Consider the following 144,179-nt stretch of genomic DNA (forward strand, 5'->3'; position numbering starts at 1 on the left):
ACCCACGAACGCTCTAAGTGAGAATAATAAATATTCAAGTAATTATGTCACATTTGTACTCTCAGCTCGATTCATTCATAAAATTATGAGTATTTTCCTCCACCGCCGCGCCGCACCGCGCTCCCGGCCCGTGACTCGTTACTACTAGTGCATTCATGGACCACCTCTCCGAGCTGTGGGGGGCACGGAGGGGGGCCGTCGGAGGCACGGGTGGGCGGCGAGGCGGAGGGGGGCGCCCAGGGAGGCGTAGCGCCGTCGCCTTGCCGTAATACGCGCCGGTGTTCAGTGCCTCATTCTCGTCGGCCGCGCTCGTCCTGTTGTGCGCTGATCCATGATCCTAACTCATCAACGGTAGGTGCTCGTTTTTCGCGCCTTTATTCGCGCTCAAGGCTCCTTCTCGTGCAACAATATGTCGCCATTCGTCCGCGATTCCCCTTGAAAGTGCGCTTCTCCCTTCGAAAATACTGTTTCTGTGCGCTGCGCTGCGAAAATGCGGCTGTTGAAACTTGTGTGTTTGTGTTTTTTAGCCCATGTGTTCGCAAAGGAGCCCCCGCTGAAAGGCGAAACCACGCGGGTCGGCAAACCGGGCAAGAAAAGAGCAGGTAAGCTTTCTCGAACTAAAAGAAACTTAGTTACGTTTTGTGAACGATTGAGTAAGGAGTGCTTGTGATGTGTAATTTTCAGCCGCGTTTTTTCTCAAAAGTCGGAAAATAATATGTTGAGAGTGAATATTATTTCGAACATTGTATCATGTCGATTGCCTAGCTTAGTTGCTTAGTGCGAACCACGTATCTCTGTTTGCGAAGCTATAGACCCCCTGTCATTCTTCCTTCTTTCTTTGGGAAACTATTATACCTACTTAATTTCAATCTTGAGATCTTCATTGATTTGTCTTCTCTGTCAGCAGAATATTCTGTATACATTTTAAGCTATATAAAGATGGCTTTTTTCCCTCGGAAAAATAAAATACGAGTAAAAATTGAAACATCTTCATGGAGAGATGTTGTTTTGCACTAAGACCATCAATATGAAGGAAGAAACCTTTAAACCTTCCCTTGGTTCGATCCTGATTTGACTTGGTTCCTCCTTAAGAAACTTGGTCCTCCAATTGTGAAAGAAGTTCCAGATATTTAGAGAGCCCAAGCACATATTTTTCTAAAAAGATTCTTGGGTTACTACTGTACAATACTAAATAAAGGAAGTAAAATTCTGGTATTTTCTATATAAAAAAAAATGAAAAATGATTTTGTCAGTTTCTCTGTTTAAAGACTGGAAATCAGTTTTTGAAAGGTCATCGTAGGTAATTTGATTTACCTTCGGTATATTAAATGCAGTTCTTAGAAAATAATTATTGTAAAATTTGAAAGTATGGTACTCACCGCAACAGGTATATGCGCAGTTGAGGCACCAAGTGGGAGAAAAATCAATGAGGCTACGACAGAGGACAGAATTTAGTTTCACGTAAACTTTATCAGCGTCTTTTAAAAATTTTCGGGCGGAAATTGGAAGTGAATAAAGTAAAATTGCGTTGCCGTATTTTCATTTTTTGCGGTTGTTCATCATTTTTTTATACATTGACAAATGAATTCGAATTAGATCTCTGGTGCTGAGCACCAGTTTCCTGAACTCAGTATGTCTGATTTAGTACCCCAACAAAATGGAAAAAGATAGAGGAAATAAAATTAGCGGACCTAAGTAAGTGTCCAATATTTTAAGATTCAGCAGCATACTTCACGTGACGCAAAATATTTTCTGATTTATAGGTTCGTGATTCGGTGATTTATGATTTTATGAGTTTGCATGTCCAACTGTGATATGATGACCGGATCTGTGAAAAGAAACCTCATCTTCCGGGAGAAATTTTTTCTTAACTTTTTGCAAATGCATGGAAGAAGAAATTTTAGACATTTTTATGTAGAAGAACGTTGTTTAAGTGTTTGCAAAGATTTAAGGAGAAATTTTTCCTGGCAGATCCGGTTGCCCCCTCACATATCCCGCCACAACTACGTTTTAAAATTTCGTCCGGCAAATACTAGCAGGTTTAAGCAAGAAAATTAATCAATGCTTATACTGTGGAATTATTGCTTTGTCCTTCGTTTTCGCTCATCTCAGATTCAGTTGGAGTAAAGTGTGGTCTTCCTTCAAAGGACCATTTTCCCAAAAACAATTGCGAGTGTATTGTGCAGTGATAAGTGAGAGCGCATCCACTTGATAATTCCTTTTTCATTTTAGCTTTTCTTTAAAAAATTTGATGAATATTAGTGTCCGTGTTTTGCCAAGAAAAAAATTGTAATAATAAAAAATATTCGTTTGGAACTGGAGAAAATGACAACGCTTATAATTTATATATAAGTCAATTTTCTACGCAAATTCGAAAAAAAAGGTAGCGCGCGTTGGATCTCGTTGGTTTCCTTTCAAGAAAGCAAAATGCGACGAGAAATTTTCAACATAACAAATCGAAATACGTGTTTTGCAACTTGGACCATCGAAGTGTTTTCATTTCATCGCAAGAGTTTCGACGACTGAGCAGACTTTCCCGAACTGGCCGCCGCGCCGGTCTGAAGCTATAAGACTCTTTTCCAGTTGTGCTAGAATAATTACCATAAAATTTACTCATTTGTGGCCTTGAGCTTAAGATCAGTTCTAAACTAGCGGTCGTGGCGATCAGCAAAGCTGTTTTTATTGAGAAATTCTGAGAAAAGGCGGCCGCGCTTTGGCAAAGGGAGAATTAGTAGTTTATCGTACGCTAGAAGATTAAAAAAAGAAAGAAAAAACCCATAAAAGGGAAATTCGATTTGGGACAAAAATGCCTCTTAATCGAGGGTAATTTGTTTCAGTCTTACGCTCATTAAAAATACACGGATTAGAAAAAATCTGGACCTCAGTCCTCTAATGTTTCCAATCGTCTCATCAACATGATCTCCCCCTTCCCTTCACCACCTTTTAAGGAAATTTTGTTGAAGATCAAATATGATTTTGAAAATAGGAATTAGCAAACACTAGATTTTTCGAGGTAGCGCATGGGCCATATAGTAATCATCAGGACGCTCTTTTTCGGGGGACAGTCCCATTTCCAAATTTATGCATATGTTAAGAGGTGTATTATAGGGTCGGTCCGTTAGGAGAAAAAGAAAAGAAAAAAAAGAAAGAAAAGGAGTGAAGCAGCGAGGGAAAAGGTATGAAAATTTCAGGTTTGATCGGTGGACACCTTTGCAAAGCTGACAACTTGCAAAATCGCTACCTTCTGGTAGTGTTTCAGGAGAAAATATTAGTAATCCTCTTATTTCGAGGTAGAAGAATACATCTTAAAATTTCAGCACTGAATCGAAAATAAAATTTGTATTTACCTATCCGTGTAACTTTATGTATAAACGATACCCGTTATTAGCTGAACAATAAAGCCATCTGATGAAATTCTGTCTTGCTCTAAAATTCAACAGGAATTTTGGAAAGTAAAAAAAATAAATGGGCAGAAGTTGTGTACAAAGTAATTTAATGATGAACATACCATGATAGATTCTATTCATACGATGGTGTAATACAAGCGCGTTGAAAAGTATAAGCATCGGCTCATTCACTGACATCATAATGTATAAAAAGCGTTATCGTAGCGAATCGCTGACCACACCAAAGACGGGAAGAGGAGAAACTTCAAAATTAGGTATTGTCACACGCACCGTATAATGTTAAATCCTCGAGGTTTTTTTTTGTTTTTTTGTTTTTTTGTTTTTTTGTTTTTTTGTTTGGTGGTTTTGTTTTTCTCTCTCTCTAATTAATTTAAATAATCTAATGCTGATCATGCGAATATCAGACTAATGAGTGGGCGCTATCGTGGAAAGCCACATAAGGAATTACTTCTGCGATCAAACAATCAATCTGCCTAATGGTCACCGAATAGCTGAGTCTTTAAAAATTCCGATGACAACATTAAGTCGGTAACTTTCATTTATCAAAATTAATCAGAATAATCACACCGGTACACAGAAAATGGACAAAAATTGTCGGAACGAAAGCTTGCACCAACGACCCATTTGCTAAGACCCATTAAACAGTACCATGACATGACCATACATATATTAAAACCCTGGCATTACCAAAATTTCTGAGAATTGTCTCTTATAATATCAAATGCCTAATTAACTGATACCTCGGCAAATTTTTTTGTCAGCCAAAGAAAACACAGGGAGGAAAAATGAGGCAACAGTTAAAGTTGAAAGAGAAAAAAAAATTGCGCCTAAAATTGAGGAAAACTAGACTTACTCGAATCCGCCAAGCAGAGGTATTTGTTTGAGACTATGACAAAAATAGCTTTCATAATCCCATATAGTTATTTCAGTGCCTCGACCTTTTCTCCATAGTTTAATTTGAACACATCCAACTTCATATGCCTACCAAGTCTTCCGCATACAGAATATCCATCCGATCTCATTTATTTTTACACTTAATTTTTCCAAATTTTTCATGATATTATTATTAGTCACGATGAGGGGTTTAACCTTCCTTCCCTCCCCCTTACATTTCCACCCATGTTCTTATTTACATGTCCTTTCGGTATTAGCCGGATTGCGATTCACTGAAAAAAAAATTCTCGGCGTTTTTACCACGGTCCGTTGGTACCTTTACCATCTCACTTTTTTACCAATTATTGGTAATTTTACCAAAGCAGACTGGTAAGCTTACCTAAAAACTGGTATTTTTACTGTTTTTTCAGATAAGAATACCACCCTTTATTGGTAATCAATTCCCGGTAACTTTGCCATTTTATCTCGGTAATTCTTACCACAGTCGATAAATAATATTGGCGTTTTTACCAAGGTCCAGTAAAATTACCGAGAAGGTTCAACAATTTTACCGAAATTTCTCGGTAGAATTACCAATTCCATAAATGGTAATTTTACCAAGAAAAAACTGGGATCAAATAGAACCCTGAATTCTTGGTAATTTTACCCTTTTTTTAGTAAATACACCGAGATTTTTTTTTCAGTGATTAAGAATCATGCGATCCCCTCTTGCAAGTAGACGGACCGCTCATGTTTTTCCAGGCTTTCTTATTTTTCTTTTTTATTCACTCTGGAGTATGTGCGAGAGGAGACTGCAATTTCCAAAACATTTCGTGAGAATACTGTTGTCAGCTTTTGGGTAAGGCCAGGATTAATTTGAAAAAGATTGCATTAGAGCTTGCATTCTTGACTCATTAATGACTCATTAATGCTCAGAGCTCGGCTCGGACTGAGCCCAGATATTTCTTCCGTGTTTCGAAAAAGGTCAATCTTTTTGACGGACTTCGGAGGTGAATGAGACGGCAGCGTTGCCGTTTTTTAGATATACTTTTGGTCGGATCAGCGTCAATGAAACGGATGTATAGTGCTTTTTTTCTTTTCTTTTCTTCTTTTTACAAAAGCAACCGCAAGAAGAGTGGGTGATTGGAAGTTAATTCCAGCTTATAAATCAAAGGAAACGACCCAAAACTCTCAACTGCGGGGGAAAAGTGCCACAATGTGCCAATAAGGCACAATTATTTATACAATGTCTCAACACTTGGAAAAAGTGAGGGGTCGAAAATTCGGAAAAATTGCTTTACGTTATCTTTATAGACAATCCCTCGAGTTAGTCTTTCCATATGAGCATATATCTCAGTTCAGATCTATGCACTTGAAACGAAAAATTGAAATTGGAAGTTACCGATTTGGGAGTCACCCAACACGCATACGCTCCCTCTTTCGTCCCTCCACCGAGCAGATAGGTTTTATCCATTTTCAAATGTGGCGCCAACATCTGATTTCAGCAGCTTGCAGTTTTCTCAGATTTGTTGCATTACTCTCAGAAAATCGTATTTTTACAAGCCTACTTTTCACTTACACATCGGAACGGGTTAAGAGCAGTGGCGTGGCGTGAATTGCGATCCATTGATTGTTATGCCATAAATTTATGGAAAAGGATCGATAAACAGGGTATTCGCAGCGAACACATTAACAATTGATTCTTTATCATAAGTTTAAATGGCATAACAATCGATACATCGCAATTCACGCCACGCCACTGGTTAAGAGGCCGTTCAAGTATTACATTAGCCACCTAGAGGGAGGGAGTCTGAGCTTGACTTACGGGGTCTGTAATAAGGGGGGAAGGAAGGAAATGCCTATGTTTGGGCGAGCATTCCCCATTTTTGTTATAAAGTAAGATCTTGCAATATAAATAATTTTATTAGGAAATTTTTCAGGTTTTCTTCGTTTTTTTTTAAAAAAATAATAGGGGAGGGGGCGTCAAAAAGTTGGCCACAATGACTTGCGTACCTTAACAGCCCCGCACAATGTAGGGCCTAGCAGAAAATGGGCCCATCGAGGAACGAAGAGACAACCGCGGACCAGGAGGTAAGTGGGCGCATTTAAATCAAAATGACCTATGTCCATTGCAGTATGAGCCCTGTCATAGACGCGCTCTTATCGACCCCAAGGCTCAAGACAGAATGGATATAGCTCCTTTTAATTTTAATACGTCAAAATCGGCGACAGAGTGGACGCAAAATCGCGAGCAGGCAGTTAAGGATGACGGATGACAATCACATTCCCGATGCAGGGAGCGAGATGCAGCGCATAGCGCCGAGAGGATCGTGGAACGATTTCCAATCTTCTTAAAAATGTAAATAAATAAGGGGCTTGCGCCGCTCGAAGGCGACACGATTTAAAGTTTCAGTCGCGGAACAATTCGGAAAATGGCTGAAAAAGCGTCCTTGAACTTCACGGATTCACCCATGCAATCGCCGAGACGCCGCGCGCCGATGGGATCACGGTCGGCAACGTTGCCATGACAACCAAGAGGGGAATTTTCGCCTTGGAACAAATAGATCGTTAAAATCCGATCCTGATTTTCTCGTGAACTCGGCCTTTATTCTCGGGGCTCACCAAACAGATGGTTGGTGCGCAACGAGGTCATCGTTGGTATACAACCTATACTCCTGATACTAGTGTGCTGGTTACACGCTCAAATTTCCATCAATTTCCGATCAAATGGTGGCTGGTGCGCACCATCTACCATCAAATTTCTGCGGCCTGCAAAAATTTGATGGTAGATGATGGAGCTGTGGGGCTCATCCTGCATCTGATTTCCACACAACCGTGCTTATTTCATGCTTATTTCAGTCAACACGCTGTTTTAATTAATTTTATTCATCAATCTAGATAACTATCGACCGCCATCTTGGTCATCATTTTGATCGGAATTTGACGGGAATTTGATCGTGTAACCAGGCCATAAGCGAATTTTCGCGTCCATCCGATCCGATCGTCTCATGCTGGCATCACACGCTGAATTTAGCAGCTGAATGTGGGAGTCAACAGTCATCGCTCAACGGCTGAAACGCTAATTCGAGTTATTTTCATCCAGGTGTGTATCAAATCTATTCGAATAGTTCAGACGAATCCAACATTATCCGATGGTCGCTGAGAATCGTTGCTGAATTTTGCGCGACGCGCACATAATTCAGGCATCAGGCATCGATGACTTCCACTCTCAAGCCACATTCAGCGCGTGATTGTCGCATTGGATCGGATGAAATTTTTAACATTGGTGCCATCAGTGGAGCGACAGACCCCTCCACCAGTTTGGACCCATCATCGAGCTCCCCGCAAGATTCACCAAACCGCCAGTGTTTCATGGAGTACAAGTTAAATCTCAACGATGACCTCGATGAGCAACAATCATCCGTTCGGTGAGCCCGGAAAACGAGGATCGGGTTCACGAGGAAATACGGATTTGCAGGATCGGATTCACACGCTCTACCCGATCCCGATTCGACGCAAGAATACGCTTACGAGGGAATTGGTGAATATATCGGGAAGCTCTCTAGTAGGTCCATACTGATAGATGGGTCTGCTGCCCCACTGATGGCATCGAAGTCAGCAATTTCATTGGATAGAACGGATTGACGCCAAAATTCGCTTATAAGGTCTCGATACACGATCAGATTCAGAACCAGAGCCGGATTAAGGGAGTGGCCACATGGGCCGCGGCCCATGGTGGCAAATCTAGGGGGCGGCAAATTTTGCGATTTTTTTAAATGTAGGTATAAAAAAATCGGATTTAGAAAAAAAAAGTACAAACGAGAAAAGGTGACTAAATCTCTCATTTCCTGAGAGTATGGTAATTTCTAATTTTGTCGTCTCTTAGTGATACAAGAGACAGCACCTTTAATTAGTCGAGTTAAGAGAGAAACCTAACACACAATTTGGCCTGGACTTAGGGAGAAATGATGACGAGGACTTGAGATGAAAAGGAGAAGCCCTCGGCGCGGCAATCGGAATGTAACACATGTTAGCGCCTACAAGACTGCACGAATACTTCACGCATTGCATCAAACACAGTGCGGTTATTGTGGTCAGCGTGAAACGGATAGCGCCTACAAGAATGCACGAATACTTCACGCATTGCGCCAAACACAGTGCGGTCAGCGCGAAACGCACAGCGCCTACAAGACTGCGTGAATACTTCACGCATTGCGTCCAACACGGTGCGGCCGGCGCGGCACGGCGGCGGAAGTTAAAATCATTAAACTAAATTTTGTGTTTGTTCTTTCATAATTTTTTCGTTCATTTCTTATGAATGGAAGGCCTTGTCCATTAGATATAGGTTTACGAAACTTGACTTTCGCGCAAAGTTCCGTCACCTTTTGCTACTAGTGTTGACAGGGCTTTCCCAAAAAATGTGTTCAACACAAGTAAACGCGTCTAATGCACCCCTCCCCCGCTGGCACGTTCACTTGATGGTTTTTATTGGTGTTTCAAAACGAATGAGAAGGGGGCGGCAAAATACAGACGGCCCATGGGCGGCAAGTAGGAAAATCCGGCCCTGTTCAGAACCAATTCTGATCAAAGTAGACGTGTTGATGACTGATGGTCACCATGCAACACTCCTTTTTGATCAAAATTGGACGAGCCGTCAAAGTTTGATCAGAGTGGAGTGCCGCTATCCATCATTTCCTGTCGCTCGAAAAATTTTCCGCCAAATTTTCATTGTATAACGAAGCAAAGTATCGATTTTAAGACTAACGACTCCCGACAGTTTGATGGTAATTGGTTCGGGAATTTGATCGTGTATCGAGACCTATGCACTCGCCAGCGCGGTCAGTATTGAAATTCTGATTTCATCATTAATCGAAGATTTCCTCCAACATTTGCCAGTTGTTGTCCCTAGTGTCATAGTATAAATCTGTGTTAGTCGATGCTACTTTGCTCATTACTTCAAAGAGCTGTCGCTGAAGTCGTTCCGGGAGTGTGTTGAACACTTTTTTTCATGGGCGTGTGTCATAGATCAACTGATTCCTGATTCTTTGAAACGGTGGCAACCTGGGCGAGTGGTTGAGGGGACAGCTAATATCCTGTTTAGTTATTCCGCTGTTGGGATGAGTATCGTGGTCAGGAGGAGGGATCGCGCGGTGGACAGAGGGATCGGCGCACGGTGGATCGAGTCAATTAGAGAGGTCGGACGTGAAATTTTTGACTAGAACTGCGAATTTTTATGTTCATTTCGTCACATTTCCTCATTTGAGGGGTGTTTCTTGAAGAAAATTTGACGAGAAAACCAATAGAGCCACTTTTAGAACTTCAAAGTCTTGAATAAACGGAGTTATAAGCGTTTAAAACTTCCACATTTTGTCCGACCTCCCCCATTGGCTCGCTCCACTGTGCGGCGGCCGATGACGCGCAGGTCGTGGACATCCATCACCGGCCAAGAGGCAATAATTTACGAAAACTAAGCCCAGTTGCTAGATCGCCGAGGAAAACTCTCACCGAAGCTTCATTAGATGCAAGTGGAAACTGGTGGTGATTCCTTGTATGGAAGAAGAGGGGGAGAGCACTCCAGAATCGGGGTTTGAAGGTTGGAAATCGGTTGATAATCAAAAAGTAGGTAATGAAATACGCATTTAACCGCTAGGTTATTTATTATCATATTTAACCGCCTATATTATCCCAAAATTGGTGTACCCTCCATTTTCTCACATGCCAAAATTTGAATAATCGTTAAAACCTATTCTACATCGAAAATGATGGGGGAGGGTAGTTGAAGTATTTCTTGATACCCGCGGCAGAATCCTTTGCCCTCCGATGCACAATTGGCTCCACTCCACGGAGAAGTGGTTCCCTTTTAAGCTCAATAGATACATCGAAACTGGTGGGGAGGTGAAGATATTCTTTCTCTCCCACCGCAGTCGAAAACTTGTCGTGGAGGAAATCTTTTTTAATTTTTTTTTTTTTTTTTTTTTACTTTTTCTTAAGACGTTGTCTCAAGATAATTTGTATACGCACATCCAGGGGATCATAGAGAAAAAAAGGAGGTGTTCGCATTTCAGGCATCTTGGATTTTTTTGATGACGTAGCTCGGTGCGAACGACTTTCAGCATAGATTTTCTTGGAAATGGTGTAGTTAATGGAAAAAATTCATCCTATAAAAAGTGTTTGCAATTATATCATGAGTTGATTTAAGCCAAAAAATCGGACGTTATGGTCCCTTCTTCATACTTCAAATTCCCGAATTTGCTGGCCATGCTGTACTGACCTACGTCATGGGGTAAACAATCCTCAAGATGCAAACGCTTGTGCCCGGGGATAACGTTTTCATCCGGAGTGTGGAACGCCGCGCCGTATTATTTGCCCGGATGAAAATCCCCCCTCCTATCCGATAAACTGTCTTTCACCCCGAGAGAATTTCCCTCTCCCCGTACTGAAGAGAGATTTTCGTACAAACGGCGTTCTTGTTCTTTTCCAGTTCTTGGCCGATGGCTTGGGATTACAAGTCTAGGAGACCCGATTGCGGTGCGGTGTACCTACGTGTGTCTGTGTCGCGACAGGACGGGGCGGACGCAACGACAGAGACAAATTCTAGTGCACTTGCTAAGCTACTATAATTTTCAGAGGCGCCATGTCGCCTTGTTCCGTCGCGTCACGTCGCGTCGCGTCTCCTCGTCACTTTGACCCCCGCTCGCTAAGCAAAAGTGAAAATTTGACGTCGGGTCTTGGCGTTCCGATGCAACGTCTGTCACCAGCGTCTGCGGTCTCCCTGACTTCGGCACGGGTCTCTCTCAGGCTGCCGCTTTTCGCGGGAAATTCCCGAGTTTTGAATCATCGACCCCATCCATAAAATTTGGTCGTATTTTGGCATTGCCAATCGTTCTCCCGAGGTTTTAGACGGAGGTGTAAGAAAAAGGAGATTACCTACAATAGATCGCACTACTTACAGAGGTAATGTTGCCCGAGCGCGAATAGTTGCCTATTCAAAAAAGGCATATTGTGTACCTTCATAAACTGTGATAAAGCCGATAACGATAGCGTAAATTTATTGGCACATATAGCACACTTCAGGTGCGCCTTCAATTTGGCCGCTTAGACCATAAACATATTAAAAAGCGCGAATAGTTGCCTGTTCAAACCAAGAAAGTAAAAGAAACATTATTTCCCTTCTTGTGGGGCCGTTCCTAAACTACGAAACGCACTTTTTCGGCATTTTTACCGCCCTCTCCCTCCCTCCCCGCCTTGTAACGCTTTTGTGACTTAGGTCCCTTAGCTTTAACACGTTAAAACAAAATGGCGTAACCCTCTCCTCGACCCCATCCCTCTCCAGAGCTTTAAACAATGAAGGGACGGTCCTAGGCTTTTCTGAAGCCAATAAAGAACGCGTAGACGTATTGGCAGATAAAGCCCACTTCAGATTTGCCTTCAATTTTGCCGCATTGGCAATGAACATATTGAAGAGCTTAAATAGTTGCCTATTCAAAAAAGGCACATTATGTCGCTCCATAAACATTGATAAAGGCAGTAATGAATGCGTAAACGTATTGGCAGATATTGTACACTTAAGATTCGCCCTCTATTTTGCCGCATAGGCAACAAACATATCACGGAGCGCATCATGAACCCAATGAAAGATATAGTCCCTTATGTCGTGTCTTATTTATATATGCTCCAGCGTCATGAGTCTTTTTTGATGGTCCTTTCGAATTTTAAAGGTATTTTATCACTATGATTGGCAAAATCGCAATCTGAAAAATATCCGTCAGCGTAAATTATAAATCTGTATAGTTGATCGTGGGTGGTTCTTGCTTTGATTTTATTTCTTTTCCCGAGTTTAAAATATTCGTCAAATCTTCAACTTTTTTTTCTTTCTTTTTTCTTAGCATTGTTGAGAAGGGTCACTCGAAGATAGTGTCGCTCTGTCGATGGATAAGAGTAAACACTTGTCGGTTCAATCTAGCAAACAAAAATGAAGTAGAAACGTTGGCCTACTTTTCCGTGTTAGAAAAAATTCAACGATCTTATTAAGACAGACAGTTCCATATCAGCATTCTAATAAATGCCACGAGAGCGCAACCCTTGTATTCGAACGATACTGCTGCTTGTGGCTCTTGAAATAGCTCCACTTGATTTGACGAGTATTTTCTGGTATATTCAAAAGGTACACTTTTCTCTGTTCAGGACTCCGCGTAGCTGCGCGCGCATTGGTGTGAGGCAAAAACTTCTGTGTCCTAGACCTTAAAAGTTCGGGTAAATTAATTTTACCTGAATTTTGAGATCCTAAACTGAGCTTTTTTTTTTTTTTTTTTTATTATTTTTTTTTTTTTTTGGGGGGGGGGGGGGGGTTACGTCTGTTACGTTTTACTCAGAACGTGAGTAAAACATACTGAGTAAGTTAATTTTAAGCTCAAAAATTTAAAAATTCTCACGGCACGGAATAAAAGAGGTAAGGATTAAGTCCCATCTGTTGGATAATATGCAAATTTCCAAATAGTTCTAATAGTAACCCAATTAATTGTGTTAGTACCTAACTAGTTGTGGCAGTACCTCAATAAATTAGGTTATTAACTCGAATGTACTCCCAAAATTAATAGGGAATGTCCATATCATCCAACAAACTGGGGTAGTCCCGCAGTGTTAGGGGATACCTAACCTCTAGCATTCTTCTTCCGTGGAGGTATACGGAAAGAAGTCTTCGGAGCGAAGGATGGTTACAGTTTGGCAACGGGGCTGCTAGTGGGTTTCCGAACTTGGTGATGTCTTGGAGTTGGAGCTGCGAGTCTCCCGCATGGAGCACGGAGCATCCAGCATCCAACATCCGACATGGAGCACTGAGCGATAAACTCGACCGGTGCGCGGTGTCGCCGCCGCTGCTCGTGCTGCTGATTAAACGAACGCCAAATGTGAAGTTTATGGAAAACTTCCTTTTGAGCGAGTTTCGTCTTTGGTCACACAGGCCCACAGCCACAGGCCACGGCTAGCTCGCGCTCGTTCCGCACACGAAAGCAGGCGCCCGATCCGCAACTCACGTGGTCGCCGCGCCACCGCACCGTCCCGACGCGACGTCGCGCGTCGCCGCCCGTCGCCACTTCCATCCAGCAGCGCCGCCGCGCGCCTCTCGCTAGAGACTTCCTTTCAAAGCTTACAGAAGGGCGCCCACCAGACGGACTTTGAAAAGCTCCTTTTCGCTGACTACGATCGATTTTTGTCCACTCACCTCAGTGAGAACATGATTCCCGGTGGTACTCGAAGAGTATAATCTTCGTATGTCCCAGGTCAGGTGCAGGTGGTGAGAATGTTAGGTTGGGTTAAGTTAGGTAGTGAGAATGTTAGGTTAGGTTAGGTTAAGTTAGGTAGTGAGAATGTTAGGTTAGGTTAGGCGATGAGCATGTTAGGTTAGGTTAGGCGGTGAGAATGTTAGGTTAGGTTAGGTGATGAGAATATTAGGTTGGGTTGGGTGATGAGAATATTAGGTTGGGTTGGGTGCTTAGAATGACTGCAAATACTCTAGATTGGTCAGCTGAAAGCCAATCGATGTGACGTTGCACGCAATCAAGCTGCGTTCAAGAAGTGATAAAAATTTAGGAGGTGCCACACTTCCACAGTGACGGCGCGTTATGAGGCGAATGGGGGCAGCCGCCTCTCCAAGTCCTGAGAATTTTTTGAGACGCCGAAGGGTCAACCATGGACACGTGATCAAACTTCTGCGCCCTTTCTTTCAGAAGCATCAAAGAATCCGGGGAGCGTCCATAAACGAAGCATCGATATCTACGAAGAGGGTGGCTGTTTAAGGCTACCTGGCAAACCTCTGTACAAAAGGCTTGGAAAGGAAGAGGTGTTCTGACCTATGGGAAGAAAGGGGTCAGAAAATCAAATAAAATGCTTGACGTCATTTTCATAAACGGCCCGCGTAAGTAAAGCGGAGGCTGTTGGATTAAATTATACGAAAAATAATGTTACGGCTACCCGCATGAGAGGCCAAAAAATATCTGCCTACTCCTCAAAATCGCCTCTCTCAACTTCACAGTTCTCTGTTCCGCCTGAGGATGTATGACCGACGCATTCGGAGGCCTCGAAAAAGAAGACGACCATTCATTCACAATCCGAACGAACATTTTCGGAAAAACATCTGGCAACAGGTTTGCGAGACGGCATCGGCTTATTGGGCACGTTAGCCGATGACGCGGCGGGTACCAGCTGAAACGCAGCTAGGAATGTCCACACGTAGTGGCCACGGCCTGACTTTGGAGCAGTGAACAAAGATGGTCATAATACAGACGTATGGCCTTAGGATCATCGGGGTGGGGGTGGGATGGGGGGGAGGAGAAAAAACAATAGGCTAGGTGGTTTGCGGGGTGGGCCGGTAGGGTTGGGGGAGGTGGAGTCGGGAAGAGATTAAGGAGCAAGAAGGAGTAACGAGTTCATCGGATCTGCACTTATTTAGAGCTGAGTGCACGAAGGCAAGCGCGACAAAGCGGCACGACGCGACGCGACGCGAGATGCGACCCGCGGATTCCGAGCCGAGAAGCGACCGACCGCGCGTGCCACCCGCGGACGTCAAGTCGCCGCGCCGCGCCGGCCGGCACCGAGCTCAAACGCTAACTTCATTTTCCGACTCGTATGAAGCGGCTGGACCACTCGCTGAAACATCCTGGATTTTGATTCATTTTAATTATAACTTTTTTCAACGTCTTCTGCTACTACTGGTAGAGGGGAGAGGGAGGGGAGCTCTCTGAATTTTTGAAGCGATGACAGATTTCAGCGGCAGACAACAGACGTTGACGTCATTTGATGTACACCTGGACTTGGAGATTTTACCCTTTAATCCATTTTGAACCTAGGAAGTTTTCGTCATTTCGGCGGCCCGTTGAAGACGTCATCGCCTGGTTCTATGTATGTTTAGTACGTTTTCGTCACAAAAAAAAAAACCCACAAGGAATTGTGCGCGTGTAAGGGGGTAAGAGGGTGAGGTTAAGTAACCAGGTCCCGCATTTTTTCCGAAATCGAAAAAAGTTTATACGTTGCGGCTATCGAAACTCGTCAGTTTTTCAAATCTAAAACAACACGCATTTTTAATATATTTTTTATTTCTTTTATTGATGAACATAACTACAATGTATTCAATGTTTTTACATATATTATTAAATTGATTAATGAAGGGAATTTTTCCGTTTGATATTTTTTTTTTTTTTTGGATTTCTGAAAAAATTGAGGGATCTACTCACCCTAGGGTGGGTGAGGGGTGAGGGTGTGGGTGAGTATGATTCTGAAGACGTTAACAGATACGTGGAAGAGTGAACGGTGACTGGTCTGCTTGCTAGACCGACGACGGGTTGTGGCGCGGCGCGGCGCTTGGCTTAGGATTTCCATACAATGGCAACATCTGTCACGTTGCTTTCTCACTTGGGCCGAAAGAGACACGCCGCCCGGTGCTGCGCAACAACTGTTTCCCCGTGGGTCCCCCGGGGTTGGGCGTCGGGGCGCCGGGGGCCCGCTTTTCACCCAGGGGCAGGTCCCTCGGGAAAGGGTCCCGTCCGGGGATTCTCCGGGGGCCTCGCGCCCTCCAAGCGCCCCCACCGACCTGCGAAGCACCCGATGGCGCCCCGCGGAAACGCCGCCTCCCCTCCTCCCCGCGAACCCCCCGCTTGCGCTCCCGCTCCCAGTGCCGGTGCCTTAAATATAGTTTCCGTTTTGGCCATACGCGTTGCCAAATCTCACCTCTAATTTTTCTTTTTATTTCACTCCATCTTTTCCTCTTGTTTCGCCCTTGCTCCTCGTCTAAATGGACTGAGTTTAGCAGAAAGGAATCAAGCCACATCACCTATTGCCCAATTTAACGAGGCAGTTTAATTTTTCACGAATGAATGTTAAAGCGGATTCTTTTGGAAATTTTAAGGCATTTGCCTCGCACTATGTAGAAAATGCTTTGAAAATTGCAACAAAATCCGCACAACCGTATTCATGTAAAAAATTATATTGCCTGATTATATTTGGCAATAGCTGATGTGACTTGGTTCCTCTCTGCTTAACGCGGTCCAGATATCGAAAGGGTAATCCTGAAATAAAAACCCCAAGAAAAGATGAGCACCCCTCGCCGCAGTAAGAAGGGACCACCCCCGGTGCGTCACGTTTTTTCCGTCACGTAGAGTGTATTCGTTACTTTCGAGAAAATGTTTACTCCATATTCTCAAAAAAAATCTTTTGAAAATCCTAGAACGAAATCAAAAGTATCCGAGCAAGAAATATTAAATTTTGACCGGTCAAATGGATCGGAAAATTTGGAGCTTGAATCGTTTAGGCTTTTAAAGATAGTTATTGGAGAAGGGTTTCTTTTTTTGCGCGGGAAGGGACAAGTCACCTAAAATTTTCTTCCGGACAATCAGTTCCGCTGTTTGGCATGAGAATTGTTATTTTCTTTCGGATATCCCAATGTATCGAACTTCGAGATTTTTCCATCAAAAACTTAGAGGGAAGTATGTAAACATAGTCATGCTAAACTTCGAAACGGGCCAAGTGAGTCTCTGCTCGTGGTGCAAAAAACTATTATATGAAAATTGTACGTACTTTTTTGCACATGAGCCAGAGGGTTGTTTTTTGTATAGGTGCGCCATGGATTTTCTTTCTCTCTCTATCCCCCACAATCTCTCCTACCGGTCTGTATGTATTTAAATTCAAATCTTTTCCTCTCTACATATGGAACAGGTTTTTTTTTTTCTATCCGTTTTTCTTATCTCTTTTTCTGTTTATTTTGAGAGGCAAGTGAAGTTAGGATTTATTTTGATTTTTTGTTGTTGTTTTTATTTGCATTTTTGTTCTTCGTTCGGACCGCGTTAAGCAGAAAGGAACCAAGCCACATCAACTGTTGCCAAATTTAATCGGGCAATTTAATTTCTTACAGGAAAATGTGAGTGCAGATTTTGGTGTAAATTTCAGTAAATTTTCTGCATATTACGTAGAAAATTCCTGAAAATTTTCGAACAAATCTGCACAAATGTTCTCTTGTAAAACATTAAATTGCCCAGTGAAATTTGGCAATATCTGATGTGGCTTGGTTCCTTTCTGCTAAACACGGTCCATTTATTAGAGGGAGCGAGACTAGTGTGAGACAATCGTTACAAAAAGTACGGAAAAGAAGATCATAGAACTGGATCTGATGGATCTTAGAATCTCTCAGATTCTGGAGGGATGTCAGCTCACTCTCAGAGGGTTGGTGCCCACCCAAAATTTGAGTGATGGCCTGTGAGCTACCTTTCTCTGCATGAGCAGTGGACACTGGGCAATTTTTTTTTCTATGAGAGTATTTCTGCATTTTCTCTCGGATTTTATTGATGATCAGCACTATAAAACCTGACAACGCTGTGGTACTTGTTGGGGCAGGCGACCCGGCCATTCGCGACCGATGGCCGATGGCGGGCTCCTTGCAATTGATTAATGCATCCGAAAGCATCGCCCCCTTCTCTCCCCTTCCTCACTAGTTAGTCTCTTCTCGGCGTCGTCTCCTTTTGTGGAAGAGCCCCTAATCCTTTCGCGGGAGGTTGTTCGGCTTTGCCCCATATTCGCCCAAGAGTCTACTAAAATGGCAAAAAACAGCCCGACCGCTCGAAATTCAAAAGCAGTCGCAGTCCTTACGAAACCACACGCTACACTTACCTAGACTCAGAGACTTAATATCCCAAGGAACGCTAGCCGCTCGGTGGAAAGTAATTAAATGTAAATAAAATAATAAGAGCACGAAAAAGTGCATGGTTTACTCAGAGAAAAAATATTTCGCAGTCCCACATTTTTTTTCCTCTTTGAACTCGCAATCTTTCGCTCTATGCTCAGGTTTGGAAGAAAAGTTAAAAGTCTGCCATCAGGCTCTTCAATAATCTTCCACTGAAATTAAGAAAAGTATTAAAAGAATGGGAAGTTTACGCTTTTTTCAGGGAATTAAAAACCTTATTAGTTTGTACGGCATTTTATTATCTTCATGATTTTTATAATGATGTTTGAAAAGTAAATTTTGGGGGGTTTTCACCGACAAGAATGCTTAGATACTATTTTTGTGTCATTTATGTACTTTAATGTAAATAAAATGAAATAAAATAAAATAAAAAACAGAGGCCGTATTTCGTCTCTCCTATCATTGGATGTGTTGCTCACGCAACCCTTGAAGCTCCACTACAAAAAGGACAGACGGAAAATAAACACAATATTGACATAGAGCAAGGGAAAGGATGCGGGTTAATGACGGCGCAGAGATACAACTATTCGTACTTGGTGGATGTCCGTGTTGCGTCCGCAAAATTGAAGGCGCGATGGCGCGAGGCGTGCACTCGCAACGCTCCGCTCTATATTGCTTTTAGGGTGTCGCTCAGTTGTGAAGAGAAGTTAAAAAAATGAGGCCGGATTACGTCTCTCCTATCTTTGGATGGGTCGCTCGCGTAGCTTTTGAAGCAGCACGACAATCGGAAACAAGCGCAATATAGAACTAAAAGAAGAGAAAGGATGCGCGCTGGCGACGGCGCATAGATACAACTATTCGTGTTTGATGGATGTCTGTGTTGCATCTGTAAAATTGAAGGCGTGAGCTCGGTACGCTCTGCTTTATGCTGCTGATAGGTTAAATTCCTTAGTATTCCTTTACGGAACAGTATTTTTCTGTGTTTTCTTAGACATTTTTTTGTTTCTATCCTTTCTTCCAGATCTCCTGGTTATTTTTAGGATCTTAGTGTCCCATCATCAGGTCTTCCGATCACTTCGTGGTTCCTACTCGCGATAAAACCGATTTAAATTAAAAACTAAAACAAAATTACACTCTATATTTAAACTCACATCGCGAAACGGTGGGTTATCATGAGCGACGATTAATTACTAGCAGTACTACGATTCATTACTAGGGTAATATCCTCTGAAGTGTCTGAAAATTTCGAGGAAAATAATCCATGACTCTCCTCGAAAATAAATATTTTATGGAAGGAAATTTTGTTGACATTCGAATGCTCATACGACGTTTTTCCTTATCACGGCAGAGTAGATCCGTTGCCCTCTAGCTGCGCTCGTGGAAATAAGGTTGCTGTACTTATTCTTCTCAACTGAAGGGAAGTCACACATTTTCTCACGACCTGGCAACGAGGGTGACCATACGGAACCGGGCATCCTCTTCTCAAGTCAAATAGATGTGGCTCCTTCCTTCCTGATCAAACGAACCTTTATCGTCGCCCCTCTAACATAAGGACGTACATCTCAATTTCGACGTGGGCCCCGTGTTACTTAAAAATCCACACTCTCGAGGACTCATGCGGAAATTGAGATACACCCTTACGTCAGAGGGACGACACTATCTCTAACCTATGCCTATAAGAGCGTCCGAAGTGAGGCCGTGGGTGCATCAGAGAATGTTTGAAGACTTAGATTCTGGCTGAAATCGATCTCTTGAATGTAAATCAACTAAATAGATTATCACTGCACTGTTAAAAAATTAACTTTTAGGTGAACCGCGTACCTATCATCCTTTCGGGTTGAATTAAACAAGCGTATGGCATGAAACATATTATTTTAAAAATGAATCAGTAACAGAAAATGAAGAAAGGGGGTTTAAAATTGGCGATTTACTCCGTTCGTATGATTCAATCAGACAGCTAACGTTCCTGCAGAGGCGCTATTATCTAACGAGTTTCAGAATTCATGATTAGACAGGAGTTTCAGAGCTCACGACAGAAGCGGACCCGGCAATTTGGCAACATTGGGTTTCCTCCCTTTAAACCTATGTTAAATAATCGATTCTTGTCGGAGCACCTGGCCAATCTAAGAATCGATATCTTCCCATAGGTTTAAATGGAGAAGAACAATGTTGCCAATTTGCTGGATCCCTGAATGGTTCACGAGTTTCTGCCCCTCAGGCGGATCGGGAAGCAAACGGTTCAATTATGGAGCGGCGTATGACATGAGGAGAGCGTCGCTTATCACGAGGGGAGAAGCGGGGGGCCAAGAACTGGGGCGCGGGGAGGAGAGGGGGTTGTTGGGCCAAAAATAAATGTCTGGCCGCTGGCCTAGCCTCAAATGAGAGGGTGCGGCGGGGAGGGCGGCGTCAAGCTGAAATAATTAGCGTCATTTAATAACTTTACCACCGGAATGATAAAAGCGTGAGCTCCATTGCCGCGCTTGCCCAAAAATCTCCGCTTTTCCCGAAGTTTCCATTTGCTTCGATACACGACGAGAATAATTTCAGCCCTGAAAGATGATTATTCAGGTACCATAAATTCACCTGCACGGAGAGAAATAGAACCGCGCTGCGCACAAAATTTGTTTTAACTTCCACCGCATGCGGTGGAGTGCAGGGAAGCATGTCGCCTAGTAGAGGAGGTATGTGCGAAAGTACCGGAGGAATGTGCCGAGGACAGTCGCCGGCTGTGCCCAAGTGCGGATTGCAAGGGTTAGGCAAAATCACCATCCACCGCGTGTGGTGAGGTCCAGATTTTGGTGCTCAGCGCGGTTCTTTTTTTTCCGAGTGTACACGGGCATAATTAAGAGACCACCACCCCCCTCCCCTCTCCGAAGGCTGATCTTTTCATGTTTTAAAAATTGTGCGGTAAAAGTTATGACCATGTGTAACCGTCATTAATACCATCACGCCCGTGAGGAGTGAAAGAGCTCTTTCCCTTGAAAAATCCCTCTGTATAGTTATATGGAAAAAACTCCGGCTGTGAAAGCCGTACTTACAAGCTTTATAGGCATACCGTCGGTTCCATGCTCAGAGGCCGAAAGTTCCGGGTTCAGAAGCCGGAGCAACTTACGGCCGGAACTTTCGGCCTCCGAGTCTGGAACGGTCGGTATGTTCATACAGCAGTATAGCCTGTAAGTGCGACCTGCAGTATTACGTTTTTCCATGAGTTTGGAGAACTGTGATGCTGTCCTCAAATATTAATGAATTGAAACGCCTCTTTGAAAATTTTACTCAGTTTGCCAGTCAAATTACTCAGGATGCTTTCACTAAGGTAAAAAAATGGTTAAATTTGGCAAAATTCGATTGTATTGATGATATCTATCAAATTTTTATTCTTCGTGAGTTTTTTCATCTCAACGGTATTCATCATAATATGGAGTTTAATTCCGAAAATTCGGCAACCTGGAGCCAGAGTGCCATGCATGTATCGTCGTCCGATACGCTGTGCAATGTGGATTAGAATGGAGTTGCGCCGCTAGATGGCACTGCGGTATGTCATCATCATAAGCGCCGCGATGACGCAGACAAGCGACGCCAACAACGTTGACCAAAGACGTCGTTCCTAATTTGTTTTACTAATCAGCAGCGTCGCGACGCTCGGAGCCCCCACCCCTCTTGCACCTCTACCCTCTCCGACCCCGGCACCCTCTTCCTTTCTCAAGTCATGGAGCTCTTGCGTACGTCAGAGATTCACGATGTGAGCACTTTTTCTGAAATGAACTTTTCCATGCAGCACGATACGATGGTGCCACTGATCTTCTCTGAAACGAACTCCCAAGCTCAAAAAACCGCTCTAATTAAAGCCCGTAACAGAGAGGATCCCCCCACTTTGCTGAGAGTCTAACTCTGAATAAAGGTACTCTAACTCTGAATCCAAACTCTGCGTAGTCTCAGTGCGCAGATAGGGATCAACTACATCAGCAAGGTTGCCGTGATTTCAGCCTCGGAGTCCCCTTACTAAATGACAGCACTGCTCGTTTATTTGATCCCTATCTGTACATTTTCGAGAGTCTCATGAGCCCATGTTGCCACCCAGCGGGTCGATTGTTGAATCGTTATCGAATGACCTTGATCGATATATAGCATTGTGAAGATAGGGATTTATCGATCGAGATCATTCGATAACGATTCAACAATCGACCTGCAGGAATCGTCTCGGTGAGTCAAAAGATCAAGAAGAACATATTTCAAAAATAATAACTATCCATATTTTCCTCTTTCTCAGAAAAAAAATATCAGAAATTATTTGAAGCCTCAACATATGGGCCGATTGCAAGACCTCTGGTCAGGTGCTTGTTAAAGTGGTGGTTTGAGCTGACCAGAGCTTGACCAGAGGTATAGGTGTGTATGACTCCCGGTTTTCTTCAGGTCAAGTCCCGGCCAGCCTTTGTTCTTTCTCGCAAACCAGTAGTTAGGCTGATTGGCAGACTGACTGCTGGTCAGAGTCAGACCGCTGGTTTGGTAACCAGAGGTTGACAAGAGATCGTACAAACGGCCCTTAAGTCTATAATGCGTATTATAGAGCATTATCAATTTCTAGCCAATGAAATATGTTTAGAATATTTTATAACAACATTATGAGCATATACATTTGAGTTGTGCGGCTTTTACTCTAGTTGAGGAGCCAACAGCCTCGAATAGGCACAATTGGGGTATATTTAAGGGGTTTGAAGGGCCTTTAATACCCTGGTCATAACGCAAGAATTCTCCAACGGCATATAAACCACACATGGGAGGGCACCTGGCTCTAGGACTCAGTGCAGATTAGAGTGAAAAAGGTGTTGAGAGATAGGAAAAACCTATTTGTATGTGAAAGGATACTATATGATGGATCTGAGAGGATAAACTCACGAAGAAAAACTGAAGATGGCCTCGTATAAGAATGCCTTGATCACGATTACGGAATAGTGGGACCTATTCGAAACGAGCACACACACAAGACCGCACTTGATATTCGTAATACGCAAAAAGCTGCTCCCGATGTCGTTTTAAAATATGCATGGACGATAGAGGAAAATTTATACCGCTCAATTAATAAAAACAACGTGTTTTGTACGTAAATACATGGTTCTGAGTTTCCAGTTAACTGGTCAAGACAAAACACGCTAATTTTGAGATGGGCGGAGGTTTGTCAGTCAGCCGGCAAAAAAAAGAGGTAAAAAATCAGCACATTTGTACGTGATACTTGGAAAAGAACCCTCTAATAACAGTTTGAAAGTGCCTTGTCGGGCGCCTGTTGATATCAATCGGTCGGAAAGGTTATATTTAAGCAGGAACAAATCAAGCTCCAGATCAAATTTGTTGCTCGCTATGCCAAAATGTTGACAAAACGATGAGGACGATTCTCACGAGTATGATTTCTTACACTTAACAACGCCCAAATATCCAAGGTATAAAAGTTTTTGTAGACTTCTGGATCTCATTAGGGTTCTCTTGTTTTCGAGTTCCTATCATTCATGTAAGCTCTTTGATTCCATACATTTTCATTTTTTTCGTTCGAGGTATGTCTAAAGATTTTTCGGGCTGATTTTTCTGGTATTTCAGATCTTTTCGGCATCAGGGGTGTAACTTGCTTCTGCGTAATTTTCATCTAAGTTTTCTTTCATACCTCTATATTATTGATTGATTTTTCTGTAATGTCTCAGGATATTGTGTCGTTTTTAGATATTTTACCCTCTTTCTTAAAACATTTTGTGAGAAAAAAAACAAATCTTTGATATTTAATCCGCTGAGTATTAATTACGCATCGTCCTCCATGGAGGTCCTGCTGGGTCTCGGCGAAAGCAATTCGAATGTAAATTTCCCTATCTTGCAAAATGTGTAATACTGATGAAAGTCACCGAAAAACAACGATTGGGCAAACAAAAAACATGTTGGAGAGGTCGGTAACGAGTGAATATTTGTATAATAGAATGTACCCTTTCCCTTTCTCTCATCAATTTGAGTTGCAGTGCGTATTCATTTATGTAATGGCGTTTTTTTCCTCTCTATTTTTTTCAGAGTGTCAGTTCGGGAAAGAATTTCGGGAGATCGGTTCTTCGTGGTATCTGGATCTGGGCCCTCCTTTCGGGGTCATGTACTGCATGAAGTGTGAGTGCTTGCCGGTACGTACGCATTTACTTTTCCTTGTTCTTGTTTTATACAAATAATGAGATTCATAGATTCCACTCGGTCATTTGGACGCCAAGAAAATACTTTCTAAAAACTTTGAAAAAAATAACCGCCAAAAATTCTCTTTGCAGTCGAAGGCGGCTCTTGTGGTTGATTATCCAATACTGAAGAGAAAAAAATGTCGGTAAAACCGAACTTTTTCGGATGACATGGAACCTAGTTTTGTTCGATTCAGACAACCGCATTGTTCGGTCTACTCAGCCAAGCTATTCGGTCTATTAAACCAAACCTTAGGAATTTCTGTGCAAGGTTTTACAGCTTATGAGGTGAGGAATGCTGAGAATTGCTCAACTGCTTGGACACGAGTCATGATTAGGCTAATTTCAGTGTTAACTTCCAGAAGTAAATTTTAGGTTTCAGGGGCGACGGCGGTAAGGGCTGAGGGGTCACTGAAACGTACTGTCTCTGTGCGCTTTCGCGCATGAACGAACGCGTGGATCCTGATGCAGGAAGAAGGAAGGCGGGATTGCTCTTGAAGTAGATACACACAGGGTGATTCAAAAACCCTACACCACCATCAACCGGCATTACGCCTGCAACTTTTGAACCAATTGAGATAGAGACTTGAAATTTTGTGAGGCCTCCTGAACTAGAGGAACCTACTTTTTGCGCCGGTTAAAATTATAAGGGGATCACCCTAAAAAGGGACAAGAACCATGGGGGTGGTGCGGGACCTTTGGATCACCCTGTATATCGAGTGCGAGAAGTGCTCTCGGCTCGGCGATTACGCACGAGGCTGATTGTGAGCTTCGATCCTGGCTCTTCGGCGAGGCGCCGCGCGTTGTTTGCACCATTGAATGCTAATTGCCTTATAATGGCGATTGTGATTTCATCGTGTCTTAATCAATTGCCGCTCGCCAGCTGAATACATGTCCTGGAGATCGTATACGGTTGAGGTTGACCGTGCTCATTGCTCTCCTGCCCCGTCAACCCGGGTCTATGTCCGTCATTCTGTCTGGCACGTCTACGTCCTCTTCAATGCCACTTCCCTCATGGGCGGAATTGTCGGGGGTCCAGGGGAGCCCCCACCTCCCATTAGGAATTTATTCGGTCCTTCCTAAGAAATGTGAGGGATCTTGCAGCGTAAGCAGGGTGTCTACAAGTCTGGAATTTCCAGAAAGTCCGGAAATAGTACTGATTTTTAAGGGCGGTCCGGAAGTACTGAAAAAGAGCGGAAATTCCTAAAGAAAATCTGAAATTGTTTTCATTTTTTCATTTTTGTCGCAATTTGAGCGAGAAGTTAAAAATTTTGAAACTTTTAATTTCCCGCATTTGTCGCCCCCGCAATGGCTCTAGCGAGAAAAGGGGGCCACGGGTGTCTTTCCTGGAAAATTTTCGGCGAGTTTAACTTGTTCCTACTTGAAATCTCACCCGGCCCAAAATTGAAAAAAAAAAAAAAAAATTGGAAAGCCCCCTTTTCTCCTTTTTCTTCTCTTCGAAATTTCGGGCCCCTGGGCAACTGCCAGGACTGTCTACTCTATACATCTGGGCAGGCAGTTGGTCCCAAAATGTTTGGAAAAAACTCTTCTATACGGTAATATCATGACATTTGAGTTTTTGTGGACGGGGGTCCCCTCTTCCGTAGACTGGGACATGTGTATTCAAATGCCGTCTACCTGACGATAAGTTCTGTTCATCTTGGCGATTACCGCCTAAGACATTACAGACATGGGAAACTGGGGGACTTTGCCCCCCGGAGAGAGGGGAGTCGAGATGTCCCTGACCGGGTGTTTCTAATGAGAGGCGCCGGGCCGCACAGTGGCACAGTAGAGCGAGCCGCTGGAAGGGGTCGGACATAATGCGGAAACTGTAGGAGCTTATATCTTATAGTCCATACATATTGTAGAAGTTAGAAAAGTGGTAAAGTTCCCTTGAAGATGTATCCCTTAAGGTTATAATGTGAGGATGGGTCATCGGGTGCCAACTCCGAGGTGAGACGGGCCTTCTTAATAAGAAGTTCTTACGCGGGAGGTCCACTCGTTCCAAAAATACCAGGTGGCAGGAGCCGCAAGAGGAGCTGCGATGTGATGCGATGCGACGCGACGCCGCTTACGTCGAGTCGGGAGCCGGGGGATCTCGGCGCGGAGGATGTGGATTTTTCATAAACATGTCAAGTACGTAACAATTATTCGACGCGTTAGCTTATTAAAAGGCGCCACGGAGCCGCGCTCGCAAGTTCAAATCCAGCCGGCTCCTCCAGCACAGCAGCGCCAGCCACCGGGGGCGTGCAGGGCGCACCGGCCGGCCGGCGCTTAGCTCTCGCCGCGTTGCCGCCTTGCCCCCTCGTCGCTTTATCGCGAGCCGCAGATGCGAAATGAAATGAATCAGTGAGAACGAAAACACGACAACTCGGAGAAAAAAGTAATCAAGACACACACACAAATGCACAGTAGATGAAGAAGTTGGTCTAAGGAAAAGATTTTTGGTGCCTTAAGACAGACACTTACGGACATTTTAAAGGTTAAAGTTGGAACAGATGCGCTAACTTTAATAACCTTTATAAAAATTGACCGTTTTTAATGAAAGTTGCGCTTTTCCGAATTACCGAGTTGGTGTGTTTTCGATCTCTTTGATTCAAATTTAATTTTCAATGGAATTTAGACGCTTTTTCAGGGCTCCGTTTGCGACCCGCAACAATGCTCCGAGAATTCGATAGGGAACCGCGTTTGACTCATCGTATTTTTTTCAAAATCCCAAAATTGATGCATTTTTCGGTAAAAGGGCGTATGAGACTTCCAGTGCAGGGTGTCTACAAGTCCGGAATTTCCGGAAAGTCCGGAAATAGTACTGATTTTTTAAGGGCGGTCCGGAAGTACTGAAAAATTGCGGAAATTCCGCAAAAATGTCCGGAAATTTTATAAGTTTTTTGTCATTTTTGTCGCAATTTCAAATTTTTTAAATTTTTCTAATTTCGTCAAATGGAGGTACTGAAAAAGTACGGAATTTTTCGGGTGGAGGAGGTCCTGAATATCTCGAGAACTTACTGAAAAAGTACTTATTTTTGACCAGTCTGTTTTAATAGACACACTGCAGTGCTTCTAAGATTGTGCAACAGAGTTCTCTAGTTGTATGTAACTTATCCGACAGCTCTGCCAAAAATTTTTCCCCTGAATTTGCTTCGAATTTCTCCTCACTATTGTAAGGAAGTGAGTCGACTGAGAATGAATTTCATCTGTCCCAAACGCTGTAAAAAATTGCACAATCTTAGCAGCATTGCAAGCCTCTTACGCCCTTTTACCGAAAAAGTCGTTAATTTTATTGCTTAGAAGTGAAATACTATTTTCCACGAAATCTCAACGATTTTTCTGGGGCTGTGTTCGCAACACGCAGCAATGATCCGAGAATTCAAAAAGAAACTTCGAAATTTTGCTCATGATATAATACATATATATTTTTAAAACAAATTCCGACATTATGATTCTGTTATTTCTTTGTATTCCGTGGCACGTTAAGTCCATTGCGCAAGAGTCTTAAAAATGCTTCACGTAATTACATTTTATATAGTTTTGTGAAATTATTCATCTAAGGCCATGTCCCGCCGAAAACTCAGCCACTTCAGGTGAATCAATTAAGGGCATTTTGGCTCTTTATGCTGATACTACTTCCGAGTACTAGGGCCATTTGTACGCCGGGTTTTTTTTTTGGGGGGGGGGGGGGGAGGGCGCAAAAATTAAGCTCAACTTCAGGTTGGAAAATAACTTAGGAAAAAATGTAACTTATTACTGACAGTTTTTGTTTCGGCCGCGTACATTAGGCTCAACTCTATGTGGAAAACAAACTCAGGAGAAGATTTAACTTATTGAAAGTACCTATGACCGCATTTTAAGGTTCTTAAATTTTCAAAATTTTGCCCGGCACCGCTCCGATATTCCTTGGCGCCGGCGCACATAGGCACAGCTGGGCGCGACGCGAGACAAGATATGGCAACAGCCGAGTCCCACCGTCGCCTGAGTGGAGAACCATGGCAGGCGGCCCGAAATAGCCCGGTTTTTCGCCGGTTTTGCGGTCATAACTCGTGAGCAAATAATTTCCCCAGTTTGCGGCATAGAATTTTATAATCAGCATGGTTTAAAGAACAATATATCAATTTTTTTGAAAATCGATCATCACGTACTTTCCATATTTCCACGAACGTGAGAAAAAATGTCCTTTCAAATCCGACCGGGTCAAATTTTCCTGACTTCCAGTCAAGACCAAATTACAACATTTCGGTGAACTCGTTCGGAGGCTTCTTTTTGGGAGTCGCTTTAGCAAACCGCGTGTCAATTCCTTAATTTGTCGAACAGTTTTGAGGCAAAATCTGTGATGGGTTTTCTTTAGCTTTGGGCCCAAATTCCCTCACCAGATTCATTCCTCACCGGTTTTTTTTTTTTTTTTTTTTTTTGGAGGCAGAAACTTTGGAAAAAGATGCTCCTCAGTATACTACAAATCAAGGATATCCAGATAGGGAGAAAAAAAAGGTTATTTTTGCACCTACCTATGCATCCCGTCCTGAAAATCAAGGTGAGAACGATATTTTCCCAGCCGAAGCATGCACCATGCAATGTGCCACGACTGTTCTGTTTGGACACCGGCGCCAACGGCGATAGACTCCTTCCCGAGCAGTCTGCAGGCCTACTTTGACGCCGCACGCTGGTCTCGGCGTCCTAAGCCCGAGCGCTAACCTCTGACCTCCCGCTGCGCTGGGAAAAGAGGCACACTTGTCCTGCGTTGAAACAGTCTAGCTCGAGAGACGCGCCGCGCGACGCCTGCCGCGGACGACGACGTCTTCTCTAGGTAAACGCGGCTTAACTACGTTTTCTTGACGTCACGCCAAGGCTCGGCCGCGGTTTCAAATGTGTTTTTTCTGGGAGAACGACAGACGCATGTTCGTTTTGTATCGATGTCTTTTCAGGGGTTGATCTAATGCAACAATTCATCCGGAACTCTTCGAAAGAGGATCAAATATCACTTCGGAAGAATGACCAGGCCATGAATGACATCGCTTGATAATTGGGGAAATGAAGGCTGGGAACCAGAATTTGGCCATCTTGAACCCCTTAATAGATTAACCCCCGAAAGATTTTCTCAAAGATGATTATGTTTTCGTGATTTTCAGGGATGTGTTGCTTTTGAATATCCCCTCTCCGACCTGAAAATAATGATTATATAGCTTCACTATGACACTACTGCCGTGCTAACGAAAAAAGTCGTATGAACATTCAAGAGTTGCCAAATTTTCTTCGATAAAATGTTCATTTTATAGGAAATTTATGAATATTTTTCCCTCAAATTTTCAGAATCTTTATGTAAAATTGTGAACTGAATTATCTGAAAAATTGAGAGGAAAATATTCATAAATTTACCAAGAAATTTCCATTTTATGAGAGGAAATTTGGCAACGCCTGAAGGTTCATACGGCGTTTCTCCTTAGCACGGCAGATTACACCCCACAATTCGCACCTACGCTCGGCGGACGCTTATTTTTCAATGAAAACTTTACTGCAAAAACAGCATTTCCAATAGGTGGGATTAGCATATTGGACTATGAGAGGATGATTATTCTGAGGGGGTGGGGGCGGGAGGGATGGAGCGTAAGCGGAGGGTAAGCGAGGGGAGGAGGGCACAGACACACTGCATAGCATTGGCTTGACAGGGCCGATTCAATTACAATCGGGTCCTCTGCAATTAACCTGCCGATGGGAGTGGAAATAAAAATAAAACATAACGAGACGCCTATTAGCGTCCTGGCTTGTGGCCAGTCGATAATAAGAGAGTGTTCCGACTGAAAATATGAGAAAGCTAAGCGCCTCCTATCTCCCGATCAGTGCTCTATTAACATAAGCGCACATACGTATGCCTACGCTCTATCTGATTGCAAGTTCCCCGAACGCGGCCAAAGCTATCATCACTTTATTATCTGTCTCCGTGAAATGCGAAACTGCGGAAACCACCTGTCAAGTGTGGGAGCATCCGTAATTTACGTCTCGCATTCGTAAAGAGTCGCTAGGGGTGCGCTCAGGTTCCTGGCCAAGGGGCCACGCTCGCCGTGCTAAAGGAACTTGGAGAGTCGTGTCCATTGGGTGAAGTTTCGGGCGAAAATACCTCTTTTTTCCGACTTGTTACAAGTGATCCTCTAATTTTTCTTCCAGGTCATCTGCGGTTTTTAATCCTTCGAGGATCCTGCAACCTGCAACATTGAAAGAGTATGGGGCTAGGGGGTTACAACACATCCGTGCTCTTGATTTTTAAATTGTCACGGATTAAAGCCACATGATCTGCTTCTGCAGTTTCGTTCTTCAGTTCCGTGAAAATTTGTCACTGCCACGAGGATTCGAATCCGAGATCTACTAAGATAGAGTCAGACGTAGTGACCACTAGGCCACCGTAGCAAGCTGAGTGAAAACTTAGAACGCTATTTTCCGACATGGCCGGCTTCTAATGAGAAAAGATGTACCCCTCCTTTACAATCAAAGCTACCATCTTAGAAGAAAGAATAATGAGAAGAGATGTCGGTATCTCAAAAAACTGTATTACTTAAAAGAAATCACAAAATATTATTCTTTTGCTCATGATGTATACGAGAGCTTGTCGCAACATTTTTGTGAAATCGAGCAAATTCTTCATACTTTCTTTTTCTTTTATTTGAAAAAGAAAACTAACATGAATTTTAAACATACGAATAAGGGATCGGAAAATCTTCCTCAAAATAGGGTAAACGTAGGTACATTAGACGGTCTTAGTTCTTAACGTGGACAAACTAGCTCGACGTTCTACAACGATGAAACCTAACATGAAGCGGTACACCCAGAAATACTAAGACGCATGGGGTTCCCAAGAGCAGGTGTGACCTTTTTCAAAAACGACGACCATTAACTGACTGTCGGACAATTTCTAGGAAAATGGCTGAGCAAGTTGAAATGCATTCGCTCAAAGCGGGAAATTTACTCAGACTGCAGACTGCAGTCTGCACCGCTCCCACTTGGGAAACTGGATCACCCGAGACACAGGAAGGATGTAGGTGATCCTGGCAGGTCTTGGAGATAAGGTCTCCTAGTTGTCAAATCGCTAGTAATCAACCGATTCCCTCGTTGAGAAAACACGAAATGGGGGCAAACGCGACAATATCGAAGAGACCAGAGACGACTAAATAAGCAGGATGACTGCTTGAACCGACTCGATCAATTTTCTTGTCGAATCATTTTGTTTGTTTTAAGGTTAATGAGTTGTTTTGACAAACAAGATCCCCAAACATGTGTAAACAAGTGTCACGACGGCCGGGCCCAGGCAGATGGATTGAGATAAGTGGCTAATGTCTGCGGAGCCGACCGTGTCCCGCTACCCCTGAGTGATGCAAGGGATGTGCCCTCATGTCCCTGGCTCCATGTCTCTTTGCAGTCTGCATATTCCTCTCCTGGAGTCGCTCTTTTCCGCCCTCCTGTCTCCGTTTTTCTTTCCCTCCTTCCCCTTCCTCGTTGAGCGTTCCTCCGGCGGCGCGGCGCTCGGCGTGGACAAGCTCGCTGTCTCCTGCCCCGGCGGCGACATGGGGGTTGGTTCCTCCACCGCAAACTGCAAATTGTCGTCTCCAGACTCCTGCATAATGCGCTCTGCATTTTGAATAATTATCGGAGGCTTGTCAGAAATCTTGAGAGGATTCGTAGACTAATTTACTCCACCCCTATTTACACGCCCCTCCTCCCGACTCGCTCGAGCACTCCTTTCTTTTCGTCGTTTCTCGAACGGAGGAACGTAACTCCATTCCAATGTTGCAAAACTGACGCGAAAATTAAATTTTTTACAAGAATTTATGTGTGCAATCATTGCCCAAAATCCTCCCTATTCTAATAAAATCATTTTTAAGACGATCTATGGACAGGGTGAGGAAGGGGAGTAAGAATAATGAGGGCCGTTTGGGGCGCGCAGCGCCCTCCGGGGTTGGGTTGCGTAGCGGCGAGGGGGCGGACCCCCTAGTTGCTCCGATTCTTTCATGCGATCAGAAGAAAAATCAGTGAAATTTTCGGTTAGAACTGTCCTAGATTTTCATAGTAGAAATGCAATTTACGAGGGGAAATTTGGCTAAAAAATTGGCTTATAAAACAACTTTTCATTTCATCGACCCCAAAGAGTGCAGTTTTGAAGATTTGAATTTTAAAAAAAAAAAAAAAAAAAAAAAAAAAAAAAAAAAAAAAACCATAAAATATATGTATACCTATTTATACACTGTCCAGAGACCACATCTTCTACTGTCAAAAGGCACTCGTATGAAATCGTTTTTTGAAAAAGAAAAAAATATTATTTCGAATAAGTGACGTAACTCAGTATTTAAAATCTCTTCGAAGCCTAATTAAAACTGAATTCAGTCTGAAAGGTGCAAAACAATCTAGGTACCATTTTAATACCGCTGAAACTGATAATCTTAAGTTCTGCGCACGAAAAGGCCATTGCAGTCAATCAAATTTCGAAAATATGACTAAAAGTCAAGGAAATGCAAATTGCATGGCTACTTCAGCATGACCACTGAAGCACACGTGTGTTTTGAAAGGATAAATTAAAAAGAGGAGATAGTTCATTTTTGACTGGACGAGTAGGTACCAACTTTCTTATAGATTACCTTTTAATGGCACATCTACACGATGTTGCGGTCGACCGATGTACTAAATTCTGGAAGGAAATCTCTTTACTTGCGGCAACTGGGCGAAGTCATCTGCGATGATCTAATACGAAGAAAGACTCATCGGAGGTATGGCTTCCATTAAAACGTCTTGGACTGGCGTCACTGTCGGACAAACCTCGGCGAGCATAACTCCCAAAACTGTTTCCATCTGGATTTGAAAACGCCCCCATTCGCCCACCCGCCCTGTCTCATCGGCCGATTTCATCGGAGGAAAATAAGAGTCTAACGTCACACAGGAAACTCCAAGTGTATTTCTGTGCTCTTTCGGAGGGAGCGAATTCTCGCAAGTTACGTTCATCTATTTAGCTTCTATTTCTAATAGCAAATTAGTTATTCGTAGATATTTCGAGTTTTTTTTTTTTTTTTTTTTTTTCTTTCAAAAAAGACCGTAGAGTAAGAGTGCAGAACTGATAACAGAACATATGATGTGCAACTGATGTGCAGAACATAATGTCTATAATACGCATTAATCAACGTAATTAAAAGGCGCAGGTGCGCGGCGCGGCGCGAGCGCGACACGGTAACGACGGCATGCATGGCACGACGGGGAACATTTGTACAAACCACCCAAGGCTCCATTAAACTCCATTGCCTCTTAGGTGTTTTTAATCCTTCAATGCAATTGCCGCTTAGGGACCGTTCATAATATACGCACCATCCGTGCGGAAGGAGGGGAGGTGGAGATAAGAGTGTTTTACAAGGAAAGGGATCTGGGACCCACGTCCCCAAAGTGGTATGAGGGGGAGGGAAGGGGGTCGAAAACCCCAAAATTCAGCGTCACGTTCTGTATGAACGGCCCGATGACACGTCTCTTTAGAGGTGCACTTTCGCCTCGATCCGATCGATCGTCATGAATCCGATACAATTGCTGACGTTGGTGCCATGAGTGAGGGGCTGGTATTTCACGGAGTGCAATTTGAATGCCAACGATGAACCAGGTGAGCACCAACCATCAGTTCGGTGAACCCGAAAACGAGGATCGAATCCAAGAGGGAATACGGATTCATTGAATTAGATTCACGCAAACCATCCGATCTAAAGCCAAAATTTGCTTTAAATTACCTTTTGTTGTGTCGGGCGGTGTGGCGAGGGGAACACAGATTAATTGTAGATTGTAGGGGAACACAGAATGATTGTAGATTGTAGGGGAACAGTCGAGATTGAGGACGTGACGAGAAAAGTCCGCGCTGTGCCTCGTGCGTCGACCTGTTAGTGTCGCCTCTCGGTACAATTCGTCGCCCCACAGGCGTAAGGGCTTATCCCCATTTCCACGTGACCCCTGTCCTCCGTATAGCTCTACGATTCCCAGGGCTCAATTGGAGATGGAGATACGCCTTTTTATCTGAGAGGCGACGCCAATTGTACCGAGCCAAGTCATAGACATAGCTGATCTTTATTTTCTGAACCGCGGAAAGCTCCGGGCTCCGAGCTCCGATTTTCGCGTGGGCTTCGCTCCGTCTCGAGTCTATTTCTGCCGTGCTAGGGAAAAACGCCGTATGAACCTTCAGGCGTTGCCAAATTTCCTTTGATAAAACACGAACTCCCTGGTAAACTTGTGGATATTTTCCTTCCAATTTGTCAGATAATTTTGCTCGCAATTTCACCAAAAGTTCCTGAAAATTTAAAGGAAAAATGTTCGTAGAGTTCCTCAAAAATAAAGATTTTATCGGAGGAAATCTGGCAGCTATTGAATGTTTATGCGGCGTTCTTCCTTAGCGAGGCAGATTTTCCGTTTGCTCTTGCACACAGCACACAGATGCCGCGATCTCTCGTTTCGCTTTCACTGCCGCGACTCGGCAGTACTCGTTGCAATAGTATTTCCCAGATGCTGGACATCATTTAGCCAATTAAATGAAGGGCTTGGAGTACAAGGCGCGTAAGTGCAGTTTTTTTTTGGTAAAAAATTAGGATTTTAATGAATTCAAGTGAAACTAGTCTTGCTGCATATTCTGTGGAAAATTCGCTCCCAAATTCCAATTTTTAAGCAACGAAATGTAAGTTTGAACTTTCTTTCCGCGATAAGGATCCATGTAACTTCGAAACTTCAAACACGTATTTCTGAAAATAGCAAAAACTGCACTTATGCGCCTTGTCCTCCAAGCCCCTCAAATGTATCTGCATTGCGCTTTCCTTGAAAGAGTATATTTATTTTAGGGGTGGATTTCATAGAGAATTTCCGCATGGAAGAGGGTATAAATGAAAGTATTTATGCCAAAATGAACTATGTTTCAAGCAAACCCTATGCACACAGTTCCTTTTAGCATACATACGTCCAAAGCAATATTTTACTCTAGCCCTTCTGTGTATGCTACAGGCTTTGAAAAGCCGATGCATGACCTTTTGGCGGATGGCTTGCTCTTTTAAGACGATCATGCAGGTAAACATTCTTTTGGCAGAATACCTACTGTTGATGAAAAGTGCACCTAGCAATATAAATCCACACGAAGAAATAGCGTCAATTCCATCACCTTCAGATAATATTTGTGATGACATATTGGGAGCCGTCCATAAATTACGTAATGCACTTTTTCAGCATTTTTGACCCCCCCCCCCCTTGCCGCCCTTGTAACGCTTTTGTGACGTGGGTTCCTATCCTTAACAGACGAAAACAAAATGGCGTAACGCCCATTCTCGACCCCCCCTCCCCTTAAAGCGTTACGTAATTTATTGACGGTCCCTCAGGCAAAATTTGTCTTAAGTTGGAAATTCGAGTTACACATTTAACTGTGTACCTGGATGCATGGATTTCATTAGGCACATGAAAACTATTTATACATACCCATGCATCTCGGCTTGCGCCATCATTAGAGCATTTCAGATTTCACAGCACGGTCGGCGGTAACGCAACAAGGGCATATCACAATTGAAGAAACAGGGAATTAATGCAATCCAGACTCCAGAGCATGTGCATATGAGGGCTCGGACGCATCGTTGTTTCTCTGGCGTGAAAGCTTATCTCTATTTCCATCAGTGGCGAAGCGTGAATGATCGATAATCGAAATTTCCCCATTTGAAGCAATGGTGAAGACTCTATTATTGAGGTGTTCGTTGCAAACACCCTGTTCATCGATCCGTCTCCATGATTGAACATGCTTCTTTGGCTCCCTTCATCATGCACTGGAAAAAAAACACATTGAATCTAGAGTCCAGACTCTTGGAAACGTTGACAAGAAAAAATACTCTTGATTCAATCAGATTTTCAGATTTTCAGAAAATTTCAAGCGCAGATATTCACAACTCTCCCCAAAAATGAAACGGACGAAATGTTGCATCTCACGAATATTCATGTGACGTTCTTCCTTAGCATGGCTGTATATCTATTCTAACAATTTGGATCTGGTGACTTCTGGGTCATGCACACTGGAAAAAAAAACACATTGGATCTAGAGTCCAGACTCTTGAAAACAATGACAAGAAAAAATATTCTTGATTCAATCAGATTTTCGCTTAAATCAAAAAGAAACCCGCTCAAATTAAGAGGCTTGGTTCTTGATTTAAGTTAAAATCCGATTGAATCAAGAGCATTTTTTCTTGTCGATGTTTTTAAGAGTCTGGACTCTAAATGCAATGTGGTTTTTTTTTCCAGTGTGGGTTTAAATGACCGTTCGATTGATAAATCGCAAAGCACGCCCTTCCACTGATTTCCATATGAGCTTCGTATCCATATAAAGCTGGAAAGCAGAGTTCTGATTTCCAGAGCTCACCTCTCGTAGAAATAGCGATACGCCCTTCACACCAGAGCAGAGTCAGTAGAGGCGATGGTATTTTAGGAAGCGTGCTAAGGTTCTATTTTCTATTGTTTGTAGACAAATTTTAAGTATAGACTTCAATGTTAGCAAGCATTGCATGGAACAGTTTTAGAGCTTAAAGTTGATAGGATGTAAGCTCGTTCGCGCCTAAAGTAAACGCTGAAAACATGCCTAGTGTCGAATGAAATGGTCTCCTTTAAGCGCAACTTTTTACTTACAATTAGTTGTGGTTGGGATTTGTTGAACAATAATACGGCTGACACCTGGTATGCCATGTTTATTTTGGCACGCTAAACGTCGGAGGTGTAGCTGCAAAATTTGTCAGGCTTTGTGAACTCTGTCGGGCGGTAAAAATTCGCGGAAAGATTGCGCCTCTGAAATTCATCCTCGATACGTTTCAGCGGATTATATTTTGGCAATATCTCGCAAGGATCATTTTTTTTTTGTTGTAAATTTGACTTATTTTTCCAACAAGTGGTTGATTAAAATGCCAACGTTGTCTAACTTAGGTGCTTTTCTGACGAAAGTTAAAACATTGTTTCAGAGAGTGAGATGACATTTGCAAATTTGTGAGCGTCAACTTGAGGTATTATAGTGCTGCCGTGCTAAAGATGAGCATGGTATGTGAATTACACCGTCGCAGTTTTCAATCATGCATTAGGCCATTCATAAGGATATCAGAAGTGGTCTTTTCAATTTAAACTTTAAAGATGAATTCTCTATAACATGAAATAACATATCTGATGAAAAGAAGTTGTAGGACAAATGCGCACGTTCTATTATGTAAACAAGAATCGTAAAAAGAGAAACTGAAGCACTGCAATTCACATACCGTGCTTTTTCTTTACACGCCATAAATCACGTAGCCAAGTTTTCCATGAGCAATATTTTCATTAGGTCATATTGAAAAAGCGGAATTCGAGTTTCGAAAACAAGATTTGATATTCCGAAGAATAATTTACAAGCTGTTTGTTTCATCCGTATTTTGCTAAGGCACACAAAATTACGAAAGGTGTGAGGTTGCATTTTGATCCGCAGTGCCAAGCTTCAAACATGCTAGACCCAACTTCCAGGGTTTATTTAAATAAAACTGACTTTTTTAAATACAAACTTCGAATCGAACTAATTATGGGTAATATCTATAATGTTTTTGGGCACTTTTTGCGCCCATATTCTCATGAAATACGTGTCTATGTGGTGTTACCAAAATCTTTACTTTCATTTCTTTGAAACTGAGGTGGGTATCATCTCCCGTTGATGGTCAAAATACATCCAGAGGGATTTATTTTCTAAACTCGCATTGCAGTATTAGAACCTTTCCGTACTTGAATACTTACAGCTTCTTCATGAGAGCATGAGTCACATTTTATTTGAGTTGAGTGGCCTAAGACTGAGAAAGTCACGCTTTTTTGTTGCGTTTTTTTTATCAGAATGAAAGAGCACGTTCAGTTCGAAATCGAAACCATATGTTTTGAAAGTTGCAGAATGAGCTAGACTTTATCTCCGAAGTCAGTGATTATTTAGTTGAGCGTAAAGTTTCTGTCGCGAGGTCTTCAGATCACACTAAAAACGAATCGTTATTTTTTTTAACCACCGATAACTAATTAACTAACTAACTAACTAACTAACTAACTGACTGACTGACTGAAATGAGATCTAAATTTGTCTTGCTCTTTGTTGACGTAGACCTTTTTATTTCCACGATGAAGCTGCAGGAGCATGCAACTTAATATTAAGTTTTCATTTCGACGATTGATTTAAAATTATTTAAAATTTACCTATTCGATTGACTATGTCGTCAATTTTTGGTGTAAAAACTGAAACCAATACTCCACTCCATAATATTCATTGTAGAATCTTCATAAAAAATACACCATTTTATAAAAGCTTTAATGTAAAATAGTAAATAGTTTCTCCAAAAATTTCAAAATATAATTGATGCCGTGCAACTCTGCGCAGAGGGATTCATGTTTGAACGATCTCGTGCAGATATTTCTGCCCTTAAAGTTTTTCACTAATGTTAAATTTAGGAATTAATGTTCATCTCAGAAAAATTATCGATTTTTTGCTGCTCTGTTTGCCTCCTCGAGCAATCGTAACATCCACTGAGAGTGATACCACTATTCGGCCACACGGGAGCTCAAGTTGCCTACACTGAAAACTGAAGGCAAACTGACCGTCAGGTAAAATCACCGCTCCACACACACCATGCTCCTCGAGCAATCGTAGAGTGAAACAACTATTCGACCACGTTGGAGCTCGTGTTGCCCACACTAAAACTTGAGGGCAAACTGGCAATGAACTAGTCAGATCTACGAAGTTTTTCAAGGGCATCCCCAAAGCTAAAATAATTCCCTGATAACTCTAGATTTCCAGGTTTCTAGATGCCCTGGTATTTTTCGTATTTTTGACAAAGCTTACACCCAACGGTTGAAGAGTTTTAAAAACTTGGAGGACCCGTGGACTCTTGTCTTTCTAGGAATGGTCCGTACCCCCAGCCCCCCCCCCCCTCCCGCTGTGGAGCCCGGGCTCCTTAGAAGTGCACTTTACCCTGGCCTTTTCCAACAGTCCGATCCTGACTCTTACGATAAAAAGAACGAAGGGCGTTGTATGATAATGCCTCAAAATGACAAGAAAAGAAGTTTTGGGCTTGAATAACTGTCAACTTAAGACCAATTAATTATTTACGCATATTCCTGAATATATTTATTATCCACGAATATATTTAATCTTGGTCGATAACGTCATTGAGCATAATTCCACACACTACACTAGAGGTATAAGTATATTTCGGTGAACCATCAACGTCAAGCTTTAACTTTGAGCGTATGATTTTATATTTGGAGCTGTTCCTTAAGTATCGATCATTGGATTGAAACATGGAGGTGCTACCTGCTATCTCTCTTTCTTTCCTTTTTTTCTACTAGCTGGATATCCCTAGTTCATTGATTCACCTCTCTTGCAACACTCTCTGTTAACAGGATCGGAAAAAGCGACGGATTTTAGGCCGGGTACATTGCCGCAACATCAAACACGAGTGTCCTGTGCCCACTTGCGAGGAACCCATCCTCCCGCCAGGTAGATGCTGCAAAGTCTGCCCGGAGAATCTCATCAGCAGTAAGTCGAATTTATATATGATATTGCTTGGGGTCTGGGTCCCGCCGTCAAGGATGTACACTGTTCAATGTTCTGCCTTCCCCCCTAAAATTTTAGGCGCCACCTTGGCCGGAAAGCCCAATTTTTAGGAGCCATCTACTATTTTTTGGGAGCCAAAATAAATTTTTGCTGACGGACCATGGCGAATGAAAATTTCCGGAAGGCAGGAATGCGAAGTTGCGGTGTACAAAAGGCCAAACGCTACAGGATGTGCTAAAAAAAACATGCGCTGCGAACGGTGCGTGTAGAGAGCGTTTCATCGCTGCCGCTGCTTCCCGGTTGCGAGTTCAATCTGTCAAAAATTTTAGGCGCCACGATGGCCTAGCCGCCCCCCCCCCTCCAATTTTTAGGCGCAAAGGCCCGATTTTCAGGCGCATTTGGCGCAAGGCGCCCAGGGAAGGCAGAACACTGATCGACGGCGTTGCTGGGAGCTAGCGGGCGCGCGATGACGACTTATGAAAACACGCAAAAATCGGCGGGCTCCCTTCGAGTGTCCGTTAAAAGCATTATTTATTCGCGAGTTGCAGCTTATTAACCGAATCATATCGTCTAAAGCGCTTGACCCTGGCCGAGGCTGACTCATTTTCCCAGCCAAGGCCATGCCGCACGCTCGTCTTCACTGACTCTTTTATCGACCGAATGCCGAGCGTATACAGGGTGAGCGAAAAGTCCCCGACCCCCCCTCTAACTTTTGAACGAATTGAGCTAGGGAAATGAAACTTTGGGGATGTTCCTATCTCAAAGGAGACCATCTTTTGGGGGGGTCAAAATTTTGGTCCCCCCCTCAGGGGGGGACGGGGGCCCCCCAACTTTTTTTTTTCAAATGGCAACCCCTATCTTGTGATACCTCATTCGAAAGAGCATAAAAAACTAAGAATTTTGGCGCAAACCGCAGATCAATATCTTAATTTTTGACCGAGTTATGATAGGTCAAAGGTCAAATTTGACCTATTTTCAAAAAATCATAACTCCTGTTCAAATTATCGTAAAGAAAAAAATAAAACGGGAAAATTTACCAAATTGTGTCCGCTTTTAAGTAAAAATTGCAAAAATCACTTCGATTTAATTTTAAGGGGGGGCTCGGACCCCTAAATACGTCAATTCAAAGGTCATTCAATTTTCCCGCGAAATAAGCCAATTTCCCCTGGATTTGCCTCCACATTATCTCAGTAAGGTCAAAATCAGTTCAACATTACGTTGGCAAGTCCCCAAATTTCGGGAAAAGTTAAAAAAAAATGATATTTAAACGGTCAAATTTAATTACCTTAAATTTTGTTTTTTTTTAACTTTTCCCGAAATTTGGGGACTTGCCAACGTAATGTTGAACTGATTTTGACCTTACTGAGATAATGTGGAGGCAAATCCAGGGGAAATTGGCTTATTTCGCGGGAAAATTGAATGACCTTTGAATTGACGTATTTAGGGGTCCGAGCCCCCCCTTAAAATTAAATCGAAGTGATTTTTGCAATTTTTACTTAAAAGCGGACACAATTTGGTAAATTTTCCCGTTTTATTTTTTTCTTTACGATAATTTGAACAGGAGTTATGATTTTTTGAAAATAGGTCAAATTTGACCTTTGACCTATCATAACTCGGTCAAAAATTAAGATATTGATCTGCGGTTTGCGCCAAAATTCTTAGTTTTTTATGCTCTTTCGAATGAGGTATCACAAGATAGGGGTTGCCATTTGAAAAAAAAAAGTTGGGGGGCCCCCGTCCCCCCCTGAGGGGGGGACCAAAATTTTGACCCCCCCAAAAGATGGTCTCCTTTGAGATAGGAACATCCCCAAAGTTTCATTTCCCTAGCTCAATTCGTTCAAAAGTTAGAGGGGGGGTCGGGGACTTTTCGCTCACCCTGTAGTTTAGGTGACGTTGCTAAGAAAATGGGTTAAAAGCGGATTCGCAAGAATACGCAGAGGGCTTCATCCTCAATCAGCAGAGAGGTACAGGTAAGACTCAAATGTAGTCTTGACTAACTGGGTTTAGCAGAACGTGCACTAGCTAAAATAAGTCGTGCTGCACAGATGCGCAGTGCGGCATCCTTATGGACGATGCGGACAAAAATCGGTGGAAGGTAATTAACTTTAAATAATGAAGATAGTAGCACCGACATAGGAAAAATGTTTGGCACTATCAAAGTAAAACGCTCGAGGAATAGTTTTATCTCAGGATTTTTTGCGTATTTTTCGATAAAATTTCATTTGAAGTTGGCAACCTCGAATTAGCCCTATGTTAAGAATGTAAAAGTAACGCGAACCCAAACTTTAACATCAAATATCTCTAATAGTCGCAAAAAGTTGCAAGATCTTTTTGGTAGAATTGAAGTTGGATATCTGAGGACTAAGAAAATGTCAACCACCCAGGGCATTTTGCGTTTTAAGCGAGAAATCTTCATTAGAAGTTGACGTCTGTTTCCCGATTTCTAATGGACCAGTGATTCTCGACCCATTTCCCGCCCACTTTCTACCCTTTGAAGTAGTTTTGAGCGAATAATTTGAAAATGAACCATCATTGTGAGTCAGAAGTATTTTAAAAATGACAAACTCCAAAAAAAAATATTCAGATGTCGAGTTGGGAATTTTAGATTTTTGTCCACAGAGAACCGCCCTGTGAGACGTTGTGGACGTCATCCAGTTTCCATTCGCCTAACAGGATTTCCAAGATACGGATAGTTTGTCTAATGTGTTCTGCTGCTTAGAAAAACGAGGTAAATGTTACACTGTGCGGCGCTTATAGCGAGGTCGCACATCGATATTATACTGCAAAACAGCGATTAGTGGTAGTCCCTCTCCAAATAAATGTTTAACTGGCGAGGTTAGTGAAAAGGCGAGACTCAGGGTGATGGAATTATCGCTAGCAGACGATTGACTGAAGAGCATCGTATGAATAAATTCTACTTTTCAAGGCTCGCGATCGTAAAAGACGCTGAACGAACAAAATTAGGGATCCTCTTTCGATGTGTTGCATTAGCGTAGAGTTTTATTATTCAAGTGTTTAAGCTGGTATTAGTCACCGAAAATTTTTTGGAGGGTTAAAGGAAATATATTGTCAAAAGCTATGATTTATAATGCTTTGAAACGTATCATGAATGTTTGCCTGTGAAATCGCTCGGTAACAGAAAAAGATATTTAATTCTGCTGCGTTGCGAATTATTATTCATGGATCGTTTTTCAAACTTCAAGTAACATTATTCTGTGTATTTTTCAGTGCATTTTATTTGTCTCTTAGTAGGCACGCAAAAAGAGATCAAGTGAGATCAAGAGGCCAAGACCAGGAGAATAGTTCTGTTATTTCGTGCTAACTGCTGCCAAGAGACGTTCATTAAAATTATATGTAGGTAGTTGTAAATATTTTCTTAAAAATGTTTAAACATTTTCCTTGCATCATAATATTCACCTCTACTATCATTTCGTAGTAGACTGAAAAGAAAATAAATCCTTTTCGAAAGTTGCCTCTTTTAAAATAAAATAAAATAAAACAAAATAAAATAAAATGCATTGAAACAAAATTACAACTGTGTAATGACGCATACGGCACTGTGGCACGCGTCTTTCTCATAAAACACGCGTCTTTAGATTTTTATGGTTCTAGAGTCCTCGTTAGGAGCCTCCCTATTTTTTCCAAATTTCTCTTGATTTCTGTTCCCCGTGGCAGACTTTTCATCGCGCAAAGTGTCCTTGGTTTTCTGAGGATACTCCACGGGCACCACTCTCTACAGATTGCGGTCATCACGGTTCTTTGACATTCTTGCCGCAACCTCAATATCCGCAAAAAATTCCTGGAATTTTCATTCATTCCAGCGTGAATTCTCGCCTCCACCTCACAATTTCTGGCAACGTCGTGCAACACACTGCCGTGCTAAGGAAGAACGCCGTATGAACGTTCGAGAGTTGCCAAATCGACCTTGATAAAACATGTATCTTTGACAACATCCATGCATATTTTTTCTTGAAATTTTCCGATATTTTATATTAAATTGCGTCGGAAATTGTCTGAGAATTTCGGAAAATAATATTCACAACTTTCCCAGTAAATTCGGTTATTATCGGAGGAAACTTGGCAACGTCTAAAGGCTGATACGGCATTCTTCCTTAGCACGGCGGCATAGTATTCCATCGGCTCCGATCTTCCAAATCGACGTTCGTGCGTTGATTTTCATTCACCGTTTATTTTTGCGGGAACCCTAGTGCCTTCAAAATACTCGGACGCATCACGCACTCCAGCTCTTGCCTCCGCACACGGACCAGGCTATGTCCTATGCTAGAATGCTAAGGAAGAACGCCGTATGAGCCTTCAGGCGTTGCCAAACTTCCTGTGACAAATCACTAATTTTCAAGAAAATTTGATATATTTATATATTTTATTTATATTTTTCTTCCAATTTCTCGGATAATTTTATTCAGAATATGCCCTGAATTTTCTGAAAATTTCAAGGAAAAGTATTCATAACTTTCCTCAAAAATAAACATTTCTTCAGAGGATTTGGTAACTCTCGAATGTTCATACGGCCTTTTTCCTTACCACGGCAGTATACCATGGGTTTTCTTCACCCTAGTCTCAACAGCGACGCATGTAAAACAACTGGTGCGAAGTAATTGGACCGCATTAAGTAAAGAGAAACCAGCCGTTCCTGAATTGAATCGGACTATTTGTTCTTTTACGGGCGAACGGTGAGTGTGGATTCTTTCAAAATTACAGAGGGTTTCCTCTTAGAAAATTCGGAAAATTTTTGAAAAGAATCCGTACAATTGTTCTCCCGTAAAATGTGTAAATAAATAAATCGTTCGATAAAATTTGCAAAGGGCTATTGTGACTTGCTTCCTTTCTGCTTAATCCGTTTCATCCTTGCATTATTTTTCAACAAAATGTTGCAACAACTCGAACTTTTTCTGGAGAAGAGGGTCTGCCGCCTGCCCTGAGCGGGTGAACTTTGAACCTTGTTTTATTGGTAGCTCGGGTGTTTTACAGTTGGATGCGGAGGTTGCCAAAAGATGATCACTGTGTTCGCGGTTGCTAGATAGTGCTGAAAAATCAGTACTTTTGCCCACTTAAGCACGTGTAACATATTTACATTTAAAAGCACGATTCAGCAACTTTGACTGTGTTCCGGTCACGAGACTGTTCTGTGACGGGACTTTCCTGATCGGCGCGCGCACGCGACTTGGCGACTAACGGGTGGGCCGCAGGGGAGGGGGGTGGCGTTGGGGGAGGTCAGGGGGAGGAGAGGGGTGGTTTGCGATAAGATTTATGTGCTGGGCGCCGCGGCGATAATTTGAAAGATGTGACAAAATAGACCGGCATAAAGTAGCCGACAGAACAATTAGGATGAGTTATAAGAATAAAGTAAATGTCACCCGACATCGGTCAGATCCGTGGTCGTGGGTGCGTGTTGCCGCTTCGACTTTTGGACTGGCTTTTTGTAGAGCCTGCAGTCGTTCGATATTTATATGTGTGAGTCTGGTTTTACTTACTAATAGAAGATACCATACGAGTATGATTTTAGAAAATTAAGTGGAAGCTCACAGCGCAAATCACGGTCAAGATACTATCAGATGATAGTCGAAATTAATTTTGAAGAGCAGATGTTTGGAAAAGCAGTGTTTTGCCCCGCACGACATTACTTTTACTTTATCCACTAAAAAGAAAGGAGACGCCTTCATGGTATGGTTTAATTACGATCTTTTGTCTCCTCACCTCCTTCTGCTAGTCGTACCTTGACTTTTTCCCGGTGACTAGAGGCTCTCTAGCTGAGGAAAAAAAACTGCGGTTAGGTTACACATTGTAAATATCACATTAGAAGCTCATAAAGTTTTCATGGCACACAGTTTAAATGATATTTTGAGACCTTAAACTGGAAAATAGAATAAATTATTCTACCTTCGAAATTTCTAGAGCAAACCTTAACTCTTTAACCATAGTTAGTGCGAACAGGTGCTTTTTTGACACGTCATTCTGACAACAACGTAAATACAAAATCTTGATAAGTTGATGAGTAATTTTTGGGCGCCATCTTGGAAATCTGGCGGATCCATCAAGATGTAATCAGCATTCATATCCATCCTCGGCGATCAGGTAATTTCTGATTGGCTGTGCGCTGTGAGAGGTGGCTAATCCGCGTTGAGCGCGCAGGCGCGAGGCGCTGATTGGTTGCGGTGCGACTGGCGAGACAGCTGCGCGAGCTGGACGCCTCACCCTGAACTCGAATAAATATCCAAAAACCAGCTTTTTCATATCATGTATCTTCCTCTTTAGGCCTATAAAACTGTTAAAACTTTCAGTATGAAATCCGTAAGCTACGAAACAACCCGAATCAAACGAACAGAACGTACTTTTTTTCAGAGTGAATTCCACTCCGCAAGAGCAGATTTTACTCCTCATTCGTAACACTCGATCGAGTTTTTTGGCAAGTATAAATTTTGCACGTACTACTCTCTTGCCTAGCACTGTCATATGTGGTCTCGCCGAAGTACGGATCTGACGCGAGGCTTGATGTAATGGAAACATGTTCCCTCTCGGAGGCATTTAAGTGACACGGGGAATTAATTTCAAGCGCCACTCGTTCATGGGCGATTTAGAGGGGTGGGCGGGGATCGGGGAAGGAATGGGGAGGGAGGTAAAACATTTACGATCAGTGTAAAACAACGATCCACCCACTTGACCATCGAAATTTCGAAGCGTTACCGTGCCGGCTGCCCTAAATCCGCTCTTGGATTTATTTCGAGCGGAGGTCCATCGAGTCCACTTGTTGTTCGCTGACTCGGATTCCGAGCATTGTTACCAAGTTTCTTGTCACCATCCATATTTTTCCGGCTGACTATCTTTTCCGCACAAAGCACATTTGTGGTAATTTTTCCGATTATCGTTGCCGCACAATTAATTTTCTGTGGTATGTGGCAACGTCGAGAAAAATATGAGGCATATTTAAAAAGAAATGAGTGAATAAAGGTTTGCAAGTATAAAACGTATCAGTGGCTGTCAATATTTCCTGTTCTAAATTAATTCGTGCGATGCTGCCAGATGTTTAGATCTGATTCGTGCGAAAATGATTTTGTGCGGCAACGATATTCGGAAAAATTACCACAAATGTACTTTGTGCGGGAAAGATATTCTGTCATTTTTCCATGAGTCTGTTTTGCCGAGTACCACTAGGGGAAAATATATTGCTCTTCTCTCTCTCCCATAAAATGGTAATTTGCGCTGAAGTGATAAATTAGTGTGTTTTGCGATGTAAAATAGAGGAGGAGCACACTTATCCTGCGAGGGTAAAAAAGGTATCAGGACGATCAAGGTATTAATTTTTCGTATTGGTGAGCAGCAAATGGGGATTTCCCAGAAGGACGTATTTCTACCAAACAGAACTTTTTGAGGGTGGGGAAGATGGGGTGTGCTCGCGTTGAGCTGGATAAGAAACAACGTAAAAGTGCGCGCGATTTCCTTCGGAGAAATGGAAAAGCGGGATTTTAAATTCACCAAACGGAACTATGTGCCAACTGTTTGCGGCACTCATGAGCTATGGGAAAACAGCTTTGTGAACAGTTACAGACCACCACGGAGAATTGCGGCGGCGACGTCGTTGCCTCTGACGTCACTGGCACTTTATAATTCCCATTCATTCTTACCGCCTGAAAACTAACGAGCACACCCCATAATTCCCATATCCGCACATGGTAGTTCTGTTTGGTAGAAATACGTCCAAGCGTGTTTTTGACGTAAAGATAATTTATTAACTCGACCTTGCTTCCGTCATATTCCTCACCGAGCTCCACCAATAACACCGTAAACACCGTTAAAAACACCGTTTAGACGCAGAAAAAGGAACGGATTCATGTCGCGGCTCGATTTCAGACGCGTAAATGACTCGCGTTGACGAATTAAGGAGACAAAAATTAGTTTGCCAAATTTCTCCCTCCAGTCCACGGAGTCAAAGATGAAAGAGCTTGGACGAACAACAGGGAGGGACACTTTTGGCGCGACGAATAAACAGCCGCTGGGAAAAAACAAACGGAACAACACGCAAACGGGATCCCCTCTACGCCAATGGCGTAGCGTGCTTTGCGATATATCGATTGGTCTGCCATTAAAACCTATGGAAAAGGATCGATTAAAAGGGTGTTCGCAACGAACACCTTAATAATCGATTCTTTACCATAGCTTCAAACGGGGAAATATCGATATATATCGAAGTACGCCACGCCACTGCGTCTGCGCCCCTCCATGACCCCTCCAAAAGCCCCCGAACTCCCGATGATCGCCAGGGCCGGACACTCAGAGTACCTTCATAGACAGAGTATGACCATTCGTATCTCTTTACTACAGGAAATATGTGCCGCTTTCTGATTGGTCATTGAGTTTTAACGCTTCATGATGCTCATACGGCCGTAAATAAACAAACAAGATGGCGACTCACCGTAACATTGATAGGAAGCTAAAATTTGACAAAAATTACAATTCTATATACGGCAGTAGCAATTTAAACTAGCATATCTACAAATAACACATGAAAACACTGTTGAATGGACCGCGTTTAGCAGAGAGGAACAAAGCCACATCAGCTATTGCCAAAAACTGGTCAGTTAAATTTTTCACAAGAGAACGCTTGTGCGGATCCCTTTGCAAAGAATTTGCTTCGTGCTACGTAGAAAATTCACTGAAATTTGCACACAAATTTTCACAACCGTTTTCATGTAAAAAATTAAATAGCCCGGTAAAATTTGGCGATAGCTGATGTGACTTGGCTCCTTTCTGCTTAACGCGGTCCAAATCGCCTTTCGCCTTTATCACAGGAGGATGTGAGATGTGCATGACCTCAAACTTACTTGCTGATAACTGCCATCTTGTTTGTGTAACTTCCCTCCATAGAGCACATTGACTCGTAATGTAAGTGGGAGAGCTGGCGCCATGTTCTGCTCGACGAGTTCCGAGCCCGGTGTGCGCCGAGTTCGGGTCACTTTTTCGATACAGTTCGATCCAAAATGGCGGCGTGTAATACGTGGTGATTCCTATCTTCTTTGTTTACGTCGGATGGCCGGGTAGTCCGGGTACCCGTGTATCGCAAACAATCGATCAGGTATCGAAAAAGTGACCCGGCGTCACACAGGAGTCTCGGAATTCGGGACCTGGAAAATGCTTAAAAGTGGCGCCAGCTCTCCCACTTACATTTACGACTCTATGTACTCTATGCTTCCCTCCGCGCATCTGATGCAAAGCTTTACTGGCAAGGGGGTAGGGGTAAGTTCTCGTGAAAGTCGAAGAATGGCCGGATCATTCTGGCAACCGGCTTTACGTGTGCTCGCAAATCGTCGCCAAGCAATTAAATTTCAATCGCTCCCTCCGTGTCTTTTCGCGGCGCGGCGCCTGTGGCTCTCTGCTCCCTCGGTGAACCCAGAGCTGAACCTCAGGTTCGTTTATTTTTAAGTTTCGCGCCATGGATTGACACGCCGAAAATAATCTCCAAGGCCGCCGATCACTTTCGTCCGAAACAAACATGGGGCCGGAGCCGGACTCGCAGAGACAATCCTCCCCCGGAATTCTGAAGGAATGTGACGAATCTCGAGATATTTGAAAACTCGTTTCTAAATTAACAGGTCAGCTGCCCGGTCATAGAATCACGTTGATGGCGATGATTGATGGTTCAAAGTAATAGATTAGCAAAAGATAATGCAGCCGCGCTAAGGAAAATCGTTGTACGAGCCTTCAGGCGTTGCCAAATTTCCCGTAGCAAATCACTAATTTTCAGGGAAATTATTGAATATTTGTATACCGATTTCTCTAATAATTTTGTTCGTAATTTGATCTAAAACTTCTGAAACTTTCGACGAAAAATGTTCATAATTTTCCTCAAAAATGAACGTTTTATCGAAGGAAATTTGGCAAATCTCGAATGTTCATACGGCGTTCTTCCTTAGCACGGCAGTATACGACCTGCTCAAACGCATCATTTCTACGTCCAGCAATGACGGGGATACTGCTCATCTAAAAACACGGCGTCCGACGCGATGCGACGTGACGTCATCCACCGCGGTAGTGCGTGCCACAGTTTCTTTTACCTTAGCTCAACACCCAATAACAACTGAGATATCAATTTACTGCCGTTTTAAACTTTAATCAGCCGCTATTTTGAGAGATGGTGGATATCAACTCGTGATTTTCGCCAAAAATATTCCGTTTGTATTTGTATGTCCTTTACCATGAGGTATCACACGACGTGATTCGCAAGTTTCCCCTGGCCCGCGCCTCTTGGGGCTGGAGATCACGGTTTTTTTCCAAAAAATTTTCCACCTCAGTTTGAGGAAGTATCGTCCAAACCACATGTCGTTTTGTGGAACCATTCATTGACAAATATTCTCACTTCCTGCACACCTTGCATGTATATTCAAACCGCTATACACTGAACACGAGGACGAGGGTGCATTATTGCATCGGGGCACTAGGGAAGTAGGGAACTAGGGTACTAGGATATCGCAGGGCACACTAGGGCGCTCTGCGGCTCAGGGCCCGCCTGTATTTTGCCGCCCCCTTCTCATTCGTTTTGAAACTCGATAAAAACCATCAAGTGAACGTGCCTGCGGGGGAGGGGTGCATAAGACGCGTTTACTGGTGTTGAACACATTTTTGGGAAAGCCCTGTCATCACTACTAGCTAAAGTTCACGGAGCTTTGCGCGAAAGTTAAGTTTCGTAAACCTATCTCTGTGTGGACAAGGCCTTCCATGTTTGGCGCAAAGCGTGAAGTATTCAGACAGTCTTGTAGGCGCAATGCGTTTCACGCCGACCGCTGCTGAACGCACTGTGTTGGACGCAATGCGTGAAGTATTCACGCAGTCTTGTAGGCGCTATGCGTTTCACGCTGACCGCACTGTGTTTGGCGCAATGCGTGAAGTATTCATGCATTCTTGTAGGCGCTATCCATTTCACGCTGACCGCAATGACCGCACTGTGTTTGATGCAATGCGTGAAGTATTCGTGCAGTCTTGTAGGCGCAATACGCAATATAAATAAAATATGTGTTAGATGCCGACCGCCGCGCCGAGGGCTTCTCCTTTTCATCTCAAATCCTCGTTATCATTTCTCTCTAAGTCGCGCCGTTCCAGGCCAAATTGTGTGTTTGGTTTCTCTCTTAACTCGACTAATTGAAGGTACTGTCTCTTGTATCACTAAGAGACGACAAAATTAGAAATTACTATACTCTCAGTAAATGAGAGATTTTGTCGCCTTTTCTCGTTTGTAATTTTTTTTGTCTAAATCCGATTTTTTTATACCTACACTTAAAAAAATTGCAAATTTTTGCCGCCCCTTAGATTTGCCGCCATGGGCCGCGGCCCATGTGGCCACCCCCTTAATCCGGCCCTGCTGCGGCTCTCAATCGCCATTTATATCTATACTCGCTTATAGGTCATCAGGCAAGTGGCAGAGTGACATCCTCTGACCTCTTCCCCCAACTCCACCGCTAACTTTTTGGTGTGGAAGAGAGTTGAGACAACGCGGCTTATATATGTCACAAACGGGAATAAAGATCATACAAATCGGACATTTTTTGTAATCTTTGATCAACCCATTCCTTAATTCCTATCTCCGGCCCCTCTCTCATTCCACTTGTTCCTTGCCGTTCCCCCATTCCCCGATCTATTCCAGTTTATGATCTTTGCAGTTGGTGGAAATGTAATCTTTATTCCCGTTTGTGACACTGTGAAGGCTTAAAAAACGGGAGCCAATCAGAAATGGATTCACATTGTCTTTACTCTCAGTATAGAGGGACTCTAAAGCCTAAAGCTACCCTCGCCGGGGAGGAACCGAACTAAGCACTTGCTTGGGCAACCGTTCATCCGCCTTTTCCAGAGAAACAAACCGTTTGCTCGGTAGCACGCACGATTTGTTTCTCGAGCCCTATCAGACACTGTTTACCTGATGGTAAAATTAGTGACAAGGCCCAATTTTGGGAACTGACAGTTGCTTTCGTTTCGCTATGCCCCATTTGAAAGAGAATTCTAAACTCTCCTTGGTCACTTCCAGTTGAGGCCAACAGTTGGACGGAACACACCCACCCTGTAAAAACCTGTAAAAACGATACAATGGGTCGTGCGCAGCGGCGTCACCGCACGAGTGTGCAAGTGAGTGCAGAATGGTGAGACGAGAGACTCAAACGACCGGAAACGGCTCGAAAGCGTCCATCGGTAGCGAGTAGGCGCCGCGCCGCGCCGTAGGGTTGACGCTCGCAGTAAACTAGGCTTGGTCTCCGATCCAAAGCCAAACACAAAGGAAATTACCAAAGATAAACGCGAGAACTCGCTCGCGAGCTTTAAAAGCTCTCGATGAACTTTCGAACTTGACAGAGATGAAATATAACCGTGGCGAACTATTTTCAAGTTAGATGTTTGAATTTTAAATGAGTGGTGGAGAAATAATAGAGGAAGTCGGACCATGGTGCAAGACGGAGCGAAATTTCACCTAGGAAGCCTTGGAGGTGGTGCCATTTTTCCTCGAAAGTTGGCAGCTAGTGCAAGATTCGCGCCTACATCCCGAAGGATGCCTCGTTGCCAAATCGAGGGAACAATATCCCCCCGACTTTGCAAGAGGAGGGGAGAGTTGCGAGTATGAGGAGGATACGGCGTCGCTGTTGATTGATCGATAGACATCAGGAGGCCGGACGTTCTGGCGTGGTTGCAGAATTCTGCTAAACGATTCTTGGATCCAAATTGACGCTGACTTTTGAAAATAATGCAATAGTATAAAGCTTGCTAATCTCTGTGTGGACAAGACCTTCCATGTTTGGCGCAAAGCGTGAAGTATTCAGACAGTCTTGTAGGCGCAATGCGTTTCACGCCGGCGACCGCTGCTGAACGCACTGTGTTTGGTGCAATGCGGCTCCATGAAGGCTCATAGTATGCGGTCATTGGTTCGCACTTCCCTGAAACTGTCACTGTTCTGTGCGATGCGTTGAAACTTTGGCAATGGTGATATGCCCTTGGACACCAGCGTCACCAGACAGAGTTGAACTTTGGCACCAAGTAACATGTTCCCTCATCAAGATTTTACGTGAAACATAAAAGCTTCGTCGAACGTTACTATAACTAGTTCATTAAGGAGAAAGGGACACGTTCCTCATTTATCAATTCAAAAATTTCGTTCAACAAGGAACCGAAGTCCTTTATGGTCAAATCATCCCAAGGACTTACTTTATAATTAATTCTTAGTGTGCCTATTTTTTCTTGACAAGTTAAGAGGTGATTATCCGTCCTAATTTTTGTAAAACCTTCCTCGGGTGATTTGGCATCGGTATATCATGCTACGAGCGAAGGTCAGTCAAAGCTTATTTTTTCCCATCTGTGAAATTCAGCCATGACAACGCGATTCTGTGACGACTATATCATCGAACCTCCGACGGAACGGTGTATCTCAGTTTCCACGCGAGCTGTATTTTACATATAATTCCATGCTTTCTGGAGCTCACGGGGGAATCGAGATAGGTCCTTACGTCAAAGGAACGACGATGTGTGGATTTCTATGCGGGGGTTTTACCAGTCACCTGGCAGAATTGCGGATTGGAGCGGAGAGCGTGGTGGCAGCGAGATATTTCATACTCTGAATAAAAGCTGCGCAAATCTGTGTCACGAATCTGAAAAAAAAAAAAGTCTTATGCATCTCCCACGAGAGGCAATTTACGGGAAAACAAGGCCGAGGTATAAAACTGAAATCGACGGAGGAGCAGGAGCCTATTAGAGCCGTGATCCCACGCCCCATAGCGCGCGCGTGCCGGCGCATGCGCAAGCCGGACCGCGCACTACCGTGCCGCGCGCCGCGCCGCACCGCTATCAGAAAAAATCACTCCAGTGACAAACAATCACGTGGATTTGACAATGGCTATTCGCTAGGAACTAAGGCTGTCACGCGGGGAGAATAATCAGGCCACTACCCCCCCCCCCCCCTCCCCTCTATTTGAGAATACAACTCTTTTTGGGATCCTCCCGTGTAAAATTTCGTTGTTTTGAGGGGTGGGGCTCGAAAGTGGGGGGAGGTCAAATCTTGTCCACTCGATAACTCGAGCGAAAATGAATATTTTGAGCTGAAATTTTTACGGGTGGTAGTTCTCCCCTAGGACTGGTTTGGTATTGAATTTGAGCTAAATCGGCCGAGCCGTTTAAAAATGGCGAGCTTTGAAAGTTTTAGGCGAGGGGTGCGCGGCATGAGGGGAGCCGGCCGGAGCAGGGCCGCACAGTGGGTCGGGGGAGAAAGTTTTTGGACAAGCTGATCGTCGCACAGTGGGTCAGGGGAGAGAAGTTTTTGGACAAACTTTTCGTCGCACAGTGGGTCAGGGGAAGGAAGATTCTGGACAAATTGTTCGTCGCACAGTGGGTCAGGTTAAATGATCTGTTCTTGAACAAAATCTCACCATTTAACCGTCACAACCTTTCGCAGCGCGTTCGCTGGCAACGTACGCAACTACTATCTTGTGCTCAAGAAATTAATTCATTCCCTTACAGATTTTTTTATTCGCCTAACTACTTTCAAAAGTATTTCATCTACCCAGAAGATTTCCCCATTTAAAAAGTAGCCGAGATTGAGAACTAAGGCTTAAATCAAAACTAGAAATTCGGAACTTTTCGATTAATAGGAACTTTGCCCAGAAATCTTCTGAATCTCCGGAATTTTCAGCTATTTTTGGGATTCTCTCGAAATTTGCAGTTTTTACTATCTTGACCATTTATTTAATCAAATTTAGGGACTTTTTGATCAAATGTTATTATCTTCGGAACTAAATCCGGGCGTATTTCGGAATTTTTCCCCGGAATTTTTTAGAGAATCGAAATTTTTTTCGAAACTTTGGCAAATCGGAATTATTTCGGAATCTTTTGATAAAATAAACTGGCAGCACTGGAGATTTTGTAAATTTCATCTGTAAAGTTGCAAAACGGTGCCTTGCAGCTCGGCCACCCTTATTTCTTACCCGTAACCTTGGCCTCGTCGAAAAGAAGAGCTTTTGACCAGAGGCGCGGCACAAAGAATAAGAGTGTTTTGGGGGATCTGAAGCCCCCCCCCCCCCTCTTTACCTAAAATCACCTCCACTCCAAGAAATTATTCTTAGCGAGTTTTTAAAAATGTTGCCCTTCTGAATCCTGGACTCCTTTGAGCATGCAGAGCAGTTAGTGATCTTGAAAATGTCTGACTTTGCCTCCGACTTGTGCTTAAGTTTCTATTCATACGATTCGGTTTACAGTGTCGTTTGAGACCTCAACTTTTTTCTGTTACTAGGGGAGAACAATTGACTTCTTGAGATGAAAGGGAGGTTTTATTTAGTGTTTGTTTAATGCTTCAACGGCAGCTATTTTTAATATTTGTCAGGCGCTGGTGTGAAGATCTGGCAACCTCAGTTGCATCCTTAAAGAAACAACCGTGCGAATATAATCTCTGTAAATCAATCCATTTGCGAAGGCGGGCAGCAGTTTTGTGGACTAGTTCGGTTCAGCTATGGCATCCCAAAGTCGATATTTATTGGCAGTCTCAGATTGGTTCATTTGAATCCCACCAACCAATCAGACAGTCCCATCGCAACTGCCAACATTTAGTAGGCGACAGCTACTGGCAGCTTAACATTAATTTTCTCCGGGAATCTATTCAGCGATCGATATTATTTAACTTTCTTCTTCGAGGAGCATATTAAATAGATCGAAGTTCGATGTAAACTACGGTTTGTTAAAAGACATCAATGGAACATATCATTTTGGTTTTAAAATGCTCAAAACGCTGAATCAGTACAAACAGGATTACCACGATCAGGACCCGATAGTTATGGCAAGCACCGGACTTCAAATCAGATTCAAATTGGTTGCACGCTGCGTTGCCAGAGTGTCTGAGACGAAGTATTGATGTTTGACATTGAGATACCTAGCAGCATCGTGAGTATCGTACAGAAGCTCAGCAAAATAGCGAACTGCGTTCGATAAAATACTCCTTGTGTTCTTCACTGCCTGCTATATTTAAAAGAACATTACTTAGGAATTCACATACTTACATACTGCACGAAAAATGATTCGAAGTAATTTAAAACAGCAGCTAAGCAACATTGCTAAGCAGTTGTTGTTTTGAGGGGCAGTAACTTTGGGACTCGCCGTTTAAAGAGATCTTATTTTTTATTTGCGCCAATAAGGCGAATAAAACACACGTTTCTGTGACTAGTGGATCCAGGATCCCTTGACACTAGTTTACGAGAACATACAGTTGATTACAGATCGTATCCAATACATAAATCAGGTGAGGTTGTATGGATATCGATTAGTTCAACATGTAAACATAGCCTCAAAAATCAATCCAGAAATCTGAGGGAACGAGTTTTTTGTGATAAATTTTCGATTCTTTTGAGCACAAAATAGAAATTAAAGGTAAAATTCTTAGGAATTTTCCATTTTCAGCTTTTCCAGCCTAAATCCTAAAATTTTTGTTTGAGGTCATGTCTTATCTGAGGGAACGGGTTTTTGTGATAGATTTTCGATTTATATGAGTAAAAATGGCAATTAGAGGTGAAAATGTTCTCCTATTCAGCTTTTCCAACTTAAATCCTTAAAGTTTTGTTTGAAATTATGTTCTATCGTTTGATGTTATGTTTGTTTATCGTTTGGTTTTGAAGCAAACGATACATCGAAGCACTATCGAATAGGATCCATATCGGTGAGCGGTGACAGACAGAGCAACTTGGTAACGCTGCCGCGAGGAAATGAGTGCTGTAGCAGGGCGTCCGCTGTCGAAGTGTGGCGTGGGTAGGTTGTTTTCATTAGCAGACGTGTCTGCTTGGAGTCTGCAGGTCGCGGCGAGACGATAAAAAGCTCCAGCCCGCGGTCATAAGGGAGGTAGCTTCACCAGTGGGAGATTTTATGAGCCTCCCACTCCCAAAATCCACGAGCCTCACCACTGAGTGAAAACTTCCGGACTTTTGAGCTGCCAGGACGAGGGGCTGGGTACTCGCTCAAATGATACATACTTCATTTGAAGTAGGCACACAAATTATACCCTGACCCATCTCCGAAGGTGACTACTTGTATTTTTAGCTAATTTTTTATTTTATGCATATAAATTAAAAGTATTCTCCTTCTGACAGAGAGATTGGAATACTTACTATATGATTTATCATAAACTTAATACTAAGACTTAACCAAGACCTAAATCTAAGACTATTATAATATGTTGTTGCTCCCAAGATAGGAGGTCTTATGTAGAAATGTAAACAATGTGTCACCATACACACACCATACGAGCCGCTCTTTGGGAAATGTTTCTAAACTTTGGGCTCATTTTCAACACAATAGTTACTATTCTTAAGCCGCTGGATACCCGGTAAATGAGGGCCACAGTCGTATTTTCACGGAACTGACGAAAGGATCTGCAGAAACAGACTCTACTCGACCTTAATCCCTGAACATTTGAAAAACCTGGTGCATGGACGTGCCAAAAATCCCTCTGATGTATACGGACGATAAATCTCTACATTAACACATAGGTCTGTGGATGACTGTATATTCCTAACTTTCGGAATAAAAAAAAAGAAGCCAAATAAATTGCAAAAAAAAAATCCCACTCTTCATATTCTGTGACAATAAAGTGTTCTTGATTAAAAGCAGTTTCAAGTGGAGGAGGAGATATTTTGTTAATCGATGCTTCTTACAGCAGGACTCTTAGAAAAGTAAAGTAAACGGAGGAAGGGGGCGGAGATACGTTGGAGTAAACAATGATTTTGCCATCTCCTCAGGACACGGTCGCTGACGAACGGCCTGCAGAAAAATTACTTCCATGTATAACAAATTATACCTCCGCGCTGCGCGATAGTGGAGACGCTGACTGTGAGCTGACATCTATTGCGTGGGTCAGTTCTGATTTTACGAGGAAGGATATCGAGCTTATTAGGTTAGCGGCCTCCGCTGCCCTCCTCCTCGCCCTCCTCCCCGAACTTTTTATTAGGAGAAAAAGAAGAAAAATAAAACGGACGTCCAACTCGGGCCTGCACAAAATGTCACGGCAGCGAAATGATTAATTTCCTCGCGATGTCTCCGCGCTGAGAGCCATCATTCGAGTGCGAATATCGTGCACCGGATATCAGCGAGCTTTGATCAGCCCCCAACTTCCGCACAGTGAGCCCGAACGGAGCTCGCTACCAGCTCAAATTATCCAATTAATACACCAACTTATTCAATTAAAATTATATAATATAACTTGTTTTTTCCATCCTTTTATGAATCAGCCGAGATTCTTCCCAGGGGGAAACCAATCCACAACTCGTTCCGCGTTGACTTCTGCTAGGATTGCAACTGAATATACGGAGGGGAACCGACTTGAGATGGATCTTTTCAGAGAATTTCGTTTTCAATCAATCGGAGACATTGTTCCGATGGCAAAAAGCGCCTTCAGTTACGCAGCTATGCTAAGCGCCCGACAGGGAAACACGAATAGTCGTATTATTGTTTTGATAAATAAGTCGCTTGACGTTTGACTTACACGTTAAAAGTATAACAATAATTTTTGTGTAGAACTTTTAGTACCCTTACATGAAATCCAAACGTCTAAAGCAAATCATCCTCAATTTTTTAAACCTTAAATTGTTTTTGAGGAAAATACCCTTGATATATTGAAATGAATGACTATGGGCTTATTCAGATCATCCGATCAAAAATTACGCTTGTATTCCCTTCAACTAAATGCGATTCATTTGGACCCTGTGTGCGGTGGAGTGGGTGCGGCGTTGAGAGCACCTCTGGCTGTGCCTCTCGGTTTAAGTATCCGTAAAAGGGCCAAAGATGAAGGGTCACTTTCCAGCGGCCAACCTACGACAGCGCCGGCGCGGTCCATGCGAAGCGGCTAAATTGGGCACAACACCTCTGCAAACGCTCCCGCCATGAATCAGCACACGGACGAAATTATGCCGAAAAATAAATATGCAAAGGAAAAAAATGAACCACCACGTGTCCACCTGTTGCTGAACTACTGTTGAAGCCCGAGGCTTTTTCAAAAAGAGATCTCCGTTTTTGGGGATTCAGCAGGGCGTGGGTAGTATGGGACGAGGGGAGACGGCTGTCCCCAAAGTCGTAAGATTTTTTTTTTTTTTTTAAATATATTTTAATATAAAAAAATCAGACAGTACGTGCGAGGGGTGATCGGTAGAGCTGATTGCAGAGCATAATTTTGCAGACCATTGACAGGCGCTTTAAAAGGCAGGACACCCGCCGAGATGTGGCGCCCCTGTCCGCAATCAAAGTGACGGAGCCGGGAAATGCAATGAAACCGCGACTATGGGCTCTATTACGTAAGACGCATTTCTAATCGGCAGTCTGGTGCATTCCTCCGGGATATTCTCGCGAGAGAAATGAGTTGTTACAGAACTATGGACGATGCTTGTTCCTTTTCTTGTTCTTGGATCGAAAACTGATTTAGACAATCGGCAATCGGCCGTGCATTTTTGCATCTTATTACCTCCGCGCTCCGCGCTGATGAGCGGGAGGCCCGCTCACTCGCTCGTGCAAGGGCAAGGCTCTTTGGGTGTGGCTGTGCCCAGTGGCTGATCTTCCTTCCTTTTCATCTCTTCTCAAAAACGGCTTGTCTACGTAAGGTTTGCAGGGAAGTTACACCGTTCTTGCGGGCTCACAGCGATGGGAGCAAAGCATTTGAATTCTTCCCCCCTTGCAGGGCCTTTTCGTCCTCTGATTTCACTCAGCGCTATACTCAGATACAGGCTAGGAACAAAGAGCGACGCCAAGAATGGCACAATTTGGGCCAGAAGGGATTTTTCTGAAACCGGGCCCAAACGATACCTTATGATACCCTAAAACTCTGGTAAAAATTTTAGCTTGAGTATACGCACCGTTTTTGAGAAATGGGGGGGCAAAGTTGCCAAATCGCCATCATTCTAGACAGCATTTTTACAGCGAAAAGACGGGAAAAATGGACGAAAAAGTTACACTATCGATGGGTTTGGGCTGTAAATGTTCTTATTGAGCCCCCGTGCATGTAACTGTGTTCAGTTTCAAAAATTTTGGACGTACAGTGGTCCAAAATGGGGAGAAATCGTGGACAGATAAGGATTCTTTGTCAAACTTTTTAAAAATGGAAGTAAAATTGTTGGTCTCCTGCAGAGATCATGGGGAACAATGTTCTTATCGGTCTTAAGTGCATTCAATTGAGTTCAGTTTATCAAATTTTCATCGCACAATGGTCTAAAATGGGAAATCAGTGGACAAATTAAGATCTTCTGCCTAACTTTTTAAAAATGATGTACGACTATTGGTCCCCTGCAGAGATCATGGGGAACAATGTTCTTATCAATGCATTCAATTGGGTTCAGTTAATCAAATTTTCATCGCACAATGGTCCAAAATGGCAAATTAGTGGACAAATTAAGATCTTCTGTTGAAATCTAACCTAACCTAATCTAACCTTTCCTAAATCCTTAGAAAGGATTTATGGTAAAGTATTATTCTAACTACAATTATTCTCTGACAACTAACTAGGACAAAAACCACCCAGTTAGCCGGATTTTAAGGAATCAAAAGCTAAGTTCCTCCTGAATTACCGTTTTCAGACCTCATTTGTTCAATTCAAAACAGTGAACATGGATAGCTTTTATTGACTACTAACTTATTTTGAATTTACACCTTTCGAATCTAGTGAAAAACCTCATAGTTTCATGTTATTTTTCAAACATTTCAACAGAAGATCTTAATTTGTCCACTAATTTGCCATTTTGGACCATTGTGCGATGGAAATTTGATTAACTGAACCCAATTGAATGCATTGATAAGAACATTGTTCCCCATGATCTCTGCAGGGGACCAATAGTCGTACATCATTTTTAAAAAGTTAGGCAGAAGATCTTAATTTGTCCACTGATTTCCCATTTTAGACCATTGTGCGATGAAAATTTGATAAACTGAACTCAATTGAATGCACTTAAGACCGATAAGAACATTGTTCCCCATGATCTCTGCAGGAGACCAACAATTTTACTTCCATTTTTAAAAAGTTTGACAAAGAATCCTTATCTGTCCACGATTTCTCCCCATTTTGGACCACTGTACGTCCAAAATTTTTGAAACTGAACACAGTTACATGCACGGGGGCTCAATAAGAACATTTACAGCCCAAACCCATCGATAGTGTAACTTTTTCGTCCATTTTTCCCGTCTTTTCGCTGTAAAAATGCTGTCTAGAATGATGGCGATTTGGCAACTTTGCCCCCCCATTTCTCAAAAACGGTGCTTATACTCAAGCTAAAATTTTTACCAGAGTTTTAGGGTATCATAAGGTATCGTTTGGGCCCGGTTTCAGGAAAATCCCTTCTGGCCCAAATTGTGCCAAAAAACGGTCGTTTTTGGCGTCGCTCTTTCCCAGAGGAGGATCTCGGGACTTCTTGTGGGAAAAGGTGTTTGGCTCAGGCATGATGATTCTTGAGTTTGCCGCCGATAATCTTTTTCATCTTGATTTAAGCTGAACGTTTCTTGTGTTTCCTAACGTTTCATACATCTTTTTTCAACTATTCTTGTTGACATGCATTTGCTCCACTCCTCATTTGATTTAATCCTCTATTTCAGGTTTTAAAATCATGTAATAAAGTTAACGGTAGTGTCAAAACCATACCGTTGACTCATTACAAAAATTATCTCACAATCCTGGCAATGGATCGGCCGCATGAGTTGTTTCGTTATTCGTTTTAGTATATCTGTTCTCATTTCGATTTTTCTTTCTTTTTTCAGCCCCTGACATTGTTCAAGATGCAGCCCCGTCAGAGGAGGACGAGCGGAGTCTTAAATGTGAGTTTTTGTCTATGGCAGATTGTCCTTTCAATGATTTGTCTTTTTTTTTGAAGGTTTCTTTAAGTCTTAGATATCAGTTTTTCTCATTTTTTTCCCTCTTTCTTTCTTGACTTACCAATGATCAAAAAATTTACCACGGTAAACAAATTAATGAGTAAACTTTCATACTAAACCGAACGATGTAAAAAGTATGGTCGTGTGAACTAAACTGTGTAAAGAGTTCGGTTGCATGAACCGAGAGCACGGTTACCAAAACCAAAAGTTTAGTATATGATGCACATGAACCGAATATTTTGACCGATATGGAACACAGTATTGCGACCCATGGGCCATAAGATATACATCGCTGTAGATTCATTTTTACATAACTCGTGTCATAAACGATAACACGTGAGTATCTGTGTAAAGTGCAGATGATAAAAAGGTATCATGTGATAGTTAGAAAAACAACCGAATTTAAAAATATATAAAAATAAAAACTCATCTTGAGATTTGTGATAGTAGCGGAAAAAGATTGTTTTCATACATGTCTTGGGTGATGTCGCTTTAAAGATATGGGCTATTCACAGCCCTCAAGGATGATCAATTAAAGTACCTAGCGTGAGTCGCACTCAGGTGGTAGAAATTATGAAAAAAGGGGTTTGCTCTCATTTTAATTTCTGATATATAATTTTTGTTTTTTGACGAAGTAGATTTCGCAGCCCTACTGACAGGAAGAACCTCCCAGATCTTGGACCGTGATGAGTTGACCAACTACAAGCGTTTTCAGCAAGAGTCCGTTGCAACTGGCAGATTTGTTTTCCATCGGCGGAGCCTCTACTACTCTTTCTATAGCACATCCCGTCCTCGGGGTATCCAATTCTTGGATCTCCAAGGCAACATCCTAGAGGAACATGTATGTAAATGTATTTATATGCTTTATAGAAACCTTATGCCTTATTCTTTATTATTGCCTTGAAGAAAAAAACTAAAACTTTCTGGAACCGAACAATTTGACTGATCGATTCCGGTATTTCGCATTCGCTGCAGCACTCAAACAGCACTAAAAAAAAAAAAAAAAAAAAAAAAACAATTGTTCCAATTTCTTTATTAAATATGCTTCACAGGCCGATTCTTCTCAGCGTAGACTGCCTTGCTAAGGGAGAGCGCAGTATAAACCTTCAGACGTTGCCAGATTTTCATCGATAAAATCAAAATTTTCAGGAAAATTTTTCTTCCAATTTTTCAGAGAATTTTACTCGCAAAGGATTTGAAAATTTCAATATGCAATATTCATACCTTTTCTTAAAACTCAAGATTTTATCGGGATTAGACAACGTCGGAATGTTCATACGATTTTTTTCCTCAGCGGCACAATATAGAAGCGACAGATTTTTCACTTTTTATGTACCAGCAATGAGTTTAATTTCTTTTACAGCCATTTGATTCAATTTTTCGAGGAATTTGATTCTGTTAGTAGGTTAAATTCAGAATTCCAAATCGCATCATAAAGTTCACCCTCTAGAGTTCGTCGAGTATAATCCCATTGAAGAAAAGTATCAGAGGAGCGGCTCTCGTTCTCTTTATTTTGACCTTTCACAAATCCTTGAATCCTTACCTTATGAATGCTTTTGGGCACAGGTGATCCCGGCGAATACAAGTTACCAAAACGCCACTGGAAAGATTTGCGGCGTCTGGAAAAGAGTGCCACGGGACTACCGCAAGTTGATGCGGGAAGAAAAGATGGTGGTCTCTCTCCTGTGGGATCGACCAGAGCTCACGCTAGGCGGACAGCTTTTTAGGTTAGTGACACTCCCTTTTTTACTTTCTTTATTTTTATCGACTCTCTTTGTGGGTCCATTTCTTTTTGCAAGGGGACATTCAATCATGATCTTTTCAACAGTGAGCTGTATGGTCTGGTCATACATGAAAACTGACGGATACCGAGCGCTTTTTGCTATCAACTCGCCATCAGTCTATTAGGAGTTGTCCAATAATTACGTTACGTTACGAAAAGCGATTTTTCCGATTTGATAACACCCACTCATACTCTCTGATCGTAAAAACTCTGATCGTAACGTTGGTATAGACACCCTTTAAATAAGCACGTAAAATTTGTCTCCCCTAGTAAAAATGAGTTAGCCTGACTCACTTTTACTAGGGTGAACATTCCCCTTTTTTCCCAAAAAAAAACTCGAAATAAATTTGCTCATTGAAAAAAGGGGAGGGCATGGCTTTTGTTAATTAGGAAGCTCTGTGTTAGAGACAAGAAAGAATCAGACAAAAAAAGTAGCATAGACAACTTAAAACGAAAAGTAAAAAAAATTGAAATCCATTATACATACTGCTCTTACGTAACGCTTAGCTTGTCTCCCCCCCCCCCCCCCCATCTCCTTGTCACGCTCGGTCACAAAATTATGAAGATCTATCCGCACCCTGGACCGTTACGTGATTTATGGACAGCCCCTTTGAAGAAAAAACATAAGGAATCAGACCCAAAACATTAATAAGCAAAATAAAAAGAATTGGGGAAATAAATAGAACTCCTCTAACTTTTATTGTGTTACAAAGATTGAAATATAATAAATTTTTCAGTTAAAAAGGATGACAGATAAATGTACAAACAAGTAGTAAGAAGAATTTAAATACCAAAATTCAGAGACATTCAAAAACAAAATTAAGCGGATCCTAGGATCAGAAATGATGATTGGTTTCTGAGCATTGCGAGTGGACAGGGTGAATGACCGCGTGAGTAAACGTAGTAACGTAACGTAAATTTAACCTTGGCCTCGATGCTACACGAGTGCTGATTGGTTGAGGGTTAATGAGTCACTCATTCAAATCTCGCAGTTCACGAAAATGGCGGCTCCCCGCGTGGTTACACTGTTCTACGGCATGGTTCTTTTAGAGGTTAATTATAATATTTATCTTATCGCTATTTCGTTGCCTTTCTAATTGAGCATCAACCATTTTTACTTGTTTTGGATCTAAAAACGGAAATAAAGTTCTTATTTTCATGCAAGTGACACTAATGACAGTCCGACTTTGTGTGAGTGTTGTACGCATATGAGTTTTGTAAACCTAGCAATCATTTTTTCCCTCTGGAACTCTTGATTTGAGAAGATCATTTTATCACATCGTGACAATACCATCCGGTAATTTTCTTTATAAGTATCGCAGTTCTTTCACTGTTTACTTTGCATTTCCCTTCCTGTTCTTTTTACTTGCTAATTTAATTACCCAGGTATGTATCTTTCCTCAGCCAATACCTAGGTACTTTGCTTTGCCAAAGAATAATGGTCCTCTAAAATAATCTTTTGTCTGACTCACTCAAAACCCTGTCGACTTATTTTTAACATCATTATTCTTATTATTCTGTATCCTTTATGATAATGGACTGTGGAATTGCGTTTTCAGGTATAGAGCATTGTCCTCTGAGTTATACAGTGCTCTTTTAGAAGGTGGGGATGAAGGAGCTGGTGGCTCTGCAATAATTTCAGTCGCTTCCAGCGCACCTTCTATTCACATAACTCTCCTCTTCAATGGTGTCTTTACTCCTGAGGATGTCGCTGATGTACCTTTGAACTTGAAAATTGTCAATCCAGAGAAAGGACACATCGTCATCGACGAGGTTTGTACTCAGTAAATGACACTTAAAGTAAAGTGTTTATAGCATAGATTCATCATTTTTCCAGTAAAGTGGAACAATTTTCAAAACAATTAAGGGTAGTCCAGGTTGCACGAATTATTTAATAGTTCAAACAATGCGAATATTAACATGAGGTAATTTTTATTGAAAGTTGAAAGAATTTGACTGGTGATTACAATCTTCCATTATTTACTTATCTCAAACTTGATAAAGAATGCTAATAAAGCTGCCGAGATATGTAGGTATGTCTAGAGTACCTATATAGCGAGAGTATGGACAGATCGCTTCATGGAGGGCTTAGGGCCTAAAAGTGCAGCCACCCTTCTAACCAACTTCTAACGCACAAAATTTCACTGCCAGTCTGCAGATTCCAATTCTAACCAAGATGGCTAAGAATGTACTTAAATGAGCGTTCTTCCGCAAAAACGAGTAAATTTATTCAAAAACTAAGTCAAATACGTGCTTTTTAAACGATGGTTCGTAACAATTGTATTAGTAAAGCGCTCTGGATAATTGAGATTCATAGGTTGGCTGCATTTCTGGGCCCTAACTTCATTCGAGGAGGTATCGGTGAAGGCCTGATGGATTTTTGGAGTTTCACATCTGTCTATACTCTCGCTATACAGGTACTCTAGGTATGTCATGAGCGATGTTCAATATTCACAGGGCCGACTGGAGCTCATTCTCTGTGCAAGATTTGCGCTGGTACTCCTTAAGTACGGCTAAAAGCCCCCCAGCAGCATCAATCTGAAACGGTAGGTGTCCTAGTAGGTTTAAAAGTAAATCTGGTTCATGATCCGAAGAGGTGCCAAATGATTGATAGCATCCGTCAGGTATACCTTAAAATCAGGTGTGGTCTCTTGAAAGGTCATTAGACAACCTGCTGTAAAGAACACCATCAAGTTTTGATAGAAAAATTGTAAAATCTCAAATCATTTCTATGATTTCTTGGAATTTCCTTGTTTCATTTCAATTCTATCTTGCCAACCAGGTAAAGTCTAGATCAGGTAAAAATCTCTGAGGATATTTAAGATAGTGCGTACATTCCTCCAAAAATTGAATATAATAGAAAATTAGAAGGGTACCATATTGAAAATTAATAGAAAATCTCCATTTTTTAGTTTTACTTATCAATGTTTTTCTGAGATTAACAGCCAAATTTGTTTCTCTAATTTTCAGATTATCAAAATCGAGAAACCCTCAAATGAACTCAACACTATCGAGTTTAGCTCTGTTGTGACAGCAAATGATTTGAAGCTCTTATCAAAGCAAAAATTGACTGTCATCTTATCATCGAAACATTCAGAATTAAAGTTGGCAGGACCGATAGTCACTAGAGTTGCCTGTCAATTAATGCAGTCAACGCTGTCATATCAGTCTGACTTAGATTCTGGCAATTCTATTCATGAGTAAGTAAAATGCGCAGGTGTTTACCAAAAAATATGGTCAACATCAATGATACCTTCTGACCTCAAATGACACCCATAGTTCTATGTAATTACAAAGTTTTAGAAGGTTATAGCACAAGCAGTGCACGAAGTCCTTCCTTCATGCATGCAGCTAGGTATCCTTTTTACCAGGATAAATCCTGGCCCTATTCGCGACACTCCCACAATATCATCAAACTGAATTCTTTGCACAATAGTAGCAAAAGAAGTTGTAGGTGTTGAATATTCTTCTGCCTTCCTCAATCTCCTCTTGCATAAATGTAAGATGACTACCCAGGACCGTTCAGTAACGCTAAATCTCGGATTTTTTGATCTCTCTCTCCATCTTGTAATGCTTTTATGGTGTGGGTTTGTATTCTCCAACATACACAAAAAAATATTGCATCACTCCTCTTGACCCCTTCCTCCTTGAAGCATTATGTATTTTATGAACGGCCCCTTACTTTGATAGGTACTTAGTAAAGATTTCTTACTCATCACGGATGATGATAATATTTCTTCTTTTTCTCATGTACATTTTAAGCTATAAAAGTAGCTTGTTGACTTTATTTAACGAATCAACTAAGCTCTAAAACAGGAAGGATTTATCTTTTTTTCTGATAAAAGCAACCTATGAACTACAACGGTAGTTTTTTTCCTCGTGTTAAAATCTTGTGACATTCATTCGATTTTGAACTGGGACCAAGGAAAAAATAAATATGATGACATCAGAGTTTTAGAGTGTTATTTCAATACAGAATATTTTTAAATTGATTATGTCCCTTAGTTTAAATTGGTTTTTTAAAATTTGTGTTATTATTCACAGTTATCCAGTCACCCTTGCTTCTGGATTAAGTTGGATGTTTGTTGATAAAGAAGGCTTCCTTCAGTACACTGTGCAACTTCATGGCATTGATGAGGTTGCTGTTGTCACCTTGGGATCAGTTGGTAAGCACTATTTTCTCACTTATATTTTCCATCATTATAGAAATAAGTAATTATCCAGTCATTACTTTTATATACCTTTATTTACATACATTAATATAATCGTATATATTTCCTCCTAGGAAGGTTACAATAAATAAACTCTTTAAAAATAAAAATAAAAAAAAATTCATATTTTCATTTATTTCTCTGTATGGTTATCATTCAGCAATGGCCCTCATGCTTCTCTCTTACCGATTAAGTTGTGGGAAAATAGTTAAGTAAAAAAGTGTACAAAGACAGACACTTAAAGATGCATTGCTAAATAAACAAAGCATAACGAAATTGATTTCTTAACATGTATTTTATGAGTAATCTCACTGAAGGACCAGTAATTAATAACATTAATTTATCCTTTTTAAGCATCAAAAAAATTTATGGAACTTGAGGATTTGACGCCAACTCTGAAAAATGGCTGGGCGAATGGAACACTGGACCGGCTCTCCCCAAAATATCTTGAGCAACTGTATGCTGGAGATCTTGGGATCAACGTTGGCACCCCAAATAATCCAAGCCTAATTAGAGGTAAACTTGTGCCACGCATTGTTGCTGAAGCTAGGAACGCACCTGCACCTATATTCCTTATGCGCCCAAATGTGTCCACTTATGCTAATAATACTGGACTAATTTGGGCTTTCTTTGATGCAGACTGTAATCTTCATTATGAGGTTAGTTTTCTGTGTTTGTGCATAGCGATCAATTTATTTACTTTTTTCCAATTCAAGATAAACTAGAAATTTTAGTTAAGATTTATAATAGGTACCGTGAATGATAGGTGCCATGGAATTTATTCAGCTGTCATCAGTCAAGTTTGATTGAGCCTCAGAGGGCGCAATTCCCCTGCCCCCTCCTTTCAAGCCACATCCTGGCTCAACAATGTATTGTGTATCAGTTGAGGAGGAAAGAATACAATTTCTCTCATTTTTATTCGTCTTTTTTTTTTATTTTTTTCAATACATATAAACTATAATAAACTTCAACTTTTCCAGTAATAAATCCTTGGAATTTATATTCTTCATCAATGAATCAGCATCAATATTTAAAACTTCTAAATGAACCCACTCACTCGCAAAATAGCTTACTTGCCAAAACTTCTTGAGCACTTGAATTCATGGTAGATACCTACTAGAAATCAGGGTTCTAGTGTGTTCGGCAGTTGAACTAAAATCTAGACTTGATCCACAACTAAATGGTAAATATACGAAGCCTTGGATTATCTGATTTATTGTGGTGATTAGTGGTGTATATCATAGTTTCTTCGACCATGACTTTGTCCGCAGTTTCAGTGGTGCAACCTGTGCAAATGTGTGTATCACCATAATTGATGAATCAAAGGTGGAAGAAGAAATCATGGTTTAACTACTGCACTGCAGTGGATGACATCGTATGCCGTGTTTTACAATAAAAGATATCTATGTTGTTATTGAAAATTAAAACTTGCCATTTGAACAGACCTTATACTTTTTTGCTAATCTAAAAGCTTCAACTATGAAAATACAATTCTTTGTCTAGTGCCACTGACACACAGAAATCAAGTTTCAAGAAATTGTCAAGTTTTATTGTGCAATAGTTTTAAGAACTCTCAATATTATTTCTTGTCAACAAGGTGTAATTTTTTTTCTTGCATTATCCTACTCAGGTAATGATAACCGGCCAAGTTTCTGCAGATGAATCCTTACAACTTTTTATAGAAGATATTCCGTTTATTGCCCCTGGAGCACCCGTAACAAGAAAGCTTCTTGAGGAGTTTGTTGGTCTTAACATGGAAGGAACAACTGTGGGTCTCTCACAAGATGAGTTGCTGCGTTTAGAGGCAGGAGTAGTTTACTTTGACATTCGTAGCAGCAAGACCGGAGCAACTATTCTTAAGGGCCACTGGAAGCAGGTGAGTTTCCTAATTGCTGACAACATTGCAGTTTTACTCTGCAGAGATTTGATCAAGAGTTTAAAGTAATCAACTGCTGCTGGGAAACAAGATGAATCTTTCACATATATTAAGGGAACTGCAATGAACAGCATATATCTTTAGACTGTGGGCTTTGAGAATACAATAAACAGATTATTGCTGTCGTGGTTTGCAAGAAAAGATGCCTATTTTTTTTCTTTTTTTTTTTTTTTTAACCGCTCTTCTTAGCTAAATAGATCAATTCAAACAAAACATACTTTGACCAATGGTGGTTTTTGTCTAAATGTGCAAAGTCTCCAAATTGAAAAGCTGTTCAATTCCTTCAAGAGGCATTAAAGAAATTGAAGCATGCTAAATTTAAACTCTTTATGTATCGTTACAAAATTGAAGTCCCTCAAAATTGCATTTTGTGAAGAAAGGTACGAGAGAGAGACGGTGGGAGTAAACGGAACATTTAATGTTCTCCTGCAATTCGGAGAGATTGTGATCATAAAATGTGAGATTAAAAAATTCAGACACCAATTGAGACAAGTAACAATGAAAATGCCCACCCTCTGAAGTTGCATCAAAAGTCTCTGAAGTTAAAAAATAAATCAGGACCTTTCATTCTTATCCAGAGGTGCACTCTTTCCTATTTGGACAATCAGCAGCCTCTGGAACCAGCTGTAAGAGTTTTATGAGACAGCAAATGTGTGACTTAAAGCAAAACCAGTGTTTTATCAGTGTTCTTGGCAAGATTTTATCTTAGATTGTACGGTAAAAATTTCTGAACCTTACTATTAGGAACTCTCTTACATAAAAATGAGCACCTAGAGGGCAAGACAGGAGCATTAATTAAATTTTTCCTGAAATTCATCCGTAGGTGTCAGTGCCATCCTCGTGCTTACCCCACTTCTCAGATAACGATGTTCCAACAATCAACTTCAACAGTGATCCCAGCAACGGAAACATCATTGAAGGAAGCGGGGCTTGCTATCATGGAAGTCGATTCCATGATGATGGATCTCAATGGACATCAACAGTTGATCATTGCACCATGTGTAATTGTGTTCACTCGCGGGTTAGATGTGATCCCATCCTTTGCCCTCCAGTCCAATGCTCATCACCCACCATGCAAGATGGAGAGTGCTGTCCGAGTTGTGGCAGTAAGTTTTACTTATTATTGTATTTTAAAGCTTATAGGAAAAGCTTTGAATGAAGGGTGCATCAGTAAGAGTGGCCAAGTCATGAGGCAACTTTTTCAGAATGTTTACATGTCTAGATAACAAAGGAAACAGAATATTTTAAGGTAAAGTCATTCTGATAATCACTGAAGTTATTTCCTTTAGCTTGATTTTTCTCTATCTTTATCAGTTTGCACAACCATCACACAAAGATTTTAAAAAAGTTGAATTTGACACAGAAAATTTAGAACTTCCAAGTCAGTTTTAAAATCGATGGTAGATTCTAAAGCAAGAAAAGGAGTCTTGTCAATGATTTTAAAAATGTTGACTAATGCCATTTTTTTTCTTTTTTTAGATAATATACAGGAAATTTCAGCAGGTGCCTCCAGGGGCTGTCATTTAGGAGACCAATTATTTCCACCAGGGGCCAGATGGCATCCCTACTTACCTCCTAACGGTTTTGACTCGTGCGCCATTTGCTCCTGCAATGTAAGTGTAAAAATATTTCCTGTGGAGAAGGAAGTTTGTAAGATCAATCTGAGATTTTTTTTTTATCTTATACATGTAAACCCTAGTTTCCCCTCTAGTTTCCCTCATCATAATTTCTAATATCATTCAACACTGCAATCATGAAGTGCAAGCCTGAATCACAATCTGCAGAAAATGTTTGTAAAATAATGAAATAAGAGCCTTCTAAATTATTAAACTTAATCAGTGACCATTAATTTAATTTTATTTCCATTCTAAGAGAATTCTCATCGAAGTGGACAATCAAATTGGGAATCTACTGATATCTTTTTTTTTTCTTTTTTTATTTTTACTTTTATTTTCTATCTCAAGCAACTGGGCTCAATTTTTATGTGTACCAGATTTTTTTTTGACAGTTTTGAAACTTCACAGGCTTATTTTAATGTGTAACTCGCCCTGATTTATCTAACCAATTGTTTTATTTTTAATCCTAGGCAACAACTCTTGAAGTTCGATGTCCACGCGTGGAATGTCCCCCTCTTGTTTGCGAAGAAAAAGCTGCGATTCGACCTGACAAGAAAGCATGTTGTAAGGTGTGCCCTACTAATCTGTCGACAACCAAATCTCCAATCCTCTCAGAAGCTGCATCGGAAGAAAAAATGCCCCAGCAGAGATTAGACACTGATGTGATAGCTGCGGGCGGTTGCAAATATCCAGTCGGTGGCCCATACGAAAATGGCGCAGAATGGCATCCTCGTGTCTATTCCCATGGTGAAGTTAAATGCGTCAAGTGTAGATGCAAAGTAAGTATCATTTATCAAAATTTCAAATAGAAGACTCTTCATATTTAAATAATAAAATGAAAATAAATATTGAAAATACTGTAAAAATCAAAAAAGAATTTAAGGATATTTAATGAGCTGACCAGAAACTTTTTTAGGTTGTAGCATCTGAAGAAAAATACCATCAACCAGTTATGAAAAAATCACAACAAAGGTATGTGTAATGAATTTCTGTAGTTGGAAGTTACCTCTACCGATGGTTTTAAAATCTTCTTTCCTGGTCGCTCATATTTACTTAAAAGAAATTTCAAATTTGCTGTCACAATGAGAACGTTCTTAAATTTCTTCTTTTTTTTTTTTTAGGATGGAAAAGTGAAGTGCGAACGGAAAAGATGTGGCAGGTGGTCTTGTAATGATGAGTGCTGCGCATCCAAGTGTCAAAAACGAAGAAGGAGAGAGTCAAAAATCCGGGAGGCTAGGCTCAGAAGTTCTCGGCGGAATTTGTCACAATTTTAGATGCTTCCAGGGATCTTTTGGATTTGATTGAATGTGAGCTTGAATGCAGTAACAAGTCAACCAGTTGTTAAAGGAGTATCCTTAAATTTGCTCATCACTGGCAAGTCCATCTCCAACCTCATAACTGCAAAATTTAGCCCCACAATCAATCAACGGGAAACATTTTTGGTGTTTTACTGTTTCATTTTGACCTTGAACAACAGTTCCTTATTGTAAGTTCTGCTGTCTTCCAACAGTTACTTACATTGTATTTGACAGATAGAGCATGTCAGATAAGGCCATACACTTTTCAGATACACGGTCTTAAATAACATTTTTAATAACATAAAGTTTCTTTGAAGCCAACTAATAGAGATCTGGCAATTGTGAGGGCACTGTTCCCTTACGATATGAAAATGTGTTGCAGATAGTAGTGTTACTATGCTTTTACTGACCTACGAGCATGAACTATCAAAACTTGATTCTGCGACAGGTGCATCTGACCAATCAGCTGAAGATTGTGGCAGGTTGTGACAGTACATATTGTTAGTTACTGTTCCAATCACTTACTGTTTGTTTGACCAGTAAAGTATTATGAGTTCCGTCCAATGTTACAGAAATTTTTCTATGTAGTCAACATTACACATAAAAATCCACTGTCGCATGAAAGTGTTAGGAATTTTTCTTCGTGGCCTGATTCTCTAAAATTTTCTGGATTTGTACCAAAACTTTTTTATATTTAGAAACGATTTCAGTGCTGGTACTTTTTTAAACTAATTTAACCAGATAGTCTACACTGTGGTCCTCCGAAAATATCTCTACTTATAGGTTTAAGATAGATGTAGCTTATCACAGCCATCTGTAAACTCCAAAAGTTGCAAAATCAGCCTTCGCTTTCCTGATATAGGCCTAGGTTTTATCTTGGACTCTCCTCCTGGCATGAAACTCTCTGAAAAGGTTTCACCTAAAATTAATAGTGGAGCTAGTCACAGTTCATTTTTTAATTATATCGAAAACTTTGTTTTCCTAGGTGCCTGTAGGGATCTAGATATAAATTGGGTACTTGCAGCCTCATACGTATTATTGAGAACAGTAGAACTCTCCTACCAGCCAATGAGAGCCGTCGGTTATGGACTAGTACTGACCGTTGCGTAGAGCATTTCATGAGCATACAAACCTTGTAGTTGTCTCTGTGCTAGACATCCAATACCTTCACTTCCACCTTATTTTTATCATCAACAGGAAAAAATCTTCACTCAGTTAAAGTTCTTTAAATGCAAGTTGCATCTAAAAATTCAAAATTTCGACTGTCACTTCATATTTTAACTCTCATTTAAAAAAAATGATTTCTTTATAAGAATACACAGAGATTTAAAATCCAGCTAGGAATGATTGGTTCTTGGCTATATCATGCAAGTATCCACTTCATGTCTGCACTTCTAGGCACATATAGGTGATATCTTGGACCAATAGCAATTTAAAATCGCTCATATTTTTAGACAAAAATTCGGAAACTTTTGCTTATTGTTCCCTTGTGTTGGTTTCTGTGAACTACCCTTATGTAATCCAGTAATATAGTTTTCATCCATAAAAACTATTTTACCCTGTCGAATTCAATTTTTATTATTTTTATAAATTTTGTCTTGCAGAAATGGGTAATTTTTGTACTCTTTAATCAATTTAATTTTAATTTTTATGATTTTTTGTTTTCTTTGTTAGTTATGAAGAGCCACTCTCTTTTTTTTTTATTTACAGAACAAAATATCAATGTTTTTTAGTATTTGCAGGGTCAAAAATTGTTCCAAAAAAAATAATTATGCGTTTCAATAATTTTATTTTTATTATTATTTTTTTTTTAAACTCGGAAGAGGGAACACTTCCAGTCATAAGTATTACTGACAGGCCACAGGCTATATTTTATCATTATTATTATGATATGCTGCAATGTTAAATGTGACATTTTTTTTCTCAGATGTGTTGTCTATGTTTATTTTAGAGCCCCTTGCAAGGAATAAAATTTTCTTATATTTTTTTTTCTTTTCTTTTCTACTGTTACTAATGGTGCTAAATCAGTAAATTAGATAGTTAATATTGTTCATTTTTAAAGTTGCCTAAGTTAGTTGTTTATGTTTTGAAAATTTCGACATTATATGTGTTTAGCTTTGAGGAGAGAAATGAATTTATTATATACTCTTCACAACGACTGTTAATTTTAGTATTTTTTATTTAAGCTTAAGTGGCATGGGGAAAAGCAGCAAATGAAAAATTTAAATGTGATTCGTCTTGAAACCATTAATAAATTAATATTAATGGCTTTGTTATGAAGAGCTTTTTTCTCAGCTTTAAATTTACTTTTAATTCAGTAGCGTAACTAAGTACTTATCAATTTGATCGTACCTATTTGATAGTAGACTTTTTGTATTTAATGTCTTCCAAAATTATTTGTTTGTACATAAATATTAACTACTGACTAATTAGGTGTCTCATTTTCTTCTTACGATTATAATTTTAATCTTTAAAATTTCAAATATTTACCGTTTCTCTTTATCTCTCCACTGTTTACCATGAGTGTCAATATCAGTGCTCTGTAAAGTAATAATACCTCTTTTAAGTGTGATCAGAGTAGCAAGACAAATCTTTTTACCCGGTTTCACTAGCAGTGACACTCTTGAGTGTTCTTTACATGTGCTTCACTTAGTCTGAGAGGGAATATCTTTTGGTTTGAAAAACAAAAAGAAAAACAGGGTATGTGAAAGAAACTGTACTTGTTCCTTCTGTGATCGATGAATTTCGATGTTTTCATAGGTTTATGTTTGGCAAAAGAATTTGTGACTCTTTATATCCTATCATAAGTATTTGTCAAAATGATTGATTATTTTTCTAATTTTTTAAATTTATCTACCTTATTTATTTTATACAGTTTTTTAACTGCTATCAAGTGATGGTTAAACTTCTTATAATGTAAGCTTTATTAGTTGGAAAGAGGCTGATTTGGTTCGTTTTGTAAATTTTGAGTATACATATTGTTAGATAGTACATAAATCTACTTTTAATTCAAGTGTTTCTTATTCTGATGTATCAGAGGGGAGCTATATGAGGAAATATTTTAAAAACAGCTAACATACAAATATTGCTACGCCTCCCAATATACAGGTGTCTAAGAACATAAGTGCACATTATAACTTTTATGATGACTATCAGCTGGATTGAAACGGTTGTCCACTAGGATGTGATTATTTTTTTAAAATTTTCGAGTATCTATTGTGACTATGACATGCGATAGTATTATTAATGATAAATGATAAAATATAATTAATGCATCAGAAGTAAGTCTGTTTCAAGAGGTGAACTGAGGTGAACTCTGAGGTCGCTCAGAATTTTGAACATATTTACTATGTTGGATCAGGCAAGTTTGGTTGAGCAACTTGTTTTGAGCTGAAAGAGGTATCTTTGATGTTTGATTTTTGGTGAATACATATCTGCAGATAAGCTTAGCAATTTCCAGAACGGAAGTCATATCTTATCGGCTCCAATGGACAGCAAGTTCTGTCAACATTACCTTTAAATTAAACTAAAAATTGCTTGAGCAATATCCTAATTCAAATTTGGCCACAGGATCAAATTTTTTTCTCCAGTCATCTAACTCACCTATAAATCCTGAACAGTGGAAACCATTAATCGGCCATCCTCAAACGCAGAGCAACTAACTCTGAAGCTGTTCAAGGATAAAGGTTAGTTTCCAACAAAATTTGGGCCAAGAATGTCACTTCTTTATGCAGGCAAACTGCAGTCTAAATAAATAAATAGAGATTCAAATGTAACAGCAAAGAGCTCAGCATTAATGTGCATTCGAAATCCTCTGTAACAGCTCATAAGATCAAATGGAGTATAAGATGTGCAAAAGAAAAGGATTAAAGGAATGTCTGTAGAACCTAGAGTGATAGTTTATTTACTCTTTTGAATTCTTACAGTGGCAATTATGAGGCATTTGTATTCCTTTTAATCAAATTTCCTTTTGCATAATTTTTAGCGTATCAGGCACTGATGAGCAACTTCTAGACTTCCAGTGACTCAGTTAGGCATGTTCTCTTTTTAATGCACTACCTTTCAGAAATGTCCACAGTTTTCAAGTCAATTTAAGACTTTTATTTTACATTTTTATAAGAATTTATTTAATTTTTTGAATTTTAATACGCTTACGTTTTCCTCTCATTCACCATCTCTGCCTTCTTTGTTTTTCATACTGACATTTTTGTGTTAAATGTAAATATTTGGTAAAATTTATTGTAATATACATTTTGTTATTATACGTTGTTAATTGAGTTTAATGTTTTTGCTCCTCTTTTCTTGGTCTCATGCTTTTTCAAGGATCATTCAGTCTTGTTGTGTATCTGAGACAAATTCTGACTGACCAGTGACAGGTACGCAATTACAAGTGGATTATGTCGGCAACTATTTCTCAGAAGTTGTTGTCTTTGATGATATATGATCTAAAAAATTTAGCATATTTTGCCACATTTGTACATTAGGTTGCAAATTCAATGTCACCTCTCGAATTTGATGAAAGTTACATGAGTAATATTCTAGACTCAAGCTGTCCAACAAGTCTAAGCCACCCAATAATAATCCTGCATGGTAGGCATACTTGCAGTCACCCAAAACAGAGGTTCCAGTATATGTTGGGCAACTAAAATGAATAATGCAGCTCCCAGTCCTATGTGAAAAGTCGCAAAGTTAACTTTTCGGATTTTCAGAGCTTTGACAAGCTCTGCATCAATGGTGAAAGTTGCAAAACGCCTACTTATGTTTGCAATGTTGCAGATTTCTTGCCACATATTACTTTAAAAATCAACTCGCATTATTTCTTGGATTTTCTAATAATTGATCTTCTTCCTATGCATACTATTTGTTGACATTTTGAACGCTGATACTCATTGGTTTTCCTTCGAAATAATAAAACAACGGCGGGGATTTTGAAACATCTCAATTGAAATACATGTTTTACAACTTTCACCATTGCTAGGCCTCATTGTAGGGGTTTTAGGGCCTCAATAAACAAACAAATTCCGATAAAACTGGACCATTAGATGACTGTTCTGCCGTGCTAAGGAAGAACGCCATATGAACCTTCAGGCATTGTCTAATTTCCTTCATTAAAAAACGAATTCATTGGGAAAATAGTGAATATTTCTCTTCAAATTTTTCAGACAATTTTGTTCGCAGTTTGATCTGATATATCTGAAAGTTTCAAAGAAAATTATGCATAACTTTCCTCAAAAATACATGTTTTATCCGGGGAAATTTGGCAACTCTCAAATGTTCATACGGCGTTCTTCCTCAGCACAGCAGTGTTGGTCACCGTGCCGCAATCTTCTTAGAAAAATGAGGCAAACAATCATTTTTTGCTAAACAGAAAATTTCTGCAAAGTTTTCACTTGAAAATGATGCTAGGTAACGGTTTAAGGACTGATGACTCCGGACACTTAGATGAGAATTGGTTCCGAAATTTGATCGCCCATCGATGCCTCTCATTAACCATCATATCCACTGTACTGCATGAAAAAATTAGCTTAAATTGGAATTGGATAGCATGCATGTTTTGCCAACATTTCACACAAAAATAAGAAAGCATCATTCCATGGTTTGACCGGTATATTTAACAGAGACATATACAAAAATCCACGAAAGAATTTTCCATTCAGTCCAATTAAGAAATTCTTTAACATGCCGCATTTCAAAAAAGAATTGGTTGAATGAATGAATCTTAATACAGGTTCAGATGCTTTTGATCTAAAAGTATGCTTACAGCTGCAAAGCTAAACTTACTTTCATTACGAAAAAGCTAAATTAGAAAGCTGAAATTTTAGGGTGCAAAATTAAGAAAACCGCTTATTTACAGCATTAGCATTGTTAATGTGCTCTTCGATTTTTTTGAGCAATTTCTCTTGGCATCAAGACTAAGAAAAGAGACCTTGAATATGACTGTTTGTTTGAAATCATGATTCAGATACAAAATAGAAGGGCCCAGCTTTGAAAACAGTTGGTCGAAACTTTCCTAGATCTACATCAATTTTAACCATTAATTGCTTCAATTGTTCAAAGCATATCCAACTTCATTAAAAAAAGGATTGATCTTATACTTCGAAAATTATAGTTTCTAGCCTCTAAAAAGAATTTTAAATGGTGAAGATGTCTGCCTTCGATCCTGGATGCGTTAAGTCTGACAAGTTTCAATTGAAATATAGGTCACTAGAGAGAATGGACACCTATAAAAAACAATAGCTAAAAGCTTGACTTAAGCAATTTCTTCTTGAAATTTGTTGCTGTAATAAAGAGACTTCCACTTTACAGCTGTTTGTCGTTTCTGAGTAAAAGCAATCACATAACTATCGACATAAGAGCAAAAATAATGCACACTTATATGATCCATGGTCTGTCTTTCTTAGTGCTTGAAAGATGAATAATATTTTCATTTGAAAAAGGCAAAGGTATGAAAGATAAAGAATAGTACTGTTGATACATGGAAACAAACCAAACCGAGAAAATTTTCAGCTTTGGAGATGTTGGATGAGATTTCTAAGAACCAGAGAGAAAAATTAGCTTTCGGTGGCCGAATTTAGTCGGTTTTTTGACTGTACTAAAATATACTTAAGACGAGTCTAGACTGCATTTAAGTCCGGCTTAGCGCTTCCGATTGGCCAGTGGTGCGGTTTGGACTCATTGATGGGTGCTGCACCTCCTTGGGAAAGAGCCGACAAAATTCAGCCTCAGATTAGGATATTTGAAAAGAAGTACTGATAAAAAAAACTGTGCATACTGTTAAATGCAACGTTGTTTTGGATCAACAAATCTTTTGACTAAATTTAATGTATATTATGTTTCAATTACAAAATTGTACAAAATTCTGAGGCATTCCTAAGTCCGATGATTCAAATCAAGTCTGCATTGAATTTAAGTGTAACTGGAGGAAGAATGCTAGAAATTCAATATAAATGTGTCTGATTTAAATGCATGAGCTTTTCTATTTAAACCGGTATTAAAAATACCAAAAGACTTAAAAAAGTATATAAATGGAGGCACTTAAGAAAGGTAAAATCGCCTTCTTTGCCACTTGAAAGTTAGGAATATGTACACTTTTAAAACAAAAATTCAATAAAAATACTCACTAGTTCACGTAATAACGAAATCTAATAAACAGTAATGGGCCGGATTCATTACGTAGGCAAACTAAGCGTGCGCCTTGGTCACCCCCCTCCCCATTTAAGATTGAATTAGTGGAACGTTATTGCTAAATCTCACTTGTTGTGAAGGAGCGTATCAAGATTACAAATATATTCTTGGCCTTTTTTCTGTCAGTATTTTTGCTGTTCATTAAAACAACCTATGTTGCAGTCATGGTTACTTTTGGAAAAATTTTAGGTCTTCATTCAATACAGCTAATTTTCTCCTAATTTCAACTTAAAATTTAATGATCTCAAGAATGGGCCGAAAGAATTATTTTTCAGTAACCAAAGGTTTGTCATGAAGCATTTTTCGGCCTGAATTTTCCCCTCCTCTTGCATTACATATTCAAAAAAAGTCCTCAAATCGTGTTTACGAGGGGTTGAAATTTCAACTTTATCTGAAAAAGCTCCTTTGGCACCTTTTCTACAGGGGAAGATTACTGACAAATCCCTCCAAGGGGAGATGCATATTCAGGGGGCTCACACCACAGATTGCAGCATAGGGCACAATGATCATAAATCCAGCCCTAAACAGAGATTAATCATTGACAGAGATCGTACTTTCTTCATAAGCTGTGGAATTTCCTGTTTCTACAAAAAATTTTTATATTCTCCAACTCTTTTGACCCAGTTTGCCTTAAAATCGAACTTCTGATAACAATATAAAACAACATTTACAGAAAAATAATAATAATTGAGAAGGAAGAAAAAAAAATTTAAAAAACTATGAATGGAGGACTATGTAAGTCAGAAGTAACCATTTTGAAGTATTCTTTTGCGCAACAAACCTGATCTATTTACAACATTTTAACTCCTAGAGAACGAAGAAGAAATTGGGAGTAGAGGGCTGTACATACAAAATGGTTTGAGAACGCAAAATAAATTGAAGAAATTTGCACGTCGCTTCCATCAAGCAGTTTTACTTTACTTTTTGGAGAGTTCGTTTGACAGCCAATCTAATCCTTCGTATAACCCGTGTCCTTGGGTGGCGCACGTGGCCTGGATATACCACTGAAACAGGGGTAGGAAGAAAAGTTAAAGAAATAAAGGGACGGAGACAAAAAATAAATAAAATGGAAGTCACCTACCTAAGTTAGGCCTCTTGAACCTTCTTTTCATGAGTACATACCTTTAAAATTGGGTACAAAGGCTGTTTAAAAAACTAAGAGTGAATCTCTTCCGAAAAAGTCTCACGCTTGAGAGTATAAAGATAGAAGCCATGAAAAGCTTTATAAGATTCATTGGCTGGTGAATGAAGCCATACTAAGTTTGCATGGTTAAGAACTCTTCTTTTTTTATTTTTTCTTATTCTTCAATGACACTGATCAACACAGGTTGGTTTGAAAAAAAAGTTATGAATCATTAATGGGAAATTTTTAGCACTGGTTTTGAAAATTACCTCAATTTTACTGGACTGTTTTGCATCAGACTGGCGAATATACGTTATTATTCGTTCTATATTTTTTTCGAACTGTGATCTGCCAAAACCAGTAAAATTTCGCGAAAATTTGTAAAGAGCGCAAGCCCAAGACATTGGACTAAAATTCTGGAAAATGGGCATTTTTTCTCACTAATAGGCATCTATTCCCCCTACCTATCTTAGGATTTCAAAAATTTTTGACAAGTGCAACTTCTTGGGGAATTAGACCATGTTTTCTCAAAACTTAATTTTCTGATTTTCTAATCTGTCAGTTCAAGAATGACCAATCTCATTTATTTCTTCCAAAGTCCCTTCCTAACACCAACAGAGTTTTAGATTTTCCACTCTTCCAAAAGGGCTTTCAAGATGCTAAAAAGTGTTTAAGATAGAAAAATGGAGATAAGAGTAGTCTTAGATCAAAGGAGAGAATTAGAAAGAACTTTTTGGAGGAAAAAGATGGGTCATTTTTGAACTAACAAATTCAACTAGGAGTGTTTTTTCTGGACATATGTATTGAATTTGAACTGAGTATTTTATATTATTTTTTTTGTTGTTGAAAGAGGAGAGCATAATATTTATGTAAAAAATAAATTTTGCCTTTCTGTAATGGATAATCATTTTAAAAGTAGTCTTTTTCTCAGCATTCAGTTAATATCAGAGGGTTCAGATCAAATATTAGAATACTGAAATCGTTCTAATATCTTTAAACGGTTAAACAGCTCATTTGCAGAAGAGCATGACGTTAGGAAATCTCATATGGTAGAGAATAAGTGAAGAACATGATGTTAGGAAATCTCACATGGTGGAGAATAAGTTAATTGATAATGATTATTTTATGTTGATAAAATAAATAAGTATGTGCTGGATGCTAAGAGGGTTTACTTACACGTCTACTTCTTAATTGACTTAATCCCAATAATTCTGTTAGTTCAGATGCATTCATAGCATTAGGAAGATCTTGCTTGTTGGCGAAAACTAGGAGCACAGCATCCCTGAGTTCATCTTCTTGCAACTGGAGAGAATAAAAAGTTAAGGAGCCAATTTTAAAAAATTTGAAAAATGAGAGAAAAAGCTTTAAAAAGAAGCAAATTTGAGAATGAAAATGTTTCCCATCATCAGATTTTTCGAAAACTTCCTGAAAATATACTTCCCACAGATACGGGAATTTCTGACTATTCCCTTATAAGTTTGCATAGCTCATTTTATTAATATGGATTAAATCAGATTTTTAATGAGTTAAAAGACTGCATGAGTGGTATATTTTATAACTGCTTATGACCTAAAATTGTATTGGATGTATTTCGATGATCACACTGCCCAACATCATGAGCTTTGCGAGCACTAGTGATGATGAGTAATGGGACCATCAAAACAGGTACAGCAAAATTTAAAGTAAAGGAAGGCGAGGGTGTTAACAGTAGGCAACTTACCCAATCAATGTAGATCTGTTTTAAGGTTTATAATTTTAGCCTTATTCATTATCAAGAGGACCACTACCACTGCCCTATATCATTATCGTTCGAACAATTAGAGGTTCTGCATGCACTGTAAATTTTCCCTAATGCAATGAGTTCAAAAAGGAATTTTAAAATTTTTAGCATTTACTTATTAGGTCAAGGCACCTCTTTATCAATCTGGAAGCAATTACTGAACATGTTGCTCCTTAGATTACGCAATTTAAAGTAGAGAGCGTTTGAATAGAAGGAATCAACTTCTATTCTTTTGACTCTTCTGCATTTAAAATAGCATTACTCAGCTTATGATTTTCTTGTAGAAAAAGGCGACTTTGTGAGCATGCCCATACACTGGGTTCCTTAGTAATAAATGCTGTCCCAACATAATAATTCTTTCTTACCATGTTGTGCAGCTCATTTGAAGCCTCCGTTATTCTTTCTCTATCATTTGAGTCCACAACAAAAATCAGTCCTTCAGTATTCTGAAAATAATGTCTCCACAGGGGCCGAATTCGATCCTGACCACCGACATCCCACACAGTGAAAGAAATATTTTTGTATTCAACAGTTTCGACATTGAATCCTGTAAAAACAACCAAACCGATCCTTTTTGAAAAATTGAACTGAAATAAAAACTTGAGTATTAATTGAGAGTTAGTAGAATATTTCAGACTTTACCGCCGGTTGGTTTCAGATAAATTTAACACATTTTTTGAAATATATGAATGGCCAAAATGTGACACAACGTATCTCCAAAATGCCTCCTTTTTGGAAGAGCAAAAAAACAGTTTATCCTTTTTTTTTAGATAAATTGGTCCAAATTCAACTCTTTTATAACTTAAAATGAAATACTAAGAAACCAACAGGAACATCAGTGGAAAAATCAACTTTTAAGATGTATGTTTTGGCACCACATTCCATCCAGAAATATGTTCTATTAGCAGTAGCAACAGTCATAGGTCAATTGTAGCAGTTCTCTCTAGCCGTTTGGGAACTAATATTTCATCATCATTTCCAGTTGTAATTGTGTAAGGAAGGTTTCTGCATTCCAGTGTTTGAAACTCACCTTTGAGTTTCCGGAGCCATGTGGCGCATTAAGCTTAATTTTTAGGGACATTGAAGATTTTTTAGGGGCCAAATCGACTTGATTCCGATATATCACGGCACATTTAGTGAAAAGTTAGACACAAGATGTTTTAGTTACCGAACTGGTAATTGTAACTTGAGGAGAAATTCCGAAAAATGGCCAAATTGGCCCAGCGCATTTATTTTTTAGGCCCTATGGCCGATTTCTTAGGAGCATTTGGCGCCTGTGAGTTTTGAACACTGGAAGAAATACTGCGTTATCCACTCTCTTACAAGCAAATTAAAAAGAGTTCAAACCATGATACCAGTTATTAAGCCACGTTGTAGGTGTTTTATTATAATCCTTATTAATCCTGTGGGTTTTGAGCAGTGATATTATATGAGAAAATGTACAGGAGCTTCTGTTTCACGATGTCAATAATTTAAAATCTCTTTTTTTGGAATTCTGGTATCACACTTCAGCTATGGATGTATAATCTCGAATAGTATTGAGAGTGTTGTTACCAGGTGCAGGGGCTGTAAGATGCTTTGACTTGATAGATTAAAATTTAACTGAAAACTTGCAATGCGTATTTAAGCTTCAGGAAAAATCAATTCAGCTTCTAAAAATGGTGAACAACTTTTAAAATTCGTTTGACTTAACAGAGCAATTTCTGGAATTTTGAAGTAAAATAAAATCAATTCATACTTGAAAAAAGTAAAAAATTAAAAATTTAAGGATGGCAATCTCACCAATTGTAGGGATAGTTGTGACTATCTCGCCTAACTTGAGTTTATACAAGATCGTTGTTTTACCAGCTGAGTCCAAACCAACTGAAAAACAGAGAGAGAGGGAGAGAAATTAACTTCATGCAATAGAAATGGACGTGGAATAATTGTTAATTGTGGAAAACTGAAATTATTGCCCTCCCCCACTGCTCAGAGTCATTTCAATTCAATTCCTGACTCGAAAGTTGTGCAGGTTGAAGCAAATTAGCTACTTAGAATTTAGCCTACTTTAAAATACTAAGTTAGGACAGTTGAAATTGTGACAAGGAGCAAAACCATGAAGATGAAGCTCAGATTCACCTTCTTTCCGATTCACTGATGGCTGCAGTCCACTAAGTGTAAACACTGTTTTTCTGAGGTTACTGCTTGTAAGAATTAAATTAGGCTTAATTTAAATGTGCTATGACCTACACATCTTTGGCGGATATTACTATACGATTAATCGTAATTTTGACGTTGAACATATCAAATTAAGAACTAGTCATGAGAAGTTCCACATCATATAACCTCAATGTCTGGCTGTTTCGATTACACGAAAATATCTCAAAAGGTGATACATTTTATGACTAACTAGAGTTCTTTCTAAAACATTGGCTGGAAAATTTGACAGCAAAATGGTGATAAACCAATTTTTTACTCAATTTCGTCAACAAAGTGGATAAAATGATAACAGTTGGAAGATATTTTGATAGGTACCTACAGTGAGGTTACGAACTTGGACGATAGAGAATCGGTAAGTTGATTCAGTTTAGAGCAAAGCAAAACGATCGAAGTTGATTCGTACAGTGTGCAAAGTTGCAGTGAAAGCAAACCTTGAGAAGTTGTTTATCATAAAAGATAAGTATTGGCATTATTTATCCTTTCCTTAGAAGGATGATCGACAATTCTACTCGATCATGAATATTTGATGCAACAGCCTGTGATGGAGGACACTTCTGAGAAACTGCTTTGATCTTCTCATTAGAAAAGAGATATTTTGAGAAAATCTGAAAACAGTTTCAACAATATGTGGAATCAAAGTTTCTTAGAACGTAAAAGAAACTGCAATCCGAAATCCGGTGCGTTGAACAAAAGATACAAACCCATCAGGATCCTCATCTGCTTCTTGCCGAAAAGACGTGTCAAGAGACTGGAAATTGTTAGCCCCATTTTGGAAATTTCAGCTTTTCGATAATTTGAGACTCGTCGCTAACTAAGATCCCTGAAGATCACTTCACCAGCACCACTTCTTCGTACACTCTTCCCTAATCAATCCCCTATCACTTGTCAGTTTTTGTCAGCTTGTCACTGCCACTGCCACTGTTACACCATGATAATGAGAAACGAAGGTGGTCGCAATTCGAGTGGACCCGCCATTTTAGAGACTAGTGATACGCACCGTGTGACGTCAACAGGATACGAAATGCGACCACCTCACAGTTTGTGCTGTGGTTGGCGCAATGCGTGAAGTATTCATGCATTCTTGTAGGCGCTATCCGTTTCACGCTGACCGCACTGACCGCACTGTGTTTGGTGCAATGCGAGAAGTATTCATGCAGTCTTGTAGGCGCCAATATGTATTACATGCCGATCGCCGCGCCGAGGGCTTCTCCTTTTCATCTCAAGTCCTCGTTATCATTTCTCTCTAAGTCGCGCCGTTCCAGGCCAAATTGCGTGTTTGGTTTCTCTCTTAACTCGACTAATTGAAGGTACTGTCTCTGTATCACTAAAAGACGACAAAATTAGAAATTATTATACTCTCAGGAAATGAGAGATTTTGTAGCCTTTCCTCGTTTGTAATTTTTTTTTCTAAAAGCGATTTTTTTTTTACCTACATTTAAAAAAATTGCAGTCCCCTGGATTTGCCGCTGTGGGCCGCGGCCCATGTGGCCACCCCCTTATGATCCGGCCCTGTTTTACACTCGTTTTTACGATCGAATGACGTTGTATTATGGTAGCTTCACAACTAGTGCAAATTGCCGAAATACTATCGGTAATCATTTGCGGGATTGACATCCGCGATGGCTTTGTGGAATGGAGATGTTGCATGTGTGAGGAATTTGCGATTTAACTGATGCTTTTGTAAAAGTTCGCGAGAAACACGATGGTGCCACTGGTTTTCTCTGAAATCAACTCCCAAGCTCAAAAAAAGCTCTCAAGTTGAGGCCAAAATGGAGAGGATATCCCACGCTGTCCTGAGAGTCCACCTCTACATCAAGACGAACTCTCCATGCAAAGACAGGGAGCAAATACATTGACCGGGCTGGCCGTGATTTCAGTTTTAGAGTCCCCAAATAAGGTGGCAGCCCTGCCAATGTATTTGCTCCCTATCTTTGCATGGAGAGTTTGACTTGATGTAGAGGTGGACTCTCAGGATAGCGTGGGATATCCCCTCCATTTTGGCCTCAACTTGAGAGCTTTTTTTGAGCTCAGGAGTTGATTTCAGAGAAAACCAGTGGCATCATCGTGTTTCTCGCGAACTTTTACATAAGAGTCCAACGTCAAATCGCAAATCCCTCACGCATGCACCATCTCCACTGCAAAATGTGGTCCATATTCAACAATGCGTCATCTTCAGACCAAAGTATCCCAAGCGCCATTTACGCTTCGATGCTTATTTGCCGGACATCTCAACATATTCCCTTGTTCAAAGCCGGATTTAGGTTTTTGCCGCCTCCCCTTCCTCCCAGGTATACTGTACAATATCTTAGAAAACACACGATACGCACGAAATATACATTTCGGAAACACGGCGAAAGCGTTATCTGCGTAATCTGATTCTACATTAGTTAGAAGATGTCGGCCTCTTATGGTGTAGTGCCGTAGTGGTTATAGCGCCAACCCTATAATCGGGGGGTCCCGGGTTCGATTCCCGGTCAGGCGACCCGAGTTTGATGGTCTCAAACAATGGTTGCCTGGGACTGGTTGTAGGGACGGAGGGGGAACGGGACTAAAGCGCAGGATTAGTCCTTGCGGGCTACTTAAAGTAGTAAAAAAAAGAGAGAAAAAGAAGAACAAAAGGAATGATGCGCATTTATGCAGAAATGTTGCAAACAGATATTTTATGAGGGGGAAATAATTCTTCGAGGAATGAGGATTCGTGACACGAAAAAGTCGAAAATGAAAAACGCTCAATGAAACATGCCGTTGTTTTTTCCACTGAAACTTTTGTACAGACTCTCTTGAAAATCTCAGGGATTAGTTTTACGAGTAATAGAGGGAATTCAGGAAATTTTTTTTGCGGAGATGAAAATAAGGGAACTCTTTCCCGTCGGCATTGACGACTGATCTTTAAGGTGCAATCTCCTGTCCCGATGTAATTTTCATAGCTCTTTAGAAAAACCTAAACATAGTTGCGTTCGGCTAGCTGCCTCGCTCCTTTCATCTTTTTCTTCTTGGACGGAGAGTAATTTTTTTTTTTTTTTTTTTTTTTTTTTTTTTTTTTTTTTTTTTTTTTTTTTTTTTTTATTTCTAAACATACTTATTTGAGTTGAAAATAGCGAAATGGGATGCTTACGTCACTGGTCATTTATTGGTAAAAAGGTAAATGCGTTTGAACTCGAATTCGACCTCAACCTTCATGCGACAAAAAAATTGAACAGATCAACACAATTCAAGCTAAAAGTTATGGTGTCCTCAACAAATTCGCAAACAGAGACCGGTCTAGGTATATTAGATTACTATATCATTTGAGTTTCCACCAAATTCAGGTTCTGGAAGCCATGTAACAATATGAGTATCGCTGTATCATGGGTAGGTATTTTTGTGCTCACCATTAGTCGACTGTTTTTTCGGAACGAACAATCATGTGCCCTCAGCCATCTGCAAATTAAGAACAAAAATTAGTCTCTTGCCTGTGCATAGATTATTCTGTCGCACGTTCTGTCATCTCATGAATGATGCTTGTAGCTTGTAGTCGTAACTAGTTCAATTTGATGTACGTGTGAGGTCATAGTCATAGTTAATGCCAGCGTTAGGAGGCATCGAAACGCCAGCGCAACACAGCTTGTATGATCACACACATTCGAATGTAAGATATTGCGTTTAACAAAAATGAAGGGGTTATTCGTGCGCTCCTCGCAATCATTTGTATTCTAAATTCTGAATCCCCTACAGTCCTGAAAGTATTATACGCAAACCTATGACAATTGACAATTGAAACGGTCATTCTCAAAAACACGTAAGGGCCGGAAACGATAGATGAAAAAAGTCAAAACCGTCTTAATCGACCTGTTCGAAATCTCGGAGGTCAGAAAAATTAGTGTGTGAGAAGATTACAATAATTAAAAATCGGGTTGTGGTTATTTCAGTAATTTTCTCACAATTTGAACGTAAAAAAAGGAAGAAACGAATTGGAGCTTGAGTCTTTTTGAGAATGAACGAACTAATCTCAACATACTTTCCCCATTGAAAGACACATTTTTGGTGTTTCAAGCCGTAATGTGCCCACACGAAAATATTAATTGAAACACTTTCTCGACATATACGATAGTAACTTACTGCTGCTTACGTAATTGATGATCGCACACGTGCAAAAACTTACTAATTTTTTTTTTTTTTTTTTTTTTAATTAAAAAAAGAGAGAAATGTTTGACCTGAAAGAACAAATATTTACACCCTCATTCTACAAAATTCGAGATAACTGCGTGAGGGATTCAAAGCGGATCAAGTCAGGGTCAGCGAGTACTGTATAACGCGTTGGCGTTTGGTTATTTTTGAGAATGAGTGGACTTCTCAGATGTTTTTTAGGCCTTATAACTCCGTTTTTCTGCTTGTCACTTGCAGGGTCGGACTGGCTCGCATCTGAGGGCGTAGACCCTTGGCTGGTTAAAGGGGCGTAATGTGATATTTCTTGATGGGGCATCCCCTTCGTGGAGAGGGGTTCAGAAAATTTTGGCAAAGCAGCACAAGTTTACGCTATTTTCAGGTTCAAAGTTTATTAATCGTACAGAGTAAAAATTGTAAAATTGAACGTATTGAAGTGACCGAGAGACTTCTGAAATTAAAGAAAACAAAAATATTAAAGCCACTAGACGCATCCAAGAACCATTATTTCCATAAGAACCGTGTCAGTGCTGCGGTTTACACGAGCTTAAGACGTGGGTCTAAAAATCCATCCTAAAAAAGAATCAGGCAAGAACCTGAAAAAAGAAGAAAGAACGAGTATAAACACAGCCGACGACAAGAAAGACGTATTCGGGCCTCTTTTTTAACTTTCCTCCCGAATCTGAGCGACAACTCATTGGCAGAATATAGCAGGGCATTGAGAACTCACGCTTCGCGTCATCGCGCCTTCAATTTTTCAGATGCAGCACGGACGTCCATCAAGTGCGAATAGTTGTATCTCTGCGCCGTCGTTAATGCGCAACCTTTCCCTCACTTTATATTTCCACGTTGTGTTTGTTTGCGTTTGCCTTATTCGTAATGGTGCTTCAATCACTACGTGAATAACACAGCCGAAGGTAGGAGAGATGTGTTCGCGCCTCTTTTTTAACTTTTCTCCCGAATCTGAGCGATACCTCATTAGCAGCATATAGCAGGGCATTGAGAACTCACGCTTCGCGTCATCGCGCCTTCAATTTTTCAGATGCAACACGGACGTCCATCAAGTACGAATAGTTGTATCTCTGCGCCGTCGTTAACGCGCATCCTTTCCCTCGCTTTATTTCCATATTGTGTTTGTTTGCGTTTGTCTTATTCGTAATGGTGCTTTAAGCACTACGTGAATAACACAGCCGAAGGTAGGAGAGATGTGTTCGGGCCTCTTTTTTAACTTTTCTTCCGAATCTGAGCGATACCTCATTGGCAGCATATAGCAGAGCATTGAGAACTCACGCTTCGCGTCATCACGCCTTCAACTTTTCAGATGCAGCACGGACGTCCATCAAGTACGAATAGTTGTATCTCTGCGGCGTCATCAAGGCGCGTCCTGAATGTCAGAATGAAGGAGGGGGATGATAAAGCGCCTGTATGTCAACAAAAAGGTGACAATTTCACAAAAAAGTGTTTACTCTTCAGAACGTAGTTCTTGGACCTCTGTTCACCACTATACGTAAAAGCACCTCTCCTCACTCCTAACTCTCTCTTCTTCCGTTCATTCAAGAAATTTTCCGCATATATTCTCGGTCGTAATTTTTTTTCTCTCCTTATTTTGCTATCTGTCAGAGGAGCGCGTTTTTTGCGCGCGGGGCGTAAGGGGGCGTATCTGCCAATGGCAGATTGGCTTTATGGCCAGTCCAAGCCTGGTCACTTGGCATTCTCCCCCGAATTCTCGTGCACGAACACAGGAGGCTACTGAATGTAACCGCACTCTGAGGCGGTCCTCAACCAGCGTGTTTCTTATTATTATCGCAGATATGATCGATCTTATGAAGTAGAACATGGTTGATTCTTGATCAGTAGATCCTAAGGAATACACGGAGAAAATTAAATTGCTGATTTAACAATCAATTGCTTTAAAAAGTGACTGCGATGTTTCAATGTAGATTTTACACAAAAAAAAAAATGCTACTTTCACCACTATTGTAAGCTAATTTAAGCACGGGGGTGGATGAAGAAGCAATTTTTTGTTCTACATTGAAATATTGCTGACACTTTTTAAGCAATTGAATTGTTAAATCAACAATTTAATTTTTTCCTTGTACATAGATACCAATTTTAGCAATTTTCATTGATGCTGATTTTCCGACTTTTTCGGCGCTAGGTCGGCTGTTTTTCTCACTGAGCGATGGTGCGAAGACTTCCATTTTTTCAACTACGAATAATAACTATACTATTATTGATCATTATTCTAAGTTTCATTTCTCGTTTCGGACTTTCGGTGTGCGGTTTGCTGTTCCACCGTGCTAAGGAAGAACGCCATATGAACGTTCGAGAGTTGCCAAATTTCCTGCGATAAAATGTTCATTTGTGAGGAAAGTTACGCATATTTTTCCTTTAAATTGTCAGAATCTTTAGGCAATAGTGTGATCTAAATTATCTGAAAAATTGGGAGGAAAATATCCATAAATTTACCAGAAAATTCGCGTTTTATGAAAGGAAATTTGGGAACGCCCGAAGGTTCATACGGCGTTTTTCCTTAGCATGGCAGTGTTGGAGTGTGGGATCCGCGATTCACCTGTTGCGTCGCGGTGTGGATGATGTAGTTCCCGATTCCTCCGCCAGTCGTGCGCTTACAGAGCCCGCGCGTGGTCCTCTCAGTGTTTTGTTTCTGTGCGGACTGCTGTGAATCAGTATCAGTGTTTCGGCTTTGATAATTTATTTGTGGTAGATAACATTCTATTTCGCGGCCTTATCAGTATTGGATTAATCAGGATATCCTCAATCGTAAGTTTCATTCATAACTCCGATACTTTTCAACTTCATTCATTCTTAATCTCTAAACTCATTGATGAAGCAGTACACAAGCAGTTACTGATGTTGTCATGAGCCCAACCACCTGTTTGTTTACGTTTGTTTATCAGCAACCCAGTGTTAATGATGAATCTTAGAGAGCAATGCTGCTTGTTTTCCCATTTTTAATTCAATTACACTGTGTCGGCAGCATAATGTGGGAACTATTATCGGTTGACTGAAGCTAGCAAGGCTTCCTAAAGTAGGTTTGTCAGTGATGGATTCTTCGAGTTGGCATTGTAGGTTTTTCGTTTCTCAACCCCTATTTCTCTCCATTAGGTTTTTTATAGCTTCCTGTCATTTGTTATTACAAGTATGTAGGATGTCTTTCATCTAGATGAGTTCCATTATCTATCACGTATCCAAGTGATAGAGAATTGCTCTCATATTTGAGAGCATGAAGGCAGTGTAAGAGTGGAAAATTCCTTTTTTCCGTGCCGTTGTCATTCGAGGTAGTATTCATAGTTGTTCATCAAGCACTTAGGCCTTCTTAACTGATGTAATTCTAGCAGCTTAAAAAGGCCTCAATGTTTAAGTGACAACTCTGAATACGTCCCTCAGCCATAGCAGGGATATTTAACAGCATGATTCTTTCAAGGAATAGGATGCCTGTAGATTCGTTATCACTATGAATATTTTTTGAAGTTGCAAACCTTATTAAAACCACCATCTGCAGATAAATGAACTTTACCAAAGGCAGCTGAAAAGATTAACACCGCTTTTCCAATCCGAGCCACTCCCTCAAAGAGAAATAAAATATGAGATCAGAAATCCGAGCCAAGTAATAGTACAGCAACCAAGACTTGAAGTCTCAAAAAGAAATGTGGGGTATACAGTCAAGTCAATCATCTAAGTTACCAAATCAATCCTAGGGTAAGCTCACCTATAGCAAATAATAAAAAATTGTATTTTATTTTACAAAACAGTTGGATTGCGCTTGGCAGGGGGGGGGCTGGAGCGTCCCAGTGTTGCTAGATTTTGGAAAAGTGATTCTGGCTAAGTCTCAAGTTGCACAATCATGGCGACACTGAGATTCTCTTGGTTCCTCCTTGCAATGTGCAATCCAAGTGTTTTGTACTCATTTCTGTAACATAAATTGTTGTGTTTGGTATGTGAAAGCAGAGGAAATGGGAACGAGGGCCTTGCCAACCTGTGAATCTATTTAGCTAATGTAATTAGATAATGTAATTAGTTGTTCTTTTTTATATAATTAAAATGGATACAAATTTCTATATTGTATTCAACATTATGTTTGCTTAAAATTTAAACTTAAATTAAATGTATGTACCTATTTATAACAGCCTCATCCACACGAGTCACCTCACGGATGAGGGAAGTTGATTATGTATTTTTATTGTATTGTGTAAATTGAAGAATTTGAATTGAATTGAATTGAAATGGACAGATGATTGAAAGAGATTGAATATTCACAGAGAAGAACTAAGTATGCTTTATTGAGGAAAATACAACAAAAATTTTTACAATGAGTTTAGTTATTTCCACATTGTGCTTGGCTTGTGTCGTGGAACTAATGCGAATCCTGTTTGATCGCTGTTCGCTGGTGGTTTTACTTACTTCACCATAGAATTTTTTATACTGAGGTTTCTACTGTGCACGGATCAAAGACTGAAAGCAGGCTTTTGCTGCGTTTGATGAAAATTCTATGGAAGGCATATTTTACGCTAGGGCTTATTGGTGAAGTTAGAGTATTGCTTATAGCTAAGTAATGAGACCACTTAAATTTCTCAATGAGAGAAATAGGAGTCATATTTAAGCCAGCATCAAGTAATGCCTGAGTATCTATTGGATTGAAAACGGAGGCATAGAAGACACTCTACAGAAGTAATCAGGAGTATTTTAAATTAAGGATGACTTGAATTCTCAGCTCTTACCATTAAAATCACCAAAGTGATGGCCGTTTTAAAGTTCAATACGCTCCTGTTTGAATGTATCATAATGGCGGGAATCACAGCCTTAATTTGTGGCTTTTTAATGGTTTTTGTTGAAGGAAATGATTTATCCAGGGACTATTGGAATTGCCGAGCAAATTTTCAGGAACTTACATCTTTTTTGTGAAATTTTACCTGTTTCGGTTGAATTTTTGTTCAGGCAAGTGCCTTTATAACCTAGCGTTTGAGGTATGGAATAGACCCTACTTTTTAACTGCTGGCTTGGCTTGTCAGAGGACTAGGAGGCCTCGAGGCACTGAGCTGCTACCAAGAAGGAAAATAATGGTCTCTTAGTCCATGGGCTAGCAGGGGTAGCGTCTACTGGGTCCACCCTTTCCCAATGATAGAATTTTTTAGCCAGTAGTTTCGTGAAGCCCTCGAATAGTAGAATAAGATTTTAAGTACTAGTTTAAGCTGATTTTGTAATGATGAGACTGAGAAGCCCCCTCTAATCCCTCCCTCCCCCCACCCAAGACTTTGACATCCGACTTTTCCGTTGTTTTTCCGTTTTGCTCGGCAACGATTGTTCATAGAAATATACTTAGGTGCGTTTATCTGGAAGCTCGTAAAATTTCAATTCCACTGTGTACATATGGCGAGACTGCCGGGTGATCACTGAAGGCCCAAAATGAAAGGATAAAACACCTTCAGCGCGCTGCTATTGCTGATGGGTTTTTTTTCCAAAAAAGAACGATCACGTGACAGAAATTCAGGTGCCGCGCTAAATGTTCCGTTTCCGTCGAAGGACCGGTCATGTGATAAACCCTTTCGGTGGAAAGGGAGGGGGGACTCTGAGTAGAATTATCTATAGGGAGAGGGAGAGGGGGTCTATTTGTACTAATTGGAATATTTTTCAAGGGATAGGGGGGCACTTTTTTCTGGGGGAACCCCCCCCCCCCTTCCATCTTTCTTTTACAAATTGGAATCGCCCATTCCGTTAAACCGCTTTATTGACCTGTGACACGACCATCTAGTTAAGGAACCACCCTTTATATTCCCTTTTTTACCCGAAAATCATTCCGTATTGTAGTTCGTTTTCAACGAGACCGATATTTCAATTGCAGCGGTCGGTGTTGGCAGTTTGGGGCTTCGAAAAATCCGGTTTGTGACGTCATCCACAGCGGTAGTGACACCCTTAGTTTCCTCCACCTTGTTTCCATTTGTCAGGGAAACACACATCTGCACTGGTCACTCAACGTGTAATTCGGATGAAAGCTAGGTAGAAGGAACCAAGGGTGCCACTACCGCGGTGGGTGACGTCATAAACCGACTTTTTCAAAGCGCAACATCTCGGTTAATTTTAAACGTAAAGAGTTGCTGTTTGGACGGATCTTAATTTATTTCGCTGACCAACGATAATCAAGCATCAAAACACGACTCTGTGTCCAGCGCAACGGACCCATTAACGAGCGAGGGCTCGCTTTTTTTAAGGTTCACTAATAAAGAAGAGAAGAAGCGTTATCTGAGCGCTTGCGCCAGCGCGGCGGCGACGTCATCGAACTGAAGACAATAACGAGGAAGCGGAGCGGTACAGCCGAGCGCCTCTTGGGAAACCGCGCACGGGGCCGGGACAGGGGCCCGGGCCCCCGGGGGGAGTCCTTTTTGAATGCAGAAAAGCGAGGACGCCACTCCATCGCCGCGGCGCAGCGCGACGTCGTGGGAAAATGATAGCGAGTGTTTTTTATGAAGAAAGTCATGTTACGGCGCTTTGCGCGGTTGCCGCCTTTCACCAATGAAGGCGCTATCAGCGCTGTTCGGAAAGAACTCGGCTATTACATTCGTACATCCCTTCCGTCATTGCCTGTCCAAATTACCAACAATTGAGATCCAAAATCCCACTTATCAGTTCTCTTTTACCAATGTTAAAAAATAAATCGGCGGCGTAAGTCCGCTATCACACACTAGAAAGAAAATACGTTGGATCCAGAGTCCAGACTCTTTAAAACATCGACAAGAGAAAATACTCTTGATTCAATCCGATTTTTGCTTAAATCAAAAGGAAATCCGCTCCAATTAAGAGGCTTGGTTCTTGATTTAAGCAAAAATCTGATTGAATCAAGAGTATTTTATCTTGTCGATGTTTTTAAGAGTCTGGACTCTAGACCCAATGTGTTTTTTTTTTTTTTTTTTTTTTTTTTTTTTTTTTTTTTTTTTCCAGTGCATATTTCGTTTTCGGTGTCTGAAAATCTCCGCCTCTGTGTTTTAAATTGACATCATTCCTTGAAGTTTTTGCAGAATTTTCTTCGCATAGAGAAGAAAAATCGTTGAATGGTTTTCCGTTTAAAAAAATAAAGTATGGCAGGAAATCTGCGACGTCGCAAAACGAGTTATGTGATTATGCCGACTTACACCGTCGAAATGCACGTAGGAACCAAGTTGCGGGTGTTCAATATTACCTTGCTATAAAGACTAACGTTGTATAAATCTACCGTTGCCAAATTTTGTTCAATGAAACACGATTCCACCGGAGAATTTGAAATATTTCTCTTTCAAATTCATTGGGGGATGTGAAATATTTCTCTTTTCATTTCAGACAAACTTGTTCGCAGTTTAACCTAAAATACCAGAATATTTCAAGGAAAAAGATGCATTCTTTTCCCCAAAAATTCATGTTTTATCTGTGGAAATTCAGCAATGCTCGAAATTTATACGGCGTTCTTCCTTAAAGCGGCAGAATTGCTTTTCGACATGCTTGTGAGATTGACGTCTTCAAATAAAACGTACACACTACATTCATTGTACACATGAGCCCTGTCACGCATGTTTTCTCCGAATCTCAAGGCCGAGGACGTAATGGAGATATTTTATTTTGATTTAAATATATACGTTTAAATATACACTGAGCCAAACGAAAAGGTACAAAATTAAGCATCACGACACATCTCTCCTCGTCCACATTGTACGCAGAATACAATGGGCACATTGAAGATGTCCAGCTTTAACGTATAAGTGAGAAAAGAACTGTTCTTGTCTCAGCTGATTCACACTTCCCGCCCAGTCTCTTGAAGTCAAATCGAGCACTAAACTATTCTTTGTATGTTTTACGATCAACAAATTTTCCCAGGCATAATTTTTTTTTTGGGGGGGGGGGGGCGTTACCCTGTCAGCGGACTGATTATTGAAATCTATAGACAAAGTAGACAAAGGGAACATAGAGCCATGCTACTCGAATTGGTAAAAAAAAATGGTTGGTTTTTATATTATAAGTGTAGGGTCTCTTGTGGGTTACCGTAAGTTAGTCTACTACTGAGAAAAAACACGAAGAAGAGGCCCGAATACTGTATGTAAAAAAGAGGAGAAATGGTGCTGGGTCCACACCATTTCGCAGGGAAATCAAAGCCAAGAAGTTCCAAACAGTCCTTAGTCTACTACTGTCCTTCTTTGTCCATCGCAACCACTCACTTCCACCAATAGGATTGCTCCATTTTCCCGATGTCGTCTCTGTCTATCGCTTTGTCTATATTTCAATAATCATTTACAATTCCTCCTCGTAAAATATGGATGTTTTCTCTGCAGCACCGTCCGCAATTCGATTCTTCTGTATAAATTGTAGGGCGCCGAACGTTGACTAAACGCAGGTGGAACGTGGGAAAGTCGGAATCAGGGATTTTCTGTACATCTGCTGAATAAATTTGCACTACTGACCTATTACTCCTGCGGAACTCCCGTCAGCCGGAATCTTTTCGCTAGAGTGGAGGTGGGATATGCATATCATTCACGAGCAGAAACCGCTCTTATGCAGCTGCTATGAGCTGATTTCTGAGAAATATGAAGCAAGGTTGCCAGATTCAGAGCCCGAAATTCACATTTCACCAGGACTTTTGGTGGAAAATTCGCTCATAAATCGTTACACGACGAATTTATCGGTAGCATTTTTTAACAAACCTCAGCAAAAGCTTTTCCTTTAAGTTAAGATCTTCAGCGTTATCTCATAGTTCCCGGGAAGAACCAGACCACCCCTCAACCCCCATCCATTACTCAAAAGCGTTTGACTCCCATATTTTTCCTTCTGAAAAAGATGTGTCATTTACCGTGAAGTTATGTCGTTCCCTTGTTTGTATAGTAATGCCTAACCGTTAGCTGCGTATGAATCCCCGCGCTTATTTAAAAAATTACATGTCGATAATTTTGAGGTTGGATCGTGGAGCTTTTAGGGCTCAAAAAGGCAACCAACCTATGGATTCAAATTATCCCGAGTGACATATTATTACAATTGTTACGCCCCGTTGTTTTTAAAGCACGTATTTTACTTAGTTTACTTAGTTTTGGCAAGAATTCACTCATTTTTGCGGTAGGACGCTTATCGATGTACATTCTTAGGCATTATAGAGTTTGATATTGGAATCTAAAAATTGGCGGTGACATTTTTTGCAATAGAAAATTGGCTGCCATTTCGGGCCTTAAGAGCTCCATATTTCGACGTATATCCAGTGGCGTGGCGTGCTTTGCGATGTATCGATTGTTATGTTATTTAAAACTATAGAAAAATATCGATAGACAGGGTGTTCGCAGCGAACACCTTAATAAGCGATTCTTTACCATAGTTTTAAATGACATAACAATCGATACATCGCAATTCACGCCACGCCACTGCGTATATCCGCACTCGATATTGAACGGATCCGCGGTGTGAAGTTAACAGGGAGAGGGTTAGGACCAAGGAACACTATATGATTTGCGTAGAGTCTTGCGGATGAGGCATGAAGTAAGAGTCGTCTTGCTTCTCCCACACTCTCATCGAGGGATCGGGGTCATCATATTTCGCGATAATCCACGTCTATTTTGCGTCAACTCTTATTATTGTGGGCGAGAATTGAATCTGTCGCACGTCGGAAAAGCTCGGCAACAATGACATCAACGAGGAGCGTTTTTGGGCGTTTGTGCTCAACGGCGGAAGTTGGGAGCTTCCGCGGACTTCCCGTTGGAAACGGAAATTGAGATATTTACACGTTATTATGTTACACCTCACCCCCACATGTAGGTAATAGGTATGTAAGTACGTCCTACCGTACCAAACCGTACTGTAGAGAGAGCTCGATTGAGTAGCCCCTTCCATACGCCTAAACTAGTGCGCCAGTCAGAGGAATATCGATGCGGGTTTCGACTGTTAAAAATAATGAAAATCTGGGAATGCCTTACTTTTCGGCGAGAGTTGATTCGGAGAGCCCAGGGACCTTTGCGCTTCAGCAGTCAACATCTGCATCGATACCCCCAGTCGTGTCTTTAAAGGTCTCGATAGACGACCAAATTCCCGAACCAATTACCATCAAAGTGTCGGGAGTTATCAGTTTTAAACTCATTAATTTTCACCATTTTAAAATGAAAACTTGGCAGAAATGTCTCTTGTGGCAGGAAATGATGAATAGTGGCACTCCATCCTAATCTTACTTTGAACAAATTAGTGCGGCCCGTCAAAATTTGATGGTAGATGGTGACCATCAGTCACCAGCATGTCTACTTTGATCGGAATTGTTCGGAATTTGATCGTGTATCCAGGGCTGAAGCAGGGTGTCTACGAGTCCGGAAAATCCGGAAGTAGTACTGATTTTTCAAGAGCGGTCTGAAAGTACTGAAAAAGTGCGGAAATTCTGTAAGATGGTCCGGAATTTTTTCATTTTTTGTCATTTTTGTCGCATTTTGAGCGTGAAATTAAAATTTTTGTACCTAATTTCTCGAATATCGTCAATTGGAGGCACTGATAAAGCACCGAATTTTTCTATTGAAGAGGTACTGAATTCCTTAGGAATGTACTGAAAAAGTACTGATTTTTGGACAGCCTGTTACAGTAGACACCCTGTGAAGGGACTATAAACCAAAGATACAATTATCAGAGCCATGAGTATCCGAATGGTATACGATACAGAACACCGTATTACTGTACGTATGATCGAACTTGTTTCTCACTAAAGCTCCCAAGTCTCGGAAATGCATAGCACGCTTCGCTCATTTCGATAATTCCAAGCGTCCACCTTTAATCAAACCCCTGGGGCTTTTAAAGTCCCAAATGGTAGACCGTAGACAAAATTGTTTCTAGAAGAATAACAAATTCTCCCGAAATTGTCAACCAAAGACTGGGGTTGCCGGCCAAGTTGGCCTAGTGGTTAGCGCGTCTGACTCTAGGTCAATAGGTCCCGGGTTCGAATTTCGGTGGTGGCGACAAATTTTCATGGAACTGACGAGTGGATCTGTAAGCAGAATTCGCTCGGCCTTAATCCGTGAAAATTTGTAAGCCCGAGCATGGATGTCTACCAAAACTCCCTGATGTCTTCGGACAATAAATAGTGCCTATAGATGGCTGTAGATTCCGAAAGGAATAGAAGCCACTAAACTCTCAATAAAAAAAAAAAAAAAAAAAAAAAAGACTGGGGTTATCTAGTGTTTTACTTCCCGTATTAACCAAGCTTCTACGTTGAAATTTCTCTCTGTGCAAAGTTAATGACGGGAAATTTGAACAGAATAATCCGTTAGTTTTTCAAAGAGAAAGAAAGAAAGAAAAAAAAAGTTTCAGAGCCAAATCCGGGGACGTAGACTGAAATTCATTGGAATTAAATGGAAATTATGCTGCCCCAGCGCAACGACAACGGAACCCGCGGCTGGAGGAGTTGGATACGAAAGGATGGAGTGCTGCCGTGCTAAGGTAAAACGCCGTATGAACATCCGAGAGTTGTCAAATTTCCTTCGATAAAATGTTCATTTTTGAGGAAAGGTGTGAATATGTTTCCTTGAAAGTTTCAGGGACTTTAGGTGAAAATGCGAACAAAATTATCCGAGAATTCGGAAGGAAAACATTCATGAGTTTACCAGGAAATTCGTGTTTTATCAAAAGAACTTTGGCAACGCCTGAAGGTTCATACGGCGTTTCTCCTTAACACGGCAGAGTGAGTGTACTAGCCGGCCGGTGGCAGTGGCTGGCAGTTAGTAAAATTACGTTCGATCGGAGAGCTCATGGCTGATTCGGAATGATGAGTGAGGTGGACTCGGACCCACTTGACGTCTAATCGAAAATACTTGATCTTAATTAGTATGCGCTGGCATAGTTTCCATCGGATGTTTGATCAGTGATCGGAGATCGGACGACGGAGGAGTGGGCGCAGTCGAAATTGGGTGGTCTCGAAAGGCCAGGTGGCCAGGCCTCTTTTCCGGCCCGGATTCATTCCGATTGCAATCGATTTATTTCCATGATTAGAGCCTCATAAATACAGGTTGAAAACGGACCGTCGGGTTGGTAGCACTTGAGCATGACTAGAATATCCAGCGCGAGGAAGTTTTTTTTTTTTTAACCTTCAAAGATAAGCAGAAACAAGAGACCCTCTACTCTGCCGTGATAGCAAAGAGAGCAGTGACCGTCAAATTTTCGAAATCGAGTTTCCTTCGAAATTCGTCTAGGTAATCTCTTTCAGATGAAATCACTGCAAATACCTAAAACAGCAAAATTCATCTTATTTTTTTGAAAACGAGACATAATGGGCCTGTTGCATGCAAGAGATACAGCCGCGCGAATAGACTTTATGGAGGTTAAATGACACGAAAATTACGATGGTCACATTAAAAAAGTCTGAAATACACTCCTTACTGCGCAATTTGCATTGTTAGGAACGCGCTTTTTCAAATTTCCCGCGTCTGGGGGCAGTTTTCTAATCACCGGAAACGAGCAAACGGTGGGCTCAGTGATTTCCGGAAGATGCCGAGTCGTTGTTGTTGTTGTTGTTATTTTTTCCTTCAGTTTGTTTACAAACCCAACGTGATCTCTTATAGTGGTCCATATACGCTTTATGCGGTGACCAAATCGATCAACTTTTAAACATCCAACACAATCCTTCTACATTTCATTTCACGATGTCACGAGCTCCGATTTTTAGGTTATGTTGTCAGTTTTAGTTGACCGGAAATAGCCGCGAGTTGCCGTTAATTGTTTCCGTTAGAAAACTGCCCTCAGACGCGGGAAATTTGAAAAAGCGCGTTCCTATCAACGCAAATTGCGCAGTAAGGAGTGTATTTCAGACTTTTTCAATGTGACCATCGTAATTTTCGTGTCATTTAACCTCTAAAAAGTCTATTCGCATGGCTGTATCTCTTGCATGCAACAGGCCCATTATGAGAACGCCGCATGCAAGTGCGCAAAAAATAACATAGTCTCAGTCAAAACAGTCGTAAATGACATTATTCCTCCAAAGAGCCAATGAAAACAGTGCTTTCAAGTAAAGTGCCGTAAAGTTAGAAAGTTTACAACAAATTTCAAAAAGTTACAAATTTATGGAGCGTAGATATTATTTTTATATTGAATGGAAGAAATTCGAAACCTTCTTACATGCACGTTGTAAAATCCGATGAAAATGTATTCATTTACCGCTGAGCAGTTTCGTGACAGGGCTTACTTTGCTAACTTCAGTTGCCGTTAACAACGCATCTATTATCTTGATATCAGTAGAATACAATTCAATAAATGACTTCTTCAAGAAATTGTAAATCAGTGTACGATGATGTCGACTGATGGTGGCGTCAGAAAGCTCGATGTTTGATTCCTGGGAGCCAGGCCGCAATGTCGTAGGAGCCAAGAACGCGGAAGAGGGAAAAATGTCACAAGACGCATCTAATGAAGGGCGGTAGTGAGTGACTCCCCCTGTGGCCAGATCGCAAAGACATACTTTTCCCTTACGTCGCGACGCTGTTTTGTCGGGATTCAGAAAGGAAATACATATTTTCAGGTTTTTGGCAACACTGGTCGCGCGTGTTCCTCCGTCGCATCCATCGTGAGCTCAACTTTTCTCTTCACCGGTGTTGGCAGGGTTGCCAAAGTCAGGGAAAACCGGGAAATGTCAGGGAATTTTGAAAAGTGAGTGAAAACCTGGAATTGTCAAGGAAAAATTAACAAGCACCTTTATTTGTTTTCTAGAATGGGTTTGACGTTTCGAGCCAAAAACTACTTCTAATTATGTCTTTTTGACCATCTCGCATATCTTGAATCGTCAGGGAATTCCACCAAAATGTATCCGGGAAATGTCAGGGAATTTCATTTTCTAGATTTGGTTGCTATCCTGTGTTGCTACTCCTTTGAAAATAATGGACTTTCATAGTTAATGGCTAGGTTTCGCTGGCCACTGAAGATGTTGTCTAGCGCTTCGGTGGAATTAAATAACGCATGTTTTGAAGAAAAGATTTTAAGGGACGAGAGCTAACAATATAGTTTTAAATTTTCCCTGTAGATCAATGAGATCAGGGATCTAAATATTGCAAAGAAAAGAATAGGAGGTTCAGAAAAAATTTCCGCTCAACATTTGAGAATACCTGTACTTAAAAAAAAAGAAGCCACTGAACTAGTCGAATTCAGTTTTGATGTATAGTGAAAATGACAAACAGCAGAGCAAGTTTAAATTTCCTTATCAGCTCGAAAGCATTTTGAGCTCGCCCACTCGGGAGAGCTCTTTGCGATCGATTTCTTTTAGCATTGGTAGTGTCGGTGGCGACAAATGGATGGTTCTCGTTGCCGGCGGAGGAACGGCCAAAATCCCATTGATTTCAACGTCTAAAAGTTGAATTTTCGCGGGTTACAGTTTTCCTCCGTCGAACATTTCCGTTCCCTCATTCAACTGAGGATTAATTGTTCCTCGTTTGCTACACTAGAGAGCAGCACTTTCCAGTGGCCGAGCATATCATAGCATGTTGCTATGGTTTTATAGCAAATAACCTAATTGTATGTTATCATCCTCTTATCTTTTCAATGCCGTTTTTGTGTGCAGTTGTACTTGCAATTGTTATTATTTCTTAAAATAAAAAAACATGGTGACCTCGACGTGATTTAATAAGTTCAATTAATTTTAAGTTACTAAGACTAAGATTGAGATTTGCGCATAATTAATGGATAATCCTTAAGACTGCCGTTATTGGTACCATAGAAGGTTAATTAACCTCAAAATAATTGCATGCTTGAGAGCTCGGTTGAGACTCGCATTGGGATCCTTTCAGAGTTTGTTTAAACCTCATATTAAGAATGCTTTAGGATTCGTTTGAGCCCCTCGCATTAAGAATGCTTGGGAGTTCGTTTGAGCCTCGCATTGAGTTTCTTTAGAGTTCGTTTTAACCTTAAAATACAGATGCATGAAGTGCTCTTTCGAGCTCCGTGCTATTTATAGTGCGCGAGGTGCTCCATTGAGCCACCGCATACCTACAAAGGCGTGATGTGCTCCATTGAGCCACTCGCATACAAAGACTTGAAGTGGTCTTTCGAGCTCCACGCTAAAATTCAAGGGAGTTCCTTTTCAGCTCTTAGTGTATACCATAAGTATTGTGTAAGAATTATGGCAGAAACGTTCCTCCGAACCGTGCTCAATTATAGTTTCTTTGAACTCTGTGCCGATAAAAATTCAGAATTTCAGACTGCCAGCTTAACAAAGTATAACCTTAATTCAAGTTGGCGACTTGATTTAAAAAAAAAAATTAAAATTAAATCATATGGTTTCATTACATTGTTGACAAGTTAAGAAAAAGCTTATCAACGATGAAAGCCAGAAACAAAAATGCGATGGCAAAAATAGCCATTGCAACATTTGCCGCAAAATCACATTCATAAAAGATAATTCCATTTCTCTCTCTTTATTTCTCTTTATTTATTGAAATGTGAAAAATTTGACTTACGAAATTACGTCATAACATTTTGCATCGGCATGTAACCTCTGATAATTGGGTAAAGATTCATTTAATACATATACAATTTCAGAAAAAAGCATTAATAGTTGTTAATAGTTTCCCAAAGGCGAGCTCTCCAACACAGTAGTGTTGGAACCAGCAGCTTGTTTAATGTTTAAGTCTATTGCGATGGCATAAAAATGGAAGTTTAGGAAACTTGCACTTGCACATCAAAATATACACAGTTATTCAAGCGGTTAATGCAGCTGTCACACATCATAGTAGAAAATGGCGAAAATTAGTGTTTTAATCATAAAATCTATATTTAAAAGACCTCAAGTGGTGAAGTTCCCACAATGATTTTAATGCGATTCTACGCGTTTTTGCTATCTCCCACTTTCCTATTCTATCGTTCAAGTCTTTACAATAACGGCCCTGTTTTAAATGTGTATTTTGTGTGTAATACTTGAACAGCACCCTGGTCAAGGGTGGCGGCGCGTGTGCGGGGCAAAAGGAGACGCCTTCACCCCCCCCCCCCCTCCCCAAAACTATCGAGGATTTTCTCGAAAAAGCATCTTCGATTTGGTGCTTGAATAAATTCACACTACGTCACGTAGATCTTTTTGAATGTTATTGATGCATCAGATTGCCATGAGTTAGCATCCACCGTCCAGAAATTCTCAGTGATATGAATAATCCTCATCTTTACTTCACGATTTTTTCGTAATCGAAGCCCAAGGCGCAGAAAAGGCATTTCTTGGTTGCAGTGCCTCAAAATCTCCGCTAACGTTTCATCCATCACGAACAAAGCAAATGTATGTAATTTTCTGTAACTTTTACTGAATATCCTTCAAGATTGCACAGCGCTAAAACCATAAAACCTCAGAAAATTCACCCATCAGTCTCCTCTCTAAAATAAAAATTAGCACGGAAGATTCTGAATCCTCGCAACCAAGAAATGCCCTTTCTGCGCCCCAACGCCTCAATTTTGATTAAAACTTTAGGCTAAACCTGAAATCAGGTAAGACCATCCGTTTGTTTGTGAGCATCCAGTTATTATACCCCTCGTTCTATCTACTCCATCTACCTCTGATGAGTGTGAGTTGGCTGTTGGAACCGGAGCTCACTTCTAGCGCACAATGGATCGAGTCAATTGGAGAGGTCGGACATGAAATTTTTGACTAAAACTGTAAATGTTGATGTTTATTTGGTCACATTTTAAATTTTGACGGGTGCCCCTTGAAGAAAATTTTACGAGGGAACCAATGGAACCACTTTCAGAACCTCAAAGCTTTGTATCAACGGAGTGGAGAATGTGCAAGCAAATTTTTATTGCTTCGTCTGGAAGTGCTTAAAGAGCTGATTTCACAGTATTTTTTATACTTTTTTTCTGATATGGGAAATAGTATAAAAATAGATTTAAAAATGAGAAAACGCACCGCCTAGTGACGTCATCTGGCGGCATTTCCCATTTAAACACACGTATTGTAGCAGATTAGATCATTTTGTCATATCTTCTCCAATAATTGTTCAATTCATGAACCAAAGGTATCCTCGTGTTCAGCTCACTCAGTAGTTTCCACTTAAACAAGAAATTCATCAAATATCAGACACCTGCAAATCCTCTGTTATAAGCGTTTAAAGTTTCCAAATTTTGTCCGACCTCTCCTATTAACTCGATCCATTGTGTGGCGGGAAGACCAGCTTTCTTGACAAGCGGCCCAAAAGTTTCGGAAGTGCGAAGCTGGACGGGGCCCGGTCGCCCGGTCCCGGTCCAACGAAAGGGGAGAAACCCAATCGTGTAAGTAACATTGTCTCTGCCACGAACGGGACGCGAACCGTGTAGTGCACCGCTCACGGCACACGTAGTTCCGGAGCCCTCGAATCTTCACCGTAGCGTTTTTATTATCGCCAATAAAGCCGCCGCTTTCCGGAAAACCGGGTGATGTAACCCATTATCGTGAGCGAAAGTTTGGAGCTGTTGGAATCAGAGCTCGCGCTGCCAGCTCGGGTGAAATATCCGCCGTGTCGGGGGGGGGGGGGGGGGGGGGGGGCTCTATCAGTCTTCCAACTTCGCAGTAGCCCGGATGCTAAGGGCGAAATGGCATAGAGAAAAAAAGGAGGTTTTTGCATCTTGAGGTTTGTTTACCCTGTGACGTAGGTCGGTACAACCTGGCCAGCGAAATCCGGAATTCGGATTATGAAAAATGGACCATAATGTCCGATTTTTTTACTTAAATCAACTCATTATATAATTTCAAGCACTTTTTATAGAATGACTTTTTTCCTTAAATTACACCATTTCCAAGAAAATCGACAGGATAAACGTCGCTGTACCGACCTACGTCATCAAATCATCAAAAAAATTCCAAGATGCCCGAAATGCAAACACCTCCTTTTTTTTCTCTATGGCGGAATGGACTACATTTGGACCGCGTTCAGTAGAAAGGAACCAATCCACATCGGCTATTGCCAAATTTAACTTGGCAATTTAATTTTTTACAAGAGAACGCTCGAGCGGATTCCTTTGAAAATTTTAAGGAATTTGCCTCGTACTATGCAGAAAACTTACTGAAATTTGCACCAAAATCTGCACTCACATTTTCGTGTAAGAAATTAAATTGCCCGATCAAATTTGGCAATAGCTGTTGTGGCTCGGTTCCTTTCTGCTTAATGTGGTCCATTTAACAATTAGAAACTACAGTTTCTGGATCATCCGTAAAAACATTTATGTGCATAGGGAAATCCATGTCCCTAAAGTGAGCTACAATTTGTAATTCCCATTTGCAAAATTTAGTCCTAACGCGCCTGCAAATCGGGCTTTTGTGCCTATGAGTAAAAGGCACTACTGGAATCCCGTCGTTTCCAGGAAGGATAAATGTAACTTAATTCTAAGGTTAAAAAATTAACTTAAACAAATCAATTTTTCACAAACACGTACCCGCGAAATTCTTGTCCAAATTTTGTTGATTCATGCACGAGATCAAAGGAAAATCAGTGAAATTTTCAGTCCGATATGTCCAAGATTCTCCTGATAAATATGCAATTCTCGCGAATAAATTTGGTAACATAGGATTGAGGTTACTTTTTTTCGTCAGGGGAACGAAGATCTAACGTCAAAAGATCGGTGTTTTACTCTAATTTCTTTCGCATTCTTGCTCCTCGCAAATTCTGGCACATGGTAGGCACTATCTAATGCAGCATTCCGGACCGCAAAACAGAGCGTTATGGGGGTCAAATAACGTAAATATAGCGTTCAGTAGTATATGTACGGTCTCTAACAATAAGTTTAATCCGTCTGTGTATCTCACTTTGTATAGGTGCTATTATTCTTTGCGCGAAAAAAGTAATTTTATTCTCCCATTGAACGAAGTGCTATCTCCAGCTACATCAATACCTCTCCACTTGACGCCATTTTGCTCGACCGCACAGAGGAGCGATCTGATGGGATGAATCGAGCATAATTTGGAAAGAGTAAAAGTGTATATATTCTTCGTTGCTACAAAACATTGACGTTTAAAAGTGACTCTCGTGCTTTTCTCTCTGAATTTCCTGCCAGGGGCTCCCCTAAAAAGTTCAAATGTGACGAAATAAGCATCAGAATGGACCACTAGACGAGGTACGAATTTCAGCATTCTGATACATGTTTCTTAACCAAAATTTCACGTAGAACGCGATGCGCTCAACAAAAATTACCGAAATCAATGCCTTACGAAAATATTTAATGATTCTTAATGCGTGAAACCAAACCATCCGCTCATGAAAACTCAACGCCCTACGTGATTCACATCGAGCGCTAAACGTTATCACGACAGTCTCTGCGATATAAAAATCTGGCAATCTCGATCTTGACGCTTTGGCTCAGCTATTGCAAATTGCTTATAGTTTGAACAACACATGGTGGGAAATGAACATTGCTCGATCGAGGAGCTTGCTGAAACCGTTGTAGTGCGCGATTTGACTCACGTAGAGCTTTGAGTTTCTTGTGAGCGGGCAGTTCAAATTCCTCGTAACCAATGTGTAATAAAAACGTTAATATCTTCGTTAAAAGTTGGTTTCAGTAATTTTCGTTGTAAGAATCTTGTTTTACGTAAAATTCTGGTTAAGAAACGTGTATCAGATTGCTTAAATTCGTACCTTGTCTAGTGGTCCATTGAAATGTTTCTTTAGTAGAAGATTTCAGTCGAGTCTCGTTAGAGTACCTATATTAAGAGAGTATGGCCACTGGGCCCCATGGAGAGGCTTAGGACCCAAAAATGGCGGTGCTTTGTTTTGGTTTTTGTGGATGGGAGGGGGGTCATTGCCAACTTTTGACGGTTACCACCAACCGTACTTGCTGCCAACCTTACTACATTCAAGATAATTTTTCTCAAAAATTGCACACGATTAGTCTTAAAAATATGTAAAGAAGTCGCAAGAGTGCATTTGAGTAAATTTTTCGTTACGATAAGCAAAGAAAACTGCATTTTGAGTCATTTTGCATTACATTAATTTATGACGTCCGCCATTTTTGGGTCCTAAGGGCTCTATTCAGCCTAAGATGGCTGAGCCAATCAGAGGTGGTAACCCCAGTGGCCATACTCTCTCAATATAGGTACTCTAAGTCTCGTTACACTGTGCGACGAAGGACCGAGGGAATCGCGACAGGACCGCCGGACGCGACGTGACGTCGACAGCGTGGATGTCAGCGCTGCAGAGATGAGTGGCAGCGTAGATTTACCGGAAAAAAGGAGATCAACGGACAAAACAAGACCGCCGAGGATCGTGGATTTGAGGGCAAATTATGTCAACTTTCAATGCCCCCCCCCCCCTCCCGACCCCCTCCGACGTAGAAACTGGCGGGAAATGAGGTGGAGGAAGAAGAACGATGTCACCGCGATGCATCATGAGCCGACAACTGACAGACGGCACTGTTGCGAAATCTCACCGGAAATATGGAGCTTTATGCAGGGTTTTAAGGGTTTTGAAATTTAAACCGGTGGAGCAGCGGCGAGTCGACAACTAAGTTGACGAAAGTCGAGTGGTACTCCGCCGTGCCAAGGAAAAACGCCGTATGAACCATCAGGCGTTGCCAAATTTCGATTGATAAACCATGAATTTCCTGGTAAACTTATGAATATTTTTCTTCCCGGATAATATTGTTCCCACCTCACCTGAAGTTTCTGAAAATTCCAAGGAAAAATATCCACAGCTTTCTTCAAAAATAAACATTTTATCGAGGGAAATTTGGCAACTCTTGAATGTTCATACGACGTTCTTCCCTAGCACGGCAGTGCAACGGAAACTAGTTCCTTGTTGCGACTTTGCTCGACGTTGTACCGTCCCCCACCCTCCTCTCCAAAATAAGATCATGGGTGCAGATTATCATCGTGCACCAAACAATCGAGATTTCCAATTTTAACTGCTCATAATATTCGTTTTGTCACTGAAACGAGCTCATGAGCATATCTCGACTCTCTGTATTTTTATATTGCGTTCACTGTCAGTCTAACTTGATGATTTACTCTTTGTTACAGGGTTGTCTTTAAATTAAACAGCAGACTTCACCAATGTAAGTAGACGCGTGTATTCACGTCATTATACAACAAATTTTTTCATTGCATGTTTGGAAGGAGATATTGACTACTTTGTTGATGACCAAAGCGTGAGACGACGTATCTCTAAAATGTCTACTCTCCAGGAGAGCCAAAAACAGTGTTCTCTGTCCATTCCATACTGACAGGATTCGAAGCCGGCTATGACATTATTGTGTTGAAAGCATCTTAACGACGAATCGGTTTAAAGTAGTCCGAGAGATATGCTGTTTTAAAGCCTTAATTTTGACTCTTACCTCTACCCCTAAGTATCAAATTTCAAAAATTGAGAGTTTCGGACTGGGGGATGATTCTCTATCAACCCTGAAAATAAATTGAACATCAGGTCAAGATTGGAAATTATCGATTTTGTGCGATATCTTAGCTCGTCCGATTCTACTGTGCGGCGGATCGGCACCGGCACCGGTAGCTGCTGAAAAAAAAATCACAGTGCATAAGGAAGAACGCCGTATGAACATTCGAATGTTGCCACATTTCCCCCAATGGAATATATTTATTTTTAAGGAAAGTTATGAATCCATGTTTTTGAAATTTTCAGATAATTTAGATTCAGCTGTGAAAAAAATTCTTTGAAAAATTGAAAGGAAAATATATCTATACATTTCCGAGGAAATATGTTTTTTATCAGAGGAGATTTGAAAACGTCTGAAAGCACTTAGAAGTTTTTCCCTCTATAGACAGAGTACGAAACAGTGCGCCGAACGAGGTACAATACATCATTGTATCACCTACCTAATTGGACTGCATTTTGCAATTGGGAACTGCTATTTCTGGCTCATTTTAGAAACAGCGTATTTACCTTATGTTAATCCATGTAGATAGGTGCTTTTACAGATCTGCTAGAAATAGTAGCTCCTAATTGCAAAATGTAGCCCAATGAGCTGCTAAAAATCCTCGCAATCTGTAATGTTCGACGACCGAGTTTTCATGGTTGAGTAGACTCGATGGGTCGCGTCCGCGTCGCACAGTGGACGCTGTCTATGGTGACGTCACCCCAGGGATTCTCCATTATATCGGATTGGATCCGAAGAATAACAATATCATTACCTCATTTAATGCTAACAAGAGAATGAATCGATAAATATATAGATTTTCTGTGACGTAACACTACCAGCGTATACTGGGAAAGATCGGTCAATAAGTTGATCGAACTGCAATTTTTGACAATTGGATCGCATTTAACGAAAAAAGGAACCAGCGCGATTACAGTGTCGTAAAAATTGTGCTTCTTCACAATTTTCTAAAAAATCTCCCAGAGTAGCAAATAGTTTTGACTTCAGATGACAGGTTCAGATGACATTTCTATTTCTAAAGGAGCATTTTGGAACCGAGGGTCCCAAATTCCGAGCAATCGTAACAAGGGGTGACAGAACTGGGCCTCAGTTGATATGTAGAAGGATTATTGCTTTGATTCTTCGTCGCGTCGCGTCGATCAGTCCGGATACTTACGAGAGAATAAGATTCCAGAGCGCAATCTTTTCGTTTCTTCTCATCTGTGCGAGCGTTGTCGTTTAGTGCACAGTTTTGTCCTTTCCGGCTCTGGCAAAATTAATAATGGGCTAATATCTGTATGAAATCCGGCAACATCTCTTCACGTACGGCTTGCAAAAGCGCATCTTTCCGATTATTTCATCGAACTCGTTGAAGATCGTCCGCAAGAGCCGCACCAGTTGCATCTGCTGATGGCATGCAACTCGAAGGATTGCAGCTGGAGACTTGTAACTATGCATGGACCAATCAGATTAGAAATCGAGTTGTATGTTGTATTCCATACGTGAACGAATCCGAAACTCGTGCGGTGATCTTGCGACTTCGCAATTAACGCCGGTAAACGCTTTGCAATGAAAATTCTCATAGTTCTTGCAATGTCATCCGAAGGAGTTACGATTTATTTGTTTTAAAAAAACTGGAAAAAAACAATGAGTTTTGTGCGTAAAGAATTGTGTGCGTGTGTTTTTTTACTTTTTTATGACACCATTTATCAAGTTTACCAATAGCATTAGGAAATAGGATAGATCCACATAACTTTGATTTTGTGACTTTCTTATACAGTATCTTGGAGAAATCTTGAAGATATGGGGGACGTTTTGGATGGTCTGGGTGCCATTTATAACGGTTTTTTGGGGGAAGAGGAGGGGGGGGGGCGAGCCGCGCAACTACTCAATTATAAAAATCACTTTATCCGTGAAAATCTCCAGGAAATTTACTAACACTATGAATGACAAGGGTATAGGCAAGGAAGACAAAAGGGATATGAAGGGATCATATTGGCGGAAGCGGGTAGTTGCAATAGACAAGGGAGGTAGGTAATAGACTAACTAACACCAACCCACGAAAGACCCTATAGTTAGTCCATCATTTTCTCCCTCAGTCTATGGGAACCACCCATTTCAACTAATAAAATTCCTTCATTTCCGTTTGATCTTCTTTGTATATAGCTTTGTCCATCAATTTCAATAATCGGCCCGCAGTAGGGCCCGCGAAGCGCCCTCTGAGGCTTGGGCAGCGTAGCAGCCAAAGGGCAGACTCCTAGTACTTCCAATTCTCTCCACCCCACTGAATAATTTCCTGAATTTCTTGTCATAAACATCAGAGGTATTCCGACAATTTATTCGAAGAAACTGACCTGGATAGCGGGCTGTTTACTTTCATCGGATTCAAAACACTTTCTACTGGACGGAAAGAGTCGCTGCAAGAGTCGCTAGAGAAGGCTGGAGGGAAGAGTTGATCCGCATTTCATTTTCCCCTCGCTTCATAAATCCGATGCCTTATAAGATTATTTCATAGAGTAATCCGATTCGAATCATTGGTGATTTATCGAGTGGCTATTGTTGGCATTGCTCGCATTGGTCGATTGAGTCGGTTTGTTGGATCAATTACAAGTTTCGTAGATTTACGTTTTGATTAAGGGAACTTACGGACTGGCTCATGCGATACGTAGATGAGTCGAAAAAGGAAGGAAACCTAACACGTACTCTGCCGTGAGGAAAAAGGCCGTATGAACCTTCAGGCGTTGCCAAATCTCCTTCATTTAATCACAAATTTTCGGGCACATTCGTGAATATTATTCTGCGAATTTTTCGGAGGGTTTTACTCATAATTTAATCTGAACAACCAGAACATTACGAGGAAAATTTTCATTTAATTCCTCAAAATAAATATTTCCTGAGAGGCAATTTGGTAATATTTAAATGCTTTTACGACGTTTTTCCTCAGCACGGCAGTACTACGGATGACGTAAAGCGATATTTTAGATCCCTGCCGAGTACAGAGCTTTTTCGTGGGGGTTTCGATGATTCGAAAAAAGGGAGATGGTTTTGTATTAAGTATCTATGTAGTAATCCATTCGGACGGAGCACCAATACTACCGTGCTATAAGGAGAAACGCCGTATGAACATTCGAGAGTTGCCAAATTTTCCCGGGTTAATCATGTATTTTTCTAGAAAGTTATTCATATTTTTCCTTGACATTTTCAAGTATTTTAGATCAAATTGCGAACCAAATCTTCTGAAAAATTTGAATCAAAACATTAAAAGAATTCCCAGTTAATGCAGTCTTTATTGAGGGGAATCTGTTAACATCTGAAGGCTCATACGGCGTTTTTCCTAAGCACGGCAGCAGTGGCGTGGCGTGAATTGCGATGTATCGATTGTTATGCCATTGTTTATGGTAAAGAATCGATTATTAAGGTGTTCGCTGCGAACACCCTGTTTATCGATCCTTCTCCATAAGTTTTAATGGTATAACAATCGATATATCGCAATTCACGCCACGCCACTGCACGGCAGAATACCAACGAGCCCGCCCTGTCTGAGCCTTTCTCGGAGAAGCGATGCGAGCGCCGAGCGTGGCGCGGAGTTGCTGCTGCCTGCGCGCTGCGTGTGGTTCGCCCTTTCAGTTAAACTCGGGCATAATCAAGAGCAGCCAAGAGCCAAAAGGCCCCATAAAACTTTCACCTTCTTTTGCTCAAAACAGCTGATTTTGATCGGATACTGGTCTGCCGACCGCGACCGTCGTCGTCGCGACGTGTGTTCTATCTTCTATCCACTTATCCAGCTCCCAGCCCAGCGCCCGATCCGTCGCGTCGCGTCGGGGCCAAGCTGCTCTCGTCGCACAGTGGATCGAGTCAATCAGAGAGAAATATCACACATGAAATATCCGACTAAAACTGAAAATTTCAGAGTGTCTACACGTCCGGAATTTCCGGAAAGTCCGGAAATAGCACTGATTTTTGAAGGGCTGTCCGGAAGTACGAAAAAAGTGCGGAAATTCCGCAAAACGGTCCGGAATTTGTTTTAATTTATTGTCTTTTTCGTCGCAATTGCAAATTTTTGAAATTTTTCTAATTTCGTCAAATGGAGGTACTGAAGGTACTTTTCTGTTGGAGGAGGTACGGAATTTCTCGAAAAAGTACTGTAAAAGTACTTATTTTTGACCAGCCTGTTTTAGTAGACACCCTGAAATTTTGATGTTTAAGTCGTCACATTTTAGATTTTAAGGGGTGCCCCCAGAAGAAAATTTCACGAGGAAACCAATGAAACCATTTTTAGACCTTCAACGTTTTGCATAATCGGAGATATAAGCGTCTAAATTTTGTCCGACCTCTCCTATTGGCTCGATCCCCTGTGCGCCATCGGACTCGGAGGGGGTGAGAACTGAGAACTGCCCAGCGGCTCCAACTCCGACTTTGTATCATGGAAACTCACTGCCAAGCTCAACAATGCCGAACTGTGCCTTAAACATTTCTTTTACTCCACTTTCCTCTTTTTCTTCTTCCTTTAACCAGGGGATGAGACCTTTTCGTCAAGCATTGCACCATGCACCTATAAAAAAGACGAAATAAACTAAAAAATTATTTGAATCCCATTGATGCTTACTTTTCAATCGGACGTATTTCTGTCAAACGGAACTATGTGCATTAAGACTTGAGCCCTGGGACCCATAAGAATATATGAATAACAGGGCTCACGCCATAATGCACATAGTTCCGTTTGACAGAAATACGTCCAATCAAGTCCTAGAATATTGTTAGAAAGCTTCCAATTGTTCTAGCTGTCCATCGCTGGAAAATCATTCAAATTGATAGTCAATCGATGCTCGCATTCATTGTTTGCTTCTTACTTTGAAACTTTTTTTTTTTTTGAAGTATACACCTCGTTTTTTTCTTATTTTTTCTGTTTGACGTGTGACTGCGTCCAAGCATTGCTTACGTTTAATAATTACGTCTCCACGCATCAAAGAACGCTCGTTTGTCAGTACGTCTACTTTTCTGGCGCTGCGTTCAAGTCTCGGAAGTAATTCCTGCCATTTGCTGTCTTGGGTGATCTCTCGTATGGTCTAGAATGAGAAAATTTTAAATAATAATGTCTTAATGCGTCAAACAACTCGCGTTTGTCAGTATGCCTACTTTTCTGGCGCCGCGTTCAAGTCTCTGAAGTGATTCCTGCATTTTGCCGTCTTGGCGATCTCTCGCGCCTGGTGCAACATGAAGAAATTCTTAACGTTTAATGCGAGTTACTTTGATGAGTGAAGGAATCCGAACATGACAAATGGGATCTTGCGAGCGGAAAGGGGGAGGGGAGCTCAAGTCTTCCATTTAAAAAATACTAAATATACAAACAAATAATAATATCTTTCAATACAATTAAATTTCGGCAATTTTGCAGGTTTTCTGCGTTATTTTGTAAGAAAACTGGGGGGGGGGGGTGCTCACAGGCTTACCACACTGAAAAAAAAGTAGCTTAGATCAAGCATGATAATTCTTGAATTTGCCGCCAAGAATTTTCTTTATCTTGCTTTAAGCTGACTTTTTCTTGATTCAAGAAAAATAATGCTTGGGTTAAGCAAAAAAGTAGCTTATATTAAGCAGCAAACTTCTTGATTTGAGAAGAAATACTTCTTGGCGGCAAATTTAAGATTCTTTTTTTTCCAGTGTAATTAAAGAGGATCAGCAGTGACTTTCGCCAATCCCCAGGACAGTTTATGAGTTCAAACAAACTGCTCTATTACTTCCCGGTGAAGTTTTTAGAAAGAACAAAAGGCATGAAGAGAAAAAAGATGGAGAGAAGTGCGGAGAGTGAGTGCGACAACAGGGCGAAAAGGTGCGAATCGAAAGTTGCGGCCGGGGGTCCGGCGACTCGGGGCTCGGAGCGCGGAGCTTGGACGGAGGCGAGCTTTCTCTTTCTCTTTTCCACATCCAGATCGGCGTCCACATGAGAGGGACGGGGCAAGTGCTCACTCCATAAATCCATTAGCGGCGAGCAAGTGTAACACGGCGCGAGCTTCACTCCGGGCAGCAGGGACTAATTAACATCTTGACACGACCCTGGCCGACCGGGACCGACCGGCACCGCACCAGCCGCGGCCACCAACCACCCAAGACCTGTTCCCAACCCATCGTCGTCGCGCGCCGCCGCCGCTTCTCACCCGAACGGTTTCACTGTCACTCCCTCCTCCCTGACCTCCTCCCCCCCATCCGCCCATCCCTACCGTTTTGCATTGCTTGCCTCGGCCCAGAGAGGTAGGGGTATTTCGGTGGCACACCCCCAAAAAATTTTTGTTACGCATTTATTACACCTCAGAATACCTGTGTAAGGGAGAATATGCACATGTTGAAACACGGAGCTCTTAAAACAGAGTCAGTCAACCTTCCCACGCAAAAAACACCAGAAAAATGTTGGCATTTGTCATATTCTGATGCCAAACTAAGATGACTAAAAATTTTAATTAATGAGCATCCACCAGTGGGAATAACATTTAAAATGGTAGTAAGAAGGGCTTAATCAAAGCTTCTTTTACCACGGAGAGAAAAGAGAAAATCAAAATTTCCACAATTTTCGCGCGAGCTTGTCTCGCATAATGGAGAAAATCAACGACCCCTGATCAAGCTTTTGAGAAACATCACTGCCAAGTGGACTGCTTTTTGCAATTTGGAACTATAAATTCTGGCTCTTCTAGAAAAACACTTATGTACATAGGGAAACGAATGGCACGTACGTTGTTTTTAAACCGGGCTAGAATTTATAGTTCCAAATTGCAAAATGTAGTCCAAGTGTAAATCAGCGGCGTACTTGACCATCAGCATGTATGCGGTCATCATCGGGACCATGTTACTTCTTCACCGCACCATTTGCAACGGGCCGTCCGTCCATCAAAAGATGATCTTCTCGGAAACAGTTCCGGTCGTTAAGTTTCTCCTCTCCGACGGCGATGGGGGGGGGGGGGGGGGGGCGAGGGTCCACGCCGGCAGCATCCAGTTTCCTTTTGATGAGCGGCGAGCTTTTGCGTCTCATTTCCTCGCGGTTAATTGATTGTTGTCATATTCGTCGACGACTCCGAGGCGCATTTGCATTTCTGCGACCACTTTCCACTTCTTCCGACCTTGTCCCGTGGCGGTCGCGGCCCTTTCTACCTCCCCCTCCCCTCCTCTCATTCGCTGGAAGCCCCGCTGAGCTGGAGGGGGGCTCGTTTCCAGGTATTAGCTTTAATTAGCGACCGTGAACTTGACTGATTTTGTAAACATGATATCTCGACGCCTCGCCTGGGCGATGAGTAAGCTCATGTTTATTATTCTCACCGCGACTGAGAGTTTACCGAGTGAGATTGCACCATCGGGCTGCGCCCCTCTGCCACCTCGCGGTCCATCTCTCGGTAATATTACGGGCTCGTATAGAACAAAGTGTTTCCTTACAAAGTGTATGTGCGAAAGAAGGAGCAAATAAAGAAGGTTTCTTTGGTTGTGTTATTGTCAGGATCACTCGATTTCATTTGAGTGTTGCTTCTGAAAATGCCATAAATTAATGGTCTGTCATTTATTTTAAAGATTATCATGAACAGCCTTAATTTTTTTCATCTTGAAACCTTTAAATATATCATCAAGCGTCTCTTTCCGATTCTAGTTTGAAATTGAAGATCGAAAATGGTTCAAGCTGAGCGAAAGATTTTCCTCAACCCATTCGATCTACTGCGATGACGCTCTGAGCACACGTTAGATGAAAAAGTAGTGCATTGTAGAATATATCACTTTTCTTTTTATTGCGTTTGCAGTTTGAGACGGGTAGCATTGAAAGCAAACTAGAATGCTCGATTGCTCGTATGCTCGTGTAATCGTTTGTAAAGCAGACTTGGCAAGTTTATCATGTTGAACAAATCATGTCTTATGTCTTGTAGTATCCTCTCCCTCACCAAAAGTATCCTTAGAAGCCCTGTTGTGCGGGTTCGCTTTATTTTGAAAATAGCAACCCTGCACACGTATTTACTCGAAACTATCTCTGCATTAAGGATTCGGACGATCACTCACAGGGAGAGCTGTAGAGCTTGAGAGAGGGTTTCTGACCCAACTTCTGTGCACTTTTGCACAACCCGTCAATCAAACTGCAAATTGTAGGATTCCAAAGGCTTCTAATGTGTAAATACGTTGTTAAACGAGCCTTTACCTCCTGCGGATCCAATTTCTTGTCAGGGAATCAAAACTAATCCCGAATAATCGCCTCAAATCAGAAGGATCCTTCCGCGGATGGAAATTATGCAAAGACGCAGGTTGCAAGCGGGCCGATTCGGTAAATCGGAGTTAATTACAAGTCGGCCGAACAAAGAACTCAATGAGCACTTTGAAAGCTTATCATTTGTTCCATTAAACTGTTTCACTTGGGGGGGGGGGGGGGGTAATAGAGTTGTGGCGAGCGACGGGCATGAGCCTTGCGGGGGTGCCGGATGCCCGGATTTTCACGGCGCGGCGCGGCGCACAGTAGATCGAGTCAACAAGAAAGGTCGGACGAAATTCGGAAAACTTTAAACGCTCATCATTCCGTTTATAATAAACTTTGAGGTTCTAAAAGTGGTTCCTTTGTGAAATTTTCTTCTATAAGCACCTATTTAAATTTAAAATTTGATAGGATAAACATCAAAATTTGTAGTTTGAGTCAAAAATTTGATGTCCGACTTCTCTAATTGACTGGATCCGTTGTGCGGCGCCCGGGAGCCGGGCAATTTCCCGGCACGACTCGGCTTCTGCCCGAGCTATCAACGCGTGCTCCGCTTCGCCATCCTTCTTCTCTTCACTGTCGAGAATGCGCTCCTGCTACATTTAAAGTGTGTTACACGGTTTCCGCTTTCCGGACTGGAGGATGGCGCGTTGTCACGTGTGTCGCGCCGCCATCCGTCCCTCGACGTCTCATTTAATCGCAATTGAGTATTACCTTCTTACTGTCACGCCAAAAAAAAAAAAAAAAAAAAAAAAAAAAAAAAAAAAAAAAAAAAAAAAAAACCACCTTCAGGGCTATTCAAAAGTTACGCACCACTGGTAATGAGGGGGGTGGCCATGCATTTGAAATTTTTGAGTTGTACCGCTCCCCCTCCCCCTGAGGGGATCAAAAACTAGAAAGTTCCTAAAAATTCCCTCTCAAAATGAAGAAAAACGTCGCGAACGGCAAATCGATATCTGAATTAAAACTAAAGTTATGGTCAGTGGTGCGTATCTTTTGAATAACCCTGTATATAGATATACCGTCCGTTCCGGGCTCAGAGACCAAAACTTCCGGGTGTTGCTGCGATTACTCCGGATGCTACGCCCGGAACGCGAACGGTATGTCTGTGCAGCCCGTAAGTACGGCTTCCACGGCCGGAGTTTTTTTTTTTTTTCAGTGAAGCGCAGTCTTTCTTCGTTTTTTCTGCCTGTTGAATTCTAGTATGCTATTGGCAGTGCGTTCAAAATGCGCGCCAGCTCATCAAGAAGTTGGCGAAGAGACCTAACATATTTAAAATACATTAATCTGTGATACTTCTCTTTAATACTTCTGATGTCAAGGCACGGAGAACGATAATCGTTTTTCTATCATTTATTTTTTAGCGGGGGTGAAGTTTTCTCTAAATCGATAATTTTTTTTTCTCTAAACTGAATTTTAAAGTTTGGAACTACAATATCTGGCTTAGTTTAGAAACGACGTGTGTACCATTAGTTCTCTTATGCTGACGTGTGTTTTCATTGATAGGCTGGAAACTGTAGTTCCTGCGTCTAGTTCTTGTGTAGAAAATGTCGTCCATTTAACAGTCAACTCATTTTTCTGTATCTCTCTTGTGAGGCAGACCCATTTGGCAACTGGAATTCACGTCCTGTACGACCTAGGAGATCCATTATATTTTAGGTCTTCGGTTCGCAGTTGCAGATTCGTCTCGGATGTTACTTTTCCGCCGATTTTGCGGGTCTCGAGTTCCATGGCGGCACCAAACCGTGGGCAACCAAACCACTGTTCGGGTTCCCTCACTTATCCACGCACGCCGCCAGCCTTGTCTTTCGTGCGACCGGTTCAATTATTTTCTTATTGCTCAGGATTGTCAGGCAGTCTCATTTTTCTCAAACATGGCATCACTGGACCTATTCCTCTCTCGACTCTGCACTAAATTCATTAGAGCACCTGCATAGGTAGCTTTTTCGTCTATTTTGGAGGTTCGGTCTCACCAGCTTATGGAGCTCTAGGGGCCCAATAAGGTAGGAAATCTATGAACTCAAATTAACCAGCATAGCGTATCTTCACAGTTATTACTACCCTTTCCTCAACATCAATTAACAAATTATTACCTAAAGGACATATTAGACTTCGTTTTTCACCTAAATGTCCTCAGATTTGTGTAGGATTTTCCTCAAGTGTAAACATTGTCAGTTATTTTGGTTTGAATGTGAAGGTTGGCAGAGGGCTTTTATCGTGAGAATTGGAATTGTTTTGTGTGAGTGATAGTTTTTTCTTGCGACAGCCAGTTTTCATGTACATTTTTGGCACCAGGAACAGTGAAAATCGACGCTCGAAACATTTTCTTCCACTTTTTCGTCAGTAACGTCGAGGAAAATTTGTCGAACTTAAAGGCTCAATCAAAATTGTCCATTTCAAAGGCACCCAAATTCCCACGTCGTACTGTGGATCGAGTCAATCAGAGAGGTCGAACATAAAATTTTTGACTTAAACTGCAAACTTTGATGTTTATTTTGTCACATTTTAAATTTTAAGGGGTGCCTCTCGAAGAAAATTTTATGAGGAAACCAATGGGACCACTTTTAGAACCTAAAAATTTTGTATACAACGGAGTTTTAAGCTTATAAAGTTTCCAAATCTTGTCCGACCTCTCCTATTGAATCGATCCACTGTGCGTCGATAAGATGCGACTTCAGCATTTGTCCGGTTTTTTGCCATTTCCTCCCTTAAAATAATAATCGCTCCAAGTTCCGATCTTGGAAACTTCCAACAGTCTTAGGTTTGTGAAGCGGCTCTCGGAAGAGCATGACTATACGCTTCACTTTTACCGAACCATGGGCATGATACGGCTTGCAAAGTGGATTCCAGACCCGTGCCGTGCCCGTCTCGTCTGTATCACTCTATCGCTTTGTGATCCAGCCACCTCTTATCAGCGTAATTAACCCGTGACATACTGACATAAGACAACGAGGGGCCAATTTCCATCCTGCACACGCCTTGGATTCTCAGGCACTGTGCTGGGAGCGTGTCGAGATGATATTTTATGCCTCATCCGCACCTGCCACGCGTCTCCAAGTGCGATCGGTGATCACCAATTAAAAGATTCCGGAGAGCGATCAACCAAGCCCTAGACTCGGAGAGGAACGAAGTGATAAGCTTGAATATTGATAAGAAGTCTCACTCCCAAGGGAGATTTGTGCTGTGTCGACGCCAAATGTTGCTGGTAAAATAAGGACAATTAATTGAAGGATGGAAATTCAAAACCTGATAAGTGACCAAGTCTCGTTAAAAATTGTGCAACTGTCTCCCTCTTTCAAAGGAAAATGACCGGCCACTTAATGACAATTTTTATAAAAAAAAGAATACAAAAGAAAAATCAGCGTATTCTAAAACATTTAAAAACCCTGGGCCTTAGGTTTGGTGTCCAGAAATCATAACGAATTTTTTTACACGTATGAAAATCTTTCTACGTATGTCGAGAATGTATAAATAACTCAATTTTCCCGACATTAATAGCAACGTTTCTTTGGTTCTCAACTACTGACATCTCGATTCTTAAACTTGGATGGAAACGGAAGGCAATGCGCAGACCTGTTGGCAGATAATGTCACATTGAGCTTTTACGGGTTGAAATTTTAGTCATTCCTACACGGAGAAAAAAAACTTCGTGCGTGGGACCCGAAGTTTAGGTCATATGAATCTCTGAAGTTTTCGGATTGAACATCTGAACACTTAAGGTCTAGCTGTCGAAGTTCAGGTCAGAAATCTGAAACTTCAGTTCTTACATCTGAAGTACTTCGGGTTTCACATCCGAAAAACTTCGGTTCTCACATCTGAAGTACTTCAGACGTAAGAGCTGAAGTACTTCAGATGTATAAGAACTGAAGTTTCAGATGTCTAACCTGAACTTTGGCAGCTAGACCTTAAGTGTTCAGATGCTCAATCCGAAAACTTTAGAGATCCATATGACCTAAACTTCGGGTCCCACGCACGACGTTTTTTTCTCCGTGTAGTGTGTCGTTTATGTGAAAAGTTAATTCATTCGGAAAATGTATCGCATCAATACCTCGTGACGTTATCAAAGGTCGCAGGAAATCCAAAATGCCCACCTGCTCCGCCTGCTCGTGCCTTTTCCCTGCGGCCCGGCCTGAGAGGGTTCGGGATCCCCGAATTCTACGGCGCAGAGTGGCGGCAACATTGTGGCCGATCAAAATCCGGCTAATTGCGACCGCCAATTAGCTGTCCGCTGAAATTAAAGGTGAATTGAGGAGGTGAGGCCCCGAGATGGAATTCTTTGTGCTTTTACCGCGGCCACAGCAGAGCGCACAACAGCGGCGCTCTCTCAGCAGGTTGCCCGCTCGGTCCCCCTTCGTCGCGCGCGGGGGGGGGGGGGGGGGGGCTGTCTCGAAAAGCGAAAACTTAATTCCAGTAAATTATGATGGAATGGAGCTGAAGAGTGAATTGTGAAAGGCTTGATGAGTCTATGCGAAATCAATCGAGTTGAAGTGTCGGGTCGAGCCCCGAGTAGACCACAGTGGCGCAAACGTGTTCGGTGCTATCTGCCATTCCCATGCCTATTGGTTTGGTTTCGCCGTCTCATTTTCCTGCTTAAAAAGTATTTTTCCTTTGTAACTTTGGAAGGTAAACCTCTTCGTATTTATACAGGATGTCTAGCATCAGGATTTTCTCGATTTTCCCGACTCTATCTGGATTTGAGGTCAATCAGGATTTAATCACGATTTCGTCAGAATTTGAGGAAAAATCGGTCGTGAAATCAGGATTTGAGAAAAGTCGGCTGTCCGATCGGATTTTTTTATGCTTTCGCATACACTCATGCAGAAATTTCAATATTTCTCCGCAACAAATCAGGATTTGGAAAAATTATGAAATCAGGATTGCGCAGTCAAAAATCAGGACAAATCAGGATTTCCCAAAATTAAAAAAAAAAAACTAGACACCTTGTCACAGCAAAGTGAACCATGTTAACACTCACGACTTTCCCATGTCCATCTTGTAGAAAGTATGATAGTACCTATTACCATGTGCAATTGTGCAACTCATCGGTCAATCCTGAATATTTCATTGGTAAAATAGAGGCTTACGTGAGTTCAGGTGGATTTGGGGAGCTTCACTCGTTAACTAAACACTGCAATACCCGAATACTTTGATCCGATATACCCGAAATCCTCTCTGTACTCTGGGCAGATTAAAATAAAAGTAAGTCAAGCAGAAACATACGAACATACCTCACAACAACAGCGTGCTGAACTTCACAAGCAAAACTAAACACAGTGGCTTTCAGCATGTTTGATTTTTCCCTCTTTTCCTTTCAGGCCTCTTTGCGGGACGAGTAACCTTTTTCGGTCCATCTTAGCTCGCTCGGCTTTCTTCTGTTCCTCTTTTTCTCTTTGATGAATTTGACACGTGTCATATTTTTTCGCTTCGTCCCTCCTCCATCAGCGCATAAAATCCCACGATAAGCCAAGTCTGCAATGGAGGAGTTCTTTGTAATTAAATAATTGATTGCTCGTCAAATTGAAAGAAATTGAAGGTCACATCAAAGGCGAGCTGTCAAATTGAGCGGAAAAGTTGTTAATTTTTTAGTTGTTACGCTGTTAAAGCTGAAAGCGTCAGTACGGCAGGCATAGTGTCGTATTTTTTTGAATAAATCCCATGAAGTAGAAAAAACTGGTACGATCCGCCTGAACATCAAGTTTCAATGTATTAAAAAGGTTATGATCTTTTTGGAAACACAATGATCATCACGCTATTCACTGCTCAAACCATAGTTTCTCCCCGTTTGAATTAACGAATGGTTGGAAACGTTGAATGGTTTGCAGTAGCGTGATAGAGAAAAAAATAATTAGTGTGATAGAAAATATTATTCAAGTTACCTTTACCACGTATCGGCAAATCCTGATCATTACACTAAGTCATGCGTAACTTCGAAACATCGGGGGGTCCGATTGCCTCTTGTTTTTTGTTTTTCTACTTTTTTTCCACCAAAAATTAGTACAATTGGCACATTGCTTTCAACGACCACTCCAAACAAATATTAAGTTTGTCCCCTAAATAATTGACGTTTCGAAGTAAAACTTAGCAACGAGCCACATTTGACGGAGTGGATTTTACGATCGCAACGTATTGTTAGTGTTTTTCCCAAGGACGTCTCACGTTACGTATTGAAGCAAGTAAAGTTTTTAAGGCTCATTATATCCCATTCATCACTGTCTTTACAAATGGCACTCCGCCTTCTCTTAAAGATTGTATATTGCCACCTGCAGTCGCTGTTGACCCACCTCTGTCTCGCACTAATTCATGAGATTTGTCATGAAAGATTCACAGTGAGTTTTCTTTTTGAACAGTTCAAATGTGCCAGGTGATTTTAAGCCACTGATCCATCTTTGGCGTCTTTTTAATAAAAATTATGTCATGATGCTTCTTATATTCCATCTCAACTTTCAATTTTTTGGCAAATTTATCCTAATTTAAAAAAAAAGCCTCTTTTAGATGAGACGGGGGAAATTGAAAAGTAAGATTGACATCCCCCAAAAATATGACAGCTCGTCTTGTCATCATGAATTTTGGATCATTTTTTCATTCATTTAATTTATCTTTTCATTAAGATCATGTTTATCACGTTTTAATAATTCAGCACGTACGTTCAATTATTTCTATTCATACGATCAATGCTCATATAGTTGTCCTTGAATTGCTCTCCCAGTTGAAATCAAGATCTCTGAAAAATCTATCAGAAGTATTTCGTGTGCTTCAAGGAAACCGATTTATCGAATTCTGACATATTTTTTGATTGTGATTGATTTCAAATGAAGAAGATCTGTAACATCAAATGATGTCGCTATTTTACTGAGCATGATGTAGTGTTTGGAAGTTTGCGAACATCATTAATTACAGATATTTTTTTCTATATGTTTGTATGGGCTTCCCTCTAAGACTTGACGTTCTTAATACCCTAAATCTCATCACAATATGCACGACTCGTGTGCCTGTGTTTGCAACAAGTGTCAGTTTATGAGACGGTGAAAAATGTCAAATCGTGCCGTGGCATATTATATCAGGCGCTCTCCCAGTTTCGAATGGACGTATTTCTGTCAAACGGAACTATGTGCATTATAACGTGAGCCCTGTTATGCACGTATGCTTATGGGTTTCAGGGCTCATGTCTTTATGCACATAGTTCCGTTTGATAGAAATACGTCCAAATATGCACGGTTTCGGTGTTGCGACACTCATTCCATGAGTTTTTAAATGAGCCGAACGAGTTTTCAGAGTTTCTTTTTTTTAATTTCTTTTGCCAAGTCAGATTTTAAACGTAATGTTCAATTCTATGCGATACCCGCTTTTCGTTCAAGCACTGCCGGCAGAACTGAAACTTAACCCGTATGCTTCCGCAAGATAAAATTAATAGTACCCAAGCTCAGTTCCACTTTTTTCTCAACGCTTCACTCTTATTTTTGAAGAAGAAGGATATTTTCAACATTTGAATCTTAAAAGTCAAATGAAAGAAACCCTAGAAAAATTAATTATTACCGAGAACGGAATTAAGTGCCATTTTAATAATGTTTCATTTATCACACCACAGCGGTATGTGCATAGGTAGAGACAACTAGTCGTTAGCGGTTCACTACGGAATAGTTACGCGGTCAGAGACAATATGTTTTAGAGCCCGGCTCTAACAATTACAGAAAGGTAATGGAAAATTTGGAATTCAACGCAATTTTTCGTAATACTGATGGTTGATGAGCTACTTTGTTAAGAAAAAAAAACCAAGTGAAATTCGCTCAATGGTGACCAACGAATGTCCGGGTGACTTTTTTGCTGATTGAAATGCAATCTTTTGAAATCCTCTAATATCTGCAAATAGCAAAGCCATGCTGTGCTAACGCCTTGATGCAACTATACGAGCTTAGTGGTCGGCCGTGTTGCATAAACCAAAGCGTGAAGGCGTTTTTGCGCCCTCACAGCACGATGAGAAACTGGGACAATCCCAGTTCGGGATTTTCCTCATCCCTATCGGCTGAGCGCTTAATACTTCGAAAGAGAGAATACAGGATATCGGCGATCTCGGGAATCATCCTTATTTTAAAATCGATATTGATTAACGCTGTGTTAAAAATTTTGGAACTCAAGCATGTTTATTCTGTGCTCTGCACTGGAAAAAAAAACACATTGGATCTAGAGTCTAGACTCTTAAAAAGATCGGCAAGAAAAAGAACTCTTGATTAAATCAGAATCTAGCTTAAATCAAGAACTAAGCCTCTTAATTTAAGCGGATTTTGTTTTGATTCAAGCAAAAATCCGATTGAATCAAGAGTATTTTTTCTTGTCAATGTTTTCAAGAGTCTGGACTCTAGATCCAATGTGTTTTTTTTTCCCCAGTGTGAAGTTAGCATATTGTCGTGGAAAAAATCTGCCTGTTGGTTCCAAACGCACGACAAGGAGGCGTCGTGTTCGCCTGGCCTGTATGTCCTATGCGGCGCGGCGTGGCGCAGGATAAATTCCAGAGACGCCCAGCGAAATTTCGAACAATACGCTGGATTTTATGATGGCGGCCATTCGTTGGAGACGTAGACAATGAACAGCGTCGGCGGCGTCCCGACGCGGGTCCGCGCAAACGTGTCAAGCGACCGGAAAAACGCGCGATGACACCGCGCCCATTGTTGCTGGATTAGTTATTCTCGCGGAATGATTTTTGATGAGATCGTTAGTGTTTCCTCGGAAAACTGGCAACGGAGCTGCATCCCGACCACAGATGCGTCTTCGGAGGCGTCGGGAACGCGCAAGGACATTTTAATGACGAAATGCGCCACATTTTCGCACCTCGTTCTCAGAGCTCAGGCGAGACTCATAGGCTTCTAACATCGCTTTAGGGGAACCCATTGCGATAGTAAGCAAACATCGAGGTATCGATCTTTATGGAGAATTTGTAGGTGTTCGAAATTCAGTGAATTTCACGACTAAGATGAAACTACCAAGAGAACTGAGCTCGAGGATATCCTTGGTTTCTGAATTGAACAATTATTGGAGAAAACATGACAAAATAATCGAATCTGCTAAAATGCACATGTTTTAATAGGAAATGCCGTCAGATGACGTCACGAGGTGGTAAATTTTCTCAATTTCAAACTAATCTCTCTACAATCAATATCAGAAAAAAATGATATCAAATACTGCGAACTCAGCTCATTCAACTCTCTCAAATGAAGCAACTTTTGAGCGAGATTAAACATAACTATTTATTGAAATTCACTGACTGAATGGCTCCTTTCGGCTCCGCTGTATGTTTTTGGCAAGCAAAGCGCAGTCATTTTAATGATATTTTCATCGGCCCTTGGATGCTGAAGCCCGGTCAAATTGACCCGAGGTTTGCTTATAAAACACGAGCCCCGAGGGTTGTACGGGACCGGCTTATACGAGCACTTGATGTAAGATTGCAAATAGGTATGTACATTGTAAAAAAAGAATCTGACATAAAATTCACAATACAAAAAAAACTATTGGGTCTCGTTTTTCAACTCCCGAATCCGAGCGACAGCATTGAGCGGAGCATTGCGAGTTCAAGCTTCGCGCAATCGCGCCTTCAATTTTGCACACGCAACACGGACATCCATCATGTACGAATAGTTGTATCTCTGCGCCGTCGTCAACGCACGGCCTCTCCCTTGCTCTCATCCATATAATTTGGTTTCTTTACTCTTACTCTCTCTCTTCTCCCGTTCATTAATGAATTTTCCGCATTTTTCGTGGTCATAATTTCTTCTTCTTACTTTGCCATCGCTCAAAAGGGCGCGTATCTGCCAATGGCAGATTGACCTAATGGCCAGTTCGGGCCTGGATGGGTACCGATGGAAGATGTACTAAACATGTGTCTCAAATTGTTATCATAAATCCTGCTCCATCTTTATTTTTTAAAAAGAGTCTAATAGTATTTTACCAGAATCACTTACAAAATATTTCAGGTAGTCCAAAAAAAGAAGAAAAAGGAACTTACATTCGTCTAAAAATTAAGAACTAGGAGATTTCCGTGGATTAGAATGAAATGTGGTCGAAAGTTCACAAATTTGCAAACACGACATGAGTCTTTCTCGTTTCACCGCCGATTCTCTTCGAGTCTAAGGCCAGAAATTTTTTCGGGTCGTACTAGTCAGGCAAAAAAACACTAGGAGAGTCTGCAGTGCAGTGGCGAGACGTGAATAATCGATTATCGATATTTCCCCATTTGAAGCTATGGCAAAGAACCGATCATTAAGGTGTTCGTTGCGAACACCCTGTTTATCAATCCTTATCCACAGGTTTAAATGGCAGACCAATCGATACATTGGAAAGCACGCCTCGCCACTACTGCAGTGGGATCGGGTGCTTTATCAACATTGCTCTTAACTTGTCCCGGCTGAACCGCGATGACTTTTCCAGGACACTTATTTTTGCCAGATTGTGCTGAAAATTTCGCACTAATCCCTTCAAACGCTATGTGAAGTATCCTGATTTTTTCACCCAGTCTGGCAACTTGGCAGTTCTTGTGGCAGGCGCTAAGCGGTGTTCGACTCGCGAAAATATTCCTAAGAGGTCGACGGCTGCCCCCCCCCCCCTTATTCCCCTATTCTTCCACCGTCGCCCGCTTTTGAATTTTGTAGAACTCCAAACATGGGAGGTCACGTTTTATGCATCGCCCGCGACTTCAAGCGTTGCGAAGGTGGCACCACGTCGCCTTCATTTTTTTTATTTTCGACTTTTTTGACTCGTGAATTCTCTAAAAGAGGGATCATTTATGGGGGAAATTTGCCGTTTTAAGGAAATGAGACTTATTTTATACCTTGCATTCTTCTTTGTAGATTTCTAAGGTTCCGAGTCCCCCTCCCAAGCCGATCATTAATGAGGCTCTTTCTTGGAAATTGCCCCCTTGAAATTCTATTTTCACGATGATGCTGCTATCAAGCACACTTTTAACTTTTTTTCATATAGGAATTCAGTGATTTCTTATCTTCTTTGAATTCCTGAAATCCATAAATATTCTGTGAAAACTTCAAGCCATGATGTTTGTTCGGGCTCCCTTTAAAAAAATAAAATAGCGGAGATTTCGAAACGCCACAATCGAGATACGAATTTTAGCAGTTTCACTGTCGACATAAGGCTGTTCACACTAAATTTTAAAGTTTTTTTTGGAAATTACGTCATTGTATACTGACTAAAGGCCAAACTTTATTAATATTGATTGTTTTTCTGTTTTGTTTCAGACCGTAAGTACCATTACTACGCAACTAAAGTTTTGCCGATTTCACCTTTGGGTGAGTTTTTTTCATCCTGTCAATCATCGAGGTAGCGCATAGTGATCGGAACTTTAAATGAATTTTTACATCATTTAGTCATTAAATGTCGATTATAAACGATGAACAAACTGAGTATCGTGTATCAGAAAGACAATCAATATGCAGTGCACAGGGTTGCCACAGTCAGGAAATACCGGGAAATGTGAGGAAATTTTAAAAAGTCAGGGAAAACCCGGAAATGTCAGGGAAAATGACGAATGTGTCAGGAAAAAACAGTTAAGCCACCCTCATTTTCTCTCTAGAAGGGGTGTCACATTTCAAACAATACACTTTTGCCTGAAATCAATTTAAAATTAAGTCTTTTTAACGATCCAGCAGATCTTAAACTGTCAGGGAATTTTACCAAAATGTGCCTGGGAACTCAGGGAAATCTAGTTGTTAAATTCTGTGGCAATCCTGAATGCAATGAAAAATTGCAACTTCTTTAAATTTTATGTCTTTCAATGAACCGTGTGGCTTGAATCAGTAGATAGGCAAAATATACAACACCCCCTTGCAGTAGCAGTAAGTGTATCTTGTAATCGCAATTTATCGCTATCTACGCTACTTAGGCCGCGTTCTTACTTGGGAAGGTAAAGAAAACTAACCCATCCTAGCAAAAAGCATGAAGCATGTCTCGAGGACGGCACCGAACAAGAGCTCAAGAAAAATCCCACGAGACTGAAAGAAAAAGCGTGCCTTTATACCGCCGCTCCTCTGACGTTAGGGCGCATCTCGATTTACTCATGAGCCCGGAAAAGCACGGTGTTATGTGGACATGAGAGCTCACAAGGGATATTGTGATACGCCCTTTCGTCCGAGGCGCGACGATACTAGCAGCTTTCGCGGATGATACGTGGACGTGGACGAATGCTGCCGTTGGCGGGCACGCGGGCAGGCGCCACTCGCCAGATCCAGCCAGCGGTGCCGTCCGCTCGGAATCGCGCACATTTCGCACCGCGAACAGAGTTGCTAAAAGAAATTTCTTTTTCCCTCATGAAATTTCTTTCGACCGACAAAATGTCAAACATTTTCTCTCAGATTCAAGAAAAAGTAAAATACCTACCTACTTACTGATCTCAAAATCTATCACTTCAAAGTTCAAAAATACAGGTACTCTACTTATGTATCAAATATTTCCTATTTAAAAAAAGAAATACGTTAGCGAAGGATATTGTTAATTCCTGATAAATCATTTAAATTGTTTCAAGGATAATAGTTTAAGATCCCTCCCTCCCTTTTGTACCAGGAAATAAGGTGAAACTATTAGGGGGTACTAGTCTTTATAGTCAAGAAATTTGTTTTGTTCCAAGTATGAAAGCTAACGTCTTACCTTATCCGTAAAATTTATTTTGGTGTTCAACCAGTGCGGCTGTGTGTTCAACCAAAATTTGAGAAAAAAAATTAAAATTATGTTTTTGCTGTTTTACTCAACTTTCTGAGCATTTCTAAAGTTCCCTTTCACAGTTTACCACGTGTGTATAAAGAGACTTAAGGAGATTCATAAGTTTCTAGGGTTTAATCCTGAATTCTGAGTGTTAAATGAAATTTCTTGAAATTTCCTCATGAAATTTCTTTTTATAATCTTTCACGAAATTTCTTGACTCTGACCGCGAAACAGTTCACCTCCGCGTTTTTTGCGCAAAATCGGGCAATGTCAGAGTGGAGCATCCCAGCAATCCAACCCGCGCGCGGCTCCAACATAAATCACTGGTCCCCGCCCCCCGCCACCAGCGCCGGTGAGTGGTGAGCCGGCTTCGATTTCTCCCGTTTCCATTTTTCCCCCGGTGTCCCCCGTTGAAAATGAAACACCTTCCCAAGGTCGCCGCAAATTCCGAAATCGACTTTCTAGGACGCATCGTAAAATGCGCTCCCGGCGGGTCCTCAGCGGGGACGGAATAAGTGCCGGTGGAGTGTTTTGCGATGTATCGTTTGATCTCCCATTTAAACCTATAGATAAGGGTCAGCAAACAGTGTGTTCGCGACGAAGACTGTAATAATCGATTCTTTACCATAGCCTCATATGGGGAAGTATCGAGAATCGATCATTCAGGCCTCAAGCTCTCCGCTTTCAGGTCCTTTGGCTCGGGCCCCTCGCTTTAGCGGGACCTGGACGATATTTCCAGATTTTATGTATAGCCGAGCCAGAGGTAGAAAGTGGAATTTCTCGTTTTGAAATTTTACGAATTTTGAAATTTGTTAATTTTTTTCGAAATTAATAACGAAACCTTCGGAAGTCCGTAAGCGTTAGAGATGGTCTTCCTGTTGATGCGGCAGTGTTATGCTACCTCGATGTGGTGCTGCATACGAAGGGGGGGGGGGGCACAAAAAGGATCTAAAGAGAACTTTAGTCCCAACCTAACCTCTAAACCAAACGAAAACATTTGCAACTCGTGAATGATTTAGGCTCGGGGTGAAAATTGTCAAAATCGAAAATCACAAAAATAGAAAATTTGGAGGGGCTTGGAGGACAAGGCGCATGAGTGCAGTTTTTTTTTAAAAAATCGAGTTATCCATGATTTCACAAATAAAACTAGTCTTAATGCATATTTTGTGAAAAATTCGCTCCCAAATTCCAATTTTTAAGCGTCATTAAGTCAATTTGAACTTACTTTCCGCCATGAGGATCCATGTAATTTCAAAACTTCCAACACGTATTTCTCGAAATAGCAAAAACTGTATTCATGCGCCTTGTTATCCAAGCCACTCGATGCACGCATACATTCTGCATTTTATTTTTTCATTTTTTTTTCCGATCAGCATCATTAAAATTATTTAATCACTTCTATCACTTCTATAGCACCTAGCACCTAGGCCAGCTTTTTTCAATACGTGTTATAAAGGGAACCTGTAGACCCTAATAAAATACTAGGAGGAATCAATCTCACATTGTTTTTAAAGAAAATAATAAATGAGTTTGAGTATTGCATAAAATGAAAGAATGCTAAAACAAAAATGAAAAAAAAAATGAAAAATGAATGAAAATGTAAATGAAATGTAAATGAAATTGCATTAATGAGTATTTGCATGAAATTGAAGGAGCGCTCTTAGAAGTTTGGATTATGATTTTGCTGGCACTGACCCATTGCACGTCGCAGGCCTAGAGAACTATTCGAAAGTTTAACTGTCAGTTCCCGGATTGAAAGTGTGAAACTGAAACTGGTATGAGCGGAAGAGCTGTGCAAATTGGGCCCCGTCGGCTGTATTGTTTAACAAGTTGACCGCATTTTTTCAACTTTTCCTTTTCTTGAATGTTAATTCACCTATTAAACCTTTCATATCGTAGCCTAGACGGACACTCTGCTATTTGTAAGCGAGAAACACATCAACCTCCCTCCAAGGAGGAAGTCTTTTGAATCGTTATCTCGCTCAATGTCGCAGTATCCTTCAAATTTTAAAAACACACCAAAGAGGTGAGGTACTAAAGACGTACAAAAAATTAGAATGAAAGTGAGGAAATGATCTCAAATGCGTTTCACTGCATTAGTTGCCATTTTATAACTGTAATTGTAATTTTTGGTATTTTTGCCTTTGGCTTCCCCTCAGAATAGTATGGAACACGGATTATTCTCCATTTAGATCTACAGTCTTCATACCACATTTTTATTTTTGCTCTTTTTTCTCTTTACATATTAGCAATTAATTGTAAAAACTGCCTTCCTTTTATCTCGCTCATTTTACCACTTGGGCGAAACAACAGTGCTGCTCCTCGTATAAGAAATTATCAAAGTGGAGTGCATCATCATAAAATGGATACTAAAAGCTAAATATTTGATCTCCCAATCCGCAAAAATAATCTTTCTTACAATCTTTTTTCCTTCCCAAAATGTAAAATTTGAAAAAAAAAAAAAAAAAATACCAGATGCGTGTCGTTTAATAATGAAAATATGACGTAAACAGAATTCTAAGTTGACTACATTTTACTGCATGAAAGACAACCTTCGATAGCATTGTGAAGCTGCTAAAATTGATTGTGAAACTTCATTTGCCATGGGAAATTAACCTATAAAAGTGTTGACAGTTTCCATTTGCATACTAAACAAATGTTACTTAATTGATAAAGTAACTCATACCTAGATATCAAAAAATGTTACTTAATTGATAAAGTAACTCATACCCTAGATCTCATTTATTCATCTGCTTTCGGTTTTTATTGAACGTGCAAGTTGGACCAACTCGCAAAAAAAGGGGAAAAAACAAAACAAAAACAAACATTTAAAAATCTCAATGATAATAAAATACGGAACGCTGTAGGGGGTGTGGCTTCGAGGAGACCCCCGCCCTCTCATTATTACGCCATTTTGTTTTTACGTGTTAAATGATAGAGACCTTACGTTACAAAAGCGTCACTGAAGTCCGCAATTTAACGTTACCCAGTGGCGATTCTTGAAAGTTGACAATACTATTTTTCCTCCATTTGAATGTATGTAAAACAGTCGATTCTTAGTGAAGCAGCTTGCCTCGCCTAAAATCGATATTTTTAATTGATGTAAATGGAGGAAAAACAGTGTTGCCAACTTGCAACGCCGTCTTTGACTTTGCCTACATATTTTGTGAAATAGAATTCTGTCACTCAAGTTTCTAACGGAGGATAATTAGATTTACAGTGAAGTTGAAAAATCAGGCGTCATTTTTTGATAATAGGCTGTGAAGTAATATCAATTTTTTTTTCCGCAATTAAGAAACCGTGCCAAAAACTTTAACCTGTGAGAAAATTAAATATATGGTCCATCAAATCTTTGTCTACCTGTTTCAGTGGCAATATTTCTTAGAATAAAGTAAAGAAATGTACCTACGGATAAAACAACATCTGCACAGAATTTAACCTCAGAAAATGCGGAATGGCGAAAAATCACAAAATGGAAAAGTGTAATGATTAGAAACTGACATTCGCATGACGAATAAATATTACCCCTGCTGGTTTGCTTGCTTTGGGTAAAGAATATGTGAATCGCACAATCTGGAAGTTCTCCGAGCATTTACATCTGATGGGTATAAATTCTGCATAATGTTGTGGTTAGTATATGAAAATGATATTTACGTAGGATACAGACGTGTATTTTAAAGCTTCGTTACGAAGCTAGTAAAACTGAGGGACTTGGAAGAAAAGGCGCACAAGCGAAGTTTTTGAAATAATTGAGATGAGATGTTAATGATTTCAACTAAAACCAGTCTTTAAATATATTCATGTAAAAAATTCAATACCAAAATTCAATGCTAAAATCCAATATTTAAGTATATTTAAGTATTAAAAAGTGAACTGAAACTTCCTTCCCGCCATAAGACTCAATTTAATTTTAAAACTTAAACACGTATATCAAAATATCAAAAACTGCACTGATGCGCCTCGTCCTTCAAGCCCCTTAATTCAAAATCATCAGGTCGGCATTAATGAGAAGAATTTATTTTTTAATAAGTATTTCTTTTATTAAAATCTACATTTATTCATTTGGAACGCAGAAAATCATTTGTTCAATTCAACTAAGCATGAAATTGTTTTTCCTCTAAACTTTAAGTCTGCAAGTCTCAAAAGTCATTTATGACACTAATTGGTTAAAATAAGTTACGATAGGTAATGAAATATTGAGTCGTAAAAAATTACAATAGTAACAAGTAAAAAGCTAAAATATCACAACAAATCTATAAAAAACTGGTAATAAGTACAAAGTAGCGAGTCGGTTTGAGTCGATGAAACTTACTTAAAACTTAAAAACGGCTCGGCGCGCTGCTCGTGGATTAAATTTCCTGAGACTTGATTCCACGTCTTCCTTCCTGTTCACAACATTGTCTCATTTGCTGTTCTCTGGCATCGTCGAGCGTCTCGCAGTATTGGTTGAGGGAGTAGTTGTAGCAGTAAAATCCAAGTTTCGAGCCGCAGTTACCCGTCGCCTTTCCATCCCACATGTTTCCACCAATTCCGCTACCGCACCGCGTAATTTTCTTCCCTTGAACCATTCCTAAGATCACCACAAGGACGGCCAAAAATACGCTCAGGCTGAAGTATTTCATCGTGATGTACTTTTTAAAATCTGAAACGAAAAATTAAACATTCGAAGGATTAGGGCATGCTTTCTGGAAACATTTCAGTTTTGAATTTGAATACGTGTAAAAATACAATTGAGGTTTCTAGGTCGGGTATCTGAAGTTCGCAGTCCGAAAAACAAATTTTCTCGAACTAGCTATTCAAGTTCTAACGTCGTAAACGCATAGGCGGTTCTAGATCTTCATGCTTGGGGGTGCCCAGAGGTGGAAAATGTCGGAGACCGATTCCGAAGGGGACGGTCGCTCAGGGGAGGCCCAAGTTTCGGCCCTCAAGTTTTATCCCTTCCCTACCCTCCTTTCTCTTTTTTTTCCCCTTCCTCTCTACTTAAATACCTATAAATTCAATGTAGAAAATTTGTAGCAAAACTTTCCATCAAAACTACAATCTTACCATAAAAAAAAACAGTAGAATCTTTGTAAAACACGGCTATCAATATTAATTCTGTTGAAAACATTTTCAATTGATTGCTGGGATTTTTACTCAGTGTGAGCGAATATATAGAGTCTTTAAAAGCAGTAATTTCACGGTTCCGATAACCGTACTTAATTTTTGCTTGGGAGTGCCCGGCACCCACTGGCATCCCCGTAGAACCGCCTATGCGTAAATGTCAATCTCTCACTCATGGGTTGATTTTGAACTTTTGGAACGCGTCCGGTCTGTTTTGCTCGAAATTAGAACTATAAAACAGATTTTTAAGATGGAAAGAATAAACGCGTAAACTCTCGCGAGAGTTTTCTTTTTCTCTATTAAAAGGAAAAGGATATTCTCGCGCCGACAGGTCATTTTGAACAGTACAACACCGAAAACATAGCAAAATTGGACTGCATTTTTAATTTGGAACTATAATTTATTGCTCAGTTTACAGACAACGTATGTACCGTTAGTTTCCCTGCGCACTTGAGTGTTCTTACAGATGAGCCAGAAATTGTAGTTTTGAATTAAAAAATGTAGTCCAATTGTTTGTTGTTCTTTTACATGTATTCTGAAGTCTCTTTTTCCACAGCGAATTTGCAGAGATAAAAAATTAAGATTTCCAGAAATAGGGCATAAGGCCTCGTGTTCCTTTTTTCTTAGACTTATTTAAAACTTTAAGGGCTTCTTTTTTTATCAAAATCTCTTCAGCTTTATTTTCACAAAATGGAATTATTTTGTAACATTCTAACGTTATAATATGATATCCTCAGATAGACATGGCTATGAAGAATGAAGGTAATATGACGATTTGATGATCCCAGCAATTAACGCTTCTCAGATTTTGGGAAGTCGCAGAGAGTTAAATGGTTTACATTTACAATAATTCTCAGATCTTACGAAAATGCCTCGAAAAATTGTTATTTGATCACTTGACTCAATAAGTTGGGTTCGGTTTAAATGGAAAACATATGTTCACTGCTCAAGAATGTGCAATGGAATTTCGTGGATATTTCAGCTTTGATACAAATCTGGTGGTGTTCAATAAATGTACGGAAATCATTCGAATTTTAGTCTGATGGAGTGTTATTACCTGAAATTGAAACAGCACTGTAAATAAAATTTCATTTTATCAGCCTCAAAAAACGAATCTCAGATTTTGTTCAAGCAAGGTAATTTTTTCTCAGCCGATAAATATGCATTTATAGCGGGTGGTTTTTTTTCCAGAAAATTTCTGTATCTTACCTTCAATCCTCCAACACTTTTTAACACTACAAACTGAGTTCATAAAATGTTTAAAATTAACGCACGTGAAGCCACAATAAAATAATTGTTTGAAGCAAATTTTTCGGCCGTGCCTTTTTAAAAAAAAAAAAAAAAAAAAAAAAAACTCGCTCTACATAAACAGTTGCACATTCTCAAACTAGCAAACCTAAAATATCGATTTCTTGAAGAAGAATTAATACCTAATCATGGTCTAGAGAATGTTTTATTCGATAGAGATGCAAGACTTATTCAAAATTCGTGAAGATCCCCCAATGAATTTTGTCGATCTAAAATGGCACTTTTAATGAAAACTCTACATCGGCAACCTAAACGCCAAAAATGTTGATCTAGCTTAGAAAAGAAATATAACTCAGGTCTGTCCTGAATTCTTTCTCAATCATGTTAACATCTCCTGTCGAGATAGTATTTTCCCCAATAGTCGTGCGTTTCCTTCTTACTACTGCTTATAATGGAAGTTTAGCACGGAAGAGTTTGTCGAAATACCAGCAATAAAGCAAATGAAAACTGAAGTAGGTAATGCTGAAAGTACAACTTTAAGACGCGTGATTACCATTAATTTCTCGATACGGATGATGTGCTATGATAAATTAATTGAATGAAAATGCACGAAACACAAAAAATTAAAATCCACCCATGAACTTTTTTCTTTGATTGCATTCACTGGATAACTATGAGAAGGAGGAGCGGTGGGGGGCTAAAAGCTAGAGTTCAGTCACGTATATCTCTCTCTTCATGGCTTGAATAAAACAATTTTCTTTTTAATAAAAAAAAGAAAAACTAAAAACAAATCGGCACACCAGAAACAGGATATGAATTTACATACCTTTTTGTCAAATAGTAGATTAGTAGTTGTAGGTCGCTGGAAAACAGGAGAGAGTCAGGGTCCGTTTTAAAGTTGCAGTCAACACAGCGATGGTCAAAGCTCGAATGAGGCGACGGCAGAGGACGAATCCGTCCTTTCCTCTTTATCGCGGTGCATTCGGAGAAAACAAGGACCCTCGACCAAAGTCCAGGATCATGGTCTTCGTAATCTGGAAGTGTATCGAACTTTCGAGAATGATGACTGATGATAGGAAACATGATTAATCTGTTAACGATGAGATCGACCGTATTTCGTCCCGTAAACAAGTTTATATTTGTGTCCTGTCAATCTGCCCACCTTCTGATCTGCCGTGATTGCGAAGAAGTGAGTGCATGCTGGGATGGACCTCGAGACACATAAAGCATGTGCAAACCATGGCTCGTACAGAAACGCACTTACTGCTCACTTCGCTATCACGGCAGTGACAGGCTTCGATACCGATCGACACACTGCCGTGCTAAGGAAGAACGCCGTATGAACATTCGAGAGTTGCCAAGTATCCTTGGATAAAATGTTTATTTTTGAGGAAAATTATGAATATTTTTCCTTGAAAATTTTAGACACTTCAGGCTGAATTACAAACGAAATTATCTAAGAAATTGGCGGAAAAATATTCAAAAATTTTCCTGAAAATTAGTGATTTGCCGGAGGAAATTTGGCAACGCCTGAAGGCTCATACGGCGTTTTTCCTTAGCATGGCAGCATAGGTCTAGCTTGTTGCAAACAAAATTCCGGACACGCATACGAAGGCCTGCAGGTTTATTGACGAGGTGATAGGACGAAACTTTTCAGACGAGCATGAGAACATTTTTTTTGAAATTTTGAAATTTTTCATGAGACTTTTGATAAGGGTGCCTTGTTGTGGAATTGTTAAGTTTTTTCGTACACCAACAATGTACTCCATTTTTTAATGATAAATATACTAAAACAAGCAGTGAACTCCAACACAATGTGTTGATAAGGCGCGTCATTAACTCGCACATATCAACCCCTTTAGTTTTCATTTACAGAGATTTCAAAATAGGCAAACAGCACAAAAAGAGAATTCACGATCCAACACTGCGAGGTCAAGACGCACCTTGACGAGACCGTGTATTGTGAAAGTAGAAAGCTATTCGATCGAATTTAACTTTTTTGATCTGCCTCAAGCAAAATCTTATCAGATTCTTGAAGAAAAGTGCTACGGAATAATTTAAGCGAAGAAAGGAAAAATTCTGTCGAACTCCTAGAAGATAAAGTCGATTTAAAGGTATTTTGGGGCTAAAATACCCAAATCACCGGTAGTATAAATCCCGTTATATTATTGAAAAGAAATTGACTCGATATAAATGCAATTGCATTAAATACGTCTTGATTTTGTTATTTTAAACGTCTATCCATGCAAAGAAGTTCAACCATGTCGTTGCTTTATTCATTCATGAATTGAAAGTAAGCAATCTACATCCCGAAAATCTACTGATTTGCCGTAAAAAATTGCAGAAACTTGATATACCAGGTCGATGCACCCACTCGTTGAATTTACCAACCAATTTTGTGAGTGCAAATGTGTAAGAATCAATATGCTATAGTCATTTTGGGTGCATTTATTTTTCATGAAACAATAATAATTTCAATCCCGAAAAACCATCAATTTTCCGTATAAAATCGAAAAAATCAAAATATGTCAACTCCCCGACGTGAAAATTAGATTCTACGTATGTAAATACTTATGTATCGATATGCTGAACAGAAACTATGTGTGGACAGTCAGAAGCCCGCGGCAACATTAATTCAACAGAAAAACTGTAAAAATTAGATCGGATTTTAGCCGCTTTGCCCGCCTCTCCTCGTTACTTACAACAAACCGTTCTTATACTCATCTCAAAATTTTTCTCAGAGCTTTGGGTTATTATCAGCTTCCATTTAAACTCCGGTTCGATGGCCGAATCGGCTGCCAAAAAAGCAAGCCACTGTTAAAGGGTTCTATGAGAAATTCGTGATAGTATCGGCTCTCAGGAAATCACCCCATGGCTAAAATTGGTGGTATAAATGTTTAAGTGCTTAAAATAATCGTATTCAAGAAACTAAGGAATTAAACTATGGAGTTAATTTCTTTTTAATAATATAACGAATTTACTACCGGTGATTTAGCTATTATAGCCCCAGAATACTTTTAAAGCGCCTTTGCGTTCCAGAATCTCGACGGAATTTTTTTTTTTTTTTGCTTAAACGATTCAAGAAACATTGTAGTTAAAAATATAAAGATTTTTCGATTTGGACGTATAAAAAATGTTGAACTCGTTCAGGCACACCGTGTATTGTATGGAGTACTGCTGTTATTCGACCGTTGTCTTCAGGTCAAAATTCTTACAAAGAAGCCCCTTGCAAGAGATGAATTTTTTGTAATTTCTCCCAGTTTTTTCAGCGTTAGGTATATAAATGAATTGCTTGTCAAATTTTGAGGTCAATTATATTTAATTGTAATTTATACTTTCTTTTTTTCCCTTCATTTTATTTTTCGTATCGAGGAGTCGAGGTTTTGTTGATTTCTTCGGATTTCGATTACTGTAACTTCTCTTCTATTCGGCCGATTTTTATGAATGAGGTCTCTTTTTATTTGTGTTTTAACGGAGAGTAAGGAAAAAATTGCTAAATACATGCGAAACAATTTTTTTTGAAAATTGGATGAATCCTAGCGTGACGGTGAAATGGTTAATGAAGCGTGAGTAATTGGGGTACGGGTATCGGCCGCGTTGGGACCCAAGGCGGCCCAAGGCCCATTGTTCTTCGTGACGCCGACGCAGTGATCAGGAGCGTGGGGACGAGAGGGCTGAGTGGACTCCTGTATGAGCCACGTTTAGCAAATGGTCTAATGAGTCTCGAGGCTCATCACAGATTGCACTTACCACTATCCTGCTGGCCCCGGCTATCAGAGCAAGGAGTACCAACTTTTGAAAAGGATAACAGTGGTGTGGAGATATGTCAAAGCAACGTTGTGAACAAAACGGAGTGAGTGAAATTCTCATTCAAGGAGTGCCGAACTGGTCAGCCATCCTCGAATCAGTTCGCTTGCTTCCGCTTATATATGCATATTTTAAATCAGCGCGCCCTACTCTTAGGCTTTTTTAAAAAAAACCAAGTAACGTAGACTCTTGGTATTCACTGCACATAAACTAATGAGCCCCAGAATGAGAAACAACTTTAAATCACAATTATTGACGGATAAATAAACTTTTTACACGCTTTGGAAAATCTCAGAAGTTCGCGGTAGTCACTTTTTGGTAAGGAACTAAGGGACTCGGTTATTGTATCGAGCAGGGTTCGAAACGATCGCAAAGGCGGTATACTACGTATACGCGCCAACAGAGGAAACTAGATTCTCGAGGAAGACGGTCTACGTAAGCAGATAAATGATAAATTGCACCGACAGAATTCGAGCACTGGCCACCAGATTTTCTGGGAAGCAAGTAACATTACGAATCTGGTTACTACTAACATCCGTTTAAAACTGGGTTTTTCTAAAGTTAGATCACATCAATTTTATTAGAATTCAATCTAGATCTTAACATTTATATTTGTTGGTGACTGAAAGCTCTATTTTTGCTTACCGCGCAGCATCATGAGCTGAGTTTACGCTAATCTCTAGCGCCGGACCCGAGGTAAAACTTGTTCCGGTGCGTAAATGCAACACCTCAAGATCGGCGGTGGCATATTGCAGAGATAAACACTTAAACAGGAACTTTCCATACAGTCAACGATTTGAATGAATGGATACATTTTATTCAAAGTCTGGCAGCACTTTTCAAGCATTACTGACGGCTAGACGATTTTATTACTTTAATCGTGTTGGACTTGTTGAAAGCTTGCGGATCGATGATTGAGCGCACGCGTCAATGATAGAGATCACCACTTAATGTGATTTAGCCAGGCGTATATCAAATAAGTTTCACATTCACGTTGGATTCAATCCTTCTCATCAAATCGATAGTTCGCCTGAGTCACATTTCATCTGTCTTCTTGTCTTAATCGCAAAGTAAAGCTTCAGTAAAGTGAAAAAAATGGACAGAGGGACTTCATAAAGTTCTTTATAATAAAGGGACTTTATAAGTGATGAATTATACTAGATTTTCTGAAAAATGAATGGGTTCGACCCCTAGAGCCAAATTAATATCATCCATTTTTCACGATTACGCGAGCGATGTCCTCTCGCAGCTAACCTACCGCGGCGCACAGTGAATCGCACTGGAAAAAAAAACACATTGGATCTAGAGCCCAGACTCTTGAAAACATTGACAAGAAAAAGGACTCTTGATTCAATCAGATTTAAGCCTAAATCAAAAGGAAATCCGCTCAAATTAAGAGGCTGGGTTCTTGATTTAAGCTTAAATCTGATTGAATCAAGAGTATTTTTTCTTGTCGATGTTTTTAAGAGTCTGAACTCTGGATCCAATGTGTTTTTTTTTCCAGTGCGAGTCAATCGGAGAGGTCAGACATGAAATGTTTAGCTAAACTTGCAAATGTAATTTAATTCGTCACATTTTAAATCTCAAGGAGTGCCCCTAGAAGAAAAATTTACGAAGAAACCAATGAAATCACTTTAAAACCTCAAAGTCTTGTATGAACGGAATTATAAGGTTTTAAATTTTCCAGACTCTGTCCGACCTCCTCCATCGACTCAATCCAATGTGCAGCGGTAGATAGCTTTCGTCTTGACGGCAACCATTCGAGGAGAATGCGTACCAAAAAATTTTCACGGCCACCACGTGAAAAAATAATCGTCCTCCCTCCCGTCCCAAGATACAGCAACGGCGGAATTATCAGGAATGAGGGAATGCTGAACCCCCGTCGGGTCGGTCAGCGTGTCGGCCGTTGAACAGCTCTGAAGAAAAAGATTTTTTTTTTTGACAAGCGGTGAGCCGATAATCAAGACACCAGCGTGCTCTCCTCGAACAGAGGATGTAAGATGGCAAATTGAGTGTCATAGAGTGTCAACGCAACGGTGCTGCGTTTAGGACGCATTTACCCGGCGCACAGTGGTTCGAGTCAATTAGAGAGGTCGGACATGAAATTTCTGACTAAAACTGCAAATTTTGATGTCTATTTCGTCACATTTTAAATTTCAAGAGGTGCTTTTTGAAGAAAATGTTACGAGGGAACCGATGAAACCACTTTTCGAACCTTAAAGCTTTGTATAAACGGAGTTATGAGCGTTTAAAGTTTCTAAATTATGTCCGACCTCTCCTATTGACTAGATCCACTGTGCGGCGCGGCTGACGCGAAGATGGCGACGCAAAAGAGGGAAATGAATAGCCCGGGCCAAAAGTAGTGTAAGAATGTTCGTCGGGGGTCCCAGCGTGAGCTCGCGATGGAAGGTTCATTCAAGAGTACCCGCCATGTTGCAATACTGTGGAAATTATCCGGATTTTTACATCCGAGACCCAAAATCAATGTGACGTGGATCAATCCTGGAATCGGAGACTTCAATCAGGTCTTAAGTGTGACCGAAAATTATGACTGTCATCGAGAGCCGTTTGAGAACAAATAAAAGGAATACTCTGCGATCATTGCTGCCGCTGTATTAACGGGAGGAATTTAAACCATTCGTTGAAAACAGCAGCGTTCGTCGCCGAAGCGCCGCATCGCACAGTGGATCGAGTCAATGGGCCTGTTGCAAACTTTTGCTAGAGCAAAAATAAGAGTTGTTTCTTATAGATAATGCCTCAAAAATCACGATGAGCGCATCGGCAAAGTCTGAAATGCACTCATAACTTCAAAATCTGCGTAAGAAATTTGCGTTTTTTTAAGCTTCCCGCTTCAAAAACGATACTACGGCACAGGTGAACATTTTGTTAGAGGAGTCGCTCTATCGTCGGCGATATTCATCATGGCCGACGCTTGCGCGCAGTTTCGCGCGTAATTCGAGGAGAGTTCAAGGTCAATCAATTCGGGCGTGGAAAATATGA

The 144,179-nt window shown here is 40.7% G+C and overlaps 2 protein-coding genes and 2 long non-coding RNA genes across 4 annotated transcripts; 2 read left to right on the plus strand and 2 right to left on the minus strand.

Moving 5' to 3' along the window:
• The first annotated feature begins 271 nt into the window (after positions 1–271).
• On the plus strand, positions 272–76,671 carry sog (short gastrulation). Its single transcript, XM_072303723.1, has 15 exons — positions 272–602; positions 23,989–24,092; positions 39,543–39,678; positions 61,441–61,497; positions 62,193–62,395; positions 63,121–63,281; positions 64,897–65,110; positions 66,308–66,537; positions 67,382–67,503; positions 67,903–68,207; positions 69,179–69,424; positions 70,308–70,590; positions 70,964–71,097; positions 71,571–71,879; positions 72,222–76,671. Exons 1-15 carry the CDS (start codon positions 491–493, stop codon positions 72,372–72,374), a joined length of 2,769 nt encoding a protein of 922 aa, XP_072159824.1. The 5' UTR covers positions 272–490; the 3' UTR covers positions 72,375–76,671.
• Positions 76,672–77,987: 1,316 nt separating this feature from the next.
• On the minus strand, positions 77,988–85,624 carry Arf4 (ADP-ribosylation factor 2). The gene is made up of 5 exons (XM_019060263.2): positions 85,387–85,624; positions 84,269–84,349; positions 82,852–83,033; positions 81,883–82,008; positions 77,988–80,587 (listed from the first exon to the last, which is right to left on the minus strand). The coding sequence occupies exons 1-5, from the start codon at positions 85,451–85,453 to the stop codon at positions 80,501–80,503; spliced, it is 543 nt and encodes a 180-aa protein (XP_018915808.1). The 5' UTR covers positions 85,454–85,624; the 3' UTR covers positions 77,988–80,500.
• Positions 85,625–91,426: 5,802 nt separating this feature from the next.
• On the plus strand, positions 91,427–132,129 carry LOC140225305 (uncharacterized). The gene is made up of 3 exons (XR_011900428.1): positions 91,427–91,609; positions 109,764–109,798; positions 129,563–132,129. It is a non-coding gene; the product is annotated as an uncharacterized lncRNA (long non-coding RNA).
• A 2,906-nt stretch (positions 132,130–135,035) lies between these two features.
• On the minus strand, positions 135,036–141,849 carry LOC109043185 (uncharacterized). The gene is made up of 3 exons (XR_002010156.2): positions 141,825–141,849; positions 138,199–138,406; positions 135,036–135,663 (listed from the first exon to the last, which is right to left on the minus strand). It is a non-coding gene; the product is annotated as an uncharacterized lncRNA (long non-coding RNA).
• Between the last annotated feature and the right edge of the window lie 2,330 nt (positions 141,850–144,179).

Source organism: Bemisia tabaci, chromosome 1, assembly GCF_918797505.1.
Source record: "Bemisia tabaci chromosome 1, PGI_BMITA_v3".
Classification (NCBI taxonomy): Eukaryota; Metazoa; Arthropoda; class Insecta; order Hemiptera; family Aleyrodidae; genus Bemisia; species Bemisia tabaci.

What these genes read in the sequence shown, in the direction of transcription:
- Arf4 (XM_019060263.2), bottom strand. Translation starts at nt 85,453, where the DNA reads ATGGGGCTAACAATTTCCAGTCTCTTGACACGTCTTTTCGGCAAGAAG. An exon ending in GCAGATGAGGATCCTGATGG is followed by an intron (nt 84,350 to 85,386) that starts GTTTGTATCTTT and finishes TCTGTTTTTCAG; the next exon opens with TTGGTTTGGACTCAGCTGGT. An exon ending in GTCAATTAAGAAGTAGACGT is followed by an intron (nt 80,588 to 81,882) that starts GTAAGTAAACCC and finishes CCCCTGTTTCAG; the next exon opens with TGGTATATCCAGGCCACGTG.
- sog (XM_072303723.1), top strand. Translation starts at nt 491, where the DNA reads ATGCGGCTGTTGAAACTTGTGTGTTTGTGTTTTTTAGCCCATGTGTTC. An exon ending in ACCGGGCAAGAAAAGAGCAG is followed by an intron (nt 603 to 23,988) that starts GTAAGCTTTCTC and finishes TATTTTTTTCAG; the next exon opens with AGTGTCAGTTCGGGAAAGAA. An exon ending in GACACATCGTCATCGACGAG is followed by an intron (nt 65,111 to 66,307) that starts GTTTGTACTCAG and finishes TCTAATTTTCAG; the next exon opens with ATTATCAAAATCGAGAAACC.